Source organism: Thrips palmi, unplaced genomic scaffold (assembly GCF_012932325.1).
Source record: "Thrips palmi isolate BJ-2018 unplaced genomic scaffold, TpBJ-2018v1 HiC_scaffold_17, whole genome shotgun sequence".
Lineage (NCBI taxonomy): Eukaryota > Metazoa > Arthropoda > Insecta > Thysanoptera > Thripidae > Thrips > Thrips palmi.
In genome coordinates, this window is record NW_023144626.1 from 5,058,907 (window position 1) to 5,173,806 (window position 114,900).

General features: G+C 59.5%; 6 protein-coding genes across 11 annotated transcripts; 3 read left to right on the forward strand and 3 right to left on the reverse strand.

Annotated features, from left to right (window-relative positions):
• The first annotated feature begins 29,305 nt into the window (after positions 1-29,305).
• On the forward strand, positions 29,306-62,688 carry LOC117643498 (zinc finger protein ZIC 4-like). The gene is made up of 5 exons (XM_034382425.1): positions 29,306-29,650; positions 35,899-36,505; positions 61,070-61,239; positions 61,329-61,563; positions 61,660-62,688. The coding sequence occupies exons 1-5, from the start codon at positions 29,306-29,308 to the stop codon at positions 61,974-61,976; spliced, it is 1,674 nt and encodes a 557-aa protein (XP_034238316.1). The 3' UTR covers positions 61,977-62,688.
• A 71-nt stretch (positions 62,689-62,759) lies between these two features.
• Positions 62,760-66,086, reverse strand: LOC117643497 (maltase 2-like). Of its 2 annotated transcripts, XM_034382424.1 has the most exons (9): positions 65,869-66,086; positions 65,135-65,314; positions 64,909-65,063; positions 64,702-64,827; positions 64,170-64,610; positions 63,645-64,096; positions 63,395-63,532; positions 63,207-63,305; positions 63,009-63,133 (listed from the first exon to the last, which is right to left on the reverse strand). In XM_034382424.1, the coding sequence occupies exons 1-8, from the start codon at positions 66,083-66,085 to the stop codon at positions 63,239-63,241; spliced, it is 1,776 nt and encodes a 591-aa protein (XP_034238315.1). In that variant the 5' UTR covers position 66,086; the 3' UTR covers positions 63,009-63,133; positions 63,207-63,238. The 2 variants fall into 2 exon arrangements, with proteins under 2 accessions (XP_034238314.1, XP_034238315.1); XM_034382423.1 differs by lacking the exon at positions 63,207-63,305 and having other exon boundaries at positions 62,760-63,133.
• Positions 66,087-91,456: 25,370 nt separating this feature from the next.
• LOC117644117 (coatomer subunit beta') lies at positions 91,457-96,857 on the reverse strand. Its single transcript, XM_034383347.1, has 16 exons — positions 96,704-96,857; positions 95,994-96,152; positions 95,713-95,905; positions 95,488-95,636; positions 95,213-95,411; positions 94,977-95,139; positions 94,661-94,894; positions 94,372-94,571; positions 94,035-94,285; positions 93,723-93,934; positions 93,273-93,634; positions 93,003-93,159; positions 92,713-92,914; positions 92,536-92,632; positions 92,104-92,438; positions 91,457-92,016 (listed from the first exon to the last, which is right to left on the reverse strand). The coding sequence occupies exons 1-16, from the start codon at positions 96,704-96,706 to the stop codon at positions 91,978-91,980; spliced, it is 2,955 nt and encodes a 984-aa protein (XP_034239238.1). The 5' UTR covers positions 96,707-96,857; the 3' UTR covers positions 91,457-91,977.
• A 239-nt stretch (positions 96,858-97,096) lies between these two features.
• Positions 97,097-101,082, forward strand: LOC117644118 (isocitrate dehydrogenase [NADP], mitochondrial-like). Its single transcript, XM_034383349.1, has 10 exons — positions 97,097-97,388; positions 98,222-98,337; positions 98,601-98,745; positions 98,822-99,021; positions 99,134-99,268; positions 99,371-99,474; positions 99,556-99,713; positions 99,785-99,878; positions 99,956-100,066; positions 100,153-101,082. Exons 1-10 carry the CDS (start codon positions 97,289-97,291, stop codon positions 100,325-100,327), a joined length of 1,338 nt encoding a protein of 445 aa, XP_034239240.1. The 5' UTR covers positions 97,097-97,288; the 3' UTR covers positions 100,328-101,082.
• LOC117644116 (inter-alpha-trypsin inhibitor heavy chain H4-like) lies at positions 101,000-108,824 on the reverse strand. Of its 5 annotated transcripts, none has more exons than XM_034383342.1 (16): positions 108,778-108,824; positions 107,606-107,774; positions 107,323-107,492; positions 107,145-107,255; positions 106,939-107,077; positions 106,715-106,874; positions 106,155-106,636; positions 105,891-106,071; positions 105,278-105,822; positions 104,778-105,176; positions 104,618-104,702; positions 104,494-104,523; positions 103,994-104,341; positions 101,531-101,652; positions 101,313-101,449; positions 101,000-101,231 (listed from the first exon to the last, which is right to left on the reverse strand). In XM_034383342.1, the coding sequence occupies exons 1-16, from the start codon at positions 108,807-108,809 to the stop codon at positions 101,165-101,167; spliced, it is 3,177 nt and encodes a 1,058-aa protein (XP_034239233.1). In that variant the 5' UTR covers positions 108,810-108,824; the 3' UTR covers positions 101,000-101,164. The 5 variants fall into 5 exon arrangements, with proteins under 5 accessions (XP_034239233.1, XP_034239234.1, XP_034239237.1 ...); XM_034383343.1 differs by having other exon boundaries at positions 108,782-108,810; XM_034383346.1 differs by lacking the exon at positions 108,778-108,824 and adding an exon at positions 107,892-107,983.
• A 2,544-nt stretch (positions 108,825-111,368) lies between these two features.
• On the forward strand, positions 111,369-112,595 carry LOC117644119 (follicle cell protein 3C-1). The gene is made up of 4 exons (XM_034383350.1): positions 111,369-111,660; positions 111,754-112,126; positions 112,219-112,290; positions 112,381-112,595. Exons 1-4 carry the CDS (start codon positions 111,614-111,616, stop codon positions 112,489-112,491), a joined length of 603 nt encoding a protein of 200 aa, XP_034239241.1. The 5' UTR covers positions 111,369-111,613; the 3' UTR covers positions 112,492-112,595.
• Positions 112,596-114,900: the final 2,305 nt, after the last annotated feature.

Consider the following 114,900-nt stretch of genomic DNA (forward strand, 5'->3'; position numbering starts at 1 on the left):
CATGTGATTGCAGCAGCCACCCCTTTGGCACGGCCCCGTCGGCCTTGTCGGCGGAAAGGCCTCCCGGTGGCTCCCGGACAAACGGCACCGCGGGCAGCGCGTCGCGGCGCGCACCGGGCACCGCGACACAAAGCCCGGTCGCGGCGGGGACGCCCCAGCCGCGGGCAGCGCGGCCCGGCACGGCCAGCGCATGGGGGCGCGGCAGCGCGGCGGCAGCGCGGACTCGCGGGGGGTCGGAGTAAAATAGTTTTTCGTGTGTAATGTGGGGGGCAAATAGGGAGTCAAGTTGAGCAAAAGCGGTACAGCGTACGGCGCGGAAAACAATTATTACTGGTCGCGACACGACGGCGCGGTGCTGCGCGGCGCGGCGCGGCTTTCATGCAGTCGGTGTTGTGCTGCCCCGCCCGGCCCCGCCGCTTTGTGATGCGCGGGGGGTGGCCTCTCTCTCGTGCCTCCCAACGAAATCGCCCAACTGTTTGGAAAAACCTTCACCGCGGCGGCTCATGAGCCCGGCTCCGCGCTCCGCATCTGCTGCTTTTCGTATTTTGATTTTTCTTCATTTCCCCCTTCCTTTTCCCCTCTTTCCGCGGTCGTCTTGGGAACGCAGCACCTGGCCGTCGTGGGCGTGCAGGCGTTGCAGCGCGGCGGCCCGGCCGAGCCCCAGCCGAGGGCCCGGCGGGGCTTCGTGATGTGTTTATTAGAACTCGGCTGGTCGGGCTTAATTTGAGTCCGTGTTGTTGTTCCACCAGGTGGAAACAGAAACCCTGTCGTCATTTTTCTGCGAGACGAGCAGGGCGTGCAGGGCGAGCTCGGCGTTGGGGTCGGCGGCAACTCCTCGCGCGCCCCGGCGAGGCGCAAGCGCAAGCAGCAGACTGATTCCGAGAGTCGTTCTCGTCGCTCTGTCCCTCTCGCACTCATAGGGCGTCCCGTGTAGGCGCGAGAGAGGCAGAGCGACGGAAACGACTCTCGGCATCAGTCTGCAGGCAGTGCCATTCCATTCAAGTCCCGAAGGCTGAAGCGGGACCGTCGCGGACCCCTGTAGGCGGCAGGCCCGGCAGGCCCGGCAGGCCCGTATGAATGGAGACGCCCGGCCCGACATCGATGTCCTCGTCGTCGTCTTGATCCCCGCCCGAGATCAGCAGACTGGAGACCATCTCCAGTAGGAGGGCGAGGGGGCAACATTTCGCCAGGACGACGGCGACGGCGGCGGTGAATGACCAAAGCCATCCCGCGATGAAAAACTCGCTGCCTCCCGTCTCTCTCTCCCTCCACACCTCTCTCTCTCTGTTTTGATGAAGCTCATCAACTTGAAGAGTGGCTGCGTAAAAAGAAGGAGAAACGTATCAGTGCGCGCTTCGCGTTTCGCGTCGAGGAGTACGCGGCGGCGGCGCGCGGGCCTTCCCTGAGATGGACGGAGACAGCTCGGCGCGGTGCGGCGCGCTGCACCGAGCGGCCGTGCCGTGGCGTGCCGCGCCGTGCCCTGCCTTGTTTCCGGGGCGCCTCGCAGCGCCGCGACGCGCAGCAGAGCACAGCAGCGGTGCCAACCGCACAAAACCTGCTTTTTCACTGCACCGAACCAAACCTGCTCGCCCAGCCTTTTCATTTGCATTTTACTGCGCATGAAGGTTGGCAGGTCTGCGTTTGCATCTTTCGGTTAACTTGTTGACTTAGGTCGGCCGCAGCGCGGAGTGTCAAAATGCCAGTGAGAAGAGCAGGAAGAGCAACGGTCGTGCCCAATGGGTGGCCTACTCTGGAACGGGCGGGGCGCTCGCCGATTTGTTGCACGCGAATTCAACGTCGCATCCGTCAAAGCTCTGCAGTTTCTCGTGGAAATTCTCGATAAAAAGTGTACGTCTCTGCGGCTGCGCGCGGCGCGCGTGCCGAGGCGGGTGGACGTAAAAGGACTCGGAGCGCCGTGCAGTGCTGTGCCGCGCCGCGTCTTGTTGTCTCGTGTGCACGGCTTGAAAGCTGCCCGTCGTTGAAGCGCCTCGCGGTTCTCGGAAACGCCCGGCACGCGCGTCGTCGTCGTCGTCGTCGTCGTCGTCGTCGTAGGCTGCAAGAGGAAGGGAAAGTAACGTAAAACGAAAACGGACGAGAGACGGAGAGAGACAAAGAGAGACAAAGAGAGAGAGAATGGCGGCCGTCACGGAACGGATGAGCCATCGTGACTGAGAAGACCGTGCCGGGTGGCGGTGGCGGTGGCGGTGGCGCCGTGGCGGCACGGAAGGTGTGGCCGCAGCGCGGGAAAGGCCGCGGAGGGCGAAGCATGGCGGACCATGGCAGAGCATGGCGGGGCGGAGGGAATCGAAGCAAGGACAAAGAAATGGGCGATGGGGCGGGGGCGGCGGGGAGACAATAACAATTTGTCAGTGTAGAGCCGCCGCGACGCCGCGACGCCGCGTCCCTACCGCTGCTCTGCAGTCGAGTCTCATTTCGAGCAGTGCGGACCGTCGCCCTGTCCCTCTCGCGCCCCCACGGGCCGCCTCGTCAGTGCGAGAGGGACAGGGCAGCGAAATCACCGTTCGGAATCGGCCTGCAGCAGTCCAGTCCGGCCCCGCAAACCACGGACCGCGGCACGGCACGGCAGCAACTCATTGAGGAACGGGTCGCGCGCCGCGGGGGTCCCGACGGCGTCCACCACCGCGTCCACCGCGTCCACCGCGTCCACCGGGACGCCCGCTTCCATTATTCCGAGCGGGTGTCAACGGTGTCTACGGTGTCAACACACGCGGGCAGCATGCCCGCACTCACGGCCTCGTCACGCGCTCGCGGCACTCGGCGGGCACGGCGAGCAGCACCACAGCGTCACACTCCGCGAGGACGGCGTCGACGGCACGGACGCCGAGCAGCCAGACAGACCCGCTCGTCTGCCGCGCCGCAGGGTTGCCTACCCAGCCGGGCGTTCCGCAGCGCAGCGCCGCGCGGTGCGCTCGGTGCGCCGGCAGTGCACGGCCGTGCACGGCAGTGCACTGGTGGGGTGAACAGCGAGTGCACACCTCGACGCAATAATGGCCAGCTCATAAATTGGAGCGCGGCACGCGGCGCGCAGCGTGTCAGCGCCTTTTATATTGCACTAAATTGGGAAATTTATCGCAGGGCGCCGCCTCGCCGCCTCACAGCCTTGCAGCGCAGCCAGCGTCGTTTGCGCTGCGCTTTCTCGGGATTACGCTGTCATTGCCCGCTGCACTTCCCCGCACACACTCACACACACACACACACACACACAAACACACACACACACACACACACACACACAGCCGGACGGCCGGGTGCCTCTCGAGCGCGATGGCACGCCTGTTTAGCCAATCGCGCAGCACTCCTTCCTATCCCCCCCTCCCCTTACGCCCCTCCCGTTAGCCCGTTAGCGCCTCGTCTCACCGCACCGCGCCACGCCCCGCCACGCCCACACCCACTCAGTCGCGGCACCGTAAGTGCGGCGGCGAAAATAAAATTCGGCACCTGGAAAATTGATCCCTAATTGCTATGCTTACTGCGAGCAGCGCGTTGCGTTGGCGCGGGAAGCTACAGCCGTACAGTCGCGGACAACCAGGGCAATGATCGTGACACATGCACACACAAACACACACCACACACCAATGCACTCACACGCCGCGTCTTATGAGAAGGCGCGCTAAGACAGCGGCTTGTTTGGGCCTTTTCGCATTGCGCCGACGACACCCTGTAACTCGCGCGATGTGTGCCATATGGGTGCACTAGACGACGCGACGCGACGCGCGCTGAGAGGTAGTAGTAGTAGTAGCTTATCGCGTAATCAAAAGGACCCCCCGGCGTCTCGCGCGCTGGGCTGGGGGAGGGGGAGGGGGTGAAATTCGGGGTGGCTGTGTTCAGGTGTCGCGTCCACCCTGCGACGTGCAGCGCTCGTATCATGCAGGGGACGAGGCGCGTAATGAAGAGTGTACTAGAACACGTGTAGCGGCGCCAGCGCGCCAGCCAAGCCCTGGCAAACGGCGAACTATAGCCCCCGCTCGAGAGCAGCGCTAGCTGGCTGGCTGGCTGGCTGACCGTGTTTTACATTCAAATTCAGATGTTGGCGTCATCACACACACCGTAAGACCGGGCATGTTGCTGTGTCAAGGCAGTCATGCGCCCCTTGTCTCCTCCACTGGCGCCGCTCACTGCGATTCCAGTTCTGGCTCGTTGCGGTGTCGACGCGACCCTTTCCCCTTCCGCTGCTTTCCGTCCTTTTGAGCCTCTCGGCGCGGAGGACAGCGTGATCGCCGAGTTGCTTTATGAAGCAAATCGCGTGCCATAAATTGGCGCGGCGACGTTATGAGGAGTCTACATATGACGCGCTTTGCGCGCCGTGCCGGTCTTTTAATAGGCCACATAAAGCAGGGAGCCTTCCAGCCTTCCCGCGCGACACGACACGTGTAACCGCCACTTTCGCGGCTTTCGCCGAAGGCGCAAAAATTAGAAAACGCCCCTCGAAGTATTTGAACGACGGAGAACCGCATCACTGCTGTGCTGTAGACAAGACTGGGTCGCTTTCGCGGCGTTTCGCGGCGCCGGCGCTAAAAGCAGCGGCACTGTTGTTCCGCGCGGTCTGGCCTGCCGGGCCGACGGGCCCACTGCCCCTGCGATAGACAAAAGAGGCACATACACGCGCGGCGCGGCGGGAGGCCCCACGCTAAATTCGTTTTCGCTGTTCGCGCGAAAGGAATCCATCGGCCGGCCGGGGAGTGCCCCAGGGGCGTAGCCATGGCGGAGCTAGCCGGGGCAGCGAGAGCCACTCTGCTGCGGTCCATGGTTCGCCCCTCGGCCTCCGCCACTCCGCCCAGCGCACGAACCGTCCATAAACTTGATTTCGAACGCGATTTTCACTACGCCGCACAACAGCTAAAAGATAAAACAGTCACTGAGATTTTCACACACTAAGGACACTTTGCTGCTCGGCTCAACACGCCTCATTTTACTTCCTATCCAGTCAACAGCAAACCTTGGCTCGCTGCTGTCGTCGGCTCGTACTGCCTGGTTCGCCCATGGCGGCCCATGGCATGTGCACCCCACACTGTCGTAAAGACGCGACAGCTCCCCCGGCCGAACTGCATCCCAGTAAAGCTTTCGGCGTTCCAAACAAAATCACCAAGACGACGACAACACGGGGGCGCGAGAGGGCAAGAGGGGCAAGTTTATTCTCAAATTGGGGCTGTTGTGAGATCCATTTCGCTGACCAGAACCCAATGGACCTTTGACTCCACACTGTATAAACTGTAGCCACCTGGACTGCCTGCCCATGGCCTGCCTAGCCCTCCGTCTACCTGTGCCACCTTGTATTCAGGGGGGTCCGGGCCGACTGCGGTATCAATGACAATCGGTCAACGTCAGGGCCACCAACCCCACCCCACGCACCCACGCACCGCGACCTATTACCATTGGCAAAGGTGTTGGTGCTGAATAGAGAAGGTGTCTCTTCTCGGAGGAGACGAATAAACGAATCGACGGACATTTGTTTCCCCGTCGAGATAGACGCGATCCTGGAACAAGTCGAGTACTCTCTGATCCTCGAACGCGACGGCCGTGCCCGCCAAAAGCCGCCGGCCGGGTAAGTTCGCGCGCATGGCTGAGTTTACCCGGGCCATACAGCTGCAGACTGATTCCGAGAGTCGTTTTCGTGTCTCTCTCGCACTCACGGGGCGTCCCGTATACAGGTGCGAGAGAGACGGAGCGACGAAAACGACTCGCCGGAATCAGTGTGCTGGTTCAGCGAAGGCGTGATCCGTGCTCCTGAGGAACCCTTCTTAAGGGGATTCGCTGCAAGTGAAGCTTGAAGGGTTGCGTCACGACGGCTTGCTTCGCCTGCTCGCAGCTGCGGAGACACTCCAGTGGCCTGACGCGCACCGCCCTTAAAAAACATATCATGCGTCCTCACAAAGAAAGTTTGCCAACAAAGCGATGTATAAGCCCTAAAGCCCCGGTGACAGATGCGTGTTGGCTCCAGCACCGCTCCAGCACCACTCCAGCGGCTGCTGCGTGCTGTCGTGCTGGCGACATCGAACACGAATCCGACGGAGGCTTAGACGCGGTGTTGTGATGGATGAAGCGGTGCCCGCACCACGAAACACCTGTCTCCGGCAACGCATCGCCAAAACGGACTCCATTTAACTGGCCGGCAATTTGGGGCTCGGCAAGGACGCTCTCGCCCTTTTGCCCTTTTGTGCGAGTGAGATGAGACTTCCCCGAAGCGCTTCGCATCAGTGCGATCGGCGACGCGATCCCCGCCGAAGAGACACGGCACCACAGCCAGCAGTCTCTCTCGCACTCATACGAGGTCCCCGATGGGCGCGAGAGAGACAGAGCGACGAAAACGACTCTCTCGGAATGAGTCTGGTGTCTCCGACTGTCGGGCTGGCGCGCGTGTCCGGTGGAGACCCTCCCTCCGCCTCGCCGCGGGAGCCCCCGTGCACCCTGTGGTCCCACAGTGTGGTCCCCGGGTACCCACCCAGAGCGATGTTCCCCGACAGGGCCTACAGGGCGTTTACCCGAATAGAAACAAAAACAGCACCTCAATAGAGTCTTTACACAATCAAACTGTGCAAAAAAGCAAAAAAAAAAAAAAAAAAAAAAAAAAAAAGAGAGAAGAAGAAGAAGAAAGGGCAGGGAGAGGTGCGATGCTCTTGCTTTCCTAGAACGTTGCGCCTTTCAAACACGTGAGGCCTGCGCCCTGCCCTGCTCCCCGTGCACCCTGCACTGCTATAACACGTATGGTCGATATTTCAGTTTTTCACACGCCCTCTCTTCGGGGCATTCCTCGGGCATGGTTATAAATGGCGCATCCCTTTGTTGTTGTATGCATGCACGCCACCGCGCCGCACCTCGCGCCAGCCGTGACAAAAGCCCCCGCCGTGCTGCCCTCTGTGTTGCTGCTCCCGAAACATTGCATCATTAGCGGTAAAGCTTTGTAGTCAGGGCGCTGTGGGGCTGTGGGGGCCTCCCCACCGAATCTCGTCTTGGATCAATCGCACGACTCGAGAGCCCTGCCGGCCCGGCCGCACGGACATTTGTCTTACACTCCCCGCCCCTCCTCCCCCCAGCGGAGCCCCACATGGCCGGTCAACGCGCACGGTGGCGGCCAGCCGGTCCGTGGCGAACCGCATCGCACCTTTTGGGGCGTCAGGCTGAAACAGTCCGCTTTGGGTTTTGGACAGTTTTGGGCCGTCTGGGCCGCCGACAGTGTGGTGGTCCCTGCAGCGAGTCCAGCGAGTCGCCGCGTGCCGCTCCATTCGGGCCCCGGCATGCCGTCCTTTGATCAGGGCGAGGCCAGGCGAGGCCCGGCGAGGCGCGGCCCGCGGACATCTAATTAAGAAAAATGGAGCGGTTGTAATTAAAAAGGCGAGCAAGAAAGCGAAATCAGACGCGCAAGGAGAAGGCGGCGTCGCCTTGGCCGCCGCCGCGCTGCCGCCCCCGCGGCCTCGGCCTCCAGGAGCAGCAGTCGGCCACCCTATACACGTTCAGGGGGTGGGCGTGTGGCCACTCTACTTTCTGCATGAATCTCTCAGCGGGGGAGTCTCGACACAAACACTTTATTAGAAAGCCCGGCGGGGGAAGGTGGGCCGCGCCGGGTCGAGGTGGGCCGAGACACACTCGGGGTGGGGCCCCGGCCGCTAAGGTGACTGGCACGTCGGGGACGACCCGCCGGCCGCGCCGCGCCGTTCGCAGAAACACTCCGCTGTCCAAACGCCAATATTGCCCTGTTTTCCGCATCCGACATCCATTTGACTCTGGCGCGCGCTCGGCCCCTCCGAGCAAGGGGAGGGGGAGGGGGCGCTCATATGGGGCTGTAAGGCGGAAGGAAGGGCGTAATAATGTTGTCCTCTCCACAATCAGATTACCCCCCGCGGTGAAGACGCCTCGCGTCGCCAGTGACACACACACACACACACACACACACACACACACACACACACACACACACGGCCAATAATTTCATCAGCTGATAGGGTGTGCAGGATCCAGGCTTTTGCCTAAAATTAAAGGGACACCGCCGCGCTCTGCAGCGAGTGATGCCGCACACTGTAGGGTTCTTTGTGCTTCCCGGCTTTAACGTGGTGTGTGTTGACTCTGGGACCGGAAGTGGGACTCGGCAGATGAGGCGAATGGAGCGAATGCCACACAAACCGATCAAAGGCCCGTGAATAGCGGATTCCTATTGTCAGGTGGACGATAGCTGCGCAATAGCAGTGTGTCGCAGAGTCCGTGGGGACTCGACGTCTTCTTCCCCGGAATCGTTCCCGTGTGCCTCGATGCAGCACACGCGCCTCTGGTAAATAAAATTGCTGATTCAGTGGCGAGAGCGGGGCGCGGGCCATTTTCGCGCGTTTCGGGCCGAGCGTGGCCTTGAGTGAGATTTCTCTAGACCAATATAATGCTCAAATTCCGACCACCTTTTCAGTGAGTGATTTTGAGTTAGACTGAGAAAGCGAGTGCGGTATCTCAGCGATGAGGTCTGTTCTTGCAAATGACCCTGGTCCTGGCCGAAATTGAAACAGCCTGTTGGCCGTTTCCGGCCGTCCTGCCTTTGTGCGGCACAAAACGCAAGCCACCACCGCCCTGATGGCGGGAGAGGCCACCACAATAAGACGCTGCCCCTCAGGGTGCTATGGCCAGTGGACACCTTGGTGGTGGACACCTTGGTGGTGGACACCTTGGTGGTGGACACCCAGAGGGAGGCCCCGTTCGGCCACAATGACGGCCATTCTAAAGGTTTTCCTTGTTTTCGAGTCACATAGATTTCTCCTCATTGTCCGTCCGCTCTGCTCAGCTCCTCAAGGGCGCGCCAAACGACCGGGGGGGTGATTGTGCCACAATCCAGTCCCTCGCATCCGAGTCCACACAATGACGATCACGAGTCGAGACAAATGCGACTTGTTCTTTTTTTCGGGAAATTTAAGCAAACACCTGCCGGGTGAGCTAAAGGGGCGGGCGGAGGCAGCCATTGCCGCCAGTGCCCCATTAGACTGCACTGCGCTTTGGATCTGTGGTGCATCTTACCTGCGATGCCACCTCCTCAACTCAAGCCTTCATCGCTATACCAATAACATTTTCCCATTCGGTTTTATTTATTTTACATTACGCGGGCCGTAACCTCCAGCATGGGAAATCGACAAGTTACGGGCTGCAAGCGCCTTTGAATCGTCCACGCCTCCCCCCACCACCGAAAAAAAAGTAAAGCAAATTGGAGCGAGACGGGCAGCGAGATTTGCGTCGAACCCTTTTTCCTTGTGAATGGCCGGGCAGCATTGTGTGAATGTGTGGCCAGTGAGGCCCAGGCCGTCGAAGCGCCCTGATTTACAGCGTCTGTTTACACGCGGACGAGGCGACACTGCAACAATGGCCGCATTCAGGAGGGAGACACTGCGCAGCCTCCGGTGTGGTCGAAAATCGGAGTGCGGCCCCTGATGGCCTGACAAGGGTCCGGCAGGCGCGAAATTCAAAACCGAAATTAGCTCTGTTGCGTGTCGTCGTCCGTCGTGTGGATACGCGAGTTGATGCATAGGGAAAGCCCGATGGTGTTGCCAAAACATATTTGGACAGCCTCGCCTCGCACGTGCAGAGCCGGCAAGGCCCAGACGGAAGGGAGGGTGTCGTCTCTGTGTGTGTGTGTGTGTGTGTTCGTGTGTGTGTTTGGCGATGAGTATCACAGCTTCCGCGTCGAGCTCGCTGATTGGAGAGTCCAGTGGGGGCGACTGGCGGGGCTGGCGGGGCAACGAAGCGCATTGTGTCCGGGACGTCCAGGCAAGTGCAGGCGAGGGTGCGTGCGGAGCACAAGGAGCACAAGCAGCGTCTTTCCGACGAATTAATTCAATTAGTGGGCGGGCAAGGCGACCGCGATCCCCCATCCCAGAGCGCACCATTATCGCGCATGTCCAGAAAAATAAAAAGGAAAGGAAAACTTACTTGCTCCCCGGGAAGCAAGTAAGTTCCCCCCGTCAAAAAAAGGAGAAAGAGAAAAATGCGCTGCGCGTTGAGCGCGAATTGGAGTTTAGCCGGAAGCTGAACAATGGGGAACGCCTTGTTCGGGACAAACATGCATACATCAGCTGAAGTTAGTAATTGCCTCGAGTGTTGGCGAATGCGGGCCGTACTCGCTGCTCCACTGTCGCACTCGTCTCCCCCCCCCCCTCCTCTCTCTGCAGCCCTCCGTGAGCGATTAGCGCGACGCGGGACGTGACACTTCATCGGCCGGCCCGATTATTTAATTCCAAATTTCTGCCGCGTCCCCGACGCGTGCTGCCCCGCCTCTGGGAAAGGGTGAGGAGGCGGAGGAGGGGGAAGGACCGCTCACTCGGCTGCGACAAAATCGTCGGACAAATTAAACTGCAAATTTACAGCGGCGTTTGCCCGGAATTTTGTTTTTGAATCCGGGCAGAGATGAGTATCGCGAGGAACTAACGCCTGTCGCGTCGCGAGCGGCGAGGCCTGCCAGTGCGTACATTAATTTCGCGAGCGATCTTGAGGAATAAATCAATTCTTTGGGCAGTACAGTGTGGGGGCAGGGGAGGGGGAAGCTGCAGCTCGCCGCCCCGCCCCGCCCCGTGCGGGTGTGAATGTGAGGTCAGGACATCTGTATGCAAATGCCTAGCGCGCCTCTCGGCATGATTTGTGTCTCAATCCGGGTCGCCTGCAGACTGTCGCGTTTCTCGCTTTCGAGGAAGGAACTAAACTGTTGCTGTTGGCAGCGTCCGCCAAGTCGGAGAAAAAGAGAATGCGGTGTGTTCGAACCGCCGACCGCCCCTCAACGGGTTAATGGTGCATTTTCGGTGCGCATCTAATTAATGAACCGAATGTCTGGCCGGTGATGAATGTTGGCCGGTAGTTTGGTCGTCTGTGTGACTCGGCCGGACGGCTCACCGCCCCCCGCGGACTCTTTCTTTCTCCCCAGATGAGTATTTTCGTCCCAACCTTTCCAACCTTTCCCCATATCGACGTAATGTATTCATGGAGGACTCTGTGGCACTCGATACATCAGGGCCGCCTTCGCCATAAAACTTTAGACGGGCATAGAGTACGACGGCAGTAACAAAAGCCCCCGCGTCGGCCGGCCAGGCCGGCCACAATAGGCAAATGTCGTCAGTAATATCAATGCATCAGATTGGTCAACCCTCTGGGTTGAGTGAAGTACACCGCCGTCGGCCTGCAGGGCCTGCAGGGGCCCAAGGTGCTACCGCAGGGCCACCTCTGCGATGAGAAGCGACCTGTCTCACTGCAACGAGTGTTCGACCGCCACAGCCACAAGCTCATGAAACACTCGATAAATTCGACAAATAAGGAATACAGGCTCCGAGCGCGCTCTGGCGTCGTTTGTCCGAATTAAGTTTTGATTAATAACGCCCCCGCTTGAAGCCCTAGAGGCCTAGAGGCCCGGCCGGCACCCCTTTGCCGCCCTTTCCCGATATTGATGGATTCTCTAATTTAAAAGTAACATGCACGCGACCGGACCCCCGCAGACACTGGCGCACAACAACAACAAACCCACTGGCTGGCCGGACTGCCGGCTCTTGGGCCAACCAGGGCCAGCCCGCACCTCGACGCAACGCCCGCAACGCTCGACGCCCAGCTGGAGCGGCATCGCCCGGTACTTTCCTGGAAACGCTACTTAATCATCAGGATATCGACCAACACCGCGGGCACGCTGGAAACGTCGTGGTTTATTGTACGAAAGGTGTTTTACGGGATTTGTCAACAAGATTTCTTTTCATAATGCCTGTCTTGGCAACACTGTGTCTAGTATAGGATTGTCCAATAAACCTAACCTCAAACTGAAGGCCTTGAAGTCGTATTCCTGGACTCTGTGTCGTGGTCGTCTGCTTGCTGGCGTTGCGACGGTGCAGTGGACGGTGTTGACGGTGTTGACGGTGTCCCGGCGGCCGCAATGCGCAGCAACGGACCAGAGTATCAAACTGTGTGGAAACCCCGTGGCGCGCGCGGCCGCCATATTTCACATTAACTTTTCATTTTCCGTTTCCATCTGCTGCTCAGTTTTTCTCAAGGCCCCCCCTCCTCCTCCCTCCTTACCCGTAATTGCGTTTCCCTGCTCGTTTGTCTGCTGTGTGGTTCAGGCCTACCCTTTTGCCTCCTTCCTTTTTCTCATCTTTATTTCTCCCCCTTTTTCTGTAATTCTTTCTGTTTTATTTCCTGAATTATTGTGATGGCCGCGGTGCGGGCCCGGTCTCGCTTGCGGTGTAGTGGTGTGTGAGGTTGGCGGTCGCGTCCGAAGGGGCAGGTGTCGACCGGTGTCGACCGGGCCGGCTGCTGGAACGCGCCCCGCCGGAGTGCGAAGCGCGCCAAGCCGAGTGCGACTTTCGGAACGTGCCCGTCCAGTCCCGGGTCACCCGGTTCGCCGCTTCGTGCCTCGGCCCCATTCACCATTCACGTCGCACCGGCCGGCAGGGGCTTCGACTCGGTCCAATTTAAATTTGCCGCGCGACTCCTGATTTGTTCTCGGCCGTCGCTCGTTTTGTTTGGCGATGAGAGCGTCGACCCTGCCGCCAAGATTTACACTCTGTCTGTCCGAACGCCAATCGTCGCGCTGAGAAACGATGCTCGAAACGAGTCTCCTCTGAACGGCGTTCGAACTCTCTCGCGCCTTCCGCTAGCGCCATGGCGGCGCAGAGCACCGCGCGCGACGGACGGGGTCGCGGCACGCAGCCTCAACGGGCTGCTTCATTCGTCGCTCTGTCTCTCTCGCACCCCTTCGGAGCGCTCCATGAGTCCGAGCGAGACGGAGCACCAGCCTACTGCTTTGCAGCCGCAATAACTTTCCGCGTGATTATCACCCCCTAGGTAATCTCGCGGCGGCCGAATTAGAATTAAAACATAATGACCGGCAAGGCGCGGGGCGCGCTGCCCTGGCGCTGCCTTCGCGCTGCCCGGTGCCGTCGCCGCGTCGCCGCGCCTCGAGAGGGGGTCCCCGCAACGACGCCATCACTTTCGCGCCGCACAAACGAGAAAATATTTGCGGGATTAAGTCACCTGTTGGCGGAATCTCGCGGAAAGTCGCCGGAAAGCCCGCAATCAAAGCGCCGTTTTAATGCAATTCGTTATCGTTACTCGGAGGGGGTAGCCGCTCTGCTGGGGTGCCGGGAGACTTCCCGCGTCCGCTTATTTCTTGGTTAGGTTACGAGATTGCTTGAGCCTCCGTGTCTGCGGCTAGCCCGGGGTCAATGAATTTATTCGCTGCAGTGGAGGTTCCACTGCGTGGTCACTGCGTGGTGGAGCGCGGCGTGCACTCGGGCACGTCCTCGATGGTCTCGAGGCAGGTGCCGACGTGGTGGATGGAGCGGTGCCTGCCCACTGGGCCCACTGGGGCCGCGTGCCGGTAGCGCCCCACGCCCCCGCGCCACGCCCCCAGGGGCCCCCCGAGGGGCGCCAGGCTGCCGAGCTGACCGCGGCTACGGGGGCTCTCACCCGCAGCGCGCACCGCCACCTTGCCGGGGGGCTTGGGGCCGGCGACGGGGCGCGGTGCCGACCGGGGCCCGGCGGCCGGCGGGGCGGTCGTCGCCGTCGTCGTCCTGATGGGGGCCGCGGTGGCTGCGGGGGGCGGGGGCTTCGGCCGTGAGGGTGGCTGCCTGCGGATGCGGCGGGGCGTCGGCAGGGGCTGCACCACCATGGGCACTGCGGCGGGTTCACCGACCAGGCTGGGGTCTTGAGCCGGCCGAGGACCCGCGTCGCCACTCTGTAAATTCAAAATGTGTTCACACCGGTCTCGGTTTTATCCAGTGTGCGAGTGGTTGTCTTGCCTTGGATCTGGCCCGCCTGGTGGTGCGCTTGGCGGTCGAACTGCGGCCACTGCTAGCAGCTCGGCGCGGCGCGTCGACGGCCACCTCTTTGCCCACGGCCTCGGCCCGGCGCCCGCCGCGACCAGCGCCTCCCCTGCCACGGCCTTTGCCGTCCGCGACCTGCGTCACGCCGGACCTCGAGCGAGGCCGCGGCCGCGTCGCGGAGGCCGTGGGGGCGAGGTTGGGACGTCCGGGACTCGATCGAGATCGAGGACCCTGGAGGCCGGCGGGCTTGCCGCGCTGCGGTACAGCGCCACGGCCTCTACCGAGAGCGCCGAGGGCAGGGCGCGGGGACTCGGCAGCGACGGCCTCATCGCCTTGCAGTGTAGCGGCGCTCCGCTTCGGCCTCGGCGAGCTTGCGGCCCCCACGTCGCCCGAGCCGCTCCGCGCCACGGCCTTGGCCCCGGCCCTGGCCTTCCCCGCCGGACGCCACGCGTCGCGCACCGGGGCGGCCGAGGCGCGGTCCGCGTTGGCCAGGGCGTCCTTGGGCACGGCGTCCTTGGAGGCGAGCGGGCTGCGCGCCATGAGGGGGCGTCGCGGCCGGGTCCCTCTGCCCGGCGACAGCAGCGCCAGCGACGACCGGGAAGCCGGCCGCGACGCCAGTGGGGAGGCAGCGGAGGCCAGGCTCTCTCTCTGCGAACTGAATCAACGTCTTAAGCCGCGTCACGGAAACCGAATTGCAATCTTCACTCAAACCGCTCGATCTTACAGTGACTTTGGTGCCGCGACCGGCAAAGACGCCACCCTGGGGGCGCTGCAGCGAGGCGACGGTGACGTGGCGGACGGAGCCTTGTCCACGCCGACGGAGGTCTTGGACGGCTTGGAGGGCACCGAGATCGGCCTGGGGCGCGTCGAGGACGCCGGCCGTGGGGACTGGAGGGCTTCGCGACGGGGCGTCGTCGGCGTGCGCGGCGTGGACTGCGTGCGGGGCTGGGACGACGTGCGCGGCGTCCTCGTCGGCGTCCTCGCGGGCGTCGGCGGCGCTCTGCTCTGCGGCCGCGAGGTTCCCCGCTGCATGCTGCCCTCGGCGGACTGCGCCCTCTTGGCGGGGCGCTCGCGATCGCTGGGCGCGGGCACCGAGCTGCTCACGGCCGCCTGGACGGAATGCGCCGTTAGACTCGCAGCGTGGATCTAAACTCGCGTTGGAGCACACGGTGACCCCTCGCACCTTGACGGGCGGCCGCGGCAGCGCCTTGGAGGGGCACTGCTTGGGCAGGGTGGCGATGCTGCGGGTGTCGCGGCCGTCGCGGCGCAGCAGCGCCTCGCGGAGGGTCGGTCCGGGGCCACCCTCCTTGCCGCCCAGCAGCCCCGCGCCGCTCCACGTGGACCACGCGCTCGGCGACCCGCCCAGCGAGTTGAGCGTTTCCGACGGAGACTTGTCCTCGATATGGCTGCGGGCCGCAGGCGAAGCGTTGCCACCAAAGTAGCCAAAAAATCACCACGATGAACACGTTGCCAACTTGAGCCAATGAGTGCTAGCACAGTGGTTCCCAACCTTTTTCGGTTCGCGACCCCAAATTTGATACAAAAAATTTCCGCGAGCCCCAGGAAAAATTTCGCGACCCCACGCGACCCCTCCTTTAGCATGCCTTTGATACAAAGTGCGATAATCCACCTTAGTTTAGGAGCAGTATTGCCGCAAAGTTGATCAAAACGGCCACAAATGTCTTTGAAAAATCGTGTTTTGGGCCGACTTTAAGCAGCCACTGCGTCTGATCCGAGGGGGTATTTCGTCCTCCCTAAACGGGCATTTGGTCTTTGGACCTTCCTTTAGCATGCCTTTGTTACGGATCAGACGCAGTGGCTGCTGAAAGTCGGCCTAAAACACGAGTTTTGGTCGTGGGTTTGGTACTTCCACCTCCAAGGGATCGCAAGTACCTGCGGTACACGAGGCAGGTGGAGGGCGCGGCCTTGGCGTCCTTGGCGTCCTTGACGTCCTTGGCGTCCTTGGCGTCCTTGACGAGGCTCTTGAGCGACGCCGCCGAGGGCTTGACGGAGCAGGGCTTGGCGGCCGGCGGCTTGGTCTTGGTGGCGGCGGTGGCCGGCTTGGCCACCCTGCTGGAAGGTCGCACGTCCCCCGCGCCGAGGTCCACGCGGAGCAGGCTGCGCTGGGCCGGCGGCCCCGGCCCCGTCGGGGTGGTCGGCGGGGCCTTGTCCTTCTCCTTCACCATGCCCTCCTCCGCGTTGCCCTCACAGGGCGTCTGGGACACGCCAAAGCCCATCACAGCGACCGAATGCTTTTCAAAACGGGGAGACGGCGGGACTTGAACCACGGACCGCGGGTGCCAGCGCTTTCCGCAGCTTGGCCTGGATGCGCTGCTGCTGGTCCTGCCACGCGCGCAGGGCCTTGGTCCGCTGCCGCTGCATCTCCTTGAGGTGCTGCTGCGCGCGCAGGCGGCGCTGGACCTGCTCGAAGTCCCCCTTGGCGCCTGGGCGCGGCCGGCGCGACCGCCTGGGCTTCACCTGCACTGCCAAGCGCATGGGCAGGGGTCAGATCGCTTCAAGGGCTCAGTTCAAGCAGCAGCAGGCGGCTTCCGCGGAGTGCTTCAGTCGTTGTCTCACTCGCACTCGTGAGGCGTGCCCTAGGGGTGCGAGAGAGAAACAGCGATGAAAGCGCCCTTCGGAATCAGTCTGCTGCTTGGGGATCGCCCTTCCCTGCGTGCACGCACGGGCTTGCGCGGTCGCGGCGCCGCGAGGGTCTGCCCCCTTGTCCAGGGCCTGGTCCAGGGCCGGGCCGCTGCTGCGTCCCCGCGGGGGTCTCCGTGGCGAGGGTCTCCGTGGCGGGGGTCGCGCCGCTTCCTACTGCGCCACCGCCGCGGTGCGGGCTGCGGACGCTGCGGACGCTGCGGCGGCGCGCGCGGCTGCAGCAGCCTCTTGGCGGCCACCCCCGCGGCCACCCCGACGCCCGCGGCCACGGCCGCCACTTCGCCGTCGCGCTCCCTCCGGCGGCTCGCAGTGGCGCGGCGACGGCGCTGCCGCCTGTGGCGCCTCGGCCCGCCGCCCCCGCGACGCTTCCGCCGCAACTCCACTGCGAAGACGAGGAGTTAAAACGCGGCGCGGCAGCGGCGTCACGTTCGCCTCCAGGTGTTCAACAGTGTACGAACGGCGGAGGCTGCCGGGGAAGCCCAGGCCGAAGCCCAGGCCGGCCTCGTCGTGCTCCGTCACCAGGAAGCGCGGCGGCGGGAAGGACACGCGGCGCATGCCGCCGAGGTCGCCGTCGTCCAGGGGGAACCCCTTGGGGAACCCGGGCCGCGCGGCGCACATCTGGGGCAGTGAGGCTGTTGGGACCCTGGCCGTCAACGCGTGCCCACGTCGCGTCCCGAGCCTACCATGCCGAGGAGGCGTCGCTACTCCTGTCTCTCTTGCACTTGGAACCGCTCGCGCCCTCTTCTCGGCCCGGCGGCCACGCCCCGGCACCGGCACCGCCACCGCCCGCCCATTGTTGTCATGGAAACTGGCCGGGCGGAGCGAGCGCTGCAATTTGAACGGTTTGAACGACGTGAATGACGCGTGCCTCAGTTTGAGGCATCCCCTGCGGAGCGCTGCGGAGGCCCGGGCTGGCTGGTCGTCAGCTCGTTACTCGTTACCCGGCATTATGCCTTGGCCAAGGCTCCGGCCCTGACCACGGTCCGCGGACCGGTCCTCGAGCTCACTCATTCAATTTGGCGCGCCCGGCCCGTCTCTTTCACTGATTGGCTGCCGTTGGCTGCCCACACAACCGGCCAATTTTCGGACTGGATCGCACCCACGAGAGGGCAGCACTGTCGCCGAGGTGTGTGAGGGCGTGATGCATAATTTACGGCTGTTTTTGTCGCGGTCCTGAGCGTTTCCGAACGAAGTCGCGCTGTCTCTCTCGCACCCTTCCGTGACGCTCCCAGAGTGCGAGAGAGACGCCGCCCGCATGCGGAGTCAGTCCGATGCAGGACAATGGCGTGCAGGACGCACCCTGGGAGCCGAGCCGGTTGGCCGCAGGTGCATTCACGACAGCAGTGTCGCGGGGAGGCTGCGCCTGGCTGCGTCCGGGACGGGGACCACGGGGACGACGGGGACGCGCACTTCGTGCTGACTTGCAGTGGACACGCCACGAGGGACGGCCATTGAACCGCCGAAAAAAAAATGCAGTCCCTGTGGAGCGAAGGGATTTGAACCCCAGACCACCAAGAGTGGTCCGAGAGGTCACCCAGTCTGAGAATTTCGTCGTTTCGGGTGGACAGTTGTTTGTTTTTTTTTTTGACAGGGCGTTTTGTTCAGTTCTTTTCACTCAAGGCGTTCTGTGCGGCGGCCAGCATCTGGCACCGCCAATACGACGTAACGTTTTCACTCTGCGTCCAAATTTGGCTGCGGCCAAATTGACTCGTCGCCCCGTCACTCCACTGCCAGCATCTCGGCCTAATGAATTTGCTCCCCCGATTTGACTTGCCGTGCCGTGCCGAGCCGCGATGTTCGAAGCGCGACACGGCGACACGGCCCAACTGTCGCGACAATGGGTTCGGACGGATGGGTGCTGGGCACGCTGGGCATGCTGGGTGCTTGCTCTGCCAGCCCGCGGCCCGGGGTGCCGTGTCCGCCGTGGCGACCGCCGAGGTGGCCGTCGGGCAGGTCAGGGCCGCGGCCGCGTAGGGCGTCACTACATCCGACAATGGCACATCCCTGGAATGAAAGCGCCTTTCTCTTTGCGTGAAATCCGCCTTTGTTCTTGCCAGCCAATGTTGTGCATTGTCACTCCGCGCCAGCCTCCGCGCCCCACCTGGAGCAGCACACTGTCAAGTGAGCCCAGCCCATTCGGACAAGAATGTCGACATTGTTTGGCCAACAGCATTCAAACGTGTTTGTATACACGCGCAGGATCTCGCCAGCTAGTTCCGCGAAAAAATTAATGGTCTGCGAGTGTAGGCGTAATTGTTTTCGGTTTCATTAGCCTCGACGCGAATGCGAATGGGAGACGAGACGGAGACCGTGGAAAGCGAGAGTGACGGTCAGGTGCGGATCTGCAGTCCACGGGGCGGTGGCGGTGCAACGCGACGGGGAGGCCCGGCGACGACCAGGCTCGGACTGGCCAGGGCAGAGCGGCAGAAAAATCTGCCGGGGCCTTTGGGTTTGGGACCAGTAACGTCACAAAGCTGGTCAAAAAGTGATTCAATCTCCGAAAGTAGCCGTTTTTGCTGAATTTGGGCGGCCATTGCGTCCGATCTAGTTGCGGCCAACGGCCTACCTCGACGCCCTAGTATTCTTAAGACCCTACTCTTTCATGCCCTGTAGCGGAAAGGCGTTGACCACAACGATTTTGCCTTTGACCGCAACGATTTTGGGACCAAAGTTGGTCAAAAAGTAGTCGAATCTCGAAAATTTGCTGATTTTGCTGACTTTGGGCGGCCATTGTGTCCAATCTAGTTGCCGTAAAAGGTCTCCCTCGACGTCCTAGTATTCTTAATACCCTACTCTTTCATGCCCTGTATCGGGAAGACGTTGACCACAACGATTTTGGCTTTGACCGCAACGATTTTCCGACCAAGTTGGTCAAAAAGTGGTCAAATCTCGGAAATTTGCTAATTTTGCTGACTTTGGGCGGCCATTGTGTCCAATCTAGTTGCCGTAAAAGGCCTCCCTCGACGCCCTAGTATTCTTAAGACCCTACTCTTTCATGCCCTGTAGCGGGAAGGCGTTGACCACAACGATTTTGGCTTTGACCGCAACGATTTTCCGACCAAGTTGGTCAAAAAGTGGTCAAATCTCGGAAATTTGCGGATTTTGCTGACTTTGGGCGGCCACTGTGTCCAATCTAGTTGACGTAAAAGGCCTCCCTCGACGCCCTAGTATTCTTAAGACCCTACTCTTTCATGCCCTGTATCGGGAAGGCTATTGACCGCAACTAGTTTGGGCGCGGTAGCCTCACAAAGTTGGTCATGAAGGGTACAAACAATGATGATCGGGGGCCTTCTGCGGTCTTATCCACCGGGGCCTTTTGGGGGCCAGTCCGAGCCTGGCGACGACGGGGAGGTGCTGCGACGACGGGGAGGTGCTGCGACGACGGGGAGGTCTTGCGACGCGCCCTTGGCGGCCCTTGCGAGTCCAAATGAGAAAACTCGGGCCATCAGGCGCCATTCATCTAACGAGCCAGTGCCGTCTAAAGCTTGAGGCTTGCCGGGCCTTGCCCACGGTCCATGTTCGTCCTCGGGGCGAATCAGGCCGGGGAAATAACACGGGGCCACTCCACCGCGAAATGGGTGGGGCGGGGCGGGGCGGGGCGCTGGCGGTAGGGCGCCCTTCGTTAGCGGCCGCATTCAGCCCTAAGTGGACTCGGACGACCACACTCAACGCGATCCTTGTCCACGCCAAGCAGTGCCTCTGCCTGCAGCGGTGCTGGCCCGTTCGCAGTGTGCGCCCTGCTGCCCGTCATTGAAACTTCCTGTCAATTGAGCATGCGGCAGGCCGAGCAGGGCAGCAGGGCGGTCGCGCGACAACGGGAAATTCGACGAGGGCCTCCGTTTTTGTTTTTTTGGCGGTTCGCGCGGCCAGGCCTGGCCAGGCCGCTGAAGCCGCTGAAGCTCTGGCTGCACTCCGCGCCGTGCCGCGCCATACGGGCTGCGGGCGGCCACCCGTTTAGCCGTAATTAGATTCAAGCGCACCGAGGCCTAATTGCCTGCGTGTTCGGGATTGCTCTTATTCGCAGTTGTGTGTGTGTGTGTGTGTGTGTGTTGCGTGCGTGTGAGTGGCCGGGGGGGGGGGCACTGGGAGCACAGTGGCTTGCTGACGCTGACGGTCAGCAAGTTCTGTTGCTGTGTTTGAGAATCTCAGCCAACAGCCACTGGCCCCAGGGCTGTCGGGGTCACGGTGGCCCCGGCACAGCGCGGTGTAGGTTTACTTTTTGAGGTAAAGAGTTCGGAAAAGAATTTTGATGACTCCTTATCTTTCGGGTCCCATCTCACGCGAGCAGGGCGGCGGTCACGTCAGAGAGGGACCCGGTCATGTTTTATGATTGCAGGCGTGGGGTGGAGGGGGAAGGGGGGGCGAAAAGATGCGTTTAATGATTTCTGTGAATCCCAACTCTTTTACTACGGGCGGCGAGGAGGTGACGGGTCCCGGGCAGCGCGTCCCCAAGGGCGTAAGCCGAGGCGTAAGCACCCGCACCGACCGCACCGGCCGGACCGCGACGAGCTGGGGTCTGGAGTCTGTCATTTCTACTCCCTCTTTGGAGTAGCAGTGATCTTTGGACCTTTCGTTTGCATGCCCTTGCCTGAACATATATTCTAAATACAATTGAACGCGCCATTGAACGTCTAAGAAGAATACAAGTATTCAAAAGCACTCCAAAACTTGTGTGAACATCAATGACGTCTTTGAATACTTCTATTAGAATATTGCACATCAGGGAATGCTATTCCCCCTCTACTGTACACACTGTAGACGTCGCTGCGGTGAAAGGCAGGGCAAGACAATAAGGCCCACCCTTTTTACGGCGCCGATTTACCAAACGCCCTTCCATAGCGAACGCAGCGAACGTGACAGAGTGATAGTGGCCGATGGCTCCGATGGCTCGGCCGTGGCCGCGCGGGGCCGGCACCTTACCGGGAATGATACACACATATTAACTTGTAAGTTATGAGAGGTGGGGGCCGCCCCGCCCCGCTCCGCCCCTGCGAAGGTCCTTAGGACCTCTCTGTCCCAGCCGGGTAATATATTGCACTATTTGAATAAAATCCTCCGCAGGTCGCTTTTGTGAGCGTGTCGCGCCGAGGTGCCCGACGGCCCCGCTTGGGGCCCCGCTTGGGGCCTCGGCCATGCGAGCGGCCCTTGGGTACCCTCGACCCAGTCACCCCTTTCTTCCAGGTGAAACAAACTCCCAGACAGTTTGTCGCCACGGTTTTTATATCAGCCGCTCGATCATCTGAGGGGGGAAAGGGGAGGGGGAATTCCAATGATCCGACGACCGAAACTATCCAAAGTGGTGGAGTCCAAAGCCGCTGCAGTCGACAGGCGGACACTGGGACGGGGAAAAGTCCAACAACGGCTCGAGTGTCGCGTAGTCGCGCCGCGCCGTATGACTTTATGGATCAGTAGCTGGTTTTCTTTTTGTTTTCCTCTTTTCTTTATTTTTCTGAAATAAAATAGTAAAGTCATGCGCGGGATGTATCTGAGCCGGAGCACGGGCCTAACAAACACCCGGCTAGCAGTCGGCAGGAATCAATTGACATTAAACTGTGAGATTTTCTGTTACGTACTTTGGTTTTTGTTTATTTTGTGAAGAAACGGTTTCGAAGTCTTAGAATGGGTTGTTTTAAAGTAAATGGTGATCATGGAGAGTTGGTGCACCAACTCTCCACTCTCCATGATGGTTGATCTCCATGGTTGATCTCCGAGTAACCTACTACGTGCGTTTGGGTCTCCATGGTGACAGGCCAGTATTTACGGAGTGCACAAAATATTTTGGAAAACGGGGGGGGGGGAATTTCGTATTCTTACTCGCGGTGTCTGCAATGCACTGGCACGCGGCCTCATAGTGTCCTTGTGGCGGCGAGGCGGCTCCACCTGCGACTACACGCATTACTGTGCAGATCCCTGTCACACCACTGGAAATGGGGAGGGACACACCCAGGTGGGCCGATGGCCGCAGCCGGGGGTTGTGGTGGAGATCGGATCGCGGCAAAGGGCGGCCGGGCCTCGGCCCCCTGCACCTCGCGGTGCAGCATCGGCCTCGTCGGCCTCGCGACAGAGAGAGATGGAGATAGGATGATAAACTGCACGGCGAGGACGCTACGAGGGTGGAGGCCGAGAAAAAGCTCGCCGCAACAAGATAGATTTGTGGCGGCCGAGGCTGGGGGCGCGTCGTCCGCGTCGTCGGGGAGGTGCATGCGTGGTCGACCGAGGCCGCTGCGGTGGAGGACTGCTGGGACATCATGGGCTCGGGGCACAAACAAACCAAGGGAACCTTTGGTCACCAAAATTATTTCTGAATTCATAATGTTGTTTTTACTCGCGGGAACACTCAGGAATGGTGTTATCGTGGAATAACGGATGAACATAGACTCAGCGATCGCGGATGGTGTAGTATTTTTTGCCACGCTTGAACACGTGTAGATGTCCTCTCGTCCTCAGCAAATGCCCTTGTCTTTTCACTATCATTATTTCCCTTTTAATCCTCCTCCCCCCCAAAAAACAAGAGAAGGCCATCCAAGACAATGATGATGGACGAGATGGACTCCTCCCAATAGCTAATCGAGCGGGGCCGATCGGGATAAGTCGAACAATAGACCAATCAAGACGCACGCGCGTGTGGGAAGGGGGAGGGGAGGAGGCTGCACGTGTCAAGGGCCCGCTCTTCGACACATGCTCCACGTCGCCTCACGTCACACACACGTCACAACTTTAACCAGGGCAGCGTCGTCCCCACAACCGCTTGTCAACGCCTCATCGGAAATAATCACAATAAAAAAGGTTACATATCCTTCCTGCCCCGTCCTCCTCTCCCATAAGTGTCACTGATGTCATCGAAGCTCTGCGACTGTTCTTCCTTTCACTTCAAATTTGTTGTTTGCATCAATTTTCAACTTTATGGTAGACTCTGAAAATTAAAAACAATTACGGGAGATTGCATAATGCATTTCGAATGAAAAATAAGGGCCGCAGACGGTCGTTTGGAAAGAGTCGAAAAATTGTGGCGTCTTTTCGGAACCACGCGCGTGGTTGATGATGTCGTGTATGTCAGCGCTCACGTCAAAGTTTATGAAACGGTTTTCTTCGGCGTGGAAGGAGCACACGGAGGAGGAGGGGGAAAAGGGGGGGGGGAGAAGGAGGGCGAGCGCTGCTCGATCGATAGATATTGATGTAATTTAAGCAGATGAAAGATGTGGAGACAAAGACACAGCGGTGTGATTAATGGACTGCCAGTCGCGCCGCGGCAATCTTTCGTCGCTCTGTCTCTCTCGCACTCACGGTGCGTCCCGTCGGGGTGCGAGAGAGACAGAGCGCTGTTCCAGAGGGGCAGATACAGGTCCTGGCGGGGCGCGCCGGCGAACAGATGTGCCCTAACGCCCCTATTCGCACGACGCACACGTTCGTAGGCCTTATCACCGGCCAGCCTCTCTCTCTGTCTCTCTCCCACTGCAGCCGGGGCCGGCGCGACGCGTGAGTGCGACGAGGACGGAGACACGCGGATCCGTGGCCGCGACCGGCCGCGCGCACGACTCCGGCAGCCATCTTTTGTTTCTCATTCGAAGGCTTTGACCTTAATTTCATTTCGACATGCGAGCCGAATTCTGTTCACGCACTCACAATGGGGCTTTCTATCCATCAGTCAACGCCACCGCAGTCCGCTGGAGCCGCTGGACGAACAGAACAGGAGTTCGCTGGAACAGAACAGCGCCCTCTGGCCACCGTACTCTCAATTCAGTGTAAGGCGCGGAAATTTTTTCATGGCCTAGAATTTTTCTGATAAAAATTGAAGGGGCTGTCTTGGCGCCGGCTGGCCGGACGGGGGCTCCTTGCATTCCAGCATTCCGGGGGAACGATATCATCCTGACGAATGCGGCGCCGGCGCCCCTAGTGATAACCAATTCCAAGTGCATTTACTCTTTCTTTGTTTTTTGTGGGGAGGAGGGAAGGGGGTCGCATCTAGATCCATCCAGCATTAATTTACGATCCACGCGCAATGAGCATTGCCTATCACCTAAAGATAAGCAGAGAGGACCTCTCGGTTGGTTCAAAACGGGGGTGTCTTTTGTCCAAAGGAGGTACCCGAACAACTCAGTGAGCCGCGGGAAACTGGCCTAAATCACCCGCCCACCGCACATTCCCGCCTGACAAACCGATGCCTCCGATGCCACTATGAGGCAATTCAACGAATCGTAGAGACAAACGAGCATATTTGTCGAGATGCGATCGGTTCGAATTCCCCCGACAGGATCAGGCAGGGCCGGGCAGGGCGCCCTGGGTGGTGACTCACCGAAGCCACCCGAAGTAAAGGGCGACCCGAAGGGCCCAAGGACCGAAGGGCCGAAGGCAAGGGTGACCGAGGACCGAAACCGCCCGAGGGTACCCAAATAAACTGCGCCATGAGGTTTCGAGCGTGCGAGGCCGCAGCCCGCAACTCAGCTGGCGGATTCCAAGCGTCGTGCCGTCTCTGTCGCACTTTTAGAGCGTCCCGTAGGGGTGCGAGAGAGACAGAGACAACTCGGCAGACGCCTCCCCGACCCGGAAAGGGCACCATAGGGCTCCCGGACGAGCAGCCCGTCCGTTGGGCCCTGGAATGCCGCACGGCCCGCCCTGCCCGCCCTGCCCCAGTCACATTATGCATATGCATAATTTCTGGACGAGTGTGCCTGCTGCCTGTTGTGTATGCGTTGCCGATGATGGATCGAGCCGTGCTCTGCTCCGTGAGTCATCGGCCGGGCTGCGTGCGGGGCGGCGGGCTGCTGGACCTCTTCCAGGGTGACCTACGGCCCCGGCCGGGCTGCGTGCGAGGCGGCGGGCTGCTGGACCTCCTCCGGGATGACCTCCGGCCCCGCACCGCCTCCGGCATGCTCCCGAAACGCGCAACTACACCCCCATACGGCACGCCGGGCACGCCGTGGGCACCTCGTGGGCACGCACTGCGCCCCGCTGGGGCCCCCGCGTCCCCCGAGGGGCTATCCCGAAGGGATCCGAGGGGCTCCCGAGGGGCAGTCCGTAGTCCGTGCTCGCCGTGCGGCCGTGCGGTCATCGGGAGGTATTTGCCTCGGGGCGCTTTGTCTCAAGGGGGGCCCCCCGCGTCTCCTAGTTCGTCTCACCACTGCCCCCCGCGGGGCCCCGGGCGGCCCCGGGCCTAAGCCGGCCCAAGGTGGCGAACGGGCCGGGGTGTGGGAGGGCGCGCGCGCTCCGGCGAGGCTAGGCGAGGCGGCTCGACGGCCACGACACGGAACGAAAGCACTACATCACTATTGGGATCCATATTGCGTGTCGTCCTCCATTGGTATTCGTATTGCCGTTCCAGTCGTTCCCGCCGTTCGGGCATAACTCTCCTTTCGTCTATTATTTCTGCCCCACGAAATGGACCCACCGCCATCCAGGGCGGCTGGGCCAGGGCTGTTTGTGGAGCCACTTCCTGACTCGTGCCGTCTTTGTCTGTCTCTGTCGCACGCGGTGCGCGTTCGGTCGCGTCGGTCCCCCTGCAGCCCGTGCAGCCCCTGCAGCATGTCGGCGGCGGTAGCGGCGGAGTGGCAGCGGACTCATTCCGAGAGTCGTTCTCATCGCTCTGTCTCTCTCGCACTCACCGGGCGTTCCGTATAGGAGCGAGAGAGACAGAGCGACGTCAGTCTGCAGGCCGTGGCAGCGCGACCCCCCGTCGGCTGGTAATTATAGCTTGTAGTCGCGAGGGCCGCGAGGGCACGGGAGTACGCAGGGACACAGCTTTCGTCGCTCTGCCTCTCTCGCACTCACGGAGTGGTCCTGGGTGCGAGAGAGACGGAGAGAATGCGGTTCGGAATTCGTCTGCTGCGCGCGGAGCGGAGCAGTGACGGCAGAGGGTGGCTGCGTTGATGTGCTGCAAGCGGCTGCAAGCGCTGCAAGCAAGGCATGTAGAGCTGGCCGTTTGAAGGACGAAGGACGCGCTGAAAGGCCGAATGACTCCATTTACGTCATTAACGTTCGCGGGGAACAAGGCGGTGGCGCAGTTTCACGTTTTAGGCGCATGTTGCGGCCCGACGGCGGCGACGGCGTGGGCGGGGCCCGGCCGAGCAACAGGTCGGCGAGGGGCCGCCGAGGGGCGCACACGGCAGGCTGACTCAGAGAGCGATGCAGTTTCTGTCTCTCTCGCACCCCTCCAGCGCGCCCCGTGAGTGCGAGAGAGATGGAAGCGATGTTCACTCCGCGACAAGGCGCAACGGGCTGCCAACGTGCGTAACGGCCTCGACGAGCTCGAGGAAAGGAAAGGAAACGGGGCGGAATCTGCGCGCCGAGGGATTTGTCGCGGGGGACCTCTCGGTACACGTTATTTCAAGATGCGTACGCTGACGCCCGCAGCAAAGTCGGGAGCAAATTTTGCGCGGCCAAACAAACAAGGGCGCGGAAACACGGCGGTCCACAGCGCGTCGCCTCCGCCCCTACTTTGTGTGCGGCACGCGCCAACATGCAACCGCGTGTAAATTGAGATGATGCGCAGCGATACAATCAAATAACAGGCGATGACCAGGCGAGTTCACTCGAATGACACGCACCCCGCCAGGCCGCCCCACCCCGCCCCGCCACGCCCCGCCACGCCCCGAAACAACCCCGCGGATAAGCAGTCCCTGCGGGGGCGGGGCGGGGCGGGGCGGGGCGGGGCGGGGCCGCACGCCGCTGCCGCCGCAGGACGCCTCTGAGCCCCACCGAGAAGACCACGGGGGCCTCCACGGGCTCCACGGGGCCGACCGCCGCCCTGCTGCTGTTGGCCCGGACACGCCGCGCTCACGCCGCGCTCACGCCGCGCTCACGCCGCGCTCACGCCGCGCTCACGCCGTGCAGGCCGAGAGGCTTGGCGGGAGGCGATAGGTGGCGATACGACACGCCGTCGGAGGCCTCGATGATCGCTTTACAAAGTGAGGCTTATCAAGTTAACAGGGCAGCAGCCCGCGGCGCGAGCTAAACGCCCTGTAATCCGCCGTCGCCGCTGCCACCGGTACACCGGAAACACTCCCCGCGGTCTGGCTTGACTGAACCACCCTCGACAGCGTCGTAGTTTGAACGGCCTCTTTTCTAGTGAACTACCCTCGACGGTTCGGACTCTTCTTCTTTTGTGGCGCCGTTATTTCAGGAAGAAGCCGCTTGCGCCACAACTTGTTTACGGAGACCGCGTCTTGAGTACTAAATGTTTATCGTCCTGGATCAAATTTGGACTAAATCGCCCCCCGCGGCGCGAACGGCGCGGATCGTGAATGGCGATCCCACCTCGTCATTGACACGGTAATGGTAATGGCTGAGGCGCGGCGCCGCTAGCGGAGCTCCTTCGCGGGAGCGGCACGCTCATATTCCGAGAGTCGTTTTCGTCGCTCTGTCTCGCTCTCGCCCACGGGCCGGCCCATTAGTGCGAGAGAGACAGAGCGACGAAAACGACGCTCGGAAGCAGTCTGCTGTATCGACGAGGCGAGGCGGAGCCGGCGGAGCACAAGGCGTTCGCCGAGATCTCCCGACCGGTCGCGGCGCTAGGCTAACCGCGTCCGAGAGCGAGCCGCCAGAGCCGCCCCCCTGGACGCAGCCCGAGATGTGCGTCTCCAACTACGGCAGCTAATAACGTTTCTAATTGGTACAGGCAGCGAAGGCTGCGGCAGCGCGGCAGGCTATGCAGCGCGCCCGGTTTGGCAACGGCCACTTACAGTGTGGCCGGCCGGCAGGACCGACGGGGAGGGGCTTAAGTGCTGCCGCGAGGCCGAGCCCGGCCGAGCCTGGCCGTCGAAGCGAATACATAGTAGCGGCTGCCCGAATACGTCGTGGTCGTCAGCTTTTATTCGCAGACGGGCTCATTTTGGCCCAGACACCTGGCAGCACGCAGCGCGCGGCGCGCGTGGAAAAAACGAAATCGCGTCGGCGGAGAACGGCCTAGCTGCGCTAGCTGCGCCGAGCTGTCCAGGGCGAAGGCGTCGTGACGACGGCGACAACCGCGGCGCCGCACGTCGACGCCCCGCTAAAGGAGCTGCCGCGCCACAGGCAGCAGCAGCAGCAGCCACAGGTTACCCGTGTGACCCGCCGCGGTCCTCGCGGCTGGCGGCGGGCGCGGCGTCGCGCGGCGTCTCGCGGAGGCAGCGCTCCCGGTGGCGCGGCGTCGAAGCAAGGCCGCCGGCGTGGCCCCGCCCAGCACCCCCCGCCGGCGCGCCGCGGGTTCCGGTTGGCCGACGGTCGGGGGCGGGCGGGGTGGGGGCGACGCTGTGCTGACGCTGTGCTGACGGTGGGCCGCGCAGCACGCCGCAGCGGGAGGCGTGGCCTGGAGGCCCGGCGTCCTGGCCGTCCTGGCCCGACTGCCGGGAGGGGGCTGGCCCGCAACCCCGCCAGGATCCGTCGTCAGTCCCGCTGAGAGCCTCAAGGCGGTTACCTCGGGCACCGCGTCGTGCGTGCGTTGTGCGTGCGTGCTTACGAGTGGACGTAATTTGTTTTGTGTGTGTGCGTGCGCGTGTGTGAGTGAGCGTGTGCATGAATGTGGGTGCTCAGACAGCGTACGAAGGCCTGCATCTTGTGTCACTGTGCTTCCTCTGTGTTCTTCAAGAAAGTGGTTTTGTGAAGTGAAGTGCCATGCAGTGAAAAGTGTCGTGTGCTAGTGCTCCAGTGCGGCCCGTGTTCCTGTGCGGCCCCTGCAGCCTGAGGGGCAGCCTGAGGGGCAGCCTGAGGGGCAGCCTGAGGGGAAGCACCACGTCGGCCACCCGTCCGCGCGGCCTGTGGGGCTGCTAGGCCCCCGGGCCCCACCGGCTGTCACCATTCCCGAGGCGGGGCGCCACCTGCTTGCGCCCCTCGCGCCGCCGCGCCCCCCAGAGGCCGAGGCCGCCGAGGCCGCCGAGGCCCCGCGCAGCAGCATGCTCAACACGCTCATGGACCCTGGGGCGACGCACGGCCACCACCACACGGCGCACCACCTGGCCTCCATGGGACTAAAGATGAGCCCGCCGCCCATGGACGCGGCCAACGCGTCGTCGACGGCCACCCCCACGACGGCGTCCCTGGCGGCGGCGGCCGCGGCCATGCCGCCGGAACACTTCCAGGGCGCCGCGTACGGCCACCAAATACCGCACCCCGGCTATGCCGCCAGGGACTTTCTGCTGAGGAGAGATCACCACGAGTTCGGCGGCGCCGCCGCGGGCGCGTCCGTCGCCGGCGACCCCACGGCCGCCATGCTGTTCCCGACGGCGCTCCACCACCAGGTACTTGTCGGCGTCCGGCAGGGCGTGCGTCTCCAGGGTGATGCTTATCGGGTCCTGTAAAGTGCCGGATTACCGCATCCTCGGCGACGACGACGACAACGCGGAGGTGGCCGAGCAGAACGGGCACGTGGAGCGCGCGCAATGCCAGGCTTATTATTTTTATCGCGGTCCCCATCGGCATCGACTCGATCGGCCATCGGCCCGCGAATCTCCCCGACAAGTCGACGGTCGGTCTCACGGTGGCCGCGACCTGACGAGACAAGACGTGACGGCCGATCGGGCCTGCGATATCGTGACACGGCGTGACACGTGACGGAGTCGTTACGCCGGTAGTGGGTCGTCGGGCTGTCACAGCGCGTCACGGCCGCCACAGCCGCCACAGCCGTCTCGGTAATCGATATCTCGAAAGCTTGTCATCGCCGGCAGGGCAGTACCTGGTTAATGAGTCACCGCGCGCGTCCAGTTTGATCGATTTCGTGTTTGTTTGTTTTGTTTTTTGTCCTATTTATAAAAGGAACGGACAGGCACGCGTGTAGCGCACGCTGGTGCCACAGATCGCAATGATGGTTATGTCGAAACGAAGTGGACTCGAGGTGGACGGCGATTCGCGTCCGTCTTGCGTTCAAGTCATCGCCCGAAAGCTAGAAAACGACCAAGTTGAATTCGCCCGGTCGCGCTCAAACTGGAACGCATTGTGAAAGCGTCGCCAAACCCCCGTTGTGTGTGTCGCAAGGATCGACGGTTACCAGGAAACTAATTAACGGAGCGAAAATGCACTTGCACGGGGCCGTCGTGTTTGCTGTGTCTCGGTGTCGACCATCCCTTCTCGAAAACCGAACGAATAGAGGAGGACAATCAATTGGTTCCTTTTACACCCGCCCTGAATGGAACGAATTCCCGCGGAGCGTCGCGGAGCGGCTTGGAGGTGGTGCCATGGCCTGCCAGGTCTCGGCCGGCTTGAAGGGCTCGCAGTGGAGGCTCCGACCGACACCTGCCCGATATTTGCCACTTGACGCCCGCGGTTTTCAATGGAAGCAAGCCCGCTCCCATGGTGTAGTAAGCCGACGCGCAAACACACACACACACACACACGCACGCACACTGGAGCGCAGACAACGCACACAAACACACGCGCGGTGCAATTGCCTGGCGTTACAACGTCAAAAGCAAAGCCCTGCCGCCGTTTGACGGCCACCCCCGCGTTTACGTGTTTGCGGGCCGACTCTGTCTCTCTCGCACTCGTGGGGCGTGCCGGCGTGCCGCGTGGGTGCGAGAGAGACAGAGCGAGAGAACGCCGTCGTTGCGCGCCAAATCGGAAAGGTCCTTCGTGCCCTTTTGTCTTGCGGCCCTTGCGGCGCGAAAGGGCGCTCGCGACTCCAGTGCACCGCGGAGGGAGTTGGCGGCAGGGCTGTGCAGGGCGGAGCAGGGCGAGCAATACCGCACTGGAAAAAGCTGCGCAAGAAACCGCGCCTTTTGACTTCTCCCTCGCACTCCGCGGCGGCGGTGGCGTGCGCCCTGGCTGCGCCCTGAGACTCATTCCGAGAGTCGTTTCCGTCGCTCCGTCTCTCTCGCACCCATACGGGACGCCCCGAGTGCGAGAGAGACGGAGCGTGTCGTGTTGGCGAATGCGCCGCCGCCTAAATGGCCCATTATTCCATTCCGCGATCCCTTTTTAATTGCGCTGCAGGCTGAGCTTTATATTTGTCGGGGAATGACCGAGCCGACCACGGGAGGCTTCACTTTGCATGGACGTTTACGTTTCCATTAGGGGCCCTCGACGCCCCAGACAAAGACAGAGCGAAGAGGCCCGGGATGCATCCAGGAGGGACGCACCGCGCCACCGGGGGGCACGGCGATACTTTTGTTTCGATTGTTGGATTGCTTTTGTTTTGCGGCGCATCGCCTCGTCGATATTCAATCTGTCCAGGTTCGCGCCACTGCAAAAGGCGGAGAGACAAATGGCCGGACAGCGGACGCGAATCGATCTACGGATCGAACCCGTTGGCAAGATACGTCGTTGTGGCCTGGCCAGTCACCCATCCATTCGGCGGATGATCTGGGGCGTCGTTTGGGCGCGCCGCAGGGCGGGCCCGGCCTCGGCCCTGGCGCGTGTAGGGCTGCCCGACGGACTTCCATATTATTTAGACTGCTAGACGGGCAGGGGGCGGCGGACTGTCGCAGAGTGTTCCTACTGGACGCCACACCCGCCATGCTGCGCCTGCGAGGACGCTCTGCGTGCGAGGGTCGCCATCGAGTTGCATCGAGAGCGAGAGAGAGAGAGAGAGAGAGAGAGAGAGAGAGAGAGAGAGAGAGAGAGAGAGAGAGAGAGAGAGAGAGAGAGAGAGAGAGCGCCTCGCGGACGCGGCTCGCTTCTCATTAATTTGTAATTCTAATAGGCGGCTCGGCTCGGCTCGGTCGCGGTCCGACTCCCATGCGATTGTGCCCCCAGTGAGCGAGCGCGCCAACAAATATTTACACTACTTGATTACGGCGCGTAAAACATTTTTCATTTCGTGCGTTATTTCCCAGACGGTCTCTGCCTTCGCCCGCCGCGCCATTTCGCCCGGCGGCGCAAACAACCGCGTTTGCAATTCCTCGGTAATGAGAGAGCGTCATGCGCTTCACACCGCCGGGGCCCGGGTTCAAACACCAGGTCGTCATTTTTTCCCCCGCCTCTTTCTTTCGAAGTTGATCGCGCCTTTAGTGCGCACTCGGGGCGGCGGGGGCGCCCGGCCGGCCGGCCACCCTCCTTGGACACGGCCTCGACCACGCCACCCCGAGTTGGTGGCGACTAAGGTGTGGTTTTGCGGCCGTGGGGCCCGTGGGGCTGTCGGGCGGCGAGCAGTTGACGCGGCGAGGGCGGGGCCCTGGCGGGGCCCTGGCGGGGCCCTGGCGGGGCCCTGGCGGGGCAGAGGGGCACTACAACTTGGCTCGCACGCCTTCCTCCTCCGGGTAAAACGAATCAAGCTGTTGCAAAGTCTCGGTGCACCTGCAGGGAGCATCCGCGACCAATTACTTGGCGGCCTTGAACGGAGCCCTCTCTGTTCTGCACCAGGCTGTCGACGACTGGGTTAGGGAGACAAGGGCGCGCGGCTTGTCGCATTACCAGGGGCGCCAGGCTGAGTCCCCGGAGGGCCACTGAGAGGGCCGCGGAGGGCCCCGGGCCGAGGGAGGGAGGGAGGGTGTCCGCCGCAGGGCACGGCAATGGCGCCTTATTTTATTGCCACCGCTTTATGGAAAGCTGCTGTTCGGCCGCCCCGTTCCTCATGTTACCTCTCTCTCTCTCTCCCTCTCTCTCTCTCTCTCTCTCTCTCTCTCTCTCTCTCTCTCTCTCTCCCTCTCTCTCCCCCTCTCTCTCGCCGTGAAAGCGGGGGGCGGTTGCCTATCTCATTCCTTTCAATCAGCGTGCTGCGCCTCTCCGTTGAAAGGCACGCCGGCCACCGAGAGGGCACAAATCCAAAATCGGTTTAGGTCGCAGCAAAAATTTTTATTTTCGCGGCAGTGAGATTTAATCAAGGGCGAGTTTGTTGTAGGAGCGCGCTCGCGCGGTGGCTTGTGTTTTCGGACTGTTACTGTATGGCACGTCGCTTTGACATGTCGGCGTAAAAAAAATAACGCACTGACCGGCCCATAATTTACAAATCCTGGCACCGAAGACGAAGTGCTTCGTCCGCGCACGGCGTGTGTTTCGCTTCGTGTTTTGGGTCCAGTCCGGTCCGGCTCGCGAGGCTTTCGGAGGCAGGCCACTGGCAGCACACTGGCAGGCCGGCCGGCGCCTGCGGATCAGGCTTTGATGGCGGCCATTTTTATGGCCGTGCTCCCGATACCACGCGTGTCCGTCCGCCGCGCCGTGGACTCCAGGACTCCAGGACTCCAGGACTCCAGGACTCCAGGACTCCAGGACTCCAGGACTCCAGGACGGCGTCCGTCTCGCCGGCCAGTAAAGCCGCCCGGCCGCCGCGCCGCCGTCGGCCACGTCAGCCGCGGGGGAATTTATTTAATCAAGCCGGCGAACAAAAACAAGAAACAACAAAAACACACGTCGCTGCGCGCGGAAATTGGAAAATGAGTGCCGTGCGCGGGTCAAAACGACGATCATCGCCGAGATAAACGCTTCGCTGCCTCGCTGCTGGGCCACCCTTTCCTTATTTTTTTATATCGTTGCGCGATTTGATGACAGAATAAAATGTGGGGCCGTAAATGTGTCGCGGCGAAATCTGGGCGGGGCGGGAGGGAAGTCCCTCTTGAGACCCTCGGCCAGACAATGTAATAGCATTTCCATGGCAAGCACACTGTTTGCCCCTGCCGGGGCGGCCCGGGGCCGGCCGGCGTGGGTGTGCGGGAGGGGTGGGGGAAGGGGTGGGGGAAGAGGGCAGCGCGTTGTCGGTCGTTTTGCCCGTTTTGCCTCTCATTAGAATAATGCAGGCCGCGCCCGGCCGCGCTGGCCGCGCCACCGTGAGACCCTCTCTCTCCTCGCGGGTCTCGCGGCCTGCCCGCGTCCGCCGCGTCGCCGTCGAGGGGATTTCCCGTCGCAGAACGCCGCGATCCCCGCGAGCGAATCCCTCGGCCATATCCCCAGAGATGGCGCTTTTTACGAGAGAGACGCCGCGTCGCCGCCTCGCCCACTGTGCGGCCCGGGGCTGAGGCGGTGTTCTACTCGCGGCGTGGCGTGTGCTCTACCCCGGCGACGTCGCCGCGCCTCCCCCGCACGCCCCTCCGCCACCGCCTGCCCCACCGCGCCGCGGGCGGCCGCCGTCCGGGCCAGGGCAGCGCGGGGGCAGCGCTGGGGCGGGCCACGCTAGGACCGGGACGCTAGGGCCGCCAGGGCAGTGCCAGCGCAGTGTAGGAGACGGCGCGAGTTTATCAAAAATGATGAACGGCCGGGCGATTCACATTTGTATGCTTCTTTTCTCGCCACGCCACGCCGCCCTCCGCGCACCGGCTGCCTCCCAACAGTGGCTCTCTGCCTCTCTCGCGCCCCAACGCCCCAAGAGTGCGACAGAGACAGGGCCACCCCCACCGCCCCCGGCGGCGGGGATTAAAGGGTCTTAAATTCACTTATCACGGCCTTCCTCCATCAGCGACCCGCTGCCGCCTTTGTTTCACGAAGCGCCATCTGGCGGCAGTTACGTCACGGAGGACGCCGTCGACACCTGCACCTGCGCGTCGATCCACGCTGCTGCCACACGTGTGTGTAGTTCGCAAGGCCGATACTCCTTCGGTGGGTCGCTCGCTGCGACGTGCAGCTGCGCCAAGAAATGCAGACGAACCATTCATTGGCGCTGCAGTGCTGCGCGGTCTGCGTGTTCGCGGTGCATCCTGGGGCGGGGCGCTCGTCTCGCGCTGCGATCTCGGCCGCGATTTCGGCTTAAATATTGGACGGTTATGACCTCATCAGCATGCCACCCCAGCCAGGCCCTGGCCAGGCCGCGTCGGTATAACCCTGTCAGGCGCACCAGTTCCGTCCGGGTTCTATGGCCGCGCGGTTCGACTCGATTGGATGTCGACGGCCAAACTGCTGGGCTGGGGGCCGATCGGAAAATGCGTCCGATCGGCTGGCCCGGCTGGAGCGGCTGGACTCGGCTCGGCTGGAGGATGGAATCATGCGCCCCTCTGGTTGTATTTTCCAGCAGATGAATGGCAGCCGGGGCTCCGTGGCGATTTATTGGCAAGCGGAGAATTATGTTTTCTCCATTCAATTCCTTCTGGCCCGACACGCCCCGCCCCGCCCGGCCCCGCCCCGCCCCGCCCGGGCCGCCGCAGTGCGCCCACACGCTTTGTTTGGTCCGGTCGCCCAATTTCGTGTCGATTCGAACGAGCCGTGGACGAGGACGAAAGGGGGCTGAAGGGGCACTGGTCGCTTACAAACTCGTCGCTCCCATTCCCCATTCGCGGTCCGTGCCTGAATTAGGCCTTTTTCACAAATTCGTCGATTCTCAAGGACACTTTTTCTGGGGTGGTCGCGCGTCGCTGCTCGAGCCCCCGTCATTTCCGGACTAGAAAGCCGACCCCGGATCTGAATTTTGTGCCGGCGCCGCGCGGATCTTGCAGAAATGACCTTTCGGAATAGGACGGCTGGGGGAAACATTTTATGAAGGAGGTGATCGGGTGGGTCTTGGTTGTGGTCGGACCCCCGCCAACTCGCCACTCGCATGAGCGTCAGGAACTGCGGGAAACTTAGGGAGCGTTCAGCGCGTATGTTTTTCTACCACTGCACTGCGATAACCAAGTTTGCCGTTTGCTTGCAGGACAACCACCTGGCGGGCCACCACCACCAGTCCCTCACCAACCACCCCCACCTGAACCCCCACCACCATCACCACCACCAGATGCGGCTGGCGGCGGCCGGCATGGACGCCATGTACCACCGCGACCACCACCCGCACTCGGCGTACCACCACCAGACGTCGCCGTACCACCCCGCCGCCGTGTCCGCCGTGTCCGCCATGTCGGCCCACCACGCGGCCGCCGTGTCGTCGGCGGTGTCCGCCATGTCGCCGCACCACGGCGCCTTCTTCCGCTACATGCGGCAGCCCGTGCGCCAGGACCTGTCCTGCCAGTGGGTGGAGCCGGACGCGCCGCCCCCGCGCAAGCAGTGCGGCAAGCTCTTCAGCTCCATGCACGAGATCGTGACGCACCTCACGGTGGAGCACGTCGGCGGCCCCGAGTGCACCACGCACGCGTGCTTCTGGGCCTCGTGCCCGCGCAACGGCCGGCCCTTCAAGGCCAAGTACAAGCTGGTGAACCACATCCGCGTGCACACGGGCGAGAAGCCCTTCCCCTGCCCCTTCCCCGGCTGCGGCAAAGTCTTCGCGCGCTCCGAGAACCTCAAGATCCACAAGCGGACGCACACCGGTGAGTACACTGTAGGGGGAGGCACGAGCGCGGAGCACTCATCTGTGAGGCAATCGCGCGCATCGCGCGGTGCAGCAGTTGCTGTCTCTCTCGCACTCGTGGGGAGCGCCGTGGGGGTGCGAGAGAGACAGCGCGTCGACGCGGTGCCGGTGGAAGTTTGCTAAACATGGAGGCGGGTGCCGCAGGCCGCAGGGCTGCCAACCTCGCCGCCCTCGGTGCACGCCTGCACGCCGTGCACGCCGTGCACGCATGCGTGCTGCGGAACCCTGTGGACGGGGAACCCGCGGCCAGCACACTGCAGCGGCGGCAGTTTGTTAGGTTTGATGGATTGGCCAGCCTGGCGTGGCCTGGCGTGGCCTGGCCGGCGAGGCGAGGCGCGAGCTGAGCCGCGAACATCACGCGGCGCGCCGTGCCGAGCCGCGCCAACAACACTGGAAAAAGAGGGGGGGATGAGCCTCGAATGTTACCCATTCTCAGCGTGGAATTAGGGGAGGGCGGTCCGCGTGTTTTTTCCGCGACGGGTAATCGATCTGCGTTTGATACTGTCGCCGGGCTAAATACTGCTCCGCGACGCCGCCACGCCGCGAGCACGCCGTGCAGTGACTGAGTGAGATCGCTCGCCTCGCCCCGGCAGCCCTGCCTGCCGCCAGCCCCGCCAGCCCCGGCACGCCGAAGACGTCCGAGACGCGCATCGAAGATGGTAGCGGCGGCGAGAGAGAGTGGGGGAACGATATGAGGTATAAGGCGTCGTGTACCCTGTGAGAAAACGCCAACACGCACGCTCACACACACACTCACACTCACACACGCGCGCGCGCGCGCAGAACGCAGCTCGTGTGCCCAAGTACTGCCCCAGCCAGCCCCAGTGCAGCATAAAGTGTGGCGAGTTTACGATGCTGCTCGATACGGCGGGCGCGCCGTGCCACGCCATGCCACGCCGTGCCACGCCATGCCACGCCGCGCCGTGGCCCCGCCACGCCATGGGCTGGCATCCGACATGGCCGGCCCCTCCCCCTCCCCCTCCTCTCCTTGCCCCACCGGCGCCCCTCCCAAAGGATTCCGTGGCGAAAGCCGTGCCGGGTAGGCCGGCCCGTAACGCACTGGTGCTCGGCGGGCTTGCCTACCCGGCGCCTTGCTGGCCGCCTGGCTGGCGGACCGGTGGGAGTTTTGGCCGCCTCCGCCGGTCTTCTGGCCCACTGTGGGCCGCTGGTTATTCGTTCTGCTCCGTGCCTGCGGTACAGTCCAGTCATTTGCCCCCTCCCCTCCCCGCTACATAAACAAACGTGGTCATAAGTCACAAGGAGCCCGGCTCCCGCCACGGCCGGCGGCCCGGCGTGGCCCTGCGGCCCGAGCGAGGGAGCCAGAGCCAGTCCAGTTTTGCTGGTCGCGGCGCGGCGCAGCTCGGTGCCAATGAACATCACCGGGAGGAGGCCGTGCTGGCCGTGCTGGCCGAGGAGAGGAGACGAAGGAAGGCCCCGCCGTGGGAACGGAGAGCGAAGCGGCGAAGCGGCGGCCGCGGAGTGGGCGTCGGCGTGGCGCCATGCCGTCGCCAGGCCAGTGTGCGCACCGCCTGCCGGACTGCCGCGGCTGGATGGCTGGACCTGGAGGGTTGGAGGCTGCCTTGCCTCTCCAGAGGGCCGGCCCGCTCGCAGCACCGCGCAGCACCGCAGCATCCTGCAATGAGACGCGATAAATCACAGTCGGGCTGCAAATTGCGCGGTGCTGCCGAGGTGTACCGGCTCCACGGACGGGCAGACAGACGGACGGGCAGACAGACGGACCGGGATCACAATGCTCGGCGTGGTATAGCACCATAGCACCATGCAACCGCCGTTGTCCACACACGGCATTGTCTGGCCCACTGGCCGGCGGGGCCGCGCGGCCTGCGGCCAGCGCCTCGCCTCGCCTCGGTGGCACCGGGCTCCATAATTTGTTCTTAAACTCGATAAGGTTCCCCAGTTCGCCGTGAAACTGGATAACAGCCGTGCGGATCAAGAAAAGGTGGCGGGGCGGCCCGGCCAGGCCTAGCCAGGCCGCAGGCATCGCCGGGCGACGCCGCAGCCGTCGAGGGGATGATACTGCGGACCCCTCTTGCTCCCCACTCCCCTCCCCCTCCCCCTGCGGCTATTGTGGCGTTGTGCCCCGATGACTGGGGTCTTCCACTGCATCCACGCTTCGGCGCGCTTCGCCGCGCTCGCGGCATTGTCGGTGACCCCCAGCCCTCCCCTCCCCCCCTCCCCCCGCCGCGCCACGCCCTGCGCGCCAATATTTACATTGCGATTTGATACGTCCCAACAGGTGGGGGAGGATAGCGAGGAATATGAACTCGTCATCGTCAGATCGCCCGATTGCGCCGCGTGGTTGGTTAGCTTGGCACCGCGGGTCGGTTGCCCCACTGGTTGCCTACTAGTTGCCTATCCGCCCGGCGCGAGGGCAGATGGAGTCTCAAGAAGCCTTGTGATTCCACGTCTCTGTGCACTCTTCCCTCACACGAGAGGAAAATCGAACGGGATGACATTATACCAGACATTTTGTCCGGGTCGGCCGCCGCCGGGTTGATTATGCACCTCGTTACTCGTTCGCAGGTTGGCCAAACTGGCTCGCGAATTGACTCGTTGACTCGTAATTGGTGGTGAGCAACAGGGTTGGGGTTTAGTCAATATTTGCCCGTCCCAAATAGCGGAGCCCGGCCGAGCCGCCCCGGCCCCGCCGCGGCCTCTGTGTTTGACAGCAAGGGGGAGGGAGCGGGCGGGGCAGGGGCAAACAAAACACGGCCAAACTGTTTCGGCTGCTGTTGGCACGGGAGTTAGGCCTGAAATCTCAAGCGCCACGTCACGCACACACACGCACATACTCACACAAACACGCGCACTGTGCGGTGGGGGGAGGGCAGTAGATGGGGTCGCAGGCGTGGACCTCAACTGAAATTGCGGTCATGAAAAAATTACTTTGATCCTTGAAACCGCGGTGGTTATGCGCAGGCAGGGTGTGGCGGGGTTCGCTGAGGGGCCATCTCTGGTTGCAGCGTTGCAGCCTCCATTCCCCTATTCACAGTGGAGACGCGCTGGCCCGCAGCACCGCGCACGGGGATGGGTGTCGCCCGAGTATTTGCGGAAACGACCCCGAGGAGCTCCGGAGATCATAATACGCTCACACACACGCACGCTCACTCACACATGCGCGCGATGGGGTGGACTTTTTGCGGGCACGCACTCACACAGACACACACATAAAGTGTATACAGTTGGTATATCTTTACCTGAGCGGGGAGGAGGATCCGTGCTCTTGTGTGTGTGCGTGTGTGTGTGTGTGCGTGTGTGTGAGTGTGTGTTTGTATTAGCTCACTTGACGGTACTCGTGTGTCCGCCGGAGCGACACCTTGGATCCCCCTCGCCCCGCCGGATCCCTAACTTTCCTTTTTCCCTCTTTGTATCCCGGCTCATCCTCTACCGCAGTAGCAAACACACTCACACACACACGCACACACGCACGCACAGGAGTCATGTTACCTCACCGAGCTCGCCCGGTTAGACGTACAGTACTATTGCCGGGGCCCTACGAGCACGGCCATGAATGGAGCGTGTTTCCCACAGCGTTCGGTAGCCGCAGCCCGGGCCCGGGGGCGTTGGGGGCGTTGGGGGCGTTGGGGGTGGCGGCGGCCCGGGGGCCTCCACCTTCGGCACCTCTGGGGGCGTGGCGGTGGCCGAGCCGGCCGAGCCCCGAGGTGATGTGAGTGGGGTCAGCCCTGCCCGCCCTGCCCGTAGAGGGCCCCGTCGGCCGTCGGGAGCCCCATCGGCAGCAAACGGCCGCAGGCAGGGCACTCGGAGTGAGAGAAGCCCCGGCCCGGGCACGGCCAGGGCAGAGCCCGGCACGCCACTGGCAGGGGCGTAACGATTCAAATAAAAGTCAGGCCGGCGTTAACTACCGGGCCCAACCGCCCCCGGGCCGGACGACGGGCAGACCCACCCGCATTTGGAGGTAATTGGAAGGTAAACACTTCACAAAAAGGCGCGAAAAGAGTCGCGTTTTCTGCGATTTGTCGAGTTCGCCGCGATCATGCGCGCCTCGTGAGCGCGGCACGAGATCATTTTCCCGCCCGCCGCCCCGAGGGGGGGGGGGGCAGAGATGATGAGTTACAGCCCTTCAGCGGCTCTACGTAATTAAAACCGTTGCAGTGTAAACAATCGCCCCGAGGTGCGGCGCGCCTCAGCGGAGCGGGCAGGTGAGGCACCAACACGAGGTACTACACTGGCTGGGCGGCCGGGGCGGCCGGGGCGGCCCTTGTTGCCCGGGGCGGTGTGCGTGGGCGGCACCGGCCCTTGCTCTGCGAGGTGTGGAAAGCTCATGAAAAATGTTGCGGCGCCTCGGCCCGCCACGCCCCGCCACGCCCCGAAGCCCCAGGGCGTTACGGGCACCGACGTCTCACTTCCAGCAACGGCCACCTCCAGCACCACGACGAAGGCGAGGGCGAGCACGCTGCTGCTGGCGCTGGTCGCCGAGGCCCTGGCCGCCAAGGGGAGACGATTATTGTTTGAACAAGGCGACAATGCACTCGCCGATTAGGAGACATAATTGAACGGCTTTGCGAAGACACAAAGTCGCCCTTTCGGCGGAGGGGAGGGGAGGGGAGGGGGTGTCGGCGTGGAGAGCAGATGTTCCCTTTGCTGCAGTCTGGTGGCCCGCGCCGCCCGCTCTCGGCGCGACGCCAAATTTGGACTTGGAAAGGGTGTGCGCATTGCTTTCGCCCGTCTTTGCCGGGACGCACTCCCCCTCCCCTCCCCTCCCCCCCCCTCCCCTCCTCTCACCGCCGCCTAACGCACACTAACGCACTCCCATTTACGGCGGGCTGCTGCGCTGGCTGCGCCGCTGCTATTGGATTAGGGCTTTGACAAGATAATGGGGTGGACTGATACGGCCGAGCCCAGCAGCGAGCGCGCGGCCGCACGGGGTGTGGGGGTCCGTCCGTCCCCGTCCGGGCCGTCCAGGACGCCGTCGTGGTGCGGGCAGCACGGGGCAGCACGGGGCGGCACGGCACGGACGTGGCTTAGCCGGGACGGACGGGTTAAGCCGCCAGTGACAGCTTGCGCACCGGGGCGGGGCGGCAGGGGAGGGTGGGGGAAGTAAGTAAAATAAAGTCGTCGATCCCCACACACCTCGCGAGAGAGAGAGAGAGAGAGAGAGAGAGAGAGAGAGAGAGAGAGAGAGAGAGAGAGAGAGCAGGCGTCGACGTGATGCAGGGCGCCACCGCCCGTCAAGCCACCGACGAACGCAGGGCGGGCCGGGCAGGGCCATTTTCTTTTCCTTTCCCCCAACCGAGATTCACTCACTCCACCCTTTTCCCCCTTCCCTTCCCGGGCCGAAGCACTCTGGGGCGGCCATGCGGCGCCATGCGGCCATGAGGGACGTGTTGATTGTTTTAAGGAAGTGCTGTTTGTGGGCGCGGCTCCTAGGGCCCCACTGGCTGGCTGGCTGGCTGGCTGGCTGGTGGGTGTATGGGGGCCGCTCCGCTCCGGGGCCCCGAGGCTCGGCGATCCATACGTCATGCGGTTCTGAAGATTAACAGCCCCGGCCGGGCCTTCCCCACAGTGGGCGCTACGCGCTGCGCCCGCGCCACGCCGGTCGTGAGGGTGTGCGTATTACCACTAACGCAGTTCCAAAATAAACTCTGCCTTCGATCCCGACTGGTCTCCCTGGAGGGCTTCCTGGAGGCCGCGAGCTTATCCTGGTCTGCCCAGCGTTCCGGAAGAGGCCGTGAATAAGTGAGCTCTGGGTCGGCGGGCGGATAGCGACGAAGAATAGGCAGCAAAAGTCGCAGCAGACTGATATTCCGAGCGGAGGGGTCTCTCTGTCTCGTTCGCACTCACGCGGCGTCTCGCGTGGGTGTGAGAGAGACTGGCGGGGGCACTGCTTCGGCGGGCCGGGCTATCGCGGGCCGGCCAAGCCTGGCCGCGGCGGCGGGGCAGATCTCCATGCCGCCCGCCCTGCCCGCTGAGCCCGTCGCGCGCGGCTAACAGATGGGCCCGCGTCACGGCATGGTCGGAGTCTCGGAGTGGGCACGGAGTGGGCTTCGCCTGGCTTTGCTCGCAGTGGCGGGGCACGGCGCCGCGTGGGTGCGCGTCTTGCCATGCGCGCTGCTCCGCGTCCAATGGCCGGCCGGCCCGCCTCCAAGAAGGGGCCCTTCATCGAGCTCGCCGCACCGGCCGCGCTGAGTTGGCCGTGTCGGCCGTGTCGGCAGTGCTGTGGGTGGCAGCCGGCCAGCCGTTATAAAATGCAACAGATCGATGGAGAGCCGGCCGCGCCCCCCGTGTGAGTCCCGTGTGAGCAGGGAGCCAACCTGACAAAGAAAAACTCAACTTTCGGTGTCGCCATCTCGAAAAACAGTGCGCGTTCGGAAACGTGGAGTGTCTATTTTCGGAATTCGATTTCCCTCACTTTGTCGTCACCCTATATAAGCCAGCCGCTCGTCGTAACACCACGGCGTTTAGCACAAGATTCACTCTCGAAATTTGAATTTTAAAGCCACCTCTTTTATGTGGTCGGCGGGCTTTGCGGGCTGCCTAACCCACACCGCAGCGGTGAGGTGTTGGCGTGCGGGGCTGCGGTCGGGGCCCCCGGACGTTGTGGTGGTGCTCGTGTGTGTGTGTGTGTGTGTGTGTGTGTGTGTGTGTGTGTGTGTGTGTGTGTGTGCGTGTGCGCGCGCTCAGGGCAGGGTGCCTACGCCCTCAGGGGCGTGGTCCCACAGTTCCGCATTTGCATGTGTGTGTGCCTGTGTGTGTGTAGGTGAGAGTCGTTGCGATGATGTATGAATTCACGTCGGACGAGCGGGCCATTAAGCACGCCACGCCATGCACGGCCTTATCTTGTCTTCATTGCCGCTTTCGCCATGAAGGCCGCATCAGCCCGCACGATTCCAGGTGCTTTTGTTCTGTGTTCCCGGACGCGTTGTTTCGGTGTCCTGGTGTTCTTGTTTTTCGGTGATCGGCGTCGCTCGGTCGTCGGCAGCACTACGCCGAGACGCGCGGGGACGAACTCTGACGCAACGTGCATACGAGCCGAGCCGAGCCGAGCCGAGCCGAGCCGAGCCGAGCCGAGCCGAGCCGAGTCCAGCAGGCACCCTAATGTTGCAGCAGTAGTAGCGGTTCCGCGGCGCGAGGCGCGCCGGTTGCCGCGGAGGACGCGATACGGAGGACGGAGGGAGGGGAAAACTTGCCTAATGGATGGGGGAGGGGCGGAGCGGGGCGGAGCGGGGCGGAGGGGCAGGGGAGGGGAGGGGTTAGTCCGACGCCGGTTAACCAATCCGGTTGCGTCGCTTAGTCCGCTGCACTGCAGCGCGGACCTGCGCGGACCGCGGCCGCCGCGCCTCTCGAAGGAAGCAGAAAACTAGAAAGGCGCTCCAGCACTCCAGCAGCGGTCCTTTCCAGTGCACTGCCCCAAGGATGCCGTCCGTCCTTGCCAGAGTAAAACATCCAGAACATCCACCACTCTGTAAAAAAAAAATTATCGAGAGAAAAAAAACGAAAACAATTAGAAGGAAGCATAGGACGATTTGAAAACGAGGAGCGCGTGTTTTACCCAAATCCCTGAGTGATGGCCGCGCGGAAAAAGTTTTCCCCTTTCAATGACGACCTCCCCCCTTTCCCTCCCCTCGACTCATCGCCGCTCATCGCCGGGCAGATGGACACCATTCAGCGTGGATTTGAACCCCTTCCCCCTCCCCTTCTCCTTGCTCCAGGCCGCCAGGCCGCCAGGCTCCAGATGAGCGCGCCGAGCGTGCAACCGCGCTGGCCCGGCGCAGCGCGAGCGGCGACTAGTTTTATTAAAATGAGAGCCCCTCCCCCTCCCCCTTCTCCATCCGCAGCCCATTATCATGTAGTTTCGGAGCCTGATTACCCCCTCCCTTCCACTCCCCTGCGCGTCTGCGTGTCAACACGGTCGCCTCATGGAGCCCGTCCGATCCGTGATGCTGTTTGAATCATAGCGGCTGTGCCGCGCCACTCGAAGAAAAAACTCCAATAGAAAATACCGCGAAATTTTCGTGCTTTTTGTTGTTGTTTTGTTTTATGGGGACTTTTTGAGTGGTTTGAGATGCGGCGTTGAGTCCATTTGGATCACCTCGCCTTGATCCACACGCGCTAGAAGCACGCGGCCCGTTGCGTGAGACGTGAATCAAACGGCTGTCTGCACCGGATTAGAAACCGCGAATCTCGTGCGTGGGTTTTATGGACTTTTGGGGGTTTGAGATGCGGCGTTGAGTCCAGGGTCCCTCGCTGATCCAACGCGTGAAGCACGCGGCCCTTCGTGAGGTGATCCGGGTGCAGGCGGATTAGGCCCAGGACTGTGACAGTGGGCCAGAAGACCGGTGGAGGCGGCCAAAATCCCGGACGCGTTTTGAGCTCCAGAGTCGCTAAATGGGACTCGAACCGAACGTGTGACCCCACCAATGGACTGCTCTTCGAAAGAGGCATCCATTGGTGGGGACACACGCTCGGTTCGAGCCCTGCTCAACGACTCTGGAGCTCGAAAGGCGTCTGCAGTTTTGGCCGCCTCCGCCGGTCTTCTGGCCCACTGTGCGGAGCGGGGCTTTGTGAGGTGTGTGTGATCTTTGGTGAGGCAGCGGCGCGCGCTTCGGGGGTCGGGGGAGGCGCGGCGGCCAGGCTGGCGGGCAGCACGTGTCCGCAGCGGGGCGCCGCGCTTCCGCGCCGTGGAGCGAAGTGCAGTGCAGTGCAGTGCAGGTTCGGCCAGTGACACACAGACACACATCCCCGGATAAGTAGTCCGAGTGGGCGGCTCGGCGCGGCAGACACGCGCGAGGTGCGTGGAGCCGTGGAGCCTCCAGCCGGAGGTAATTTGTCCAGCGCATCTGAATAGAGCACGCTGCAGGCTGCGCGGCCCACGGCGGCCCACGGCCCGCGCGCTGTCCGGGGCCATCGTGAAGGACGCACGCCGCCCAGCCAAGCCAGGCCCGGCCCGCAACCCCCGCCGAAAAAAGCAACATCCCGATAAATAAGTCTTAACGATGCGCAAACGGAGCATGAGCACTCATTGCCGTTGTCCTGGCAACCATTTGACGCAGCGCGGGGGGAGGGGGAGGGGGAGGCCTGGAGGGGAGCGAGGGAAGGGTGCCGGGGAGGCAAAAACAGTTGTTGGCACGCCGAGACTAAGCGGGTAAAGGGAGTAAAGTAAAGGGCATGCTGCAAAATGGCCGGCCGGTCCTCGAGCGCGTCCTCGGCTCTTGGCGCGGGAAAGGGTTGGGGGACGACGACGGCGACGTCGCTGCCGCGGTCCTTTCCCGGTCGCCCACGCCACGCCCCGCCACGCCCCGCCACGTCGTGGAGCTTCCCACGGAGGAGCGCGACGACGCGGGCCTCTCGGTGACGGTGGTGACGGGGGGACGTCGCTGACGGACGGGTCGCCCCGGTGCGCGCCGCGCGCGGTGAGCCCGGCCACATGGCACCCACGGTCCTGGTCGAGGGAGGCGGGGGCGCCGCGCCGCGGGGGCCGCGCAGGGAACACTATACACTGTATGCACCTCGGCGACGTCGGCGACGTGGGCGACGTCGGCGGCATGCGGGGCGGCTTCCTTCCGCCCCGGAAGCAGCGCGAAGCAGCGAGAGGAGAGCAGCCTCCATTTCGGGAAAGCCGAGCCGAAATAACGAAACCTCTTTACCTTCCGCCTCTGCTGTGGCAACAAAATAATCGAGATGAGAAACCGTGGGCCTGCCCGCCCGTCTGTCCTGCCAGCGTGCGTGCGTGTGTGTGTGAGTGTGTGTGTGTCGCGACGCAGCAGACGACGCGAAGGGCTGTGGGGCGTCATCCTGGCTGTCATAACGCGACCACCGGACCCCCCGCGGCTGCAGGGCACTGCCAGGCACTGCAGGGCCGCCCCCTCCCCTCCCCGCCCCGCCCCGCCCCGTCGCCTCACCGTAGGGCCGTAGGGCCGACTGGTGCTATTGTCTGTCTAGCCGTCTAGAACAAGGCGGACATGGCTGGGCTGGTGACGGCCGCTACAAATTTCAAACCTTTCCCCGTCGTTTTTGTGTCCATTTCCCTTTCCCTGGCAGCGCGCTGCTGCAGCGGCAGCCGGTTCGTGGATGTGTTCATTCGGCCGGTGTCAAACCAATTACCCCCGTCTCGTCCCTCCACGGCCACCACGGGCCGCCACGACCCGCCATTACGACGCCTTTAAGGCCCGCACGGCTATCTGGACGACCATCGCCTCGGGGTGGGCCGCCTCCTCGGCCGCCACCGTCGCCCTGTCCCGGCTGCGCCCGGCCCGATACACGGGTGTCCTTATCGCCGACATCCTCATCGCCACCGAGGACCAAGGACATCACGGTGGCCGCTAATTTCGGGCTACTTTCCGGACCCACCGAAGATCCGATCTGTCTTTTTATTGGTCCCGATCCTGTAGACTGATTCCGAGAGTCGTTGTCGTCGCTCTGTCTCTCTTGCACTTACCTGCTGAGTGCGAGAGAGACGGAGCGAGGCAGACCACCGCGCCGCGCCGACGACGCCCTCCTCCGGCGCGCGAAAATCATTTCTGCCGATGGTGACCTTTCCTCCCAGTGATGCTGCTGACAGATACGGAGGGCATCGCTGCACCCGTCTGCCGTCCACCCGGGTCCCCGAGGGTCCCCGACGTCCCCGCCGGAACAGGTTCCCGAATTTCGTTCACTTTGTCAACCCGGAGGATGGCGGTGCAGGCGATGCAGGCGCGAGGCGCGGCTATCCGGCAGGCATCTGGCGTTATCCGGCGTGTCATCGCGTTCTGTTTGTTTAGGGCGATCGGGCACGAGGCGGGCACGACGGGCACCCCACTCGACTCCAACAAGTGTGCGCCACTGCACAAGTCAAACACGGAATGTGTCAAAACACGGCGCGTTCCCACACCGCTAATCTGGCGCTGCCGCCGTCGCGGTGCTCGTCGCCGTGCTCCTCCCGGTGCCCCGAGGACCGCGTCGATCCCCGCCCCGCCCCGCCACGCCGGTTCGTGATGATAACTCCGGCTTTGGCCCGGCGGAAACGGCCTGCCTTATGCATGCCACGTAAAATGTGTGTTTAGTCCGTTTCCGGTTTGGACTGGTGGTCGAGCTTTGGCGCGCTGCGCTGCTGCGGGGCACGGCACTGCCACGGCCGACAAGGCGAAGCAGGTGCGCGTCCAGGTGGGGCGGCCCTGGCGGCCCTGGCGCGGCCCGCGGGGCTTTCGGCCGGCCGGCTGCCTCGTCGCTCTGCCTCTCTCGCACTCATGGGGCGGTCCGCAAGGGAGCGAGAGAGGCAGAGCGAAACACCGTTGTTCGGAATCAGCCTGCATGGCAAAGCCCAAAAGTCCTCTCTAGACGTGTTTATAAATATTTCGCAGCTCCGGAGAGCACTTGCTTTTTACTTTTTCGTGTGCGAGTGTGTGTGTGCGCGCGCGGTGCCTTTGCCCTGGGGTCGTGAATGCATGAAGTGCTACTGCCGCGGCAATGTCGCGCGTGTGTGTGTGTGCGTGCGTGTGTGTGAAGCCCCCTTGTAAGTGCGTTGAGGCGTGTGACCAGTGAGGCGTTGTGCTGCATTGTATCTCGCGGCGGCACAGTTCGTGGCTTGGCGGCGCGGCGGCGTGGCTCGGACAGGAGGAGGGAGGGAGGCCCATAACATCTCCTACTAGTGGTCGAACACCGTGTTACACTGTTACACTGTAAGTTGCTACACTGCCAGAAAGCGGCGCGCTCAGCCGGAATTTTGAATTTGACAGCGCCGCTGGCTGACGCAAGCAGCACTCGGCTCCACACTCGTCTGATTCCTTAGAGTGCTGCCCCTCTGCATCCATCTCACCCTCAGACGGCACGCCCCATGAGTGCGAGAGAGACAGAACGAGGACAAAAGGCTGCCGCCCCCGCCGTCCCGCGGACGAGGTCCCGGACTTCCCGGCCAAAGGGTGGCGAGTCCTGGCGAGTCCTGTTAGACAGAATAACACTGCTAATTCGGCCACTCACCCACCGCGCGCTGTGCGAGGCCGCGAGGCCCGCGTCGTCGTGGGTCCGTTCGTCTCCGCTCGCAGCTGGCCAGCCGGCCGGTGCCGAACGGAGCGCGCTTCTTCGCTCTCTGTCTCGTGAACGGGCCACGCCGTGGGTGCGAGAGAGACTGATCGGAATCACTGCGGCCTGATCGGCCAGTCGGTTGATTGACGGCTGCGGCACTAATCCCGTCCCCTGAATGGCCGGCAGCCCTGCCGGCACACTGCCGGCCTGGCCACTCCACTGGGCCTCCGCGTGCCGCCCCGCCACCACACCGCCAGGAACCTCCAAACTCACCGCGCTAGCCGCGCTAGCCGCAAGGGCGGCAAAAAATAGTTCCCTTGTTGAGCCCTTTCCCGGAGAACGCGCTCGCGCATGCATGCGTCCAACTTGGAACTCGTAGCGAGTGAGATGATAATGGGCTGTCGGCGAGGCCGCCACCGGGAGTCGAACCGCCGAGCCTCGGCCTGGCGGGCTTGTCGCCCCCACTGTGAGCTGTGGGCAGGCGTAACGGCCGAGTGGAACAGCCTCACAGCTTCGTGGGGTCGGCCATGTTCATCACGAAGCTGGGTCGCGGTCCGTTCCCGCCGCCGGGCCACACCGGTTTGGGCCTTTGGGCCCGTCGGCCTTTGGGCCCGTCGGCCTTTGGGACTGCGTGGCGTGCGAGCGTGCGCTCTCACGCGGCTTAACTCCGGCAGCCCATAAGGCACGAGGCCTCGTCTGGCCGGGAAAGGAACCGAAAGGAACGGACGAACACTCCACTGGCAGAGCGGCAAAGCCGAGGCGAAGCCGAGGCGAAGCCATGCGTCGATCTGTTTCGTATTGTAGGCGACCACCGGACGGCTGCCTGAAGCTCCATTCTCCGTCTCTCTCGCACTCGGGGCGTCGCGTTGGGGCGCGAGGGAGACAGAGCGACGCTACCGGCCGCTTCCTTGTGGCGACGCGAGACGCGAGGCCGGTTACGTAAAGGGCCCCGTCATATCTTCCACCCCCGCGGCCCACCGGCCCGCCCCACCCCACCACCCATCCCGCCCCTGCCGCCCCTGCCTGTCCGACACAGAGTCAATCTTCCCCGCCGTCGGCCGCGACGTCGCCCTGCCCCGCCGCCACGCCCGCCTCCCGATTGCATTTTTTCTTGTTTTAGTCGTGTCCGGCCTTGTCATTAATTGTTGTTAGGAGGCACCCCCACCCTCCTGCCTATCCTACGCAGGTATCGCGGTGGCCCACATTACCGCGTCCAGGAGGGTGGCGGCGAGGCGTCGCGGTTTCCCTGTCCGCGGCGGGCCTTGACGGCGAGGTCGATGAGGCGCCGTGTGGGCGTGGGGCGTGGCCATGGGCAGCGCACACGGACAGCAGACGCGCGATCTATCGGAGTGGAGCGGTGCAGCCCCGCGGACTGTCTTTGACTCACCGCTTTCGCCGTGACAGTGTGGGGGCAGTGTCCCTGCGTCCCCGCGTCCCTAAGCAATCGGCCCGTACGGCGTGCGTCGCCGCCACGCGCCGCCACGCCCCGGCCTGCACTTGACAGCAGTCAGCTCGCCGACCCCGAGGTCCCGGAGCCGCCGGCCTGGACGGCCACGCCCCCGAGGTGCTGTGTGCTGTGTGGCGCGGCGCCCCGGCCACCCTTCCGCTCACTCCCTGGACTGGTCTCCCCGTCCTCGGCGTCCTCGTCGTCCTCGTCGTCGGCGGCGTCCTCGACGTCATCGGCGTCCTCTGCGTCATCGCCGTCCTCGTCCTCGACGACCAAGGCGCCTCTAGATGTCACTCTCTCTCCCACCCCTTCAGGGATCCCTGCGCGTCCCGGACCGTCCCGGACCGTCCCGGACCCCCCACGGCCGCGGCGTGCCCCCGTGTTGCGCACGCCCCGCGCCCCGCGCTGCCCCTTGTTTTTGGCGCGCCTGGGTGTCAGGTTGCAGACGACGATTCCGGCCCGACCGCTCCGTACCGCTGGGCGCGCTGGGCGCGCTGGGCGCGCTGGGCGTACCGCGTTTGGTTCGGGCAGTGCCTCAGCTTCTGCCTGCTTCTGCACGCGCTATCTGTCTGCCATCTCCACGACGCGACGCGCGACGCCCCGATTTCTTTTTATCTCGATTCAAAATGTCCCTCGCCGCGTGTGGCGTCACCTTCTCCGCGTCTCCCCCTTCTTCTTCTTCTTGCCCCTCGCGGCGGGCATTCCTCGCGCTCCGTGCGTGCGTCGGTGTGTTGGTGTGCGTGGCGCGTGGTCGGCCCCCTACAGAGCCCCGAGGTGCTCTCGTCTCTTGTCACCGGGACAGCCAGCCGCGCGTAACACGTCGCACGCCGCCAAAAGTCTACGCACCTCCCCCCCCCCTCCTTTTTCAGACGGTCTTCCATATGTAAAAATACAGGCCACGTGCCTTCCGGCTCTTCAGGCCGATTCCGAACAGCGTCGCTCCGTCTCTCTCGCACCGCTGCGGAACGCCCCGCGAGTGCGAGAGAGAAAGATAGAGTAGTTCGCAGCCGGGCTGCTTGTCGGCTGAATAAATACCGTGACTCTGCGGCGGGCCGCTGGCCAGGCCGCTGGCCGTGCTGGGGCACTAGATGAAGACCGCGGCACCGCGGCCGGGGAGGCGCGCGCCGCGTTCCGCGCGTTCATGGAGTTCATGAAGTTGCCGAGGCCGATAGTTGTTATTCCCGCCGCGTTGGCCAAAGTTTCCCAATCAACCTCAAGCCCCTCGGCACAGTGGTGGCGCCGGTGGTTTAGTAGTGTAGTGGATCCGGGACGTGTACGGTACACAGTGAAAAACATGGTTCGACCAAGTCTCAGTCGGATCGGGCGATAACTGAAAAATCACCTGTCTGTTAACTTAAATTTAGTGAACAACCCGTGTTTTTATAGAAAGTACTTGATAGTGTGCCGTCGTGGGGTGGCGCCGGGCCCAAGGGCGAAGGGAGACCCTCGCTGGCCTTGGGGGCCTTGGCGATTCGGCCGCAATGCCTGTTTTTGCGTCGTTCCAGTGTGTACTCACTTGCCAAGAGCGGCGACGCGGGACGCTGGGTGGTTGGGGTGGCTCGCTGTATAGCGGGGCGGGGGAGCTCCAGAGGTTGACCCTTTTCCGGGGGCGTGGCGGCTGCCACCTCATACAGGGTCCCGATTGCCATTTCCGCGTACGCACATGCACGCCGTCCTCTCCCTCGGGATCGTCCGCGGCCACTTGTTCGAGGACCTGCTGCTGAACTTCGCCGTCCTGGCCACTGGCGTTGAACGCCGAACTCGTGCTTCTTTTCTTCGGCGAGTGGTTTCTGCAGCGGTCGAGGCAGCAGGCCTTCTCCGGCTCGGCCAGAGGGCACCGCACCGGTACCAGTACAGTGCGCGGCCTGGCATGCCCCTGGTTGGCCCGCCGCGGCCCTCGGATATTAATGGTGAGGCAGCGACTCATCACAATACACCTGGCCGGCCTCGCCCTGACTCATGCTGGTATAATTTGGTTCGATTTCTGCTGACAAAGTCCCGGGTCATCGAAGCCTGGCCGAGATGGGACAACGCCTCCTCGGCCTCCTCGAGGTGCGGTGCGCCGGGTCCCGGGTAGAGCTGGGCCGCTCCGAGGCCGTGGCGCCTCCAGGCCTCCAGGCACAGAGGCTCCAGCCTCGAAGCGACCCTGCTTTCTTTCGCGTCCCCTGAGTCACTGCCTCGGTCTCTGCAGCGTTTACCAGGAACGCAACGCAACGCAGTCAGTCAACGAAGCCGCTTCTGCATTACCTGACGGGTCTGACGTCACCGTTCTGAGGGAGCTGACCGGTGCTCCCCACCTAACCTAACCTTCCAGTGCAGGGCGTCCGACCCTCTGAGCGCTCCCTTACTACTTTGATCGTGGTCACGGCTGTTTTATGCCCTCGGTGTCGCCGTCTCCTCTTTCCCCTCCTCCCTTTTTTTTTACTGTGCCCTTGAGGCGGGCTGCCGGGGCTGCCGGGGTCCAGGGTCCAGGCGACGGGACGGGATGGCCGTCTCGGCGACGCTATTAAAAATTTCGGCCGAAAACCGTTTTGGAAGGCAGGCCAAACCCTGGACGTGGGTGTTCGCATATTCGTCGATGATACATTATTTTCCTTTTCGCCTTTTCATGTAGAAACCATTACTAGTCGGAAGGGTCTCTCGAGGGTCCAGCGCCTCGAGAAGATGACCTTCTACCGGAATGTTCGAATCATCTCGGTGCACTGTCAAACGCGTTCTCCGGGAAGGTTGTTCTTTTTCTTCCTCCTTTTTTTTTGACAAAATGTATTTCAAGTGCCGGGGGTATTAGTCCGCGTCGCGCCCGGAGACGGGTACAAAACGCGCGCGGACGGCCGGTGGGGCCGATGCACACAAAGGGGGGTGGGCGGCGGGAAAGATGAGAAATTCGGCCGTAAAGGGAAGAGAATTATGATAGAGGGCGTTTTTATCTAAAACGCACAACGCCGCGTCTTGCCCGAGATGAGAAGTCGAGATGGGCAGAACGCCACGGCATTCCGTTGTCCGGGTCCCCGATGCAGCAGCAGCCCTCCGCCCTGGCCTCGGCCTCGGCGCGCGTGCGACGGACTCCCGGACTTTCCGCTTTCCCGGAGGCCGCACAGTGGGCCAGAAGACCGATGGAGGCGGCCAAAACTCTAGACGCGTTTTGAGCTCTAAAGTCGCTAAATGGGACTCGAACCGAACGTGTGACCTCAGCAATGGATTCCTCGTTCGAAGAGCAATCCATTGGTGGGGTCACACGTTCGGTCCGAGCCCTGTTTAGCGACTCTGGAGCTCAAAACGCTCCTAGAGTTTTGGCCGCCTCCACCCGTCTTCTGGCCCACTGTAGGCCGATCCGAACGGTGCTCTGTCTCTCTCGCACCCCTGCGGCCTGCGGCAACGCCCCCGTGAGAGCGAGAGAGACAGAGCGACGAAGGCAGAGTTCAGAATCAGTCTGCTGCAGGCCAACAAGTAGTCGAGTGGTTGACGAAAATTCCCCCGGAGGACTCCCCTGGAAAAAGGGAAAGCCCTCTCCGGGAATAGAGCACGCACGACAAAGGGAAACACAAATGTGTATATTATTAAATGTCAGCCTGCCCCGGGAGGGTATAATTCGACCGTATATATTTCGTTTGGTCCGTTCGTTATTTTTCCCCGACTGCCGTGCTGCCGTGGTGTCTGCATCTCATTAGATTCAAGTGGCATCTTAGCAGGAGGGGGCAGGGGGGACGGGCAGTGCGAGAGAGAGAGAGAGAGAGAGAGAGAGAGAGAGAGAGAGAGAGAGAGAGAGAGAGAGAGAGCGCACGATGCGTGATCGCCCGGGCACGGCCGACTCCGCTAGCCCGTCGTTTATCAAATCGTAGGTCGAGCCCGGTCGTGCATACGATCATATGATGCCGTCGAGGTTTATTTTGGCAAAAGTGTGGAAAGTGGAAAGGATTCCGCAACCCTGGCGGCGCAATCGCCGTGCTAGCACTTGCAAAGACTTGCAAAGCTCTGTGCAAGCAGATGACAATCACAACATGAAGGTGGCGGATGATTTGAATGGCGCAGGAAATATCAAGTATCGCGCACCGTTTCCGTGATTCACGGGCAGGCGTCAGAGAGGGAAGGGGAGAGAGAGAGAGGAGGAAAAAAGAAAGGGAATGAAAATGGCTGCAAACGCCAGCACACAATCCAATACACGCAACGGCAGGCATTTCGCTCCGACGCGCCTCCTATATCAAACCCCCGAAAGAGAGAGAGAGGGAGAGGGGAAAAAGAAGGAAATAATAAAACTCCGACGTCAGCGCACGATCGCCATGTTAAACTGGCACGAGGTATTGCGCGCGCGGGTGACCGGTTGCCGGCCAAATCTCGCCGATTTTCAATAATTTTATAAACGCCCTGGCCGTGCGTTCCGCCCCCTGGTCTAAAACACCACGTCAGCGTGCGCCGTACAGTTGTTGATTTAATGTGGACGTTTAAGGCGACCCTTTCCGTATTTACCTGTTTCCTCGACGACAAAAGCAAGGAACCAGTTGGCGCGCGGCGCCGGCCGGGCCATGGGCAGGACATGGGCACGCCATGGGCACGCCGTGGGCACGCCATGGGCACGCCATGGGCAGAGGCGATGCCCGACGATAAGATGAGTTGTGGCGCACTTGGCTTGGATTCGGGCTTCGGGCTCGGGGCTCGGGGCTCGGGGCTTCGGGGAGGGAATGCGAAGTACGAAGCGCCACGTCCGGCCTCCGGACCGCACGCACTCCGCCACGGCCTTCGCCAAGGACTTTGCTCTGCCGCACAGTGTATGGCGATACTGCACCGCGCGGCCCAGGGCGGCCCCGCGCAGGTGAGGGAGGTCGAAACCAACGTCATTTATCAGCCACTGCGAACCTCGGCGAACCGCCCCCAAGAAGGCCGTAACTGCGACGGGGCGCCGCGCTGATAGCCGCCCGATGGGGACGCGATGGTCCGCAGCCAGGAATGTTCCATTTTATTTTCCACTGAATCCAGCGGCCCAGCAGCAGCGCTGGTAGCAGCTACAGCAGCGCTGCTGCGGGCGGTTCGGTTTGGCTGCTTTACTGCCGAGGTATCTGTCCATCTGGACGGCCCGGACGGCCGGGGCCACCTTGACGCCGTGCTTGACGGCGTGCTTGACGGCGTGCTTGACGGCGGGGGCGTCACCTGGCTCGTAACTTACCGCAGGACTGTTTGAATCGGCGTGCCGAAACTCTGAGTGGCCCAGTTTGGCTAGGTTCGGTTCGCTTAGAATACGGACCGCGGCCGCAGCAGACGTTTTCGCTCGCATTGTGACTCACCTCGGGGGCCCCGACGGGGCGTGAGACAGAAAGGGAGAGAGGGAGAGAGAAGAGCCCCGGCCGTCCACGCCACTGCAGGCTGTGGCGCGTCATATCGAATTAAATTTGTAGCCGGCCGGGGCATTTTTATTTTATTTGGTTGTCCTTTTGACAGCGACAGAAATAGTAGCATCGGGGCACGGCACGGCACGGCGGGGCCCGGCCCGAGAGAGAGGAGGGACCCACAAAATGTGGGAGCCGAGTAGCATCTTGCTGCTGACAGAGATCACCTCCAACGCTGTCCCGCTTATAGGGTGCAAAGTTTGAACGGGTTATGAAAACCTGTGCCGCTGTATTAGTCACCCTCAGAGGGCCCCTGGCGTAGAGAGATATGGGGGAGGGGGGGGGGGGCGCCGCTGGCTTTGCTTCCGTTTCTCGGAACAATAATCGTCATTGGATTAGGCAAGTGGGATCTGATTGTCGGGGAGCCTGTGCGGGAATGGGGCAGGAGGACGGAGGCCCCGCATCTGCATAGGGGCGCGGGGCGGGGCGGGGCGGGGCGGGGCGGCCGGCAGGTGGGAGATCTCTACTCTCCCTCACCCTCTCCGCCCCGCTCGGCTTGGCCTGCTGGAGACAGTCCTGACGAACCGGATCGGTCCGCGCCCCGCCCCGCCCCGCCCCGCCCCGCCACGCCACGCAGCGCCTGTCCACCGCCGTGTTGGGCCCAGGCCATACCCAGGCCATGCCCAGGCCATGCCAATCAAGATCCTCCACTAGATAATCACTCTGTTTGAAAGCTAATTTCCCTGACAAATCGTCCGGCCCGTCCACGGGGCAGTCGGGGCGCGCTTTGAAGCGGGGCGGGGCGGGGCGGGTCACTGCGGTGTCTCGGCCGGACGACGAATTGATTCAGCGGATGTCCTGCCGCAGTGGCAAGTTTGAATCCTCGCGCTGCTTCAATTTGAAAAGACGGTGGCGGGGGGGGGGGGGGGTTGCTTCGTGCATGCTGGGCCGCCTCGACGTCGTGCCCCCTGCAGACCCGTCAACTGCGGCGCGGCGCGGGGCGGCCGATGTTTGGAAACATGTCGTTGCGGACGTGCGTGGAGGTAGCCCCGCCCCGCCCCACCCGCTGTGTTTTTCTCACGCGAACCCCCCCCCCCCTCCCCCGATAATTTGCATCAAACAATTACGTCCAGTGTGCAGCAGTTGCAACCCAAGATTCGGCCGTAGAATTTTACTTTCTTCAATTTGCCAAAATTAATGCACGGCCGTGTGGCGTTCTTTTTGGCAGTGTGTGCGCTCGCCGAGGTGCGGCCAGCTCGGATGGGCCAGGTCAGGAATCTTTTGAATGGAAGGCAGAGATAAACGCTAACGTTTGGAGAAACGGCACAGCCAGGCACAGCCAGGCACAGCCTTGGGCAGACTCAGGCAGAGTCAGGAACAGTCAAGCGGGACACAAAGGAGCCACGGACATAACTCTTCCTGAATGCGTCCGCCCCTTTCCCCGGCGAACGAAATAAAATTACGCGGTCGTGTCAAAAATTTTCACGTATTTGGGCCCCGCCTGTCTGTGTGTCTTTGGGAGGCTGGAGGGGCTGGGGAAAATGCTAAATAGGTTTCCAGCGAGCGAGCCGAGCGCGGTGTGGATGGCTTATGGCGCGTCTGGCTGGCAGCAACAACAGGCTCGCCGATTAGGCTCCATTCAATGGGCAAGGGTGGCGGCCTGGCCTGGCCACGGCCTGGCCGGGCTTAGCCGCACTCAATGGGCCCAAGGTGAAGACGTCAGGCCTCGTTCCACTACACTTTTTTTTAGCAGTCCCCAAAATCCCATTTTCACACGAATCCCCGGCTGCGCACCCGCTGGCTCCCGGACGGCCCCCGGGCCAATCACTCGCTACTCGAGGGATAATCCTTTCGGCGTGACATCAACACGCTTGTAGGCCGTGCTCTTGATCCTGGAGAGGACGCGCAGACACGCGGGCAGGGACTGGAAGACGAAAATAATAACGAAGCGTCTAAAAACATGCTCCCCAAACTCATCGCTTTCTATTGTTTTTAGACCGTTTAGCTCGTTTCACCGGCACAGCACAAGCTTGCGGTGCGGCTTCCGAAGCGCCCCTCCCCCGCACTTGTTTCCCGGTCCACTTAGCGCTGCCTCGCCAGCCACGCCCACACTGCAACAAGTGGGCTGCAGCCATGTTGCCGCCGCCCCGCCGCCCCGCCGCCCCGCCGCAAGCACTTGAGCCCCTCCACCACTTCTCCCTCTTCTCCTCGGGGAGGCTGCCGCTCACCATCGCTTCCACGAAGATTTATCTGCTTTCCGGGAAAGAAAAAAAAAAGTAGAATCACTCACTCGACAACTCACACTCGCACAAAAAGCGCCTCACTCCAAACTAATTATTTTTGCCGTGCACGGCCTGCGGTGCGTGAGTGCGTGTGTGCGCGCGCAGGTCCCTATATATTATCTGTCCGCTCATTCCAAAATCCAATGAAAATCCTCGCGCCGCCTCGATGACCGCAGTGACTGACAGCTGACGGGTGTCACTCACGGCGGACGATAAAAAAAATGGTTCATAACGTGCAGGCCGCAGACAAGTCACTGCCTTTTTTCCTACTGTGCGGTTGCTAAAAAGGCTCGTACCTTACGATCTACCTGCTGCTCGTGTTGTGTGTGTGACGGAGCGAGGTATAGGCCGTTGACTTCTCGATTACAATCTGTGTGGCCCCCGCATACTCTCACTGACACTCGAAGAAAAGAGAGGGAGAGAGGACCAAGCGGTCTCACCTGCCAATGTGTGCGCCAACTCCCAAGGCGCCCCGACAGTGCAGTGCCTGTCGCGAGGCCACCCGGAAGTCTATGAGAAATTTAGAGATGAGAAGCGTTTGAGCATGAGCACGCCACTGCGCGAGACTGCCTCAGACTGGCGCGTCAATGAGTCGCGGACAATGACGGTGTTTCGAACTTCGGGACCACGGGGGCTGCCTTTGTGGCTGGCGTAACAAGGACGCCATTCCAGGAATCCCCATTTGCGCGACTCTCTCTTTTTTGTGCGTACCTGCTGCCAGCACACTGCCAGCGGGCTGCACCAGTCGTCTTTTGTTTCACAGACTGCAGTCAAACAGGACGCATTGTCCGACTATTAGTTCAGGACGAGTAGGGCCTTGTCCTGTGGGACGCTGGGACGGTGCGTGGCGTGGCGTGGCATCGGGGGCATTGCCACAACCCTTTACTTCGCAGTGATTCTGGTATTTCTCCTGGCATCGGCATTGCCTACCCGAGCTGTGGGTTTCGGCATTGCAGTGGGTCGTGACCCCTCGCCTCCCAGACTCAATTTACGGCGTGGCAGTCGTGGGGCACGCTTTCGATTGAGGCACGACCAGCTTCTAGAGCAAGCAGCGTGGCATTCCCGAGCATTTCGACCTTCGGCCGCTATTTAAATCGCCGTGGTCCACGCCTTCATCGACACCTTTGTCTTCTTTCTTCTTTTTCCTCTGCTCTTCTGCTTTTTTTGGCGCGTGTGGGTGGGCCTGGCTGCCTGGCTCCGTGTCCGTGGCGATGTGTCGCTACGCCACGCTACGCCTATCAGGGCAGCGGGAGGGTGGGACGGACGCAGTGGCCTGCAATGCTGCAAAGAAGCCAAGGTCCGCTTCCAGGAAGGTCCCGGCCGTCCTGGCCTGGCCTGCCTGGCCGCGCTACAATAACAACAACAACAACAATCGCCGTTGTGACACTTGCACCCCATTCTCGGGAAGGACAGGGCGGGGCGGGGCGGGGCGGGGCACCCTCAATGGACACGCAATTCGGCGGGACAACAGTGTGCCGGGCGCATCGGGGCGTTCTATTGCTTCCGGCCCGGACGGGTGTCATGTCAAGGCGTCCCTGATTGTGCGCGCTTGGACTGTACTCATTGATTGGGAAGGGGGCGCCCCGCCCCGCCCCGGTCTTTAGCAGCGTTTACCACCTTACAATGTGAGGCCAGGCGAGGGGAGGTCCAGTGGCCACGGTGCCGCGACCCCGTTTCGCAAATCGACTGCTAATTCCGACTCCGGAAGGGGCGGCCTGAAGTGCGACCCGGCAGTGGTAATGGCCATCCCCCGGAACAATGCCGTGGAGTACAGTCCGCGCCAAGAGCCGCTTCGAATCTCGACACGGCCTCCTCCTGGCAGTGTACCGCACGGCATTGACTGCTTGGGTGCGTCGATGCAGTTGGACCATCCCGCGAGACAATGCCACTTCTCTGAACTATAGACCGGTGGCTGCACCCCCCCCCCTCCCTCTTCTCCCCCGCGCCCCTGCCAATGAATAGGCGAGACCTGCTGCTGATGCTGCGGGGCGGGGCGGGGCGGGCGCGGCCCGGTGGCGCTGGTGACATAAGTCAGTGCATTCCGAACCGCCAACGCGGCGCGGTCAACTTGCCAAGCGGTGCCATCAGGTGAGAAGTGGCGCCAAATCGAAAACGGGCCGTAAAACGTAAAATATTTATCGGTGCGGTGAACTCTGTCCTTCCATTGGAGGAGCGCCGCGGAGGGGCAGAGAGATGCGGACTGGGTCAACGGCATGCACACGCGCAGGCCCGGGACTTCCTGGTGGGGGTGTTCTCGTTCGCGGCCGCGAGGGCGTCTAATTGCTGCGCTGTAAATCAACGACGCCCCTCTGCACCGCGACGCACCGCGACGCACCGCGACGCACCACGACGAGCTCGAGGTGGTGAGCGGGGTGCTGGAGGTGTGAGCCAATAAATCGCGCCTCTCAATGAGCAGCACTGCAGTGCAATGCAGTGCACTGCATGGGTAATGGGGAGGCTGGGCAGGCCGTCGTCCGTGCTTGGTCCTTGCTTGGTCCTTGCTTGGTCCTTGCTCGGTCCGTGCTCGGTCCTTGCTTGGTGCGAGGATGGAAAAATAAAGACCCCATTTTTTGGCAGTGTAGGGTGACGCCTCCACGGCTAAAAAGGGGTTTTCTTGAACCAGGGGATTTTACAAGCAACCAGGGAATTCACTCGAAACATTCGAGGAAGCTTTGTGTCCCAAGTAAATCATCCTGGTTCAGTGAGGTCTTTTTTGGGCGTGCCTTGCAGTGTGCCCGCACCTGCGCACTCTGCATACTAAGCGCGTCCATGGCTGCAGGCGACTCACTCCCTGGACTCCCCTGCACTCTATGGACGGGGTGGAAGTGGAAGTGGAGTCACCCCCGGGGCAGCGGGCCGCGGCGGGCCGGCTCCGGAGGAAGGCTGCTGTCCTTCTCGCACTCGTGGGGCGGCCCGAAGGCCCCGAAGGCCCCGAAGGGCTGTGAGAGAGACGGAGCGACCTGCGGAGTGCGACTCGCGATGCCGACCGGTCACTTGGGAATTTCAATTAAAGCATTTTTTTGGCTGCCTGTGTGGCGGTTGCGTTGAGCATGCGTCTAGCGCCCCGAGGGATGAAGTCCCTGGCCTTGAGGCGCGAGTTCTGTGGGGGAAATCTTTAACAGTGGAGCGCTGCCCCGCCACGCCCCGCCACGCCCCTCCACGCCACGCCCCTCCACGCCACGCCCCTTTGTTTTGTGGTTGTAAGGGCCGGGGGGCCGAGCGGGCCCGGGATGATCCACGTCGATCAATTGCTCCCCCCGTTCAATCAATCAAGAATAGACCACGTGCAGCCTTGGAGCCGTGGACTGGCCAGACGTGTCCAAATTGGCTTTCGGTCCTCCTCACGAGGCGCAGCCGACTTTGGAAAACAAAAGCAACAAGAGCAGTCTTTTGCTTGGATAAAAATACTGCGCAGAATAGCACATTCCATCGACTGCTGCGTCACGAAAGAAAAGAGTTTCTCGGTTTCTAACTTGGTCCTTGTCTGAGTGTTGCAGGTGAAAAGCCCTTCAAGTGCGAGTACTCTGGCTGCGACCGGCGCTTCGCCAACTCGTCGGACCGCAAGAAGCACTCCCACGTCCACACCTCCGACAAGCCCTACAACTGCAGGGTGGCCGGCTGCGACAAGTCCTACACGCACCCGTCGTCGCTGCGGAAGCACATGAAGGTAGGCCCGTGGTCTGTCCTCGGCAGCGCGCTGCAGCGTGGCTGTGACTCTGGAAGCCACCTATCTAACTCGCCTTCGCTGCCCTCCAGGTCCACGGCTGCTCCGGCGGCTCCGGGTCCAGCACGTCCGGCGGCAAGTCGCCGACGCACGGCTACGACTCGGACGGCGAGGAGTCCAACAGCTCGTCGGCGGGCTCCATCAGCGTGGCCGGCGGCGCCGCGTCGCCCCCTCTGCCGCTGGACGTCAAGTCCGAGTACAAGCAGGACTACAAGCAGGACTACAAACAGGACTACAAGCAGGACTACAAGCAGGCGGACTACAAAGGTGAGTAGTGTTGTTGCGAGTACGAGGGGTGGCCTACACTTCCGGCGCTCGGCAGCCGTGATCGCCTTGTACTGACTGGTATTTCCTTTTTCCCAGGCCCCCACCACGTGACGGCGCACACGGTGCTCACGCCGCCCGCCATGCACCAACACCACCAGACCATGCTGCACCAGCAGTCGACGCAGCAGCCACCGCACCTCGGGCAGCACCCGCAGCAGCAGCAGCAGAGCCACCAGCAGCAGCACCAGACCAACCTGTCGGAGTGGTACGTGTGCCAGTCAGGGATGCCGACGCCGCCCTCCGCCGAGCACTCCCCCGTCAACCCCCTGAACCACCTGAACCACCTGACGGCGCCCCACCACCACCACCTCATGCACCACCACCTCAACAGCGGGGCGGCCACCGCCTACTGACACCAGGCCGAGCCCCCCGAGGACTGCCTGTTCGAGCTCCTGTGATCGTCAACTGAGGAACTATTTTCGTTGTACCTGTTCTGTTTTTTTTTAATAATTTTTTTTAAATGTAATCAATAAGAAGTAGGGGAAGTCCCTGACTGTATCGCCTGTTATTTAATTGTACTTCCGCGGTCGCTTCTCGGTCCGCTTACTTTGCCCGTGGACGCCGCGACGCCGCGGTGTCGCTCCAAAATGACTCCCGCAGAGAGAGACAGCGGCTGCAGCACGGCAAATGACCCAGAAGCGGCTGGTTATTCCTAGTCTTTCATTGTCCCAGTGACCTAGTTCTAATTGAAGCACTTGTGTGGTAACGTAAATTAGTTTATCAGATCTATGAAATAAAATGTACAATTTGTAATATTATGAGTAAGAGAGTTATTTAAGAGTGATTTAGAGTTTTCATTTTGTTGCTTGAAATGATTCACTCCATGATTTTTTATCATTGAATAGAGTTTTAACGGACGGGAATGCCAATCGCCCACTATGTACAAATCTTAGATCGTGTAATATATTTGTGGAATGTAATTTAATTGTAAATCATATAAGTCCTGTGAACTTCTAAGTGATATAATTATATTGGAAAACAGAGAACTCTTGAACTTATATTCCTATTGTACCTTATGCAAATAAGCAACTGCTTGTGCATTCAAAAAATAAGAAGAGCGTTCCTTCATCACAAGTCAAAGTTGACGTGACAAAAAAATTCTGGACTAGAAAACGCGTTGGGTATTTAGTACAAAATTTTATAACAATACTTTGCATAATAGCTTTTATTTTATAAAAATACTTAACGAATGGACGAAAAACTTAACTAGTGTGAGTGTTCAGTCAGTCTCTACAGTAGTCTTCCCACGAATTTAGCACACATACACACACTCACACGCACACACACACACACACACACACGCACACATCCAATCTCAAATCGCACACAGCCTTAGAGAAGCACGCACACTGTCTGAGATGGCGCGGATCATAGCAGCTGGCCCAGGAAGGCGAGTACCACGGACAGGAGCACGGCCGTCTGCGCGGTGGAGGCGCTGGACACCGTCACCGAGCCCGTCGTGACGACGAAGCCGGTCTTGGGGCGCAGCGTCACGGACGAGAAGGCATCTCTGCAAACAGAACGGCCGCGGTCAGACCAGGCGCCAGTACCGCTTTGGCTGCAAACTTGAAACAAAGTCAGACCTGCCTCACATAGAACGGGGAGGGCGGCAACGTCAGCGGCTCGACACAAGAAGCAAGCTCTCCTTGCCCTTCATGGTGTGCTTGGCGGGGAACGCATCACTGTGCAGACACACGGACACAGACACACAAGCGTGACGGACACAAGCGTGGTGGACGAAAGCACGGCAGGGGCAGGGCAAGCAACTTACCCCTTGTTGAGGGAGGAGCTGGCACTGGCGGAGTACACTGTAAGCTTGGCGTTAGCGAGGAGGTCGTTGGATTCGATGGTCTGGGCCCAGCTGCCCACGTTCACAACGGTGATGTAAGTGTCCTTGTCCTGCAGGGACCTGGAAAGGAGAAGACGGACAATAACAACATGTGGCCGTGTGGTATAACGCGTTAATTCGCTGACCAAAACTTTTTTCTAGAAAGTAGCCAAAGTGAGTTATGGATACTCACCGGGTGATGACGAGGACATCGTCCTTGAGGACCTTGGTGGCCAAGGCGCCCTTCTTCAAGGTGTCCGTCTGCCTGGCGGCGGTCAGGTCCTTGTAGATGTTGAGGTGGGACTTGGGGTCCTTCTTCTCGGCCTCCACGTTGAGCTGCCAGTAGTTGGGGTTGGTGGGCATCCAGGTCTCGTGGCTGGTGGAGAAGCCCGCGCTGGGCGTGGTGTTGTCCCACTGCATGGGCGTGCGGCACGGGTCCCTGGTGGTCTTGAGGTACCTGTTGGGTCCCGCGTTGATGCCAGAGGGGTCCTTGGTCTGGGCCCACGTGATGAAGGCGTCGGTCATGCCGAGCTCCTCGCCGTAGTACGTCATGGCGGTGCCGGGCAGCGTCAGCGAGATCATGTTCATGGCGTCGGCCATGTTCGGGTAGCGGGTGGCGACGCGGGGGTTGTCGTGGTTGCCGATCTGGAACACCGATAGAATGGGTAAACTCGTCCTACGTTGCAACAACATGCATGCCATCGCACTATGCACTCACCACCCAGTTGGGCCAGCGGGTGTCGTCCATGGCATTCATCCACTGGTCGATCTGCCACTTGATGTCGGTCGCGCTGGAGGACTTGTCCAGGTTGCTGATGAACTGGAAGTTGAAGGGGAAGGACGCGCCGGGCCTCTCCTTGGTGCCGTAGTACCTCATGGTGTTGGGGAAGGTGGTGTAGCACTCCGTCATGATGACCCTGGGCATGTTGTCGGGGTGCTTGTCCACCACCTCGCGCCACTGCTGCAGCATGTCGTAGGTGCCGTCGTCGTCCATGGTGTAGGGGTGCCAGTAGAAGTCGTAGTCGTCCTTGGTGATCTCCGGGTCGGTCTGGTTCGTGTTGAGGGGCTCGTCCGGCAGGGCCGCATCCTCGAACAGGAAGGGCAGGGCGTCCACACGGAACCCGTCCACGCCTTGGTTCATCCAGAAGGTGTACACGTCCTAGTCCACGACAAGTAGAGCGTCACATTTTTATAAAAGAAATTGTGTTTTCAAACTGTTTGCAGTAAACTGAAAAATGAAAAAAACTCACCTTCATTTCTTGCACGACATCAGCACTGCGGTAGTTGAGGTCAGGCTGCTCCTTGACGAACTGGTGCAGGTAGTACTGGCCGCGCTGCTCGTTCCACTCCCAAGCGGAGAAGCGGAAGTGCGAAACCTGTGACAAAAATGGTGGATCCATTTTAAGAAAAACCGTCTCTCGACACACAAATTGGCCTCCTCGCCTGAAAGTTCCTACCCAGTTGTTGGGCGGCTGCCTCACTCCGTTGACCATCTTCCCGTCGGCCCAGACGTAATAGTCGGTGTATTTGCCCTCTCTGTTCACCGACTTCTCGAACCATTCATGCTTATCGCTCGAATGGTTGGGCACCAGGTCAACCACAACCTTGAGTTCTGAAACGAAAATTGAGTAAGTCTTTGTCCAAACGCACGATGGAAGCACTTCAACTTGGACTCAAACGCACCCAGTTCGTGAGCTTTTTTTGTCATCTCTTGGAAGTCCGCCAGGGTGCCGTAGGTCGGGTCGACGTTCTTGAAGTCACTGATGTCGTAGCCAAAGTCCTTCTGGGGCGACGGGTAGAAGGGGGAAAGCCAGACTCCGCGCACGCCGATGTCCTTCAAGTACTCCAGTCTGGACGTAATACCTATGACCGGCGAGAAAAACGTGACAGTCAAAAAACAATTTTGTTTTTCCGCGTCGCTGCGCGGCACTCCTCACACGTGCTTTGGCCGTGCGAGTCTCATTTTGGTTCGGGACAAAAGCGTGTGAAAAAGTGTGAAATGACAACAACAGGTCGAGGTCGAGCACGTAATTTGTGGCACCTCACTGTCATCAGCGAGAGGCGCCACCTCTGCCGCCACTGCGTTCCGGTGCGGCGGGCAAGGCCGCGCGCCGCGTAGCATGGCGTAGCATGGCGTAGCATGGCGTAGCCGCGGACAGTGTACAGTAGGACGCTGCGGTGAGGTGCCGGCCGCCGCGCCCGCCCTCGCCACAAAGGTAAAAATAACCCAGACAAGCCGGCCGCAAGAAGCGCACAGTGCAGGGCCGCAGGGCAGGGGCCACCCTATGACAGGGTGTCCGTGGCCATGGGGCTATAGGGAGCGCCTCATGAGATCGGCAGAGTCAGCAGACACGACCCCAAAAGCTCCAGCCTTCCCTTTTCCCGCATGGTGACGGCTTGACGCCCACCTCACTCACCATTCAGGTCGCCGATGCCGTCCCCGTTGGAGTCCATGAAACTCCGGGGGTAGATCTGGTAGAAGATGGCATGGTGCCACCAGAGCTCGTTGTCGGCGGCGTCGGCCCTGACCACCAGGGACTTGGTGGACGGGACGTCCGCGACGGCCGCGTCCATGCGGGCGGCCGCGGCGAGCAGCACTGCTGCCAAAAGCGTCCAAGCGTGCCTCGCGGTCATCCTGAAAGTAATACAGTGATACCCGGCGGCCCGGCGCCTTTATAGAGGCGCGACGCCTAGCCTCGCGTCACGTGGCCCGCCGCGGACGCCGCGGACGCCGCGGTCAGCGGTCTGTTTACTATCACGTGAAGCGAAGCGCTAAGCGCCGCCCGGCAGAGTGTGGGAGTGTGTCATAGTGTGTCATGTTCTGTTCCGCGAAAGGGCGCAGAACCAAATGCGTACGTGTGGACTGACGATTTACAGTGCGCTGGCACCCATTATCAACATACCAGAAAAAAAAGATCATTTATAGTCGTATTAAACAATTTTGGAATCTCGAGACGGCGATTAATTCAAGAAACGAAACTAAATTAAATTTACTATTAAAAAGCACGGTCATAATTAGCGCGGAAATTGCAAAGAGAAAGTCCTTACATTCTTATAGAAATCTCGACGTCACAGAAAACAAAGCGTCAAAGCGTGGCAGGTGCACTGGTGCTCACTCGCACCCCGCAGTGGCCGCCTTAGGTGCAACGGACTCACCAACGCAGACGCCGCTGGTGCTAGTGCTCTGCAGTGTTCGCCGGGCCAGCGCCGTGGTATCACTGGCTCTCTGCCGCGGCACCGCGGTCCAGAGACACTAACGCCCAGCAGCCGTCTGCCGCCGCGACCCGGCGCGATGACCTTTATGCGGCTTGTTTATCGAGGCCGCTATCGTCACGTGCTTCTGCTCCGCGTTCGAGCTGTGCAGTGCAGGAAGACGAGGCAGCCGCCCCGAGCCAATCGCCGTGCTGGCTAGGCAGCCGTCGCGCAGTGGAGCGTCAGCGCTGCCTACCCGCCAGGCGCTCCCCGCGCGCCGTCACCCTCAAAAGACATTTGGAAGCTGCATTTGCACTCTGCACCGTGTGTCATTGTTACCGTTTTGGAGGAGAGACAAGGCGACTACGCGCGTGCGTGCGGTATGGGGATTTCACCGGCCAGCAATCATAACGTAGAGAGATTATAGGGAGATTAGGACTCTCTGTCTCTCTCTCTCTCTCTTTCTCTCTCTCTCTCTCTCTCTCCTCCTCCCTCTCCTTTTCCGTAACTCCATGAATGGGGAGACACAATACCGGATGCAAGGTATTTATAACCGGGGCTACTCCATAAGAAAGAGTGGTCAGACACTGCACTGGATTGCAAATGAGCAGCCGTCAGGACGTGGACAGGGGGAAAGAGAGAGGGGGGAGAGAAGTAAAGGACGGAGAGGAGAGGGGGCTAGCACTGATACTGCCCGGAGAGAGGGGGCGAGACGTGACGAACAAGAAAGATGATTTAAGAGTTGGATGTTCTTCACTGACACACATATTAAAATAAAATAACGCGCGCGCACACTGACACACACATACACGGGCACACAAGAGTCACTCCCGAAAAGTTGTGTAAAAAAAGTTCCAACAACTCGGGGTCATTTTCCAATTTTTTATTTCGGAGGCATGTGCACTGCCTCATCCTTATCCTGGCGTCAGACTAACAAGTCTATCTCGGTTCGCAAAATCGCAAATGAAGGTGGCATGAATTGTGATGCAACGTGCGCTATCTATGCATGCATCGAGGGGAAGTGGGAGGGCTGTGAGGAGGCTCCTTTCTTGTTTCCGAAAAATGTTCAAGACCTGCAATAAATTTTCCGTGTATTCACCGAGGTCCGTCCGGAAGCCTGAAAGCACACGGAACCGCTGGAGCCTGCCGCCCTAAAAATAGTGCCGAAAGGTTTTCCAAACTCGATCGAAGTGAGACTGCGTAAATCCCCGGTGACGTCAGGCAGCGAATGTCTCGAAGCCCAGAGTTACAGTCCAATTACCCAATCCGATGTTTCTATCTCGGCCAGCATAAACCGGCGGATGAAGATGGCGCCGTAAATCGCCAAGTGGCTCCTTTATTTGTTCTTCGTCATTTTCCTGACGTTCACGGCCCGGGCCAGCCACGGCCCTCCGCCGGGCTAACAGTGTGACGAGCGCAGGCGGGCACTGGCAGGCGCAGCAACAGCGTGCCGGGTTTGTTTTGGCGGGGTCGAGCGAAGGCTGGGGGAGGGACGGTGGACGAGTAGTATAGATGCCCCAGAGTTACAGTCCAACGTCCTATGGTCCTCTAGGCACTAGGATGTGTAGTATAAATGCCCCAGAGTTACAGTCTATCCTATGGCCGTCTGTGCAACGGGATGAGTAGTATAGATGCCCCCGAGTTACAGTCTATCATCCCATTTCCATCTGTACACTACTAGAACGAGAAGTAAGGATGTCATAGAGTTTCAGTTCAGAGGGCTTGCACATGCTACACTGGCACTAAACCTAAGGACGGGAAGGACGGGATGCGGTCGGGATGGGACGGAGCAGAGGGAAGGGAGGGAGCGGGAGGAGCCTCCGCCTCGCCCAGGGGGGTCCGGACTCAATTATGCCCCGACACAAGACTGGTCGACAAATGGGCGGCCCGGGCAGAGAGAAGCAGAGCCGGGTTGGAGAAATGGAACTATGCGCAGTTGCGGACGGAGGCGAGCGAGGCGAGCGGCGCGGGAGCGGGGATGGTGATGTATCGCTGCCCCGACCGCATCGAGGTAGCCATCCCGCTCCCCGTTCCACGCGTTCCACGCGCTTGGAGCACTTGATTCCTCGGTTATCGGTTGCACGCGGCTGGGCCGAAAAAACGACACGTAACGCTTGTATCTCGGTGCGTGTAAACCGCTTGCGCGTCCTGAAAAATGATTTCTGGACGTCGCCGCCGAGGCGCGCGGCCACGACCACTACGCGCCGTGCCTGCCACGGCGCGCCGCACCGAGTCGCACCGTGCCACGCCTTGCCACGGAGTGGCTGGGCCCCAACGGGCCGCCTCCGCTCCGCTGCACTCGACGCAGGCGCACTGCAGGCGCTCTGACTGCCCCCTACCGGCATTTTTAACAACTTCCCATTTTTCATAGTCCCTGCAGTCCCTGCAGTGCCCGGCTAATTACTGCGTGTCCACTCGGCCACCGCATCGACGTGATTCACTGCCGGATAGATATCGGATAGATGTACCGCTTGTCGCGCGGCTAGATTAGATAGAGGATAGACGCGCATGTACCGCGGAGCTGGCCGTTGCAACGAGCCCGTCGACGCGGTGCGGCGTGTGAAAGCAGCATGCTGCAGCAGGCCGTGCTTCGCGTGCGCGGCGCGGCGGCGGACCAGGTCGTCAAGGTGGTCGCGCGGCCGACGGCGGCTCACGGGGGCGCCGTCATCGCCGCGGGATCCGCTACGCCGGCTACGCCGCGGTGCTCCGCGCCCCGCCAGGACCGCCAGGGGCCCCGCTGCCCCGCCAGGGGCCCCGCCGCGCCACCGGCTACTGGTCCACGCCGCCGCGGTGCGCAAGCAAGGCGCAAGCGAGGGGCAAGCCACAGGTGGCGGGCGGGGCGTCGGGATCCACCTGTGAGGCTGCACCCGGAACTGGCCAGGAAGTCCGTCCTCGTCCTCGTCCACCAGCAGTCAGTAGAAGCTCAGCACGTCCCTAGAACCTCTGTGGGCAGGCCGCCGACCCGGGCTCACCTAACCTGTCGCCTTCCCGTGAGAACGGTCCGCTGTCGCGCTGTCGCGATGGCGCCACCTGGGGCCATACATCACCTTGTTGGTCGCGAGGCTCGAAGCAAGCTGGCCGGGCCATTATCGCCCTTAATTTACTCCTGGCCAGTGCGTTGCGCGTTGAGCGCGCCGAACGGCTTTTAGATTGCACATCACGGCCATACAAAGTTGTTTCATGCCCTATAAAAATTCACTGCGCCTGCGCGCGGCCCACCGTGTCTGTCCGTCCGTCCGTCCATCTGCGTCCGTCCAGACAGCAAGTCAATGGAGCCAAAGTAGTACAGGGCTTAAGGTGGCCCCACAATGGCCGAATTCAGACGGCCGACATGCACCCGACAACCACACGACATCCGTTAAACGGCCTAGGGTCCGTGGTTTGCACTTATATATGCCCACAGAGATTCTAAATGCTCTCTCCCACACTCAGAAGCCATACATCCGCGATATTTGATAATCCAAAGGCATTCCGTAGGGAAGGGTATGCGGTACCCACCTGACGACGCCCCCTCTTCCCTACGGAATGCCTTTGGATTATCAAATATCGCCATGTATGGCTTCTGAGGTGGGAAGAGCATTTAGAATCTCTTGGAATACATAAGTGCAAAAAATCACGGACCCTAGGCCGTTTAACGGTGTCGTGTGGTTGTCCGGTGCATGTCGGCCGTCTGAATTCGGCCATTGTGGGGCCCTTAAAGGTGCGCGGGCAGGCCGCAGGCGGGCACTCGGGCGGACGCTCGGACGCACGGGCCGAGGGAGCGCGGAGCGCCTCACGTACCAAAAGACGGCCCAACTTGTCTCTCGGAACGTGAAACGTGAAATAACTCCCTCGTATTAATTAATTGAACCGCGACAGGCCAGTAAATAACCTTTATGAATTCCAACATGAAATCATTTTTGTGCCATTTTTTTCTTCTTCTGGTTTTGTTTTTCTCCCTCGTCCCGTGCAGCCCGGCTGACATAAAAATGGCACGGAAAGGTGGAAGAAGGGAGTGGAATTGATGATGATGGAAGCCAGCTTTATTGAGCCTCGGTCGCTCGGGCCGCTTCGCGCTGGTCTCCTTGTTTTGGCCGTGCATCTGTTGCTGCTGCTCACTGAGGGCCTCACTGGGGCTCGCTGCCCTGCGCCCCGGTCTTGCTTTTATTTTCGTTGCTGCTCTCGCTGGGCCTATAACTTGCATGTTGGGTCGCGCGAGAGAGCACAGGGTCGCAACGCGAACGCTGTCACCGTCGGGACGAAAGGCCAGGGAATCCGGAATCACACACCAACACACACTCACACAAACGATAAGGACACTAGTAGGAGCGCCCCACGGAGCACCCACCGTGCCAGGCGTATGCATGCCAAGTGCCCCAGGTGGACGCTCTGTCGCTCCGAGTTCCTAATATCATTTTTCCCGCAGCGCGTCCTTTGACTGGACAAGTTTGGACTCCGTTCGCTGACGGATGAGGTTCTAATCTGCTCAGGAGCAGACGGTTTGTTGGCCGGCCAGCTCCGCTGCTTATGCCCCAGTGGTTAATGGGGTTGTTTGATGTCGGAGTCCACGGGGGGTATATACTACGCCCAGCGCCCCGGCCGCCTCGGCTCGGCTCGGCTCCGAGGCGGGGCCTGCACTGCTCGGCTCGGCGCGTCTCGGCGCCGGGCTCGGCTCGGCACGCCGGCGCCCTTGGTCTGACGAAGGTACACCTAATCAAATGCCCTAAATTATCAGCCGCAGTGCTCCCAGTTGCTGCGAGTCGCAAGAAACATTTTGTAAACAATCGTCACAATAGTCGGGGAAAGCACCAAACAGCGAGCGCCACATGAATGAACCAACGAATGAGTGATCGAAAGTTTGAAAGAGACGCGCCTTCGCGCCTTCGCGCTCTCGTCAACGTCGCGAGCCACAATGCGCGGGAATTGACCTCGCTCGCTTCACACGCCGCGCCCTCGCCTCCATCCTGCGCCTCTCGGTCCTCGGTCCTCTCGGCCCCCTCGGCCCTCTCGCCATTCAAGCCGACGACGTTTTGAATGACACGGCGACGGCCACGCCCCGTCACCGGGCCCCGCCGAGAGTACTCGCCTTTCCCTACCAACACACAGACACGATCACACACACGCACACACACAATCAATGGGCACGGCGAAGGACCTGCGCCTCATTGCCCGTGTCACCAAGTGGGCGACGTTCAGAGGACAATTAATCTCTCCGAGGCGCACTCACACACACTCGCACTCAGTCACTCACTCACAAACACACACACACACACTCACACACAGGGACACACGGCCTGCTCATACTACGCACGCGCGTACGTTTCTTTTCCTAATCAGCGGCCGTTCGGAATCAGTACGTCCGCTGCGTGCCTCGGGCTGCCCTTCCCGCCGTCATTTCCGAATAAAAAGCGAAAACGGGGCCGTTCCGATGCGCGGCGTCGCACTCGCCGGGCGTGGCGTGGCGGGGCGGGGCGGCCCACCGGCGTAGTGGACACACGGTGGCGACGGCGCCGACGCGTCGTTCCCGGCGGCCGGAAGGGCCAAAAGAAAAAGAGAGCGCAGAAAAAAGTTACGGCGAGTGATACAAACGGTTACAAACGCGGAGTCGGCGGGGACGCGACGCGACGCGAATCCCTCAGCGCGGTGCTGCTCGCTGCCCCGCGGCCCCACTTCGCGGTCCCCATTCATGATTCAGGCGGTCCGGTTACGCGGCGGCGGCGGCGGCGGCTCGGCGGCTCGGCGGCGCCACGCGGGCAAAAACCGGCAAAAACAAAAGGCCGGCGACCAGGACGACGTCGAAGCGCACGGCGCGGCGGACGCGGCGGCACCGCGCGGTTCATTCATGTCCTGTCGTCATTCATCATCGGATCGGCGGCATCGCCGAGTGCACGGCGATTGCACTTGGAGACTTCAATCGGCCGGGACGGCCAGCACGGCCGGGACTTCGGGGAGGAGAGGGACGACGTGCGCGGCGTCGACGCGCCTCACGGCCGTACCGATGCGGCCCCACACGCCTCCACCACTGTGCCTCCAGCGGGTGGTGTGTGTGTGTGTGTGTGTGTGTGTGTGTGTGTGTGTGTGTGTGTGTGTGTGTGTGTGTGTGTGTGTACACAGAAGTCAGAGCCACGTCGGACATACGTTTTGCTGCACGTGCACTAGCAATCGGCGGCTGCGGTGCTGCTTCTGACAAGCGAGTCGCCGCCTCCACCCCACCCCACCTCGTCGCGCACCCCGCCGCCACCCTGGCCGCGCGAGGTCCAGCCCATTTGCAACTCTGCCCATGTGCGAGAGGGAAGGTGGTGGGGGTGGAAGCCCCTGGACCGTATTGGCACAACGGCGCCGCGCGGAATCGAGTCGAATGAATAAGGAAGAAAAATCCGAGAGCAATGTGACCTGCATGGCCGTCTCCATGGGCCGCAGCGGGCCGCACGCTCCGCACGTCGACTGGCGGGGCTGGCGGGGCTGGCGGGGCTGGCGGGGCTTTGCGAGGGAAGGCCACCCTTCTCATGCGGGGCAAAGCGGAGCGGAAGGGCCTCGGCAGACTGATTTCGGAGACTCGTTCCTTCGCCGTCTCTGTCGCCCTCGCGGGGCGTCCTGCAGGGATCGAGAGAGACAGAGCGACGAAGTGGACTCCTCGGAACGGCTCGGCAGCTCGGCTGTCGGACTAGAGGGCTGGCGCTGCTGCCGCTCGTGAAATTTTATTTCATCCGTTGTCGCTTGACTCGGCGGCCCGGCGTGGCTGGGCCACCCCGAAATAATGCAATGGCGGTATCAGGGATACGTCATGCGACCCCGACTCGGACCCCGACTCGGACCCCGACTCGGACCCCGACCTGCCCGACCTACCCCACGGCCCCTACACTCCGGCTTCGTGGCTGTTCGGCTGTTTGGGGCGCACCGCCTCGGAATTCCTGATGCCCGCTTTCGCTCCACGAAAGCTAGCCGTAGCTCGACTAAACAAAAATATTTTCAAAGCCCCTTGCCGTTAATTGCGCTCACTTGTTTGTTTTTCAATTATTGCCAGCCTGAGATGAGGAAGTGGAGGTGGCGAGGGGGCGGCGAAACCAAGGCGAAACGGAGGCTAGCCTTTTAATTTCACATGCAAATGACTGCGGGGCGCGCAATAAGCCTTGGCCAAGGCCCCGGCCAAGCCGTGATCCGGCGCCGCGCCACTGTCACCCCGAGTCACTTTGGCGTGTGTACTCTGGAGTTAGCCCACCCCACCCCATCCCCTCCCCCAGTGTGTGTGTGTGGGTGTGTGTGCGGGCGCGCTCGTGTGTGTGTCAAATAGTCGCGCGCACCGAGCACAGGAGAAAAATCAACTCATTCGTCGTTTTCTTTTCGCAATCAGATCAAGTCCGCAAAAACTTAAAATCTTATTCATTAGAGATGGCGGAATACGAGCAGAGCAAAAAAATACTTAAAAGAAGACAATACATTCTAATAATGATGGTGTAGCGACTTTAATTCGGCCACACTGTATACTGCCCGTTGTTTTCGCTGCGATTAATAAAACGTGCCCCGGCGAAATTAGCCGCTTCGGTCTTTTATTAACGCGACGGCGGCACGCGCATAAAACAGTTGGCACCACTGCACTTTAATTACTGCCCAGGACGCTGCTGATAAAGGCCCCGCGGGCTCACGGCCATGAGTGCCCCTTTTTCCCATCACTGATACCAACATTGCTCAGCACTACGCTGCACTAAATCTCAACGGCGAGTGCCATCCTGACGGTCCTGACGGTGCTGACAGGCAACCCCGCGCCTTGCTGCTCTTGTTTTGCGAGTAACAGAGACTCACAGTGGAGCGGACTCGGCCGCTCAGCCAACGCCCCACAGCCCAGCGCAGCGGGCCAGACCCCGGTCCGGCAACAAGACGAAACGAAAATACGATGTGACCACTCGCTGCACACCTCCCTGCCTTCCTTTTGCCAATAAAAAATCTTCCCCCCCGGTAAAGATGCCCCTCCGCGCTCCGCGCCCGGCCCGCCTGGGTGTGCCATAAAAATACTTCCCTGAGCAAACATGTCAGAGTTTGATGGACCTTGCGCGCTTACTTGTAAACCAGCCGGAGCCAAGTCTGGAGCGGCGGGGGAGGGGGAGCAGAGGGGGACAGGGAGGAACCTGAAAGACCGGAGGGGCGGAGGGGGGCGTCGTACGAGCGCGCTCACACACGCACGCACACACACACTCACTCACTCACAAGCCCGAGTGCGTTCCTTCCTTCGCGAAAGACACTAGTGCTCCGGACAATAATGACTGGCACGCGCGCTGAATGCCCTAGAGCGCCACTCCCCGGCGTGGCCCGCGAGTCCGCCACGTCCAGTGCCGCCACTACACTGGCTGCCACCACCTCGGCCAGCGTCGCGGTTCGGCGTGGCGACGACGACGACGGTCCGCGCCCTCATTTCGCCCATTTCGACCTTCGGGTCCGCCGCGACGATGAGCGTCTTGCCAGTGTGTTACCCATGTCGCCAGGCGCCGTCAGCGGACCGATTCCGAGAGTCGTTTTCGTCACTCTGTCTCCCTCGCACCCAAACGGGACGCCCCATGAGTGCGAGAGAGACAGAGCGACGAAAACGACTCTCAGTCTGCAGGGGATTACGCATCGTGATTGATGCGGCCCCGCACGTGCACCTCCCCGTCGACCGCCGCGCCGCCCTCCCCGCCAACCTCCCCGACGAGCCGACGACGACGTCCCCGGCCGGCCGCGGCGCGGCCACCTCTGGCACGTTATTACCGATTATAGTTTCATAGGGGAGAGCCGCAGAGCCAACCACACTGGCACGGCCCGGCCATGGCTCGGCCGGCGGGGCGGCGGCTGGAGATCGCGGACGAGTCGAGTTGCCTCGAGGTCCACAGACGCCCAAGCTTGCGCCCGAGACCCCCAAGACAAGCAGCGCGCGCTGGAAAGATTCGGCGTGGAATCGCGCGAGGTCATGGAGGCCCCGTAGCATTCGGATAGCCAGCGACTCGATTAGAAAGCAATTAAGCCCCCACCCTTACCGTGGGTCGCCGCGCCTCTGCCACGCCTGCTCTTCGCGGGTGTTTCGTTCAAAAACTTCATAATTTCCCAAGACTCTCTTCGAGACTCCCGCAATAAGTTGGTGCAAATTCAGTGAACGCATCTTCCGCGCGCCAAAGCAAACAACTGTTTTGGGCCCGACCCTCACGCACTCCGCGCCTCGCGCAGAACAAAGACGAAAAAAAAACACACCGCCGCTGTCACTGCTTCACTGTTCGGTGCCAAGTGGAAGAAGCGCCTGTGCATGTACTACGGCGCCATGCCTCCGGAAGGCGGCGAAATTTATGAAGAAAAAGCTCGGTGCGGCGCGCGCTCCCCACAGCAGAGGCAGCGTCGCGGCGAGCATGGTGGCGGCGAGGAGGCGGCGGCGTGCAGCAGCACATCGTTTTATTGATAAACAGGCTGCGTGAAGTGCGGCTCTGTTTGTATTGGTTTCGCGCACAGCGCTCGCAGTGCTGCGCTCGCCCTCCCATCGGAACTGCGCGGTGCTGCGCGGCGCGGCCCGCGTGCGTGCTGCTTGGCTGCTCGGCGTGCCGCGGGACGCGCCAAGTGCCGGCGTGCCGGCGGCCGGTCGTTGACGCCGCGTGTCCCGCACGCGCCGCCCGTCGCTCCGTCTCTCTCGCACTCGCGGGGCGTACCGCAGGGACCGCAGGGACCGCAGGGGTGCGAGAGAGACGGACGCCGTTGTAATCCGCGGCGGGTACGCGGTGCGCCGCACTGCGTTAGGCGCGCGTGGACGTGCTTTATGCCGGCGGGGCGCGTCCTCCTCGCCGCCGACGACGTCCTCGTCGTCCTCGTCGTCCTCGCGCTTCCCGGCCGGAACCCGCGCGCGCCACCAGCGCCAGCCAGCAGAGGAGGGACGGAGACAGAAAAAGTGTGTGGAAAAGAAAGGAAGTGTCGACGTAACGAGAATATAGTGCCGTCCGTTGCTATCCGTTCTGTGCGAAACACTGGCAAGCTGCGGCCCTACTCGCCAAAAAATCCAGCAGTCATGCCACTGGAAAACAGCTGTGGGGGTGGTAGACTTAACAACCCAACTACAACCAAACCAAAAAGCTCGGCGAACAACAAAAATTCGCAATAAAAGGGCAGAGGTCTGACTGTATTCGAACCCGGGTGACAGACGCCCGTGGCAGACGCTAACTCCAAGCAGCCTTATCACTCAATGAAGTGAGCCGTACGCACCCCGGCCCCCGCCTCGCGGGGCGGCGCGGCTCTATGCTGGGCCGGCCTGCCGGGCACTCCCACATCATTATTTCACCGCCTGCCAATAATCCTCCGAGGCGTGTACAGTCGCGCACATCACTAAAGGAATCAATAGCGACGACAATGAGGAAGGCCCCGCCCCGCCCCGCCCCGCCCCTCCGACACCCTCGTGGCCCTGGCGTCATTAATCAAGCCGTGTGTTATTATTTCCAGGTGATCTCCCCTTCTCCTCTTCATCTTCCCGGCTCGGCTCAGCTCGGCTCCGCGGGCCATGCCGACGCAGGGCTCGGCTGAGCCCGTGCCCGCTCGGCTCGGCTCGGTCCAGCCCGTCCGCGAGGTCGACGACAAGGCGCTGCTACTCTACGCGGTGCCGCGCGGTGTGGCCGAGACCAATCTGTCCAATCACCGGCGAAGAAAAGGCGGCGCGACGCGGCCCACGCCTCCCCGTGCCTCCCCGCACATTTCCACCAGTTAATTACTAGATTCGTCGACGTTCAAAACAGTCCGCGCTGGTTCGAGCCCGCGCACAGTGTGCCTGAAGACCAACGGAGGCGGTCCAAAACTTTAGGCGGGGTCTAAGCTTCAGAGCGAGCTCCAGAGTCGCTAACTGGGACTCAAATCGAAGGTGTGGCCCCAATGGATTGCTCTACAAACGAGAAATCCATTGGGTGGGGTCACAAGTTCAGTTCGAGTCCCATTTAGTGACTCTGTTGCTCAAAACGCGTCTAGAGTTGTGACCGCCGCCACCGGTCTTCTGGTCCACTGTGCCGCGTCCGTCGTCGCACCAGAGCGGCAGAGCGCAGCGTAACTTCTGGGGTCCCCTTCAGCCTCGGCGCGCCAGGCATGCCCTGCGTGAGTGGCGGCCCCCTGCCCGGCGTTATCCGCAGAGTGATAGTTCGTCGATTGCGCCTGCAAATCTGTCACCGATGCGTGTTTATTCCACCCGATGCTTGAGATTAAGAAGTGCTGGTTATCGGCTTGTTTTGGCACCGGCAAACCTTCGGGCACACCTCCCGCTTATCCACTCGAAGAGAGCAGCTTTATTCCTGTGAGGCACGAGACCATCACGGCATTTGCTCAAGTGGTCGGCAAACACTTGCGTCGTGTCGAGAAGCAGCCCGTCTTTGCTTTATCTCGGAGCAAAAGTACTGGGAAAATTCTACCATGATCAGTCGGATGAGCTCCTCTGATAAATTCGGCAATTAAAAGGGCCTTTTCGGAAAGGCGACTTGGCTGGCCGGGCTGCTCTCACGGTTCCTTCTGAGCAGGGCTTCATCATCGTCCTCTGGAGACCGACACCAACCCGAGGAGCGAGCGTACGCGGCAATATACACGCGTATGAAATCTAAACAGCAGTAACGCAGCCCTCCCAGGCGGTTCATCATCCAGCCTCCCCCAAGCCCGAAAATCACTGAAGGTCCACACCCCGCCACCCCCGCACGAGCATGGGGACACACACACACGCACACACACGCACGCACACACACACACACACACACACACACACACACACACACACATGCGCGCGCGCACAGGCCCCAGGGACTATTTCGCGGGCTTGTGAATCGGTATAAATAAACAGCCCAGGGTGGATGGATGGATCATTGACTTCTGCTACGGGATTACGGCGTGTAGCGCGCAGCGGATTAAGAGAATCATTTGATATCTGGGTAAGCGAGGGGTGGGTGCGCGACGATCGCGCGCCACCGCGAGAAAAGGAAAGAAAATGGAAAGAGTGAGTGAGAGAGAGGGGTAAGGGAGGCGCAGCGTGCGGCAGGAAGCAGACATGTCGTTGAGTGCTGCATTTGGGTGAAAGTGTGGTGGGGGGGGGGCTAAAGGGAGGGCCGAAGGGGGTGGAACACGTCAGGCGGAGTAGTGGACAGACAGGCCCAACGCAGCAGTACGTGCTGTGAAAATAGGACACGGAAATCACTTAGAAGGAGGTTTGCCACAGTGAGGATTACAGAATGCCTCAGCTTCAACTTGAACTTCGACGCTAGCCAATGCAGTATGGTCAATGAAAGGCGGGTGCTCGTGGATATCGGTATCAGTCTGCCGCCGTCGTAAATTGCAAACTGAGCAACTCCTCTCCAACCTTTGGATGGGCATGGTGCGGGGGTTGTGTTTTTTCTGCCCTCCTCAAAGACAAAGGTGGGGCCGGAGCGAGAAGGAGGTGATGAAGTGGAGGGAAAAGTAGGTGAGAGGGAGCGAGAGGAAGACAACGGAGAGGAGGGGGAGATGCAAACGGCAGGAGATAATCTTGTCCAATGAGGAATTGAGGGGGTACCCTGCTGGGAGCCATTACTGTTCATCTTTCCTTGCAGCGGAGTGTTCTCTACGCCTCTCCCTCCCCCTCTCATCCACCTTCCCATGCTTCCCTTCTCCTTCCTGGCTCCCATTTCGCTCCGACTTCCCGTTGCCCCCTCAAACCTTGCAAACCGTCTCCCCGAGAGAGAGGAGGCAGGAGATGAAAAATCGTGTTGCTGCTGCAAAATAAAAACCGAGAAACTTAACCGTGACAGCCATCGCGTGTTGGGCGCGACGTCTAGGAACAACCGAGAGACACGTGATGCGAGTGTAGTGACAACGCCGCGGCGCTTTCCACTGTTTTGAATTGAGATTATGTGATTTCCACGCGCGCTATCTTGGGAATTGCATAGCGTTGTTTGTCAAGGCCAGCAGATAAGCCCCTGAGGATCCTAGGCCATCGTAATCCCCTCTTCGGTCACCAAACGGACGCAAACTAGGTCGACCGAGGACCTATCACTAGCGCGGTGTAGTGGCGCGGTCCGGGTTGTAGCGTCGTGAGGGCGGCCGCCACGCTGGTCGGCGTTGCCTCGGTAACCCGTACCAAGTGCTTCCTTCCCTGCTTCCTTCCGGAGGGGCCGGGCCGGGCGTTCCGGGCGTTCCGGGCGTGGCCGCCCTTGATTTATAAGGCCCATACATCAGGGCACGCCCCTACGGCCCGCCATCGCAGAGCCCTCCATATTGCACCAATGCTGTCATTGCAAAATCAGGCCGCCGGTTTTTCACGCCGCCGCCGCGGCGGAGCAGATAGCACCTGCTCCTCGAGACTAGTCTGAGACAATGGTTGCAGTGGAGCCATCATGCGCTGTGATTCGGTCTCAGAGAGTGTCTGGCCAGAGTGCCACGCTCGCGAACGCCACTAAATGCTGGGGTGCGAGAGAGACAGAGGCGCCGTGATCCCCTCGCCCTCCGACCGAAAAGGAGCGGCCTCGGCCTGGCCCCGGCAGCAGCGCGGCCGCATTAATGACTCGCCAACTTAATTAAATAGCCGCATGATTAATTCCGTGGTTTACACTCTGCTAGCAAAATGGATTACGGCGCCGAATCATTTCCTCTCGCGGCGCGTAAAAAAAAGAACAGGAAACACTGATGGTGTAATTTATTTGTTTTTTGAAAACGGAACACGGAATGCCGAATTGGGGTGAGTTGCTGTTCTCCGAGGGGCGAGTTGCCTTGCGTGCGTGGGTACACTGGAAGTTCCTGGCAGCCTGGCCGCCCAAAAGCAGGCAGTGTGGAGGGCCCATAGGGCGGCCCTGTCGTCGCTCTGTCTCTCTCGCACTCCTGAGACGCCCCGTAGAGGTGCGAGAGAGACAGAGCTCTATCCTGCATAGGACTGTGCGGGGCAGGGGGGAAAGCATTCGGACAGGGCGGGCGCGGCCCGCGCGCCACCCGAGCGCCGTGCGGGTAGGCAACCCTCCCGCACCCTTGCCCCCGTGTGGCCTAGCCGAGAAAGTTCGCGCGCCTACTCAAACATCCTTTTTTTTTCTCGTGTGGCGGCGCCACCGGTCGCCGTCCTCGGTTCGGCCTTTCGGTTCGGCCGTTTCGGACCGGCCGATGACGCGGCCCGTCATGTCACTAAGTCATGTCACCAACGAGGCGCCATAACCGTAAAACCCAAATGAATGAAACATTTGCATAAGCATCCCGTCCGGGATACCGCGTGTTGTTCCTCTTTTAATTCCGCCAACACACGGAAAGCAGGAGGACAGGACGGAGGACACGTCGGCGACGCTTTGTCTAGCCCCCTCGTGCCTCCACTGCCTTATTTGCCGCGAGAAAATTGGAGATACCGTGCAAAGGGCACATCCGTCTGAGGAGTCGGGATGCGACGCCACTTGGGAATGGACTCCGGGCGGGCGGACGGACGGACAGACGTTCACTCACACTTTCACACACACACACACACACACACACACACACACACACACACAGACGCCAGGTAGAACTGAGCAGAAGCAAAAATTTCCAATCTCCTACACTTGAGGGCTCAGTCCGAGGGCGCCGGGCCGGTAGAGGCCAGCGCCGCACGATTCGCTCGCGCTGCTGGCGCGCTCCCCGTGGCGCCCTCCCTCGGCGGCCGCGCGAACCGCGCCGCGCCGCGCGACGCCCCGGACAGGAATTCCAATTCCCGCGGCGGGAAAATTGACGGAGGCCGGCGGCCAGGGCGATAGGCATCGGGCGTGGACTGGCGTGGACTGCCATCGGCACGCCGCCCTGGACGCCCTGGACGTGGAATGCGTGCGGGAAACGAATGGCCGGGAAAGAAGAACGGCGCGCGCGAACCAAGCAACCAAACGCCGGCCGAGGCGCGAAGAGGCCCGCGTCAAACACGCCGGCCCCGACACCGGCGGGCCATCGCCCTGCCGGCCCTGCCGCCAGTGGGCCAGAAGACCGGTGGAGGCGGCCAAAACTCCGGACGCGTTTTGAGATCTAGTGTCGCTAAATTGGACTCGAACCGAACGTGTGACCCTACCAATGGATTCCTCGTTCGGAGAGCAATCCATCGGTGGGGTCACACGACCGGTTCGAGTCCCCTTTAGCGACACTGAAGCTCAAAACGCGTCTAGAATTTTGCCCGCCTCCAGCGGTCTTCTGGCCCACCGTGCGTTTGCGTCCGGCGGTAATCAGGCGTATCAGTGGCGCGGCCATTTCGACAACTAGAACGTGTTTCAGACACGGCGATGACCCGGCGCGCCCCGCCCCGCCCCGCCCCGCCACGCCACGCCACGCCACGCCCCGCCACGCCACGCAGCTCCGGGTTACAGCCCAGCCCTTCCGTATCGCGGCGAGCATCTTGCATGATTTATGGGACGTGTTGGCCGAAACAGAGCAGTGCGGTGCTCATTCGCCCTGACAATAAAAAGGATAAAAAGGATAAAAAGGATAAAAAGGATAGTGTCGCCTCGGCGGACGCGGCTAAGGCGGCCAAAGCCAAAACGGAATGACTTCTTGAAATGCTCAAACTGGGGCACTCCGCTGCGCCCACCTCCACTTTATTTAATTTTGTCATTTTCCCGTGTATCTTTTTAGCGCGTTTTAAAAATTTCGTCTGTTGTTGTTGTTGTTGTTGTTGTTGTTGTTGTGGTCGTTGTTTCCCTCTCCAGCACGCCTTGACAGACAACCTCTGTACCAACGAAGGCTACTCTGGCCCGACCCACAGAGGTGGGGTTGGTGGTGCTGCAGGCACGCTGCCTGGGAGCTGATAAGGCTAGCAACATGGCGGCGCCTTCGACGAGGGCCTCTGTGACCATAACGGCAATGGCGCCGAGAGACTCCGCGCAGTCTGCGACGAGTCTGCGCCCGAAGCGGCCGACACAAAAGGGCGGCACCGGGCTTGCTGCCCCCGTCCTGGCAGTGCAGTGCCTCGGCAGTGCCGCCGCCACCCACACCCGAAAGGTCCCCTCTTACATCATTTATATCGATGAGGCCGTGAAATGAAGGGAATTTGTCCGCGTCCAGCCCCTGCATTGGCCGGCCGCTGCTTGAGTCCGAAGGGTCCTTATTTCGTCGCTCTGTCTCTCTCGCGCCCCTCCGGAACGCCCCGTGAGTGCGACGGAGACAGAGCGACGAGCCTGCGGAGTCCGCGGCGGCAGAGGGCGGACGGCAGCAGAAGCCGCCCCCGGGCCTTGGACCCCACCGGGGCACCCAGGGCGCCGGGTCTGTGAGTCATTCGTGGTGCACAAGTTTGTGCCAAATCGGGCCAGATGCGTTAATTTTTCACAGACGATGTTGATTCATTTAAAATAAAAGTTTTCAAAGTCAGCGAATTTTGTTAGTATATTCAAACTTTTCATCTGAACGGACACACCACGGTCCTCCCGACGAGTGCCGCTGGCTGCCGCTGGTTCGAGGTATCGAGGGAACTCGAGAGGGAACTCCTTTGAGTGACGACGCTGGCCCGCCACCGAGCCGAACCGATCCCAGATTTGAGTGATCGCCGCGTTGTTCGGCTCTCGTGTCCATTTTTCACTCGCCGACCAGCGCAGGCAGCGGCGAGCAGTGTATGCGGCCCCAAGGCCCAAATTTGACTAATGAAGAGCCTGGCAAATGTGGTGTGGGTGCGAGGCAGTGCGATGCCCCGTCGCTCTGTCTCTCTCGCACCTTAGCGGGACGACCCGTGAGTGCGACAGAGACCGAAGAGGCCCCTGGAATGCGGACCGCTAAATCGTCGATAAATCACGCCTCGTCGTCATCTGTGTTTCGTTCTTTCCCGGAAACAACAGCCAAGGCCCCAGCCCAGCCCAGCCCAGCCCAGCCAAACGTCATGTCTGACCCGAACACCGCATAACCCCGACCCACCCAGACACCGCCAGACTGCGTGGAGACGAACAATAGTGCGGCCGGCCGACCGACGGGCCCAAGACGCACAGGTGCGACCCGTCCCCTCGGCTTGCCAGCCTGCACGCCCTGCGCCCTCAAAGGACACGCAAAGGGGGCCCGCAAAGGGGCCACGGCCTCGGCTCTGTGAGAGTGCTGATGCGGGACGAACAAAATTGATGAAATCGTAAAATGTTTCCTAACAATATTTGGAGACAAAATTAGGATTGGGCTCACTATTAATCCGTTAGTTCGGTCTCAGGACGAGTAACCGTGTCGCAAACTTTCGTTTACACCCATTCTAAAACTCCACTCCCTTGTAAGAGGAAGCGTAGGGCGCGCGCGCGTTATAATGAACGAAACGAAATTGAAGGCACCTCATCGTGGGGCCACAAGAAAAACAACGGCGACAAATTGAATGGGCATACTTTTCTCTGAGGGGGATTCGGCGTTATGGTGAAGGCTTCTCAATTTGGCGGCGCTTGGGCGCTTGGCGCTACAACGGCCCCCGCCCCGCCCGTATGAATGAAGTGGACGGAGTGGCCCGGACCGGTTCCTGGCAACACACTTTGTCATAAGCCATAATGGCTGCGCAGGGATGACCAGGAGATGGCAGGGGATGCTCAACGTGCTGTTCATGGCGGGGCGGGGCGGGGCGGGCACCTCTCTCTCTCTCGCTGCCGCAGCAGGACAAGGTGTCCGCGCGGGATATGCGGGGGGACCGCGGAGACTGTGGGACTGGGGCCGTATCGCTGTGGACCGCGCCAGGCCGCGCCAGACTACGCAGACTACGCCAGGCGACGCCAGGCCGGGTTGGGCCGGGCCGCCGGCCGGGCCGTTTGAAACAAACGGGGGACATAATCATGATTCTAACCTCCAATCTGAATGCAAATCCGGGCCGGCCTCGTGTCCAAGCATCGCCCCGCGACTCCGCGCGCACCGGACTCATTCCGAGATTCGCTCTGTCCCTCTCGCACCTACACTGGGCGCCCCGCGCGAGTGCGAGAGGGACAGAGCGACGAAAACGACTCTCGGAATCAGTCTGCAGCCGGCGCGCAGCGCGCACTGCCCTGACTTGCGACATAAAGTAGGCCGTGATATTTTCATCTGTCCGGCGTAGGCTGCACGAGTATTAATTAGACTGTGAGTGTGCGTGCGCGTGTGTGAGTGTGTCGCCTGAAAGAGTGCTTTTGTTGTTGTTTCATACAGGGATGACGTGTGGCTGCGTCTCGGCCTGGACTTCCCCGCACCGGAAGTAAGTCACCGCGCGTCGCATGTCGCGTCGCATCTTCCTCTTTCTTTTCGATTGATCGATTAATCGAAGACGGAAAGCATCGGAGACTAGCAGAGCGTCGTCGGCGACCGCTCAGCAGCCAAAAGAAAATTAGAAACGCGCCCCGCATTGTTGTCCGACATTGTCTCCGCCCCGGCGGGCCAAATTAGATTACGGCCCGTCCACCAAACACGTAACGCCTTTCGGTGGACCGGCGGCACCGCGGACGACGCCCTTCTGGAGCCGCGGCGCCGCGGCCAAGGCGAAGACGGGTAACATGGGCGCGGGCGCGGCCGAGCTGCGCCGTTGTTGGCGGCGGCGGCAGCCGGGGCCAGCGACACCTAATTCGGCTGTAATTACAATAGCCTAATGAAAGCCTGCGTGCTGAGACAATGGCACCAGTCTCTCTTTCTCTCTCTCTCTTTCGCTGAGGACACGCCGCCATCTTGTAGCGTGTTTCGGGTCGGCGCCGCGGCGGTGGGAGGGGCCTGGCGGCCTGGGGCCTGGTCGGGGCGGTGGCGGTGGCGCCCGCGGGCTCGTTCTCCGCCCCGCTCGCACCCACGGGCCGTCCCGTCAGGTGAGAGAGAGTGCGGGAAGCGCAGTGCGAGTGTCGCCGAAAGCCGAAGGTGGCCGACAGGCACCGCGGCACTGTAGGAGGGAAGGCCCACTGGAAACAAAGCGCACTCGTCACTCGCTCTTCGCGCTCCGTTCTTCTTGACTGGCGGCCATTGTGCTGTCCTTGTCGCACACCGCCGGGCCGCCGGGCCGCCGGGCACCACACCTATTCCCTGTCGTTACACTCCGTTGTTTTCATTTTGTTTCATTTATTTGGAGGCCCGGCGTGGCCCGGCCGGCCGGGGAAGGCGAGGGAAGGCCCCCTGCGACGCGCTGCTGCTTCTACGCCGGTCGGGAGATAAAGGGGGAATGAAAATAGTCGCTTCTCCGTCTCTCTCGCCATTTGTCATATCTTCTCTCTCGCTCCCATTACCTGCCCCTTCCCGCCGCCCCCGCCGCACGACAAGTATACATTTATTATCCCCTCCCCTTCCATGAGCGAAGCAAGCGGGCAAGCGGAGCCCGGCAATCCATTTCTTTCGTTGTTCTAGACCATGGCGGCCCAGCGGCCCAGCCCGGCATGCCCGGCCACAGGGCATGCCGGCCCCCACCTCAGTAATTGAGTGAACTCGAACTCGAACTCGGCCGGTGAAACTCGAAGCGAACGCAACGCGCCGCACGACGGAAGCTCCCGCCGAACACCAAAGTCCCAAGTTCGTGCAACGCTCGTTTCTCGGAATTTGATTTGGTTTCACGTCTCGAATTTTGGCCCCTTCCACCGGTCCTCTGGCCCACTGTGCGCCGTTTTCCATTTTCCTCGAGTCATTTTTAGTGCAACTTTTATTCGGTGCCAGTGCCGCGTGCGAGCAGCGAAACGCGATCGGCCTAAGAAATGCACCCGTTTTAAAACGTCACGCGGTATGAAATTATTCGCACTTATTCTTGAGGTGTCGGGGGGCAAAGCACGCGGCAAAGCTGTCCCGGTCACGCAACGCCGCGACGCCGCGACGCCCGGGAACGGTTTCCAGAATTAATTTCAACAGAGTGCCCCAGCCGCCCCCTCCCCCCCTCTCTTAATCAATTTTCACACGGCGCGCGAGGTGAATTAAGGTGAGGCTTTTCGCATTGTCTCGTTCGATCAATCACTGCGGGCCTTGCGGGGTCAGTGGCCGCGTCGCACCGCGTCGCCGAGCCGCGCGCTTCACACGGCGCGCTGGACAACGAAGACAACGAGCACCACCAGCAGACAAAGCGCCATTTCTCACCTAAAAGGATAAGCGCCTTCCGAAGGGCTTCCCATCGCGCTTCAAAAAAAAAAAACAAATTGTCACCTGTGGAATTGACCACAAATTAATTCATATGCTGTAGGTTGGCCCGTGCGACCGGCACGGGGACGAGGTGGTCTTCCCTCTGGGGGAGCGAGCGGCTCCGAAAGGTCGTTCCGTCGCTCTGTCTCTCTCGCACCCCGCCGGGACGTGCCCCACGAGTGCGAGGGAGACAGAGATCGGTCTGCCAGCGGAGCCACTCGGAACAGGGAGAAGGGACATCTTTACAATTTTCAATTAATTCAGGTATTTTCCCAGCCCCGTCACATGCTGTTGTTGTCCTTCTTGACGGCGCCTTCAACCTGACCTTTTCGCCCGTTTGGAACCCGCGAAAGAATTGAGAGCCAACCGTTCCGCCCCGCTCCTCTCCCGGACAGCGCTGCAGCGGTGGAGAGGTCCTGCCCGCCGTGTCCTGCGTGTCCGCGCGTCCTGCGGGGGCATTTGTTACGCCGGGAAATGCCTGAGATTGTGATCACCCTGTTGTTCTGGACGAGGCAATGTATCAAATCATTCCGGCAAAAGCCTTCACCGAATTTATTACAAAGTGAAAGACAAAGTGCCTCTGCGCTGCCGCGCTGCCCGGCACGCCGCGTCCGGCTTACGGGAGTCAGCTTGCGGGAGTACGGGAGTCTCAGGGGGCGTCACGAAGTCACGATGCTGCGAGCGGCTCATTCACCCTGGATCCGCCGGCTTGTCTCTCTCGCACTCGTGGGGCCCAGTGAATACTGAAGCCAACGCTTGACCGCAGCAATGGCATTCTCATGGCCTTATCCAACACGAAGGGACAGTCGACGGACGGTGTCAGAATCAAGTCGTTCGGTAAACCTTCCCGATTCGATTCGAATGGGACCCGAAGAAGGAGAGGACCACCCCCGAGCACCGTTCGGGTTCGGGCCGGGCCGAGCGGTGACGTGGTCAGATCGGATCGGATTGGGCACGGCGTGGCGATCGGTGGCGATCTGAATAGACCGAAGAAGGGGAAACTACACACATCTCACTCCACGCTACGCCACGCCACGCCACGCTACGACGCTACGGGACACGTGCGCTTAGGGCCCGACCGTGCTTGACTGAGGGACCGCTTCATCTGTGTCCGCAGGGGCGCGAGAGAGACAGAGCGAACCGTGGTTCGGAATGTCTTCTTTCTCTTCGGCCCCTTTCTAACGAAATTCGCGTTTCCGGCTTCGACGGGCTCTGAAGGCGCCGGGGGCCTAGGGCGGCCTAGGGCGACCGGGGGCGGCCGGGGGCGGAGTGGAAGGGGCAAGCCGCGCAAGCCGCGCAAGCAGCGCAAGCAGACACACCTGCGAGCTCATTGGTTGGCGGCCAGGAGGCGGGGCGCCGCGGCCCGACGCCCGGCCCGGGAAGGGAAGGGTGGGGGCGGGCCTGACTCGGCCTCGCGCCTCGCGCCTCTTCACACCTCCGCGATGGAGAGCACTGCCACGCCACTGCCAGGCACGTCGAGCCCCGCGAGTCGGGGAAGCGCGAGAAGGCGGGAAGAGAGCACTGCGTGACGTCACTGCAGCACTCAAACCACGTCAAATCAAACGCGACAACTTGCAAAATGACCGCGGCAGGCACCGCGCGCCGTCCAGGACTGCGCTGGGGTGGAGCGACAGTGGAGTGGCGCGGAGAGCGGACTCGGCCGCAGTCGACATAAACTGGAGAAAACGTGTACACCTTTGAAAGTCGCTGACGTGCAGCGCGGGTTCGTTGTGACAAGTTTACTAAACGGCGCGACGAGCAGGGTCATTGCGTTCCCCGAGGCAGCAGGCGCGCGCGCGCACGCACGCACACACACACACACTCGAGGGGCTGAATGGTGGAGCGTGCGCACACATTGACAAGGTGCCAGCGGGACGACAGGATGACAGGAAGACTGCAGGAGGTCGTCTCGAGTGTATCCAGTGAGCGTCCGAGCCGCGTCCTGCCGCGTCCTGCCGTGCCCCGCCGAGCCCTGCCCCTGCTATGCCGGGCTATGCCCCATTCAGGTGGCTCGCGACGCGGTCCCGCATCACAACATCAACAACGAAATCACCACTCGAGTCCGTCGCACCAGCCGTACTACTACTACTATGTCCTCGTCGTCTCGTTGTGTTTGTCTGAGTCTTTTATTGGCGCCGCATATGCAACACAGTCCTGCTGAATGCTGTTGAAGGCGAAAAGACAAGCAGAAGGTTCATAGCAAGTGAATACTGAAGCCAACGCTTGACCGCAGCAATGGCATTCTCATGGCTGCCTGCGGGCGATTCCCTCTGATCCATATTCCACCTGAAATGTGAGTCACGGTGTGGTTCTCACGGTGGGCTGAGGGGCATGGGTGTTGGTGTAGGCGCTGCGAGAGACCCGACGGATTGAGACAGACTGGGAGCAAGGGACTGACAGCTCCTCATTTGCTAATTCTCCACACAGACTCTCACGGCACAGCGCGGCCCCATCGGGTATCAGTCGTGCGGCCTCCGAGCCGAACCTACACTGACTGCGCCCCGAGCCAATGCTTTTACCACCTCGCGGGGGGTACGGTCCTGATTTACATGACTCCCCGAGTGATTCCCGAACGCACAAATTGCTGTAAATGCCCGCCCCCCCACCCCTTTTCGGCCGCCACAAGCCACTAACGAGCGCGACGGCGCGGCTGTCTCGGTGTTTCGGCACCGGCTGCCCTGCCCTGCCCTGCCCTGCCCTGCCCTTCGGTTTCCAACGAGGATAACCGGGAGACGGCCCAGGGCCCATCCTCCGGCCTTCCCTTCCCTTCCCACCCCCTTCCCCGGCGTCTGCGCAAGTGCTGCGTGCGAACAAGGCCGCCCCCGCGGTCCTCGGCGTGCTCCGCCAGCGGCCCCCGCGCCGCGCCGCCGCTTCGGACGCTGCGCTTCTCAGGGTGGCCCCCTCGGGTGCCGGTCCGCGGGGGGCAGGGCGGCGCAGGGCCTGCCTGCCACCCAGCAGGGCGCGAGGCTACGCCGGCTACGCCAGGCTGGGCAGAGGTCGGCCCGACCACACCACTGTACGGCCCTTCACGCACTCGCCGCACCCGAGCGGCAGCAAGAGCAGCAGTGCCCGGGGCGCCGACGCCGCACCGCCGTACCGCCCTCAAGCCTCGTTTCGTCGCTCTGTCTCTGTCGCGTTCTGTAGGGGTGCGAGAGAGACAGAGCGACGAGCTTACTCTTCGGAATCGCTCGGCTCACGGCACTGGTGCCTTCCCATGCCCACGTCGAGGAAGCCGCACCGTCCGGTATTCCCTCCACCTCCCCCTCCCCCGCCCCACCCCGGACAGCCCTCCCTGCAGCCCTGCAGGGGGTGGAGATCAAATTGTTCTGGTCTGTAAATTTGTGGCTGCGGCTGTGGGAAGTTTGAGCATGCGCTCTCGGTTTCACATTTTGGTGCCGTTGCTTTTTCCGCCAGTTTGTGAGATTAGAGAGAATTAAGAGTAACTGCACTAAAGAGCTGTGACCTATGCACACAGCTGGGATAGAAACGTCGCCGTCCACCGACCTCCACCCCGTCGACCGGCTTTTGAGATTTCTTTGCATTTTCTTTGGCTGTAGCGTAGAACCAAGGGCCAGTCTTTCTCCCCGGCTGCAAAAGCGGTCACAGAAAACATCTGCTTTTTGAGAAGATTCCTTGCGAAATGTTTTAATTCGGCGATATGCCCGCATGGTGGTGGACCGTAAACCCACAGGAAGCAGCCAGGTGCCAACTTGGCTTGAGTAAGTGGTTCATGAGGTGGGAAGAAGGGTCTGCGGGGGGAAGGTCCTTAAAATAATGGTATGCAAAGTAGTCCTCTGCGGGGGCTCCTCCGGAATCCGACAGCTAGCCCGGACAGGGGCCCACGGGGGCCCACGGGGGCCCAACCCGCACCCCATCACCAGCCGAGTCGCCTGTCTGGAGCGAGTGCACGAGCCACGAATTCTCCGATACAGGCAAAGGGAAAATAAAAATTAAAATAGACTTTTAAAAGGGGCGACGCGGCCAGGACGCGCCGCAGGATGGTTATTGGTCATCACGTATGAGAAATGGAAAGGAAACCAACAGTCTGCCCCCTCCCTCTCTTTCCCTCTCTCTCCCCCTCGTCCCCTGGGCCCTCGTGTACTGTCTTCTGAATATTATTATAAAATACGAGACAGTCCGGGGCGCCGTAAAACTAACCAGCATCGTGGCCGAGCCCGCCAAGCCCGCCCGGCCCGGCAGCCGGTCCGAGGTCCAGCGTCCGGCAGGTCCGGCACGGCCAGCACGGCCAGCCAGACAACTATGTCTTCGGACACGAACAATGAATCCGGTGAATCAGCTTTCCGATCAGCCTTCTTTTTTTTTCGTGGCTATGTTTTTTTCTGACAGCGCTGTTTCCGGTACATCGCGTGTAAGTGCGCTGGAACATGTCACTAGGGCGGGGAGGGGAATGTCGGGACTTGCCACGCCACTGTGACGATGACGGCCACGGCCGCTAGGCAACCAGCCGAGTCGCTCAGTGAGGTGTAGGATGTGTTGCCTACCCTGGTGGGCAGGCGGCACCCTCAACCGCGGTGCTTCATGGAGTGTAAAGCTTGACTGCTCTATTCCAGTCCAACTGCAGAACTGAGCATGCAACCTAATTTGCCTGTGTTGCACTGAACAGGAAGGAGTACATTAAGAAGTCAAGCATTGGATAATAAAATACATTTATTTATGTAACTCATTGATTGAAGCATCTAGAATGTACAGACACATAATGTGCGATCCAATACTGAAATAGCCCAGTGAAAATTCATTGATTGATAGACGAAAACAAAAAGTGGCTTGGGGTGAAACATTTGGATCCCAAGAATTTAAATGCACTGAGTACCCTATACTTCCATGAATGGACATTTTTTCCCTTTATTGGTTGTACAAAGATGACAGTCAATTTTATAAAGCTATATAAATCATTTTATCATTGCATCATTCATTCATTCATTCACAGTTATAATAATGTTTACTACCAAGTATCTTTATTTTAGTTCAATATCTACAACTGAATAATTGGGACATCCAATACAGTATAACACAAACAAATGTGACTCCATATCAAAGGTTCCATATCAAAGGCTCCACATCAAAACCTTAAAAACCTTCTTAAAAACCTTCAAAACAACTTAAGTTATAACTTTTAAAGATAATTACAAAACAAAACAGGAAAACAAATTACTAAAACATTAAATATGAGGGCATAGTATCATAGTCTGGCCAAGTTCACACAACTTCAACATTTGCATAAATTGTTTTGCTTCAAGAAAGTTATTAACTTTTGTCAGTTCTTTTTACACACAACACAAAAGGAGCTTGAAGAAATTTTATAATTATGAAAGTTTTACCACATCACCATTGGTATTATTGGAATGTCAGTCATCCAAGGACAATGCATCATCAAAGTTCAAGTCCTGTTAAAAAGATAAAGTACAAAATTAGTAAATAAAATTTTTTTGAAAAGATAAAGCCTTGAAATTAAATGACAGTTGAACACTTACTGATGGATCAATGTCATCAAGATCTAGGTCGAGATCTGAGTCCAGCGACTCATCTGAGACAGTCCCTTTAGGTGGTGCTTTCTGTTTGGTTTCTGCTGGGGCTTTCGACTCTTGAAGCGGTGAGGCAGCTGTTGGAACTAAGGGTGGCGGCATTGAAAACGCAGGGGCTGGGCTTGGCTGCGAAGAAGTGGGGATTAATGGTGGCGGCATCGAGGACATTGGTGTGGAAGGTGGTTGCACCGCAACAGGAGTAGGAACTGGAGCAGGTGATGCATGCACTGGGGCTGCAGCTGGGACAAATGGTCTTGCAGGTGGCATTTCTGCATCTTCCATTTCTACAAAGACATTAAAAAGGCAAAACCAATGCTATAAGAGGCAATACTAATAAAAGTTTTTCTCAAAACAGAATAACAATAATAAAATTCAGCCTACCCTCTGTGACATTTGAATCTTCTTCTGGCACATAATTAAACTGACCACTGGCTTCTGCTGCTTTCATTTCAGCAATAGGGTTCCTCTCATGATTAGCCTGGTTAAAGAAGAACCAGAGTTAGAACAGATTGAATTAATCAAGGGCATGTTTGTTTTTGCTATTGAATGTATACATACCGGAGTCAAGGTGTAAGCTGAAGCAGGTAGCTGAGTATGGCGTTCTGCTCGCAAAAATTGTTCTGTTTTGAGGGACTCCAAGTGACCAGGGAAAAGGTTAGGGTAATCCTTGGGGTCAGCCAACGAAGCCTTTTGATTTTTGCTCTTTAGAAGCTCGCGCCACAGACCGACAACCATGGAGACTTTGCTTGGGAGATACGTTCTGCAATATTACAAGATGTTATTGAAAATCATATTAATTATCCATTGGAAAAATTAAGTTGTGTTTCAGTATACTTGATTTTATTTACCTTGCAAAAAAGGCTGCCTCAGGAATTCGATTAGTAGCAATAAGAATATCTAAACACTTCTCCAAGTTTCCAAGCATGAAATATGAGAGGAATGAAACATTGTTTCTTCCGAGGGTATCAGCAGTCTCAGCCACTTGCTTCATAACTGTAGCATTTCCTGAAAACATAGAAAGTGAATGCCATGAGTCCAGGCATAAATTTCCCTACAGGCAGATAAATGAGTGCTCAACCAAGAGCAGCTTCCTAGTAACACTGCTTCTACAAACTAACCTGCAGACGTGGCCAGAAGCAGGAGACCGCCGTAATCCTGTGCGTGGTGTAAGCATTCCTGAGCAAGCTCCAATTGGCCCATATTCAGAGCTAATTCTGAAAGCTGTCGCCATTTTTGTTGAACCCCTGCCTCCCGTGCAAGAGACAAAGCTGTTTCTAAGTCACCCAACTGCACGGCTAAGTCAAACCGATGTTCTGGGTCTGTTGACACTGCTAAGGCTTGGTGTTTGAAGCCCTGCTTTTCCAAAAAGTGAGCAACTCTTGTCCTATACTGTTGAGGTATCGTGGGTAGTACTCGATCTGCAGTTTCAAAATCACCTCGCATGACTGCTGTTTGATATTCTAGCACTGAAACCAGGAGGCTGTAACAAAATCATTTTAAAATTATTTTTCAATTTACTGTGCTTTTTGGATAGATACAATTTTTTATTTTTTTTTAGCAATACCTACCTATATGATACAACATTAAGTTCTTTATCACCAAGATACAATCTATTGTCTCGAGCAACATATCCCAGGAGATACATGGTGCGATCTAGGTGAGAGACTGTAACAATTTCTCCTCCAACATAGTAGTTCACACGGTTCACGCTGTTGGTGTAGATAAAACAGTCACCCACCCACAATCCTGTCCTGACACTTTCTGGCATTTCTCCAAGAACCTTCAAGAGAGAATTAAAATGTAAGCAAGGTAAAATATTTTACAAAACAATGATTAATTTTTTTTTTAAATTTAAGCAATGCAGGAAGAAATATTCTTACAGTGAAGGCTTCTTCACATCCATCTTCACTCATCCCTTCCTTTGTTTCTAATGCTTTAGCAACAACACTTGCATCATAGCGAAGGATGAAGTAGCTATCTTCAGTTGCTAAACAGGCAAGTTCTCCACTCTCTGACCAATACACATGCTTTGGCTGGATATCAATTCGTCGGACTAATTCAAGGCTTTCCCATTCATAGAATGACAAGCCTGAAACTGAACGGACGCCAAGCAAGAAACCACCAAATATGCCTGAAAGAAAATTAAATCAAATATAGATAGAAGAAAAAGAAACAAACAAGAGAAGTTTAAAAAAATTATTTTATTTGATACCATACCTTCAGCTCCAAATTCCGGTTTGAAAGATTTGCGCTCCTTAAAGTTTTTAAACACTTTTACAGTGGAGGATCCTTCACGAATGGCATACTCAGATGAATCTTGAGCCCATACAAACTCCTGGGCTGAGCCAAAAGCTTTGTTACGCAGAGCCATGGCAGTGTAAATGATGTATTCTCCATCTCCACAAACAACCACAAACCTAGGAGCAAAGAAAGAAGAAATTTAGAACTCAAGATAAAGAATTAATCATGGTTTTAGTTCAGAAATCTTGGCATTAGTACCACTTACCTTCCATTAGGGTTGTGAGCAACTGTCTGAGGGTAGATTTCACAGCTTCCCATGTCTTTGACAACAAGAGGGAGACGCTCACCATCCTTGATATCGTCCGTTTCACCCATTGCCTTCAGATTTGCCTGTTGTATTTCAGAGTGACGGGCCCAGATAATCTTGCCACCATTCACATCCATGGAAACTGCTGGTTCTTCCCTTCCTATTTTCACCATGATGCTTCCTTCATCATACCTGAAATTACAATGCAACTACTAAAATCCTGGACTCCTCATTGGTTCATGTATCATAGATTTCAAATAAAAAATAAACTTACCCAAGAGCAACATTGTTGGATCCTCTCATGCAAGCAATGGTCCATACTCTCTCAAGACCATAATTGAGAGAAGACTCAAGCCTGTAAGTGCCAGAATGCCAAATACGTACTGTTCCATCCTCAGAACCAGTCAACAGGATGGGCAGAGCAGGATGGAAACAAACTGCAGGGATAAAGATGATTACATAGATTGCAACAAACAGAATTAACGAGTAATATAAAGAGGGACAACAAACCTGATGAAATGTTTTGCGCATGGCCTTCCAAAGTCTGAACACAAGTTTTGTTCTGATAATCCCAAATTTTAACAAGCCTATCATCAGCTCCAGATATTAAATATGGCTTATCACCACCATAATAATAATCCACACAATTTACACCTTTCTCGTGACCATCCAGGGTGAAATTGGGAGTGTTGGACCCAAGCTGCCACACCTTCAAAATAGAAAAAGAGTTTGTTAGCATAGGAAATTTTCAAATGAGGAGTTTTGCTCTGGCAATCAAAGCTTACCTTTACGGTACGGTCCAAAGATGCACTAGCAAAAGTGTTGTTATCCTTAGGATTGAAAACTGTCTGCATGACATAATGGGTGTGTCCTTCAAAAACTTGTTGGCAGGCCCATTGCTTTTCCCAGTTCCACAACTTGATAAGCATGTCATCTGGAAAGTGATAAAATGCACAATCAATGCACATTCAATAATAATAATAATGGAAGAGGATCAGTGAAAAACTCACCACCACTTGTGAGGATGTAGGGCTGTGTTGGGTGCACAATGATGCAACGAACATAGTCAGAGTGAGCTTCAAACGCGTGAGCCCGCTCTAATGTATTGTAATTAAAAACACGCACTTGCATGTCATCTGAACCAGTAAGAATCCAATTTTTACGTGGTACAAAGCGAGAAGCTCGCACAGGAACATCACACACCTGTAATGTGAATTAAATGCGAATTAAATCAAAATGGTTGAAGAACCACAGACAAATATCCAAATACTGCAAGCTCACTGGGGTTTACCTCAAATGATTTAACTAACTGTTGGCTTTCATGATTCCATACATGAACATTGCCATTGTAGAGAGATGCCAACATCCATGGCTCTGTTGGATGGAGATCTACACTCTTCACACGGTCAGACCGTGCAGTCAGTTTACGTTTTATATCCAGTCTGAGAGGCTGCAACAAATAGAGCACCAACTCAGTAAATAGGAGGGCAGTTTTTATCAAATGGCAAGAAAAAAATTTTCTGATGAAACAGTAGGAAGTAAATATGCACCAAAGAAACAGAGGGTTATGGAGTATGTGATGTAGGTGTCATTGATTTCAAAGCACCAATAGGAAATGAAACTAAGAAACACTCCTCAACACATCAAAAAAATTATTTTCGTCCTAAACTGAAGAGCCAGAACTAACTGCATCTCGAAATGACAATCATATTCAGTAACAGGCCGGGCGGATGACAGCTCAGCTGGTAACAGATTCGCCGAGAAGAAAGGCACGTGGCGCAGCCAGGCGAAATGCAAGTGCTGGTAAAATTCAATGCCGTTCGGAAAACACTATTAATTCAACGAGACGGGATAGATAAAGTGGAGATTCATTATCTTTACGAGAAACAGCCGATGGATGAGGTTATAGTTGACCAAGGCACACGTCAAACACCGTTTCAAGAACAGAATGAAAGAAGATAAAACTCTCTAGAAAGGTGTCATGCAGTGCTAAGATCATACCATTTTCGTGTGTTAAGAAGGCACGCGACTTAAGACGATATTTCAGTGATTTGGGTGTTTTGACACCATTTGCTATGCTTATGCTGTAAACATGGACGTGGCTGCTACTGCTGCTTCAAGCTGTCAGCAAAAGAGAAGGCGGTGATATATAGATACCAACAGACAGCGTTAATCACTGACAGTGGATCGAGTTTCTAGATGTCTACAGTACAAATATTGTCGTTCTATATTTGTCTGAATGAAATGCTTTGTATTTTTCTGTCCATTTTCGGCCGCCTTCACCCTTTTCTGCGAAGCCCAGCAGCTAGACTAGAGCGGAGAGCGGTACGGGAATTCCAGTTGGCCGTTGTGGTCTTCCGGGGCGGTGTGTTGTTCTTGTTGTTGTTGTTGGTAAACACTTGTTTTTATCTCACTTAACACTCTCAACCCGTCGTCGGCGTACTGCCGGCTTCAGTGAGTCCGTCCCATTGAAGCGTCATTATCAGTCGCAGTCGCCCTTCTTGGCGTTGGACTTGAGACTGCCAGTGTCGTTCGCCGTCTTGGTTCGTCGTCGCAATCCTCAGAGATCCTCAGACGCAGTAAAGGATGGCGGGCACCTTGACCAAGCTGTGCAAGTCGTTGGGGCAGGTTTCACCCCAAGCAGTCAACTTCTCCGCCCCTGCAGTCGCAGCATCCCGGCGCCACTGTGAGTTGATTGGGCGCTTGCTGCGCCGTGACCCCGAAGGAGGAGCCGCGGCAGTGTCGCGGACGCGGCTCGCCCTCATCCCTTTGACCTCCTGCCCTTATCAAATCAGCGATCCCGAGTCCTCAGCCTCCAGCCTCCCCAGCCCCCTCATCCCCCCCTCTTTTTGTCCATTGTTTTGCCTTTCGTTATCAGTGACTTGCCATGTACGTGGCAAATCGTACCTGCACTAATGTCCTCTGGAGTTCTTTACCCCCCGCTACTTTTTTTTTTGGGGGGGGGGGGGTTGTAAAGGTTTCTAGAGGGATTGCCTTTGTCCACGCGAAAAGCGTTGCGCTGCCTGTTGCCGGCGGGGACGCCGCGGCCGCGTCGGCGAGCCGACAGCGCCGACAGAGAGAGAGAGTCGGGCCGGCGTGTGGTGCGAGTGAGAGAGACAGATAGAGCGCGTGCGCGGCGTGTGGGTGGCATAGGCATAGGGGTGGGGGAGGGCCTTAAGCAGCCTCAAGCTGTGAGGGTTCGCGGGGGGTCGTCCTTAAAGCTCTTGGCGCCTCAGCTACACTGGTGGCGAGCTGGGCCGCATTCCCCCTCCCCCTTTTTTTCTGGTTCCAGATTTTTCGCCCTTGACGTACCCTTGATGGGGAGGGGGAGGGGGACTTGTTCTGGACAAGAATGCCGGCTGGTCAAGGAACTCGTTCGGCGCGGGTCGCGGCATCATGGAGTGTACAGTGCGGGGGCGCGGCGTGTGTTTTTAACTTAATTTTATCGGAGCTTCCCTGGGGCATATGGGGGTCCATGACTTTGGGGTCAAATTTTTAAGTTAAAATTTTTGTTTTCAGATGGCAGTGTCAAGCGTGCCGAGTGCACCAAACCAGTGGTGGAGATGGACGGTGATGAGATGACTCGCATCATCTGGGCCAGCATTAAGGAGAAGTTGATTCTTCCTTACATCAAGGTGACATATTTATGTTAAAAATATTCGCATGTTGCATGTATTATCTTCTGCCACTGAAAATTATGTAACCTTGGAAGTGAGGGAGGTGCTATAATTTGACACAGTATCCCCTTACACTACACACTGATAAGATAAGATGACATTGTCTGTACCTCAGCAAAGGGAGAGGGAGGGTACTTCTTTGTTTCTTTCTTCTTTCTTTTTCTTCATTAAAGCGACCACTGTCTCTTAATTCTTACAAAATGTTGCTTGGTTTGTTACAGGTAGAGTGCCTGTATTACGATTTGGGCCTGCCTTACAGAGATGAAACCAATGATCAAGTCACCATTGATGCTGCACATGCTGTTCAGAAGCACCACGTTGGCATTAAATGTGCAACAATCACCCCAGATGAGGCCCGTGTTGAAGGTAAGAATGTAATCAAGCTTATCAATCGTTGTGTTCTTTTGCCCTCTTTATTGACTTTTGTTTTCCATTCTTTCAGAATTCAAACTGAAGAAAATGTGGCTTAGCCCTAATGGTACCATTCGTAATATCTTGGGAGGAACTGTATTCCGTGAGCCTATTATGTGCAAAAACATTCCCCGTCTTGTCCCTGGATGGACCAAGCCAATCGTCATAGGGCGCCACGCACATGGTGATCAATACAAGGCTAAAGATTACGTGGTCACAAGACCAGGCAGGGTGAGAACTGTTTTTCTTCAGACTTTAAATTATTTGTGGTCCTCTTTGTACTTGCTTTTCTTAGTCATTTTAAAGTACTTTTAGCATGAGGTATTTTTTTATTTTTTTTTAGATGGAGCTTGTCTTTACTGATGCTTCAGGGAAGACTGAAAGACTGGAAGTTTTTAATTTCCCAGGCAGAGGAGTTTCTCTTGGAATGTACAATACTGATGACTCCATTGAAGCTTTTGCTCACTCCAGTTTTCAGGTGAATATTTTAACTCTTTAACTCTTCCCTTAGGAATTTGTTGTTTATTAGTATTGATTTTTTTGCATTTTACCCTCACTTTTTTCTTCCATTTATTTTTAGGTTGCTTTGAAAAACAAAATGCCCCTTTACCTATCAACCAAAAACACTATTTTGAAGAAATATGATGGAAGGTTCAAGGATATCTTTGAAGAAATTTATAACAAGTAGGTTATACACATTTTTTTAACATTTCAGAATTGTTTAGGATGATTTTAAAATTTTGATTTTATTATTGTAATATATAGGACCTACCGTTCTGACTTTGAAAAGGCTAGAATTTGGTATGAGCACCGGTTAATTGATGACATGGTTGCTCAAGCTTTGAAATCCGATGGAGGCTTTGTGTGGGCCTGCAAAAACTATGATGGTGATGTGCAATCTGACATTGTTGCTCAAGGATATGGTACGTATGTTTGTTCTGTATTTTAAGAGGGTTTTCAAGAGTTTCCATTTATTTGTTTCCTTCTCTTACAGGCTCTCTTGGCTTGATGACATCTGTTCTAATGTGCCCTGATGGCATAACTATTGAGTCTGAAGCTGCCCATGGCACAGTAACTCGCCATTATCGGTAATTAACATAAAGATTGTCATAGAATATAATTTTTTAATTGGTTTTAGCTATAATGGCAATTCATTTACTTACAGGCAACATCAGAAAGGTCTTCCAACTTCTACCAATCCAATTGCGTCCATCTTTGCCTGGACTCGTGGGCTGGAGCACCGAGCCAAACTGGATGGAACTCCTGATGTGGCTAGGTAATAAACTTTTCTTCCCGGTTTTCGTTGTTCCCTATTATTCAATTGCACTAACTTTTACATTTTTCTTTTGTATCTAATTTTAGAACTGCTAAAGCCATGGAAGATGCCTGTGTTGAATGTGTGGAAGCTGGTGAGATGACCAAAGATTTGGCAATCTGTATTCATGGCATGGCAAATGTTAAAGAATCAATGTACCTGAACACAGAAGATTTCATGACTGCTGTGCAGAAACGCCTTGACCACAAACTCAAGAATTGAAGCTGTTAGCATGAAAGTTATGCCCACTTTACTAAACCTCTCATTTTTTCAGAAATGTGGTCTATCTATCACAATATTGATTTCAAATATTTTCTGAGGTGTGGGCACATGCTGTGTGGAACCATCAAAAGACCATGTTTTATTGTTTTGAGATTAATGTTTTAAATACGCTTAGTAATTATGCCATAATTTAGGAAACCAGTATCTAAAGTTTGATGGAATATGAAGTGCTACAGAGGGATGATGAATGGCAAAAAGTTACTTGCCCTCCTCTTTAATCAATTGTTAATGCCTAAGAAATGTCCATTCCAGCTTGGTTGTCCTATGTCTTATACTTTTTTTTTCTCAATCTCTGTAAATAAAAATCAACTTAGTCATAATTGGGGCTACGCTCCTTTTAAAAGGAGAATTTGTTCCTGAAGGTTCCTATGATGAGACTTTACTTCCCTTGAGATTTTTTTATGACATTATTCATGTGCTGTCATCAACAAACATGCCACATTTCATTACCCTTCTGATGATTATTTGATTGTTTAAGCCACAACTTCCAATGTTGTTTCCTTTGTAAGATTTTTCAATCATCATCCACCTACTTCTGTGATAAGCACAATGCTTTGTAGTGTTTGATATTATATTGGTTCCCAAGATGAAATAAACATGTTTGTAATCATATTTTGAAACAATCATATCTATCATTATATTTGTCTATTTGATTTGTCACAATTTTTTAAAAGAATAAATGCTAAAATCTTCCAGTGTGTGTTCTGTTTGTTAAAATATTCATAAATACTTAGAGATTTGAAAAAGAATTGTTTAGGAGACAGTCGGAATTGAAGATCAAGGCTGGGTGCTGCTGGGGGTAGGAGTCTGAACAGTATCCAAAGGGCAGCAAATGGCCAAGTAACTGGAAAAGGAAGTGCACAAAATGTCATAAATGGGCGTACAAAATCAAGTGTTGGTAAGATATTTCATGAGTTTCACTTACTCTCCAATAGGGCATTGGTATTTAACAAAGTCTTCTATTCTCTCTACAACTTGTCCAAGAACACAGTTTGTGAAGTGTCTACAAACTCCACTTGTACTTCCTTCAACTTGACAGTTCTGTGGAGGTTCTGGGTCCGTCTGTAATTTCACCAAATTCAGGAAGAGAATTAGTAAACTATTATCATGAGGGTGACTAAAACACTACTTCAAACCAATCACCTGGTTGCTTGCAATTTTGAACGTCTTTAGCGTCCCATTAACAGTAAGTGGGATGGACCCCTTCTGCAGGGAATCCTTGGGCAGCCATTTTACATCAGAGATGTTTGCGAGCACCGGTCCAGCTGCAAAGAATGGAGTATATATAAATGAAAAACCCTCTAGGATGGCCAGGCTGTTAGATACAAGCACGCCACAACACAATATTCAGACCATGCATGTGTAAACTGATCAAGAATTAAATTTTGAACGACTCAAATGCTGCAGCGCAAGCAGAGGGCAGACTTGAGATCCCTCCTCGGGGAAGATCAGCCCGATGGATAGGCTGACCCGCAGCGCACGGCTGCGCTACGGAACTGTTGCCCTCACAGGCGTCCAGGCTCGCAGCAGCCGTGCGCTCGGTACAGGAACACGGCTTTGTTCAAAAAGAAAACTACTTTTTCATTTTGCAAACCCTAATGCAATAACTTTTTAAAACTTTTCTTAAAGGAAGGTCTAGTTTACTGCATGCCGAAATGCGCATGCACACTTCATCAAGCAGGAAGCCGATCCCAACCCACCAACGCATGCGCCAGAACCACCAAAACAGCAAGGTCCAACTCACAGTCAACCCTATCTAAGTCGTAGCTAACGTCAACTGGGTCCTCCTCCTGCGCTATAGCCAGTGCAGACAACTTAGAGCCCAAAGCAGGCACTCCTGGAACATGGCAAGCAGAGAGGCATGCGTTGCAGCGAATGAGGCGGTATTTACAGAAGCGTCAGACGATTTCTAGACGAGTCACTCAGAAACACGCAGAGCACGCTCCCCGGGGAGATGCCAGCTCCGGGCACTCCAGGGCCAGCGCGCTGCAGCGGGGGCCGGGGGAGAAGAGGCCGTGTTATTGCAAGAAGTAGTCGGAGCGGAAATGAGTAGAGTGCAGTGGCGCGGTGAGCCTTGTGCGTCCGCCACCGGGGTGGGTTGGGTTTCGGCGGCGTGCCGCGCTCTCTTTCTCCACTCACAGGGTGCCTCCGTCGTCGCGGCAGGCGTCGCGGTGGTCGTCGAGATGGGGGATGGCGGCGGTGGCGGCGGCGGGGGCGGCATCACCGACAGCGCCGCCCCAGCCGCAGCCCCGGCGGCGGCGCCGGGCGGGCCACTAACCCACGAGGGCTGCAACCGGTTCGCCAGCATGTAAGTCTTCTTGGAGAAGAGGGCGACGGGACGGCCGAGGACTCCTATAGGGACGTCGCGTGAGTCATTCAGTGTGTTTGTGTGTGAGAGAGAGACAGAGACAGCGCGTGTGAGGCCACACTACTGTACCGAAACACCAGAACAGCCCGGACTCGATCAGCAAGCAGCTAGAAGGGAAGCCCAGCTTGGTTAGGGAAGAGAGAGACACACCGCACGCGGAAGGGAGAGGGGAGGCCCAGGAGGGCCGGCACACAACCGTCGTGCTGCAGACGGCCTGCAGCACGGCATGGCGGCTTGGCACTTACACGGGGGCCTGGCGGTGGTGGTCAGAGCGACGCTCAATGGCTCGTACTCCTCCGTCTCGAGGTGGTCCACTTGCGAGCCGAGGCCGCCGACGACGGCCTGGGGCGCCTTGGGCGGCGGACTGAGCGACAGGAGGTCGGGGGAGGACAAGATCGAGGCGGCGCCGAAACGGTTTCCGGAGACTGGGCATGCGAGAACACGTCAGTGACTCGTCAGTCGGAGCAGCGGCGAGACCAAAGAAGACAGTCGAGGGGGCAGAACCCTTGCACTGCTAACTGCAACGCGCGGGGCAAGATGCTGGAGAGGCTGGAGGGCAGTCGCAGGCAGGCAGCGGCACACTATCGAATCTGGACCAGGGCATCAAGCGGCAGGCCGACAGGCAGTTCGTTCCTGCGACGCGCGGCGCGCAACGCAGCGCAAGACCGCGGCGCCACTTACGACTGGCTGCCACCGACGGGCCCTCGTCGTCGTCGGCATCGTCGGCCGCCCACTGCCAGGCCGCGCCGTCGTCGCCGACCTGGGAGCGCGCCGGGCCCGTCCGAGACATCCGGAGGCTGGGCTCCGGAGCTTCCGGGGCTGTGTCCACGGCAGCGTCCACGGCAGCGTCCACGGCGTCCACGGTGGCGAACTTAAAGGACTTGGACCGCAGCCGGGTGCAAGGTGGGCGGCAGCGCGAGGCGGGGCCTTGGGCGGGGCCTTGGGCGGGGAAGCGCCACGGCCGCAGCACGGCCTGCCCGGGCGGCGCCAACCGGGATGGCACTGGAAACGAGCAGGCATGCAAACAACCTTTCCAAAAGGCTGCCAAGCTGTCGCGGAAACAAGTCAACGCCGCCAAGCATGCAGTGTCGCACGCTTTGCCACCCGTGTGCGCTCAGACACCATCGGCTAGCGCGACGCCTGAAAAACATGAAGCCAGGGCCCGCGCATTCGCTCCCTGGTCCGCGGCAGGCGCAAGCCCCCCGGTATAAACCCCAAGCAGCGACGAGTTCTCGTACCCAAGGACAGGAGGGTGGCGTGGCCGCCGTGGCCCACGCGGTCGAAGGCCAACTGTTGCCCCGGGAAGGCTGGCATGGACAGCGACTGGAGGTTGATTGGCATACTGTTGCCGGTGAAGCCAGTGGACCTGTAGGGCACAGGGTACCCGGGGAGCACAGAGAACCCAGGCGGCCCAGAGGCCCCCAAGCCAGAGGCCACGCCGCCCCAGCCCGGGGGTGCCGGCGACATCATGGCCGAATGGTGGCCCGACGACAACCCCAACGGCATGGCCCCCACTCCCGCGCCTAATCCGCCCGAGATGAACATCGGCGACACCAAGGACGGCCGGGCCAGACGACTGACAAAACCTGTGCGCAAGGGTGAGGTCAACAAACGCTTCCTCGGCGGTCACGGCACTGTGGAGGGCTGCTTTGAGGGCTCAGAAAGACAAGTCGGCAAACGGCACTGATTAAAGTAGGCAACATCACGCGGCAGCGCGGCGGAGACTGTTTCGACCTACCTCCTTGCAGGGCTTCGGCTGTGGCGTCCACTGGGGAGCATGGAACAGAAAGTTTCAGTCAGGAGGAGTTACTGGCATTGCGATGGCCGGAAAGGCAGCAGGCGACACAGGGCCAAATGCTTACCGGGGTTCACGGTCATGGCGTCCGTGGCCTTCGTCTCGTTGGGCTTGACCACCACCAGCGACGTGAGGGGGGTCACGAAAGAGTACTGCCGACAAACAAATTCGTTTTCACCAGGGTTGTTCGTGGACTGCGTTACTCCTGCAGCATCTCAGGGCGTTACCTTAAGTGCGAGCTTGAGGGCGCGCTTCTTGGGCTCCTCCTGCTGAAACAGGCTCAGGTCCAGGCCGTCCGCCGGCGGGCTGAAGCTCGGCGTCGTGGGGGCGGCGGGGGCGGCAGTGGGGGTGGTGGCCGCCTCCACGGTGCCGGGCTGGCCGGGCTGCACGGGCAGCGCCACGGGGGGCTGGGGCGGCGGCGCCGGCCGCACCCACGTCGGCACGATCACCTCGTCCTTGGCCACGCTCGCGTCCAGGGCGTCCTGCTTATCCAGCAGCTGCTTGATGGTCAGGTAGGCCCACAGCCTCTCCAGGACGGACGCGTGGCGCGGGCCCTGGGTCGCGTTGAAGAGCGGGCCCTCCTCGTCGAAGGGGTAGATGGTGAGTGGCTCGTCCGTGCCCACGGTCTGGATGGCCATGGCAAAGTATGTAGTCAGTCGCGCCGATGCAGTGTGGTGCTCTGTACTCTGTGCACTACAGTGCAGCGTAGCAGTGTAGCGGTACTCACGTGGGGCGCGTAGGTGACGAGCTTGCCGCCGTCGGTGGTGCCGAGCACGTTGCCGCCGACCTCCTGGACGCCCTTGTCCGCCGTCCTGCCGGCCACGATCAACTCCGTGCCGTCGAAGAAGGTGCGGAACTGGAGCTGCGTCATGGAGTCGCGCTCCACCTTGTCGGGGAGGTACTGGAAGGACACGTTAGCCAGCAGCGGCGACGAGATCTGGCGGTAGAAGTTCTTGAGCTGCAGGGACGCGTCGGCTGCCTCGTAGATGGTGCGGGCGAAGCCCTCGTTGGCCAGCGACACCTTGCGGAGGAACTTGACGTCGGCGCCGTCACCGAACGCCAGGCTGAAGATGGCGGCGCGGGGCTGGTGGTTCAACTCGCTGATGCCCGAGGTGATCTTGGAGGGCACGGTCTGGCCTACAGTGGGGTCGCCGTCGGTCAGGAACAGGATGATGGGCTCCAGGGGCTGGTCGCTGTCGCTCATGGCGGCCGAGGTCTTGCCGTCGCGCACGCAGAGCAGGGCCGTCTTGAGCGCGTCGAAGATGTTGGTGCCTGCAAGGCAAGGGGGCGTTAACAACGGTTTTCTATACGCCGCGGCGTTACACATGCCGAATACTTGCCTCCGTAGGCGGCCATCTGCTTGACGATGTTCTTGGCCTTGGCGATGTTGTCCTTCGTGGCGCGGTAGGCGGGAGGGCGGTCCGCGGGGGGCGCCTGCGTGGTGCTTGCGTCGCCTGGGTAGAAGCTCAGCTCGCTGGGCCGGTAGGTGGGGCTCTCTGACGGCTTGTCCAGGTTCCACACCTTGGGTGGACAACGCACAGACATTAAGTCAAGTCACGCAGAAATACATGACCCACACTCGAAAAAGGCAGAGGGTAACGAACCTTGATGTCACTGGAGAAAGCGATGAGGTTGAAGTAGTCGCCCTCCTTGAGGTCGTCCAGGATGGCCGTCATGGCCTCGCGGAGCTGCTCGATCTTGCGGCCATCCATGGAGCCGCTCACGTCCAGGACGAAGATGGCGTGCTTCTTGAGGGGCTTCAGCTCCTCCGGCGAGAAGAAGTGCACGAAGTAGCCGTCGTTCACCACGACCTGGCCGCCGTCCGCCTTGCGGTCCACGTCGTACTGCACGCTGAACTGGCCGTTGAGGCCGTTGTCGCCGTGCTTGTCGCCGCGCGTGCTGTCCGAGGGCTCAAACACGCCGTCCCACGACGCGCTGTCGAAGCCGCGCCGGCCCACCTTCTCCTCGCGCTTCTTCTTCTCCTGCTCCAGCTTGTCCATGATCTCCTTCTGCTCCTCCGCCGTGGGCCGGAACACGACCTCCACGTCCTGCGGCGTCTTCCAAGCGATCGTGGCCATGCTGTTGCCTGCGGGGGCGCATCTCAAACTTTAGTTAAACTCCCGGAAACCTTTAGTTAAACTTTCGGAATCCTCTCGGCGCTTACCCGACGAGCACTTGGCCGGCGACGCGCCCGGCTTCGCGCCTTCGTCGCAGTCCTGAATGTCAGCGTCGATCTTGTTGCCGGAGGTGAACTCTGGCACGCGCAGCTTGGTGATGTTCTTGTTCTCCTTGATGTGCACGCGGACCAGGAGGTCTTGCACCACCTGGCGGCAAAGGCAGCGTTCAGTAGCGCCTTGGCGGCACCGGCGCGGCGACGCCTCCACTCACCTGTCCGGGGTTCAGGGTCACGACATGCTCGTACTGCCCCAGCTTGCGCGTCAGCAGCTCCTCGTACGTCAGGTTGAACGACACCTTGTTCTGCTTCTCCACGTTGAGCGAAACGGTGAACGAGTTCGAGTCCCGGGCGCTGTCGAGAGAAACGCCGTTGGTCACTACTGGCCTTCGTCATCGTGGTGGTTCACATCAACGCCTACCTGACTGCCACGTGGGCCGCGGATTGGCCGGATGCCACCGCCGCGTCGTAGGTCTGCTTGGCCTCCTCCTTCTCCTTGACGTACGCCTTGTACACCTTGCCGTCGACCTCCCTGGACAAGAAGGCCGAGTTAGCTGGCGTCCGTGCTAGCAGCTTGGCGCGGCGCGGCAGGTACTCACATGGCGAACGAGGAGATGAAGGCAGTCTCGGGCAGCACCACCGCGAACGTCACCTCCTGGCTCTTGTTGGCGGGGTTGGCCACCCTGCTGGAGACCACGGTGTGCGCGTAGCGGTACTGCACCAGGGAGTTGACGTGGAGGCTGCGCACCTGGGGCGGCGGCGCTGCCTTCTGCGAAACGAGACCAAGCTAGCTGTCTCTCTCGCACTCATGGGGGTGCGAGAGAGACAGAGCGACAAAGCACCCAGCAGGAAACCGCGGACAGCGCGGAAGCCCTTGCATACCTCTTCCGTGGGCGCGTCGGGGGTCGTCGGGGCGGCGCTGGCGGGCGTCGACGCCGTGGTTGTCACGACCAGGACGCCGTCATCGGGGCGCGGGAGGGAGGCCGATGGAGCCGGCCCGGCGCACAGCACCAGGGCGGCCAGGAAGGCCACGCCCGACAAGTGCCCCATCCTGGAGAAGGCGAAAAGGAAATAAGAAGAAGACAACCTGTAGTGTCTCCCAGAAACTAGGTGCACCGTGAAGCCTTTTCAGGGGATGCGACGCGACAGGTCTTGGCCTAGACCTTACATTTGTTGGCCGTGGCCGTGGCAGTGAACCTTGCCGGGCCACGCCGACACCGCAGCTGAGGTACAGGCACGCAAGACAAGCTCCAACCTGGGAGTCCCAAACCATCGCGTTCATTTCTTTCTTCTTTTTCTGTTCGCGATATTTTTGTTCTGTCGAGACCCCAACCCAGCGCGTTGCCGGCGCGCCATAAATAAAGAAAAAGAAACAACCAAATTATTCATGTTTCGCAGGCGATGCAGAGCACACCAGCGGGAAGAGAGAAAAACCTGTCCGCGGTCAACAAACTCCAAGTTCCACACGGCTTTCCTTTATTTAATTTATTTAAATACCGGAGAAGGCGCTACTTGGAGCCATGGCGCCAGATACTCGTTGGCAGTTTCCATTATTGAAGTGGCCTTGCTGCCCACGGTGGGCCATGGCCATCCTTTTAGGAGAGACCCGGTTAGCGCTCAGCGCGGGGTAACGAGATGAGCCACGCCGCGCTACGCTCATTGGGCTTGGGCGCTTTGGGACGTCCAGTGTGCGCACGCGTCTCCCGGCGCCTCCTCGGAGCTTCGCGCTTCGCATCGCCAAGTCCAGCGTCCGTCCAGCGAGGCTGTGCTGGTGCTGCCGCTTCAAGGCCGCGAGGTCGGTCCTGCTGCCTCGTCTCATCTTTCCCACAGCAGTGTAGGATGTTTCGGCTTTCGGCGGGCGACCGCAGCAGCGCAGCAGGCTGCCGTCAGCACACTGTCAGGCTGTCGGCGGCGGAGCTGTAGGGCAGGGCGACGCGACCCTACGCCGCTGACCCTTCCCTTCCCGGTCTTCCCGGCCTTTTCCCCGTGACGTCATCGGGCCAGCCGCCCGGCGAGGCGAGCCCAGACCGCCCAGACGGGCGCGCAACGCGCACCTACGCCAACGGAACCATGTTTGTGTTGACATGCAGTCAAGGCCGCCTCGGCGTGGTGCCTGTGGGGACCAGGGGGCCGAGGGGCGTGGGGGGCAACGCGTGACCCCTAAGGTGACCGCTGAGGTGACCCCTGACCCGCCGCCGCCGCCGTGTCCGCGAGCTACAGGAGTGCGCCGCTGCTGCAGCGCGCCCACCATCCGTCGCCTCTCTGCCACCGCCGCGCGGGCCGCAGCCTGGCCGCAGCCTCACAACGGCCGGCCAGGCTGGGCCAGGCAGCCACAATCAACCAATGCAGCGAATGGAGGCCGGAGGGCGGCAACGCGCCAACGAACACAGTCTCCTTCGCCTCACCGCGGAGCAGCGCGGAGCTGTCCCTGCCAGAGGAGCCTTGGAGCCAGCGGCACACGCGCGCCTCCCTGGCCGCGCCGCCACGCCACTCACCTGCAGGACGGCGGTGGCGACGTGGGGCGACGCTGCTCCTCTGCTGCTGCGGCTGGCCAATTGCGGCGCGGTGCGCTGCGGCGCTGCTCTCCTCCAAGACCGTCGAGCGCGTGCCAGTCAGCTGCGCAGCGCCCACTATCACCAAGCACGACCGTCAACCGGCGAGTCCAGCACACGAGTGGCGCGGCCGACCGAGGCGAGCGCGGCGAAGCACGGCGAAGGCAGCGAAGCCAGGCAGGCACAAGGCGAAGCAAGACGTGACGCCAATGGGACGCGCCTCTGGCAGCCTCTGGGCCGGCCGGCACTGCCAGGGCACTGCCGGCACCGGCAGGCAGGAGGCGGGGCGGCGGGGCGGGGTGCCGGCCGGGCCCAGGGGGTGAGGGGCAGAGGGGCAGCCTCGGTACCCGCTGGTACACGCTGGGGACTCCGCCGTGACGATGGAACCGGTTTCCGCTTTGTTTTGAATACTCATCTCCCGGCCAGCCGCGCCGCGCCGCGCCACGCCACTGACGCCACGCCGCGCCGCGCCACGCCACGCCACCTAGGGCCGCACTTGGTGTCTTCTGTTCCACCCATGTGTGGGGCCCAACAGACCATCCTAAACAGTGACGATCTCAATGCAACACGAACCCAAACTGTGATGATATTCGGTTGCTTCATTGCTTGATGCGTTCGGGGAAGTCCCCCGCCCAGGCCAGGAGTGCGGTACTTCCCCGCTTATCGTTGGACCTATACTCCGGTCCTGCCCCCCCCCCCCCAGCCGATGATCTGCCTGGCCGTTTTCGGTTTGTGAATCTGCAGCACTTGCCGCGCCAAGTTTTCGAGCAACGGCCACTTTTAAAATATTGACAGGGATTGCGGTTGAATCGTTACTTTCTTATTTCCTTATATTCCAAGAACGCGCTATCTTTATCTAGTCAGTCAGTCAGTCCCGGTTATGGTACAGTCCGAAAGCGCCTGGCCACGCCACGACTCTGCGTCTGGGCGGCCTGGGCGGCCTGGGCGGCTGTCGTGGGACGCGCGACGCACGCGTCACGGGGGAAGCCCCAGCAGATGCCTGCGTGCGCAGGACGCACAACACGTGTCTGGCATGTCCTCCAGAAACACGAGCGCTGTGGAGGCAGAGCAAGGCAGAGTGGAGGCGAAGCAAGGCGAAGCGGAATCTGTCCCACGAGCACGGCCTGTTTGTTTACCTGCGGCGGCACCAAGCGGCACTGAGGCAGGCCGACTCAATTTGGTCCACCGACTTCGCTGCTTCGCTGCGGCGGTCTGGCACATGGGCACATGCAAGTGCCGGCCGAATGCTGTCCGTGGTAGGCTTCGACCCCCCCCCCCCCCTCCCGGGCATGAGGCCCCGAAGAGGCTGTCTGACCCCCTTCCCCTCCCCCGCTTATCGAAGGTCAATGCTGACATGCTGACAGCGTAGTGGCATAGGCCGAAACGGAACCGAATCGCCTTCCCTCACACAGTCATTCGAATTATTTTCGACCAGGCCTCTATCGCACAGCGGAAGAACCAGGAAACGAAAGCAGGCACCAAGTTTTCGGACGGCACCCTGCAGGAGCTGTTGAAGCAAGCGGCCCTCGTGACGTCACCGTCACACGGCGGCCACCCCGCGCCACGCCCTGACGAATACGAGATGCCGCTCCACTGGACTCGGTCAATGATCCATACGGACCACGGAGCCGCCAAGCCGCCAAGCCGGGACTGCGGACGGTCTGCAGACGTATTCCGAGCATCGCCTTCGTCGCTCTGTCTCTCTCGCACCTACACGCCGCCCTCCATGAGCGCGAGAGAGACGGAGCGACTGGTCCGACTTGAGCCGATCGAAAAGGGCCGTGTTCGCGTTCGCACTGTACCAGTGTAGCAGCCAGCATGCCGCCCGGCAGGCCGTCCACTCGAGCCGGGCTTACTTTACTTGTGGTGCACTTGCACTCGTCGCGCGCAACGCGTCGCTGCGTCGCTACGCCGGACAGGCAGGCACCCCCACTGCCCCGCCTGCACAGTGGGCGGCCTACCCGGCCGAGCCTAGGCGCAGAGCGCGGAGCGCGGAGCCGCGGGGAAGTCCAAGCGGCCGACGCGCAACGCGCAACGCGCGCTAGCACCAAGCCGTCTCCAAACTGCCATAAGTTGCACCGAGAACGTGGCGTGTGCGTGTGTGTGCGACTGTGTGTGTAAGTGTGGGGATAATGCCGCGTAGGTGTGCGTGTGAGAGCGAGAGCTCCTCGTCAGCGCGACCCAGAGCGAGGCCCCGTCAGCGTTTCCACCGTCGGCCAGGTCTTTGGCACCGCGATGAAGCCACGGCGCGGCGACGCGGCGTCAGTACCCGGAGTCAACGGAGTGCGAGACGTCGTCGACGCCAACCCCGCTGCAGCACCGCCTCAAGATCCTCAGGATGCACCGCCGTGCGCTGACCCTCGTCGTCGTGGCCTGCTGCGTCTGGTGAGGCTTTTGGTGTTGACTGTCCCCGCATCCCTGCATCCGCTCGGCTGCGCCGTCGTTCCCCGACCGCCGCTCACCTCTGCCGTGTTTCAGCGCGAGCCTGGCGGTGGAGGAGGAGTGCACGGACGCAGATGCGAACGCCGTGCCGCCGCCAGCGACGACACTGACGCCGTCGCCAAGGCCGCCGTCGACGCCGAGACCCAGCGCGACGGCCGCGCCCAGGGCGGCCACGGCTACGGCCACGGCCACGCGGCGGCCGCGGGTGACGCTGGCGGGGGTGCGGCCCATGAAGGACCGCAGCAACTCGACGGAGCCCATCCCCTGCACGTGCGGCATCTTCCTGACCAGCCAGTTCAAGGCCGCCGGCCAGCCCACCGGCACCCCGGCCATCAGCCACGAGTTCAACCGCGCCACGCCCAACACCGCGGCGGGCATCCGGCAGTGCACCACGGCCTGCGTCGACATGGTGAGCAGGGTTCGAGTCCCGCCAGTGCTTGTTGTTTTTGTTGCCGCCGCCTTTTGCTTTTGCATGAACAAGCATTCCGTGTTTGTTGACAGATTGTGAAACACCTGCCGAACAGTAGCGCCATCATGTGCTCCAGCATCGAGAGGGACTGCATGAGGGAGAAGGTGAGGCGACGTTCTAGGCGGACCATTTTCTGCACCCGCCATGGTTACTTGAATTTCCTAAGATAACGTTCTTCTTTTTTCACTGGCCAGGCCTACCTCTTCATCAAGAACTCCCGCAACAAGTGGCTGGCCACGAGGCTGTCGGCGGGCAAGGAGTTTTGCTGCAAGGGCGGCATCGCCATCAAATGCCCCAAGAAGTAGTGACCGCCGCCCTCTGTCGAAACCGCTCGGTTGTACCTGTTCATTTTTGCTCTACAAATTTCCACTACTGATAAGTCCAATAAAAGTCACTTGTTTTTTTAGAAGCTGGATTGTTTCTTATTTTGGATAGAAAAGGTGAGGAAGGAACGTCCCAACGAAATAAATCAATTGCGGGTCAGGATTAATTGCTGGTGAGAGACTAAAAATGGTCACATCACGCTCAGTAATACTGGTGCAGACTGTTCCACATGAACTAATTGTTCAGCTCATCTCCTAAAAGCACGCAGACATTAGTTTTTCTTTCTGGCGCCGCGGTACTGAACTACCTCGCTGCAAGGGCCCAACACAAATTTGTCACACAAAAAGAAACGATCTTTTGCATTCTCGTTGCGCCCGTTGAGGCGTTTAATATACAAAATGGTCCAAGAATAGCCCGGTGTCGGCTGGTCACACCGCACCGCGGCCCGGCCGCGTAAAGAGATCTGCTGCTCCGATTCCCGTATGCTAAGCCGAGGCCCCCGGCGGTCTCGCCAGAAAGGGAATCTGCCGCCACACCGCAAGTTTCTGGCGCAACGCGCGACGTGGGCCGCGCTGCGTGTGCTGCGTGCGTCGCGACTCGCCGCCGCCGCAGGGCTGCCTGAGAGCAGGCAGCGCGGCCGAGCCGAGCGCCTAACGAACACAGGGTAGGCAGACCCGCCGAACGCTCCTGCGTCGCGGGGCGCGGTGGGGCCGAACCATTACTATTAGAGGCCAGCGCTGAAGGCTGGTTCTTCTCCAGTCCTGCCTCGCCCCAGTCCCTGTCCCTCCCCGCCGGCCTTGCCGCTCGCCCGATAAGCCCTCGCGAGGACTCGGCGCGGCCACTGCCGTCTGCAGCCGCTCGAATCGCCCATTTGGGGAACGTGCAGATCTGATAGGCAGATGGAATTGACGGCAGCACGGCGGTCGCGGCGTTGCGGGCAGCAGGCTGCCAGCAGCCCCAAGCCGAGCGATGCGTCGCGCTGTCTCCGTCGCACTCATGGGGCTCTCCGTAAGGGTGCGAGAGAGAGACGCTCTTCTGCATCGCTCGCCTGGACGGAACGGCACGCCGGCCGCACCGATGGCCGCCAGATAAGACTATGGACGGAACTGTAGGCTGGGAATTTACCTATGCGGCATTGCATTCATTAAAAAGAGAAAAGAAGCAGGGGGAAATCGCGCAATTTTAAGTTTGAAAGTGGCGTTTAAGAGTCGCTAACGATAGGGTTATAGCTACACCAGCGGTTCTCAACCTTTCTCGGCTCGCGACCCCAAATTTAAAGCCAAAAATTTCCGCGACCCCCAGGAAAAATTTCGCGACCCCACGGGACCCCTCCTTTAACATGCCACGGCGTCTGATCCGAGGCGGGCATTTTGCTCCCTCAACGGGCAACTGGTCTTTGGACCTTCCTATAGCATGCCTTTGTTACGGAGTGCAATTATCAGTCTTAGTTAGGGAGCAGTATTGTCTCAAAGTTGGCCGAAACGGTCAGCAGTGTCTTTGAAAAATCGTGTTTTGGGCCGATTTTAAGCAGCCACTGCGTCTGATCCGAGGCGGGCATTTTGCTCCCTCAACGGGCAGTTGGTCTTTGGACCTTCCTTTAGCATGCCTTTGTTACGGAGTGCAATTATCAGTCTTAGTTTGGGAGCAGTATTGTCTCAAAGTTGGCCGAAACGCTCAGAAATGTCCATGAAAAATCGTGTTTTGGGCCGATTTTAAGCAGCCACAGCGTCTGATCCAAGGCGGGCATTTTGCTCCCTCAATGGACAATTGGTCTTTGGACCTTCCTTTAGCATGCCTTTGTTACGGAGTGCGATTATCAGTCTTAGTTTGGGAGCAGTATTGTCTCAAAGTCGATCAAAACGGTCGCAAGTGTCTTTGAAAAACCGTTGTGACTATTTTGGTCAACTTTGAGACAATACTGCTCCCAAACTAAGACTGATAATCGCACTCCGTAACAAAGGCATGCTAAAGGAAGGTCCAAAGACCAATTGCCCGTTGAGGGAGCAAAATGCCCGCCTCGGATCAGACGCAGTGGCTGCTTAAAATCGGCCCAAAACACGATTTTTCATAGACATTTCTGAGCGTTTCGGCCAACTTTGAGACAATACTGCTCCCAAACTAAGACTGATAATCGCACTCCGTAACAAAGGCATGCTAAGGAAGGTCCAAAGACCAACTGCCCGTTGAGGGAGCAAAATGCCCGCCTCGGATCAGACGCAGTGGCTGCTTAAAATCGGCCCAAAACACGATTTTTCATAGACATTTCTGAGCGTTTCGGCCAACTTTGAGACAGTACTGCTCCCAAACTAAGACAGATAATTGCACTCCGTAACAAAGGCATGCTAAAGGAAGGTCCAAAGACCAACTGACCGTTGAGGGAGCAAAATGCC

Coding starts and splice junctions, on each gene's coding strand:
- LOC117643498 (XM_034382425.1), top strand. CDS start 29,306: ATGCTCAACACGCTCATGGACCCTGGGGCGACGCACGGCCACCACCAC. Junction 29,651..35,898: donor CGACGGCGCTCCACCACCAG/GTACTTGTCGGC, acceptor GTTTGCTTGCAG/GACAACCACCTGGCGGGCCA. Junction 61,564..61,659: donor CAAGCAGGCGGACTACAAAG/GTGAGTAGTGTT, acceptor CCTTTTTCCCAG/GCCCCCACCACGTGACGGCG.
- LOC117643497 (XM_034382423.1), bottom strand. CDS start 66,085: ATGACCGCGAGGCACGCTTGGACGCTTTTGGCAGCAGTGCTGCTCGCC. Junction 65,064..65,134: donor AAAAAAAGCTCACGAACTGG/GTGCGTTTGAGT, acceptor TTTTCGTTTCAG/AACTCAAGGTTGTGGTTGAC. Junction 64,828..64,908: donor GGCAGCCGCCCAACAACTGG/GTAGGAACTTTC, acceptor TTTTTGTCACAG/GTTTCGCACTTCCGCTTCTC.
- LOC117644117 (XM_034383347.1), bottom strand. Junction 95,906..95,993: donor AGTTAGTTAAATCATTTGAG/GTAAACCCCAGT, acceptor TTCACATTACAG/GTGTGTGATGTTCCTGTGCG. Junction 93,635..93,722: donor CTTAATGTTGTATCATATAG/GTAGGTATTGCT, acceptor ATTTTGTTACAG/CCTCCTGGTTTCAGTGCTAG.
- LOC117644118 (XM_034383349.1), top strand. CDS start 97,289: ATGGCGGGCACCTTGACCAAGCTGTGCAAGTCGTTGGGGCAGGTTTCA. Junction 99,269..99,370: donor TTGCTCACTCCAGTTTTCAG/GTGAATATTTTA, acceptor ATTTATTTTTAG/GTTGCTTTGAAAAACAAAAT. Junction 99,475..99,555: donor TTTGAAGAAATTTATAACAA/GTAGGTTATACA, acceptor TGTAATATATAG/GACCTACCGTTCTGACTTTG.
- LOC117644116 (XM_034383342.1), bottom strand. CDS start 108,809: ATGTCAACACAAACATGGTTCCGTTGGCGTAG. Junction 107,775..108,777: donor ACATGGTTCCGTTGGCGTAG/GTGCGCGTTGCG, acceptor CGCCTTCTCCAG/GATGGGGCACTTGTCGGGCG. Junction 104,703..104,777: donor CCCTCAAGCTCGCACTTAAG/GTAACGCCCTGA, acceptor GTTTGTCGGCAG/TACTCTTTCGTGACCCCCCT.
- LOC117644119 (XM_034383350.1), top strand. CDS start 111,614: ATGCACCGCCGTGCGCTGACCCTCGTCGTCGTGGCCTGCTGCGTCTG. Junction 111,661..111,753: donor GTCGTGGCCTGCTGCGTCTG/GTGAGGCTTTTG, acceptor GCCGTGTTTCAG/CGCGAGCCTGGCGGTGGAGG. Junction 112,127..112,218: donor CCACGGCCTGCGTCGACATG/GTGAGCAGGGTT, acceptor GTTTGTTGACAG/ATTGTGAAACACCTGCCGAA.